The 144,179-nt window shown below is 45.5% G+C and overlaps 2 protein-coding genes and 1 long non-coding RNA gene across 3 annotated transcripts; all 3 read left to right on the top strand.

The window, feature by feature from the left end:
• The first annotated feature begins 8,337 nt into the window (after positions 1 to 8,337).
• LOC137521948 (von Willebrand factor-like) lies at positions 8,338 to 9,175 on the top strand. Its single transcript, XM_068241904.1, has one exon. The coding sequence runs from the start codon at positions 8,433 to 8,435 to the stop codon at positions 9,075 to 9,077; it is 645 nt and encodes a 214-aa protein (XP_068098005.1). The 5' UTR covers positions 8,338 to 8,432; the 3' UTR covers positions 9,078 to 9,175.
• Positions 9,176 to 28,433: 19,258 nt separating this feature from the next.
• Positions 28,434 to 80,819, top strand: LOC137521947 (uncharacterized). Its single transcript, XM_068241903.1, has 9 exons — positions 28,434 to 28,530; positions 35,680 to 35,734; positions 36,389 to 36,412; positions 47,538 to 47,645; positions 51,171 to 51,218; positions 55,043 to 55,144; positions 63,988 to 64,032; positions 67,051 to 67,095; positions 80,281 to 80,819. Exons 2-9 carry the CDS (start codon positions 35,698 to 35,700, stop codon positions 80,730 to 80,732), a joined length of 861 nt encoding a protein of 286 aa, XP_068098004.1. The 5' UTR covers positions 28,434 to 28,530; positions 35,680 to 35,697; the 3' UTR covers positions 80,733 to 80,819.
• A 25,561-nt stretch (positions 80,820 to 106,380) lies between these two features.
• On the top strand, positions 106,381 to 120,053 carry LOC137521950 (uncharacterized). Its single transcript, XR_011022241.1, has 3 exons — positions 106,381 to 106,467; positions 108,568 to 108,618; positions 119,597 to 120,053. It is a non-coding gene; the product is annotated as an uncharacterized lncRNA (long non-coding RNA).
• The last annotated feature ends 24,126 nt before the right edge of the window (positions 120,054 to 144,179 follow it).

Below are 144,179 nucleotides of genomic sequence, written 5' to 3'. Positions count from 1 at the left end.
CACACAGCTGAGTCTCACCTAGTCCAGGCAGGACACAGGAGGCAGCACCACACTCTATGCTACACACAGCGGAGTCTTACCTAATCCAGGCAGGACACAGGAGGCAGCACCACACTCTATGCTACACACAGCGGAGTCTTACCTAATCCAGGCAGGACACAGGAGGCAGCACCACGCTCTATGCTACACACAGCGGAGTTTTACCTAATCCAGGTAGGACACAGGGGGCAGCACCACACTCTATGCTACACACAGCGGAGTTTTACCTAATCCAGGCAGGACACAGGAGGTAGCACCACACTCGATGCTACACACAGCGGAGTCTCACCTAATCCAGGCAGGACACAGGAGGCAGCACCGCACTCTATGCTACACACAGCGGGGTCTCACCTAATCCAGGCAGGACCCAGGAGGCAGCACCCCACTCTATGCTACACACAGCGGGGTCTCACCTAATCCAGGCAGGACACAGGAGGCAGCACCACACTCTATGCTACACACAGCGGAGTCTCACCTAATCCAGGCAGGACACAGGAGGCAGCACCGCCCTCTATGCTACACACAGCGGAGTTTTACTTAATCCAGGCAGGATACAGGAGGCAGCACCACACTCTATGCTACACACAGCGGAGTTTTACCTAATCCAGGCAGGATACAGGAGGCAGCACCACACTCTATGCTGCACACAGCGGAGTCTCACCTAGTCCAGGCAGGACACAGGAGGCAGCACCGCACTCTATGCTACACACAGCGGAGTCTTACCTAATCCAGGCAGGACACAGGAGGCAGCACCGCACTCTATGCTACACACAGCGGAGTCTTACCTAAACCAGGCAGGACACAGGAGGCAGCACCACCCTCCATGCTACACACAGCGGAGTCTGACCTAATCCAGGCAGGACACAGGAGGCAGCACCGCACTCTATGCTACACACTGCGGAGTTTTACCTAATCCAGGCAGTACACAGGAGGCAGCACCGCACTCTATGCTACACACAGCGGAGTCTTACCTAATCCAGGCAGTACACAGGAGGCAGCACCGCACTCTATGCTACACACAGCGGAGTCTTACCTAATCCAGGCAGGACACAGGAGGCAGCACCACACTCTATGCTACACACAGCGGAGTTTTACCTAATCCAGGCAGGACACAGGAAGCAGCGCCGCACTCTATGCTACACACAGCGGAGTCTTACCTAATCCAGGCAGTACACAGGAGGCAGCACCACACTCTATGCTACACACAGCGGAGTCTCACCTAATCCAGGCAGGACACAGGAGGCAGCACCACCCTCTATGCTACACACAGCGGAGTCTCACCTAATCCAGGCAGGACACAGGAGGCAGCACCATGCTCTACACTCCGGACTTCTCCCACAGTGCCTCTCTTCCTCATTCCATGCAGGCATGTATGGGGTCACCAAAGCTGGAGGGGAGTTGCAATGTGGGCAACATTTCAGCAGAAAAAAACGCAATTTGGGCAACATTTCAGCAGAAAATAAACACAATTTCGGCAACATTTCAGCAGAAAATAAAGGCAATGTGGGCAAAAAAAATTGCATTCATCAGTTAGTATACTGCACACGCGCGGCTACTATTTAAAGAGACACTGAAGCAAAAAAAATATATGATATAATGAATTGGTTGTGTACTATGAATAATTACTAGAAGATTAGAAGCAAAGAAAATATTCTCATATTTTTATTTTCAGGTATATAGTGTTTTTTCTAACATTGCATCATTCTCTAATATGTGCAGATTACACAACACTCAGCATTCAAAATGATTCTTTCAGAGCAGTCTGTGAACTAATGACCTCTCCTCTGCCAGAGGAAAAGTAAATAGTTAACTAACAGTTGAGATAATAAAAGTCAGAAAACACTTTGAAAGTCGTAGAGATAATGGTTTTTTGTATAGAGATAACAACTGGAGTTTCTTAACTCTTCCTGTACTGGAAACAATTAGACTGATGTATCTGATCTTAATGTTTTATTTCTTAGCTGTACTACACATACAAATCATAATATCATAGGGTTTTTTTTCGCTTCAGTGTCTCTTTAAATATTCAATGCCAAAAATCCATTTGTATGCTTAATAATGTACATTACATGAAAACTATGCTAACATGCGCAATTTTTTAAGTGGAATCTGCACATTGTGCATTACAATTACAATGCACAATTGCAAATTAAGATGCATAATTGCGCATATGCATAATTTCTGCCCACCACTAACTGTAACAACACTTTTTGTAATTCACTTATTGGAATGCCCCTGTGGACTACAATACATTGTAAAAACGTAACAAAACTTAAAAAAAGACTTTATGAACATGTGCATAACATCACAACAAGGGAGATAGATCATTCTATACCTAACCATTTCAAAGAAAAACACAATTGTATTATTGATGAGTTAATATGTAATTGGAGGGGACAAAATAGAGACAGAGAACTACTAAAAATAGAAATGGATGCATATACAGTATAAACTGAATACATTATGACCTATGTAATAGGGCTGCTCAAATCCGGAACCGGGAGATACCCGGATAGTTGCTATCCGGATATCTCCCAGTTACCTGTGCGGGCTGGGCGGGGGGGGTCAATATTACCTGTCTGACGTCTTCTTCGTCCCACCCTCGGCGCCTCCCACGATGCGGTCCATGCGCGTCACGTGATTACAAATACTTCCTCCTTCGACTCGGAAGGAGGACGTGTTTGTAATCACGTGACCGCCCCTTGGACCACATCATGGGAGGTGCCAAGGGACGGACCGAAGAAGACATCAGACACGTAAGATTGACCCCCCTTCCCACCCCGCCCAGCCCGCACAGGTAACTGGGAGATATCCGGATAGAACTATCCGGATGGCTCCCGGATCCGGATTTGAGCAGCCCTGCTATGTAACTTAATGCTAATTTTAGTTTAAATTGTTCTATAGATACAGTAATTCTTAGGTGTCTAATTGTGAACATTTTGATGATGAACAGGTGATTCTGAACGTTTGTCACGCGAGGATCTAGATGGCCTTGGACCTCCCATTACCATTTCACCCATTGAGACTCCACCTCCCATAAGTAAGAGGCAACTATTTCTATTCTAAGGACGTTATTTATACCTTAGAGCGCTAATACTTATCGAGCTAATAATAAATGAGCTAAAAATAACTATCACGGCAGTTATCACGCAATCTGCCTCGCACGAAGGTTTGCGCGCGTAAAGGATTACTTTGCGTGATGAACGAACATTTGCGTGAAATACGCACGTGAACACGCACAAAAATAGATTTGTCACGCTGAGTAATCCTTTACACGCGCAAACCTTCGCGCGGCAGATCGCATGATAACTGCCGTGATAGCTGTTATCACGCTTTGGTGAACCGAGCCCTATGAGGGTTTTCAGTAATCCTATGTGAGTGTTCTCACATGAGAGATGAGCTTTCTTTCCAATCCCACACGCAGCTCCTGCACCATTTTCTGGGCGATAGCACTTCAATGCAAGGTATTGGGAAAATCGCCAATTGCTTTGAAAAGAGATCGGAACAGCGGTTTTGTGAGCACTTTTCAGGCAAATTTGCTTTAAAGGACACCCAAGGCGAGAATAAACAAATTAAATAAACAATTATATCTATCTTTCTGCTCCTAAAAATGATGTTTTAAGATATTCCACAGTTTTATTTCATGTTTAAATCTACTTTTTAAGTTTTAACTGTTTTATTGTTTTTGCTCAATGACACATTCATTGAAGTATGCCAGAGCTAAAATCTATGAACTATTGGCCCATTTTATCTCTCCCCTGCTCTCAGAAGCCATTTTCTGCTAGGAGAATGTTTTATAGTTGGAATTTCTTATCAGCGAGGATCACACTGTAGTCACTTCCTGTCTGAGTCAGGACTGGGTCAGCCACTTACATACCTGATATTTAACTCTTTCAGGCAGAGAAAGAAAAAAAAGGAACACAGCCTAGTTATTTGTGTGCTAGGCACTGTACATACCCATGTCTATCTCATCATGTCACGTCACCTCGGGTATCCTTTAAATGACATTCAGTTCCGGGTCAAAGGGTGCACTGCCTGTTTGTCTGCACACAGAAAATCGCAAATCAAAAATGCACACAAAATTGCTTGCAAAAATGTGTGAAGTGTGAACTAGGCCTTATTGTGCATTTATGCTCATCATATGATTGTTATTGTCCATGAATTCACTGATTGCTGCATACGAATTGATTTTACATGTATTTATGTTTTTAGTTGATAGTTCTTACTAATTAAGTGCTTGCTAATTGACATTTATAATTATGAATTTTACTATTGTTTTATATGAATTGATTTCAGCTGAAAAGGAATCCCATGTCACTTTGCACTTTATACTTAACTAGTATATCTTCGTGCAGAGTATGTCAACTGTTCGCGTTCACTGCGAATTGCGAACATATGGCGTGTTCGACACACCCTCTATAAATCATCATGGAGCCAGACACATGGCAGCCAATCAGCTAGCACCCCCTCCTGAACCCCCCAATCAAAAAGCAGTTGTGGTGGCTATATTGGATTCCTTCTCTGCTGACTGTTAGTGAGAGCAGGGTCAGACTTGCTGCAGATAGGCCGGGAAAGCATTAGCTAGGCCTGTGTTCTTGTCCCTCACTTGCTGTGAAAGCACCCCAAACAGCCTTTTTGAGGGCTAGCACATCGGTCTCCTGTGTTTTTTTTCGTGTGTGTGTGTGTGTGTGTGTGTGTGTGTGTGTGTGTGTGTGTGTGTGTGTGTGTGTGTGTGTGTGTGTGTGTGTGTGTGTGTGTGTGTGTGTGTGTGTGTGTGTGTGTGTGTTGTGTGTGTGTTGTGTGTGTGTGTGTGTGTGACACTCCACAGCCCACTAACACTCTGTGTGCACACGACTGCTTATCTTGTTGCCTCATTAAAGAGTACCTACATTATAAATTACAGTTTGCTTTAAACCTAATAAGTTGCCAAGATATATAAATTCAACCATAATAAAGTGTTATTTTCTCATCCCCAGGGTCCGTATTCCACATATAATCTTGAAATCCCCACCCCCAGTGTGAAATTGGGCCGGGGGTATTTTTTCCCCCAAACTATAGGTGCAAGGGATGCTGGGGGATTGATGTCATAACTCCACCCCTCATGTCCATGTGATCTAATCTAGACAGACAGACATCTGAAATAAGAATTATAGCAGACAGACATGATAAGACAGGCTGCTGCAGTTTTCCTGTCTCTTCTCTGTACTACAGTTTGTGAAAAGAGAAGTAATTTGATCCAGGCAGGCAGACAGCAGGGGAGGGAGGGGCAGGGGTGGGAGGGGCAGACAGCAGGGGAGGGAGGGGCAGGGGAGGGAGGGGCAGACAGCAGGGGAGGGAGGGGCAGTAGAGGGAGGAGCAGACAGCAGGGTAGGGAGGGGCAGTGGAGGGAGGGGCAGAAAGCAGGGGAGGGAGGGGCAGTAGAGGGAGGGGCAGACAGCAGGGGAGGGAGGGGCAGGGGATGGAACCAGGCTGAAGGGGAGGGCACGATGCTTTAACAAGGCTTCAGCTTCAGGAGAAATAAGGAAGTGCTACTAAGATATAAATGTGAGCCTGGTCTATCCACTATGATGTACCAGATGTAAACTATATATGTTCATCTAACTGTACACAGTGCCTAGACTACCTATATGTATTGCCTGATAGATGCCTTCGATGATAAAATTCCGACATGTCCGATGTTCCGCTCAATTCTTTTCCACTCGATTTCTTATAGAAGACAATGGAAAAAAGATAAGAAAACCGAGTGAAATAAGAGAATTAGCAGAAAATCGAATGGTTATTAGATTGCGCGCTGAATCGAACGCAAAAAACGTATTGTGTAATCCCAGCATAAGAGGCGGCCCAGGACCCCCAACACCTTAATCTCTAGTTAATCTGGCTTGCAGTCACTGCCGTGTATCCCCTTTTCCTATTTATATTTTCTTCAAACATAATAAGGGAATGATAGCTGAGTGAGTTTTGCGCCCCTCCCACACTGCGCCCTGAGGCTGGAGCCTCTCTCGCCTCTACCTTGGCCCTGCCCTGCTCCCCCTCCTACACTGCGCCCTGAGGCTGGAGCCTCTCTCGCATCTGCCTCGGCCCTGCCCCCTCCTATACTGTGCCCTGAGGTTGGAGCCTCTCTCGCCTCTACCTTGGCCCTGCCCTGCTCCCCCTCCTACACTGCGCCCTGAGGCTGGAGCCTCTCTCGCATCTGCCTCGGCCCTGCTCCCTCCTACACTGCGCCCTGAGGCTGGAGCCTCTCTCGCCTCTACCTTGGCCCTGCCCTGCTCCCCCTCCTACACTGCGCCCTGAGGCTGGAGCCTCTCTCGCATCTGCCTCGGCCCTGCCCCCTCCTATACTGTGCCCTGAGGCTGGAGCCTCTCTCACATCTGCCTCGGCCCTGCCCCCTCCTACACTGCGCCCTGAGGCTGGAGCCTCTTCCTCGGCCCTGCCCCCTCCTACACTGCGCCCTGAGGCTGGAGCCTCTCTCGCCTCTATCTCGGCCCTGCCCCCTCCTACACTGCGCCCTGAGGCTGGAGCCTCTCTCGCCTCTGCCTCGGCCCCGCCCTGTGCCCCCTCCTACACTGCGCCCTGAGGCTGGAGCCTCTCTCGCCTCTATCTCGGCCCTGCCCCCTCCTACACTGCGCCCTGAGGCTGGAGCCTCTCTCGCATCTGCCTCGGCCTTGCCTTGGTGTGTGGGAGGGGGGGGGGGGGGGGGGGTGTTAGGGTTAGGCATTAGGCAGGTAGTGTGTGTGGTGTAGAGGTTTAAAGGTTAGGCATCAGGGGGGAGGTTTCTGTATGAGAGTAAGGTTAGGTTTAGCCATAGTAAAATATCAGCATTTAATACCGATATTTTACACTTTAATAGTCTTTTACACTTTAAGAGGTCTCAACTGTTTATATAACCTAAAGAGGCACCGTAGAGACATATAATAGAATGTAATAAATTATTCAGGATATCCCCTTTTATGGTAATTATCCTGGTTTCTGCATCAGAAACACTTCCTAATCCTATATCTACATATTGCTGCATATTGGTACTTAGCCCCACCCTCTCAGTAATGTCACAGCCTAGGCTGTTTAGCTATGCTTGATTCGCCTCCCAGAGCATTCTAGGTCTGGAGACCAGGTATTATTTTTACTGATTTCTACTGGCTTTGTAACTCCCATTAACAAACATTCCGCAGAGATGCACCTGCTGGCAGTAAAAATGTTGCCACCTGTGATAAATTTGTAATGTTAATCTGGATGAGAAAATATTTTACGATGAACAAACACAGAATAAATAAGATATACAGTAATGATTTAATTTTGTTAAAAATGAGCAATTTTATTCATGATGTTATTTTCAGTTTTTCTTTACAGGGGACCTAAACTGAGAAGGAGATGGATATTTCCTTTTCAAATAAGACCAGTTGCCTGACTCTCCTGCTGATCCTGTGTCTCTAAGACTAAACCACAGCCCCAGAACAAGCATGCAGATCAGGTGCTCTGACTGAAGTCAGACTGGATTAGCTGCATGCTTGTTTCAGGTGTGTGATTCAGCCACTACTGCAGCCAAAGAGATCAGCAGGACTGCCAAGCAACTGGCATTGTTTAAAAGGAAACATCTATATCCATCTCAGTTAAGGTACCCTTTAAAGGACACTCCCGAGGTGAAAATAAACTAGTGAATTAAACATTTGTATCTATCTTCCTTCTCCTTAAAAAAAATGTAAATTTATGATATTCCACGGTTTTATTTTATATTTAAATCTATTTTTTAAGTTTTAACTGTTTTATTGTTTTTGCTCAATGACACATTCATTGAAGTATGCCAGAGCTAAAATCTATGAACTATTCACTCTTTTTATCTCTTTCCTGCTCTCAGTAGCCATTTTCTGCTAGGAATGTGTTTTATAGTTGGAACTTCTTATCAGTGAGGGTCACACTGACTGTAGTCACTTCCTGTCTGAGTCAGGACTGAGTCAGCCACTTACATACCTGATGTTTAACTCTTTCAGGCAAAGAAAGAAAAAAAGTAACACAGCCTAGTTATTTGTGTGCTTGGCACTGTACATACCCCTGTCTATCTCATCATGTCACATGTCACCTCGGGTAGCCTTTAAGCCATTTCTGTGTTATGATAAACTGATAAACCAGAAGTTTTTGCTGATCTTAATGAAAGCATATGTTTGGCATGTAGGATTGTAAATAATACAAGCTCTACACTTTTATCTTTTATTGCAGAAGATCAGTGCCCATATGAAGACCAAGTGCGTACATGGGGATCACTCTGCCCAGTCAACTGTCAGAACCAATACACTAAGCCCACAGGATGCCCTGAGGCACTTGTGCTAGACTGCTTCTGCAAGCGTCCATACGTTTTCAAAAATGGAACGTCTGGTCCCTGTGTCCTCCCATGTGAATGCCCCATGAGCAATCCCGTGCCAAGCTGCCGATTTGAAAATCAAGAATGGAAAGCTTGTGGAACGGATTGCCCAGCTAATTGTCAGAACCGTAAAGCCACAGAGGAAGACTGCAGCCCGTTGTGTGTGAAAGGCTGCTTCTGCAAGCCTGGATACATTTTTGAGTATGGACATTCTGGTCGCTGTGTCCGCCCAGATGACTGTCCCGTGGCCCCTCCCTCTAAAATTTGCCAGTATGAAAATCAAGAATGGGACGATTGTGGAACGGCCTGCCCAGCTAACTGTCAGAATAATGACAAGGACATAATATGCATCGATAGGTGTGCGAAAGGCTGCTTCTGCAAGCGTGGATACATTTTTAAGAACGGAAAGTCTGGTCCCTGTGTCCGCGAAGAAGACTGTCCCACACGCCGCCCCTTTAACATTCTATCTGCAGGACGAGAGGAATGTGGCGCCCACCAAAAATTCCAGAGCTGTGGAACGGCCTGCCCAGACAACTGTGAGAACTATGGAGCTGGGGACATACCATGTATCTTGCCTTGTGTGCAAGGCTGCTTCTGCCAGAAATCATATATTTTTCAGAGTGGAGAGTCTGGTGCCTGTGTCCTCCCAGAGGAATGTCCATCGAGATATACTGAATATGCACCCTGATCATGAATTATGTGTTCATAACGCAGACCTGTCAGCAATACAGAGTTATGTAGAGAGCTATGAACGTCTGCCAATAAAGATATAAGCATCCAATAAAACGTGTCCTGAGTTTTCTACGTAGGTAGTGGTGGGCTGATGAGCAGCCCTGGGCCGCCCATGATACCAGGTGACACCTCTTCCTCAGGCGGCATCACATGTCAGGGCGGCATCCCGCCCCCCTACCTCCCTTTTCTAAGATTTTCTCTGGTACTCTCCTCCCCCTCTATGCAAAAGAACAGCAGCAGCAGCGTAAAGGCACTTACATCCAGCTGTCCAGGCCATCCCTGTGATCTGCTGCCCAGCCGCACGAGTCTCCCCTGTGATCTGCTGCCCAGCCGCCGAGTCTCCCCTGTTATCTGCCATCCAGCTGCCTGGATCTCCCTGTGATCTGCCCTCCACAGCAGCCACTCATCTACTTCCTGTTTCTTGTGCAGGAAGTGGATGAGCAACAGCTAGGGAGGGCAGATCACAGGGGAGACCTGGCAGCTGGGCGTAAGTACCTTTATGCTGCTGTTCTTCTGCATGGAGGGATGGAGAGTACCGGAGGGGGACCCCAGGAGAGGGTGGGAGGAGAGAAATCGGGCACCCCCCGGCAAACAGCCACCTCCCCCCTTCATCTGGTTCTGTCTGGCTATACTGGGAGACCTGGTAAACCTATACTGGAGAAACCTACCTAGCTAACCTATTACTGGTGGGAACTACCTGGCTAACCTATACTGGGAGCACCTACCTGGCTAACCTACACTATACTGGGGGGGACTATACCTGGCTATCTATACTGGGGGCAACTATACCTGGCTAGCTATACTGGTGCATATGCCTACGCACTGTAACGTAGGTATGAGGCATTAGATAAGGAACCTCCGGCACAGCGTTCTGCAACATTGGGAGTGTGAACTCCCTATAGACCTTCATTGCCTGAGGGCGTGGTGCGGTAAATGTAAAAGGGCCCTTAACATATGTAGCCATTTTGGTGATGATAGCATGTATGGGGGTTTGCTATTAACCACTAATTTCGGCACAAAATTAAGCAAAATTTAGCGTAATTACGCAAAATTACTGCTGACTTACCTAAAATCAATTGCATGTCCAAACCACAATTAGGTATGGCTACAATTGCAAAAATTACGTAAAATTTTTCGTAATCGTAATTAGCAGACTACGATCATCGCAACCATAGGCTTCCGTCTTCTTGGTAAGTATGTGTTTTTGTACTCCTCGTTTTCCTCAGGTACACTTTAATGCTGAACATACAGTGATATTCACCGCCGGACCAGCTCTTTACTCCAGCATCACTGGTGGTGAGATCTGGTCCTTTCCTAACCTCCCTGGAGGAATGTTGAGGTTACAGTTTGCAGCTTTGGGTGTCATATATGACAGATATGACAACTGTTGCACATGGTGAGCTTTACGCCGGGTTGATTTGCCAAAACTTCAAGCTTTCCACTAGATTTTAAATACTTGTCTTCCTCTTTTGTCCATAAAGCTTCTGAGGCTTCTTTCCCTGACACATTGGCCTCAATTCACTAAGCAGTTTAGACTAGTCTACAGATGGTTTTTAGTCTACTGATGGTTTGTTCAGTTGCATCAAAGGGGAATTCACTATTACCAAATGCTTTAGACCTGTTTTTCGACCTAGTCTAAACCATTTGGTAATAAGGTGGTTAAAGCAGGGGAAATGATCAAAAGATGCAATTCACAAACAAGTAGCTATGACTGACACCCTTCTCCTTCGATGAGCTCTCCTCTGCATACAATTTAACTCCTGCATAATTCATTCAAAAGCTTACATCCTCACATCTAAAATACCTCACAGTATTACTTTACCAACAAGGAATCAGCTGGTCTAATCTTTGTCAGAAAAAGTGGGTGTGGTTACTCCTTGTTTGCCTTTGTGAATTGTGTAATTACTGAATGTTAGACCAGGTCTAAAAACAGGTCTAAAACATTACACCAAACCATCAGTAGACTGAAAACTGTCTGTAGACTAGTCTAAACTGCTTAGTGAATTAAGGCCATTACTGTGGACAACTATTACCTTAAAGCAATACTTACCTCAGTAGAGAATGGTCCATGATGTGGTGGTCTCACATCACAAATGTGCAGACGATAATTTGCAGAAACTGTGTGACGCTGTCATGTCAATATGACCAAAATCTGACCAAAAATATGTCATGAAGAATTAAGGCAATTCTGAAAGCAAAATGAGGTCCAACTCAATACTAGCAAGACATAACTAATAAAACAAATAATACACCACATATAAAATGCAGAAACTGTTACCCAAGATGTCAAATACAGAAACCATTACCCCAAATGACAAATGCACAAACCATTACCACTCAAGTGAACTGCAGAAACATTTACCCCAGATGTTAAAAGCAGAAACCGCGACCACACATGTGAAATGTAGAAACTGTTACGCCACATACTGGATATGCAGTGGGTGGGAGAGGTCATTAGATGCTAACAGAGAGTGGAAGAGGTTAGTGGGTGCTGGTGGAGGGTGGCAGAGGTCAGTGGGTGCTAGCAGAGAGTAGGAGAGGTCACTGGGTGCTGGCGGAGGGTAGGAGAGGTAAGTGGGTTCTGGCGGAGTGTAGGAGAGGTCAGTGGGTGCTGGGAAGAGCAGCAGTAGTTCAACTTGCACACTCTGGCCATGTCCACTTCTCCGGCCCCCGCCTCCCCCAGTAACACAGCCTCCAGGCACGTGAGGGACGGAAGCAGGGCCGGCCAGGGATAAGTGACAGCCAGGCAGTGCAGTGCCTCTCTGTCACCAGGAGTGCTCCATCCACCCACCAACATCAGACACAGTGTTGTGTTGTGCCTGACAACTGGGGCACCGTGCCATAGTTATAGTTTAATGTCCTGTCATTATTAATTGCAATTGCTAGTTAATTTGATTGTGCTGGGGTTGGAAAACAAACTACTACAAGTTTCAAAGAGAACCTCTAGAAAAAAACACCACTCCCAGGGTTGGAGAAATGGAAATACAAATGATCTTTATTGTAACATGATCCATAATTTCCATATATGTTTGACACTCATGATAATTCAAAAGTTTTAAACACATTTAAAACACAAACCATACAATTCCTTGGCAATAAGTGACAGCCACTGCAACATTATATATTTATTTTATTTATGTATTTATTGTATTTATAAAGCGCCAACATATTACGCAGCGCTGGACATTAGTTTAGGTTACAGACAATATTTAGGGGTGACATACAGCAATATGACAATACAGGAATACAAGAAAACCAGACCACACAGCACAGTATGAGTACAAGGTAATGCTTAGTCAGTCACTGGATGGAGCATGGAGATTAGGCAAGTTAGGTTCACTCAGATGCATAGCATGGGTGCACAGTAATGGAGGTGCATGATCAGGTAGGCCAAAAAAGGAGGAGGACCTTGCCCAAAGGCTTACAATCTAGAGGGAGAGGTAAGGACACGAACGGTAGGGGACCAGAGTTCAGTTGTAGGTTTAGAGCACTTGTGAGGGGTAGTAGGCCAGAGTGAAAAGGTGAGTTTTGAGGGCTTTCTTGAAGATGTTGAAGGAGGGGGCTGCTCTAATGGGTGGAAGTAGGGAGTTCCATAGTGTTGGAGCAGCTCTTGAGAAGTCCTGGAGGCATGCATGGACTGGGTGATGCGGGGGGCGGTTAGGCGAAGTTCATTGGAAGAGCGGAGTGAGCGGCTAGGTGTGTACATAAATATGCATATTCAATCTCTAAGCAATATTACGGTAAGTATGCCAGCACCTGCAGGCTCAATGCAGTGCAATAAATAAATAATGCCCAGCATATGCAAAAGATTCTGACCTAGAAAAAAAGGAGTGCAAAAATACCGCATACATTCATAAATAACAACAACCAAAGTACAAAAGTGCTGGTGCTATAAGATATGCATGTACATGAGCAAAACCTTTTTAAATAGGTATTGGTAGGTATACTACTAATGTAGAATAGGAGCAGCCTATGGAAGTAAAGTGCCCAGTGAACAATCGTGTGAAGCCCAGTGCAGAAGGATGATGAAGCAGGGCAGCACGGCACGGAGAGATGGAGGATCCCCTCAGGACAGAACTCCCAACTTTTTGAGATGAGAAAGAGGGACACTTAAGCCACGTCCCTGCCACACCCCTGATCACGCCCCCGTCACACCCCTAGTCACGCATACCATAAAAATTTAATGAGAAAAATATGCTGTTTTATAATTCAAACCACACTGGTCCTTTCTATCCTGGTTCATTTTCAATCATATTAACATTTAACCACTTGAGGACCACGGTCTTAAACCCCCCTAGTGACCAGACTATATTTTACAATTAAAGGAGTTATCAGGCAAAATCTAAAAAAATGAGCTTTACTCACCTGGGGCTTTCTTCAGCCCCTTGCAGCTGAATGTCCCACGCTGACCGCTCTGCTCTGCGCCACCGTCTCCGTGGTCGGTGTGGGACAGCTCATTTTTTAGATTTTGGCTGATAACTCCTTTAAAGCCACGGCAGCTTTAAAGGGACACTGTAGAGGGGGTCGGGGAAAAATGAGTTGAACTCACCTGGAGCTTCTAATGGTACCCCGCAGACATCCTGTGCCCGCGCAGCCACTCACCGATGCTCCGGCCCCGCCTCCAGTTCACTTCTGGAATTTCAGACTTTAAGGTCTGAAAACCACTGTGCCTGCGTGGCCGTGTCCTCACTCCCACTGATGCCACCAGGAGCGTACTGCGCAGGTACAGACCATACTGTGCCTGTGCGATACACTCCTGGTGACATCAGCGGGAGCGAGGACACGGCAACGCAGGCGCAGTGGTTTTCAGACTTTAAAGTCTGAAATTCCAGAAGTGAACAGGAGGCGGGGCCGGAGCATTGGGGAGTGGCTGCATGGGCACAGGATGTCTGCGGGGGACCATTAGAAGCCCCGGGTAAGTTCAACTCATTTTCCCCCGACCCCCCTACAGTATTCCTTTAAGGGCTCACTGCAGGGCTGCATAACTCAGCACACAAGTGATCCCCCCTCCTTTTCTGACCACCAACCGAGCATTTGGTTGGTGGGCTATGATCACTCCCAGGATGTTTACTTTTTTTATAAATATTTTTTTTTAATAATAAATATGTCTTTTTTTTTAATATGCTCACCTCCCCCGTCAGCCAATCAGCGCGATCAGCTGTCATAGGCTTCAGCCTATGACAGCAGATCGCTACCCTGTCGCCCAGGGGGACAGTAAAGCTCTGCCATAGATCGCTGCGCTGTACACAGTAAATAGACAGCGGTTTTGCCGTCTAACAGTCTACTAGTGGTGATCGCCGCTGGGAGACTGATGATGGAGCAGAGCTCCGTCATTCAAGCGTGGATGCCCTGTAAAACCTTGCCACAAGACTTCATGCCAGTTGGCGTGGAGTGGTCCTGGGGCTGCCAATAGGCGTGGAGCGGTCGACCAGAGGTTAAAATGAAAAAATACAGTATATCAATTTAAAGAGAACCAGAGCTAAAGTAAAGAAAAGATTCTATACATACCTGGGGCTTCCTCCAGCCCCATACGCGCTGATCGATCCCACGCCGCCATCCACCGCTGTCCGCAGCTGCGAGAACTGGCTCTCCGCTCTTCCGTCAGTCGGAGCAGTCTAGTGTAGCCCGGCTCATCGGAGCCGGGCTACGCTGGAGAGATGCGTAAAGGGCGCACTTCTCCTGCATAGCCTGGCTCCGATGACATCAGAGACGAGAGCCAGTTCTCAAAGATGCGGGCAGCGGTGGATGGCGGCATGGGATCGATCAGCGCGTATGAGGCTGGAGGAAGCCCCAGGTATGTATAGAATCTTTTCTTTACTTTAGCTCTGGTTCCCTTTAAAGGATAAGAATACAGTTTAGAGACTGCTCCCAGCCCGGCAGCCACCAACCAGGCAGCGGCTGCCGAGCTTGTCAGGTGTCTCAGCTGCGATTTTGAAAAAAAAAAATCACCAGGGCCAATTCTCTGAGGAAGGCAAAGCGATAGCCAGCATGGAGGGAGGACACCAGAACAGGTAAATACTTAACCCCATGACCCCTGTTTACAACTTATTACAAGTAAAAGCCAATGAACGTGAGAAAGGGATTAGTTAGTTACACCTGACTGAAATGTATTTTTGAGAGAGAAGGGTAGGTTTTATTCATTTTAATGGTTTCTACATTTTTAATTTTCTTTCACTTGACTGATACACGTTGCATTACCTACCGGTAAATACAAAAATGTACCTTCTTTGCTGAAAATCATCTCTTTTTATTGTGCATCCATCTTCAGCATTAAAATCCAAGTTGTTTCGCTGCATCCCCGCAGCAGAACAAGTCATTTTGTTGCCTCTGAAATCCCATAAATAGAATCTACGACTTTTCAGGTCGCAGATTTTGCTGCCCAGTCAGTCTCCGCCTCTCTCCGCCCCTCTCATTGAAAGAAGACTGAGAGGGTCGACGAGAGGGATGGAGATCAGCGGAGATTGACAGGAGTAGAGGAAGGGAAACTGCGCACAGCTCTGCCTCTTCCAGGAAGGAAAGTTCTGTGAATGCAGTATCTATTTAGGGCATTTCTGGGGGACAAGACACTGTTTCTGCGACGAGGATGCGGCAGAACAACGTGGATTTTAATGCTGAAGATGGAGGTAAAGAAATAGGTAAGAAAATCCGCTTCAGACTCTCTTTAACCACTTTGCATCCAGACCTTTTTTCCCACTTATGGACCAGAGCAGTTTTGACAGTTTAGCTTTGTCCTTATTTAATCAGAAATAACTTTATCCCTACTTACGACACAAAATTGAAATATATATTGTTTTTTTCAAGAGAAACTATTTTGTTTTCTATGAATTTTAATGGGAAAACAAAGAAAAAAAATAGAAAAAAACATTTATTTCTCAGTTTTACCAATTCCAGTGGTACTGTAGATAAAAAAACACAAATTTTGTTTGGTTATTCTTACTGCTTATCTCAAAACTTAGATTATGTTCCGGTCATAATTTATGGTGAAGATATTTGATTCTGAAATAATGCTACACAGTGTATTTTTCACTGTGAAATGAGAAAATAAAAGTATTTTAATAGTAAAAATCAATCTCATTAGCTCAGGAAACAAATATTCCCGTTCACCAATTAGTGCTGCATCAGATAGTGGCAGAAATGTGCACAGGAGCAAGCCCAATCCTGCACAGCACTACTTCTGCTACAAGACATATATCTACTGACTTGTGGCTTAGATAAAGTCACAGAGGACGTAGATATACTGCAGTGGTGGATAAAGTGGTTAAGGCACCAATGGGGAGCCTCAGCAGTACTTTCAGGCAGGGAACACACTTGTCTTTCAGTTTTCTGCACGCATTTTTCTGCATACTTTTTATGCACACCAAGTGTGTTTCTATGCAGGAAAACGCGCACGTTTTTTCTCAGCAGCTGATGTAATTAATAGAGAAAACTGACAAAATGCGCAGAATCATGATGCAGAATGTCAGTTTTTTTTCTGCGCGCGAACTACATATTGTTGTGAACTAGCCCAATGATTAACATCAGTTCTCAGTTTTTCTGTGAAGAAAACGCACACGAAAATAGTCAAGTTTGTTCCCTGCCTCAAAGATGATCTGCTGGGGCTTGCTATATTTAAGTACTAGCTGATTGCCCGGCGTTGCCCGGGTATGTATTTGGCTGGTGTTGGCTCCGCCTACTTTTTCTAACCCTAACACACAATTACTCACTGACCAAGTTTGTGAGCTTTGCGGTCTTTGGTATCAATAATCTGCTTTTAAATGAAACAAATCTGATTGGCTGTGTGTGGCTCCACCCCCTTTTCTGAATTTGAACCCCAGTCACCCAATAACCAACTGTACCAGGTTTGAGGCCTGTGCCATTAACAGTTCAAGAATGGTAGCAATTAAATATTCCCCTTGAAAAGCAACAGGTGAAGTTTGATTCACTTTTGTAGGCTCCACCCACTTTTCTGAATATTAATCCCAGTCACCCAGTGACCAACTGTGCAAAGTTTAAAAACCCTGCTATTAACAGAATGGCTGCAGTATACATTTTCCCAGTGAAATTTGTATTTGTCTCCACCCACTGATGACCCGGCGTTGCCTGGGTATGTATTTGACTGGTGTTGGCTCCACCCACTTTCTAACCCTAACACACAAACACTCAATGACAAAGTTTGTGAGCTTTGGGGTCCTTGGCATCAATAATTTGTATATTTCCATAGAAATTAAACAAATCAGATAGGCTGTTTGTGGCTCCACCCCTCTCCAGCATTTGAACCCCAGTCACCCAATGACCAACTGTAGCAGGTTTGAGGCATCTACTATTAGCAGTGTGAAAATGGCAGCAATTTAAATATTCCACTTGAAAATCAACAGGTGAATTTTGATTGGCTATTATAGGCTCCACCCACTTCCCTGAATATTAATCTCAGTCACTCAGTGACCATCTGGGCAAAGATTAGGAACCCTGAAATAAACAGTGTAAAAAGGGCTGCAGTTTACACTGTCCCAGTGTAATTTGTTTTTGGCTCCGCCCATTTCTTGTAACCTGGACACAAAGTCACTACTCAATGCCCAAGTTTGAGAGTTTTGGGGTCCTTGGCATCAATAATTTGTATTTTCCCATGAAATGAAACAAATCTGATGCACTGTTTGTGGCTCTGTCCCCTTTTCTGAATTTGAACCTCAGTGACCCAGTGACCAACTGAACCAGGTTTGAGGCTTGTGCCATTAACAGTGCAAGAATGGCAGCAATTTTTATATTCTCCTCAAAAAGTGACATGTGATTTTTGATTGGCATTTTTAGGCTCCACCCACTTTTATGAATATTAATCCCAGTCACCCAGTAACAATTAACTGTGAAGAAGGGCTGCAGTTTACAATTTACCAGAAAAATCTGTTTTTAACTCCACCTACTTTTTGTAACCTTGACACACAGTCACTACTCAATGACCAAGTTTGTGAGCTTTTGGGTTCCTGGCATCAAAATTGTGCTAATGGAAGCAGTTTATCCAGCAAAGAAATCTGGCTGTTTTTGGCTCCGCCCATTTACTGAATTTGAACCCCGAACACTTAACAACCGACTGTAGCAGGTTTGAGGCCTCTGCTATTAACAGTGTGAGAATGGCTGCAGTTTCAATATTCCCCTTGAAAATCAATAGGTGAATTTTGATTGGCTGTTGTAGGCTCCACCTACTTTTCCGAATATTAATCCTAGTCACCCAGTGACCAACTGTGTGAAGTTTGAGAACCCTGTCATTAACAGTGTAAGAAAAGCTGCAGTTTACATTTCCCCATGTAAAAAGTTAGTTGTTTTTGGCTCCACCCACTATTTCTAATCTTGACATACAGTCACTTAATGACCAAGTTTATGATGTTAGGCCTCTGCCATTAAGAGAGCATGAATGGCAGCAATGTAAATATTCCCCTTGAAAATCAAAAGGTGAATTTTGATTGGCTGCTGTAGGCTCCACCCACTTTTCTGAATATTAGTCCCAGTCACCCAGTGGCCAACTGTGTCACGTTTGCGAACCCTGCCAATAACAGAATGGCTGAAATCAATCTAACAAATCTGATTGGCTGTTTGTGGCTCCACCCCTTTAGTGAATTTGGACCCCAGTAGTCACCCAATGACTGACTGTATCAGGTTTGAGGCCTCTGCCACTAACAGTGTAAGAATGGTAGCAATGTGAATATTCCCCTTGAAAATCAATAGGTACATTTTGATTGGCTGTTGTAGGCTCCACTTAGATTTCAGAATATTCATCCAAGTCACCCAGTGGCCAATTGTGTAAAGTTTGGGAACCCTGCAATGTAAAAAATGAAGTCGTTGGCACCGCCCACTTTTTCTAACCTTGACATACAGTCACTCAATTATCAAGTTTATCAGCTTTGGGGTCCTTGGTATCAATACTTTGTATATTCCAATTGAAAAATAAACAAATCTGGCTGTTTGTGGCTCCGCCCCCTTCCTGAATTTGGACCCTAGTCACCCAGTGACCAACTGTACCAGGTTTGAGGCATCTGCTTTTACCAGTATAAGAGAATGGTAGCAGATGAAATATTCCCTTTGAAAATCAAAAGGTGAATTTTTATTGGCTGTTGTAGGCTCCACCCACCTTCCAAAATCTTAATCTGTCAACCAATGACCAACTGTGCAAAGTTTGAGAACCCTGCCATTAACGGTGTAAGAATGGTTGCAGTTTATATTTTCCCAGTAAAAGTTGTTTTGGCTCCGCCCACTTTTTGAAAGCTTGACACACAGTCACTCAATGACCAAGTTTGTGAGCTGTCAGGTTCCTGGCATCAAAAAAGTGTGAATGGAAGCAGTTTATTCACCAAGGAAATCTGATTGGCTGTATGTGGCCCCGCCCCTTTAGTGAATTTGGACCCCAGTCACCCAATGACCGACTGTAGCAAATTTGAAGCCTCTGCCATTAACAGTGTAAGAATAGCAGCAGTTCAAATATTCCCCTTGAAAATCAATAGGTGAATTTTGATTGGCTGTTATAGGCTCCACCCATTTTCTTAAATATTAATCGCATTCACCCAGTGACCAACTGTGGCAAGTTTGAGAACCCTGCGATTAACAGTCTAAGAATGGCTGCCGTTTACATTTACCCAGTTAAAATGAACGGCTGAAATTTGATTGGTTGTTTTATGCTCCGCCCCCTTTTCCTGGATTTGCAACCTCGGTCACCAAGTGACCAACTGTGCCAAGTGTGGGGACTCTGGCTTGATTACTGTGAGAATGGCAGTCTTTTACATTTTTTCCATTGACTTGAATGGGTGGAATCTGATTTGCTGTTTTTAGCTAAGCTTCGCCCAGGTGTGCAGGGGGGACCCGAGACCCCCAGAACCTATCATCCCAGGTAGTAAGGGATCTGTGTACCAAGTTTCGTTCAAATCGGTCAAGCCGTTTTCGCGTGATCGTGGCACATACACACACACACACACACACACACACATACACACACACACACACATACATCCGATTTTATATATATAGATAGCAAGCACCGACCCTGTAACGTACGCCAGCAACCACATTTCCTGCCAAACACCTAGCACCCGCACTCACCAGCACCCACAGCACCCTGACACCCCTAGTGACCCGTACACATACTGCAGGTTAACTCCTGCTGTGGTGAGTGAGTGGTGGTTAGCATGCAGCAGTGTGGGGGGTTTCCCAGCAGAAAATTTACAGCTCCCTCTGCTGATATACAGTATGTACATTTTCACCACCGATAGGTAAATACACTATGGCCTCGATTCATCAACACTTAGCAAATTTGTTAACAACAGTTTGGTAAAATACCGAATTTGTTAACTTCATTTCAGGATTCATCAAAGTTATCTACAGCTGTTAGCGAACATTCGGTAACGATTCGGTAACGATTCGCTAAAACGGAATAAAGTGCAATTCATGAAAATGAAAGTGGGCGTGGTTTAGCGTTACATTTAGGATTAGTTATCTCCTTCACTGCTCTGTCGTTATTCCTGCCAGAGAAGATGGAGCCATTTGAAGTGGTTATGTATCAGCTGAGAGTGATTCAAAGGCGCAGAAGAGCAAGAATAAGGTCTGCAACCATATAAATTTGTAAGAGAATAGATTTATTTGCTATAACACGACATCTGCATTTCTCTTGAATCATCTTGTAAGAGAACACAGGCAGTGTCAGGGTTAACTAATTTGCTAGCTGCACTATAATTTTTTAGAAAAGGCTTCTATCAAATTGTGGGATTGTCCCAACCACTTTCAGAATCCTGGTCCAGGTGTAAAGCCCTATTCAGAATGTTGCTACGTAGTGCTCAAAGGACTGCCTTTTACCCACAATTCCATGGGAATCTTATGGCCTTGTGTTAAAGTACCACTGTAAAATGGAAATATCGACACGTTACCGAATGGTTACCGAATTGTTATCGAATTCACACCGAATGAGGTAAAACCTTGATGAATACAACTAGAAATCGCTAAACTTCGAATTCGGTAATTTAACAAACTGGAAAAAGTTATCTCAAAGAGAATGATGAATCGAGGCCTATGGCCTCGATTCATCATTGTCTTTGAGACAACTTTTTCCAGTTTGTTAAATTACCGAATTCGAAGTTTAGCGATTTCTAGTTGTATTCATCAAGGTTTTTCGGCATTCGGTGTGAATTCGATAACAATTCGGTAACCATTCGGTAACGTGTCGATATTTCCATTTTACAGCCGTAATTTAACACAAGGCCATAAGATTCCCATGGAATTGTGGGTAAAAGGCAGTCCTTTGAGCACTACGTAGCAACATTCTGAATAGGGCTTAACACCTGGACCAGGATTCTGAAAGTGGTTGGGACAATCCCACAATTTGATAGGAGCCTTTTCTAAAAAATTATAGTGCAGCTAGCAAAATTAGTTAACCCTGGCACTGCCTGTGTTCTCTTACAAGATGATTCAAGAGAAATGCAGATGTCGTGTTATAGCAAATAAATCTATTCTCTTACAAATTTATATGGTTGCAGACCTTATTCTTGCCCTTCTGCGCCTTTGAATCACTCTCAGCTGATACATAACCACTTCAAATGGCTCCATCTTCTCTGTCAGCAATGATCTGACAGGAATAACGACAGAGCAGTGAAGGAGATAACTAATCCTAAATGTAACGCTAAACCACGCCCACTTTCTTTTTCATGAATTGCACTTTCTTCCGTTTTAGCGAATCGTTACCGAATCGTTAACGAATGTTCGCTAACAGCTGTAGATAACTTTGATGAATCCTGAAATGAAGTTAACAAATTCGGTATTTTACCAAACTGTTGTTAACAAATTTGCTAAGTGTTGATGAATCGAGGCCTATCTGTCCTTTAGCTACATTACAAAAAAAAAAAAAAACATTTCCCTATCGTAACATTAAAATTTCTGAAAAATAATAAGCATGCCCCCCAACCGTCCCGAATCCTGCGGGACTGTCCCGATTTGGGGGGCCTCCCGCCATCCCGCGCTACCCCCCCCAGTATCCCGGCCTTCTGGCAGTGAGAGGAGGCAAAAAAAAAAATGATTGCGGTGCCAGCCGCGCCAATGGGGGATGCGGGGCGGCATCATTCCTCCTTCCCTCTAAATAGGTGTAAGTACTGTGTGATCCTTTCCCCCCCTCCCCGCCCACTTGCAGAGAAAGTATGTGCAGCGGAGCGTGTGGGCATCTTACCATCCATCTTCGATTACCAGCAGCCTTTTCCCACGCTGCTTCCTGTGACGTCATAGTAAACAGGAAGCAGCGTGGAACAGGCTGTCGGTACATGAAGATGGATGGTAAGATGCCCGCACGCTCCGCTGCACATACTTACTCTGCTCTGCAAGGGGGGGGGGGGGGGCTTTGTTTGATTTTGACTTTCTCCTCGCTTGGATGCTGCTGCAGGCCAGGAAAGTTACTCTCCCACTCTGTCGGGAGATCAGCCACTGCAGCGATGAGTGATCCTCTGCTGCACACACGCGCCAGCTCCTCTCCTTTCAGTCACCTCTCCCTGGGTGGTCTCTCTCTCCCTGCCTTCAGTGGGGTGATTCACGAGTGTTCCCTGCCGGTCAGAGCGCTGCTCACGCTAGCTCCTGGAGAAGCAGCGCATATGGCAGGTTAGAGGGGACACTGGGCGTCAAGTCTGTTGCCTTTGCTGCAACTCTCATCTTGCATTCCCCACTATAATATAACTCCACACACCTCCCTATAGCCTACTCCTGCTGGGGGACTACATGTACAGGAAAGTCCTGTCACCTTGATGGAAGTTGATCCCCTCCAACCCACTGGCACCTTCTTCCCCACCTACTGGCAACCCCCTCCTACCCACTGGCACCCACCTCCCCAAGCCAAGCAACCCCCTCCTACCCACTAGCACCTTTCTCCCCACCTACTGGCAAACACCTTCTACCCACTGGCACCCACCTCCCCAAGCAACCCCCTCCTACCCACTAGCACCTTTCTCCCCACCTACTGGCAAACACCTTCTACCCACTGGCACCCACCTCCCCAAGCAACCCCCTCCTACCCACTAGCACCTTTCTCCCCACCTACTGGTAAACACCTTATACCCACTGGCACCCACATCCCGTCCCAATCCAGTGGCACCCTGCTCCCTACCCACTGACAACCCCCTTCTACCAACTGGCACCTGCTTCCCCACCTAAAGGCACCCTCCTCCTATCCAGTTGCAGCCTTCTCCCTGCCCACTTGCACCCTCCTCCTTCCCACTGACAACTTCCTCCCCCACCCAGTGGCACCCTCCTTTCCACCTAGTGTAACTCTCTCCCACACACTGGCACCCTCCTGCAAAAGTAGGGGTGCGGCTTAAGGCCGCATAGGGGGCGTGGCTTAAGTGTCCCTCTTTCGCATCTTCAAATGTTGGGAGGTATGTTATAAGGTCTTTTTTGAAAGATTTTCCCCTTGTTCCCACTGTTGTCCTTAACATACCTAGCAAATTTGGTGATTATAGCAGGTGTGGGTGCTTTGCTATTAGCTGCCGGCTGTAATCTTCAATGCAATTGTGCCCCAAAATTTGCGGGTGAATTTTCAGAAATGTGCAATGATGAAAATGAATGCGAATAATATGCACCATTATCTGAGAAATCCACAACTAGCTGCAGAGGCCTAATTTGCCATGAGCTGGAGCATAACATTCTCGCTCGCTCATCCCTATTGACAACTACCATGTTTCCCCGAAAGTAAAACCTACCCTTAATGTAAGCCCTAGCAGATATCGAGCAGCATGCCCAAAATATAAGCCCTGCCTGTAAATAAGCCCTAGTGGCAGCGGCTGTCTCGACCCCCAGAGCCCCGCCTTATGGCGCCGCATTACCTCCTGCCACCTCCGCTTTCAGAAAGTCGCATCCCGTGCTCATAGCCAGACCCCCGGCAACAATTATTCAAACCGCAGACCAGCTGGGAACTGCAATGCGCCTCCGTATACAGGAAGTGGCCTCTCTGTTTACTTCCTGCATACGGAAGTACTGTTACAATGAAGCTCTAGCTGACTTCAACGCTGATCTGTGGTTTGAATTATGCCGCCGGGGGTCTGATTATGAGCACAGGGATTCAACTTTCTAAAGGAGGGGGCTGGCACGAGGTAAAGCGGCCACAGGGGAAGCGGTGTGTGTGTGTGTGTGTGGGGGGGACTTATGCACAAGTGGGATCTGGCTATGCAGGGGGGTGGGTTATCTGGCTATACTTAAGAGGGTGCCTGCCTGGCCATAAACAAGGGAGGGGATTTTGCTATACATTAAGGGGGGGGGGGTCTGGTTATACACTAAGGGGATGGGGACCCGGAAATACATTAGGGGTCTAGCTATAAAAAAGGGGGGGGGGAATCTGGCTATACACAAGAGGGGTGGGGGTCTGGCTGTACATTAGGTGGGTCTGGTCTGGCTATACTTAAGGGGGGGATCTGGCCATACAAAAGGGGATGGTGGATCTGGCCGTAGACTTGGGGGATCTAGCTATACACAAGGGGGTTTTCACTACCCCCACAAAATATAAGACCTCCCCAAAAATAAGCCCCAGCACATCTTTTGAAGGAAAAAAATAATATAAGACAGTGTCTTATTTTTGGGGAAACACGGTATGAAGAGGAGAGGAGAACGCACTGAAAAGCATGTTCTGGAGCTGAACAGTGAAAAGAAGTAATGCGCACAATTATAACACATACAAATACATGGGGCGCAGAACACTAGCCCATGATGAGTCAGCTTCTGATGAAACGCGTAGGAAAAAGCTACGTCACAAGGGATCGGAAGTAGATGCAAGGCACTGGAGCCGCGGGGAGTTCGAAGCAGCACCTGTGTGGTCAGTTCACCCAGGGACCTGCTGTACCTGCCGCTATACGCTTAAACTTGTTCGACGCTTGTGAGTAAATCTTCATGTTTTTAAACTTCTATTAAAAGTGGTTTTACACTATTAGGACCTGTTTTAGGTCTTTTTGTTGTTGTTGTTGTTTTTGTTTTTTCCAATCAAGTCTTATTTTTTATTGAAGCGAAAAAGTCAACAAATATAAACTTACGAGTAGTCAAAAGATACTACTAGTACAACTTGACCTACATTTTAAGTATGGAAGACAAACATAATCTTAGAGATTCTAATTGCATGTATAGTAAGCTATAAATTGCATAAAATATTTCCCAGATCGAGTAAATAGCACCCTCGCCTTTACTTGGCCTAATAGGCTGAGGAGTAGTCACCCCATCTATGGCATGATACAGCGATCTGTAGATCATCTGAGCTGGACTGAAACCATGGAGTTGTAGACTGTATAAGTGTGAGTAGTATCAGCTATATTTCTTATAGTAAGCTTTGTAAGAACTATTACAATAGCAAAGATAATACACTTCAACAACCGTAAAACCTGGATATCATTAAAGAAAATCTGTAACAAGAAAAAGTTCCCCTGGGGGATATTCACCTCAGTAGGGGTAGCCTCCGGTTCCTATCGAGGCTTCCTCCGTCCTCCTGTGTCCCACAGCGGCGGCGAAAAAGCTCTCAGAACGGCGGGGATGTAAATATTTACCTTCCCGGCTCCAGCGCAGGCGCAGTATCGGCTCTCCGCTCAGAAATAGGCGGAAATAGCCGATCGCTGTCGGGATGCTCTACTGCGCACCCGACTGAGAACAGTGCCACCCGCTAGAGACAGGTAAGGTAAATAAATGTAGCTTGTCGAGCCAGGATTGCGGAACACTTCGGGGGAGCCAGCGCTGTATTGCCTGCAGCTACAGGGGAGGGGGAAGCCTCATTAGGATCCGGAGGCTTCCCCCTCCCGAGGTGAGTACCCCCCAGGGGAACTTTTTTTTTTGTTACAGAGTCTCTTTAAGAACATAATCAAACAAAATCTTCTACAAGTATATTACTCATCTACACACAAAATTGCTCCAAAAGTTGTTTCCAATTAGGTGGAAGATATTGAATACAAGCCTCCTGGTGCAAATTCTTATTTCTCGAGCTTTGTTCTAGGGTATGATTCCGGGAAACTAAAGCTTTAAGTTGATGCATAGATACAGGTTCAGTACTTTTCTAATTACTTGTTAAAAGATGTTGAGCTGCTTAGACAATATGGCATACCATAGGCTGAAATTTCAAACTAGTCTTTTCAAGATGTATTAATAAAATAGCTAGCTGGGGAGAGATTTTACAGGTTCAACAGTATAAATACACCTTTATAGTTCCACTGCGCTCAGACAAGTGTACTATCCACAATGTACATAAGGTTTCCACCAGGAGCTGCTCCAATATACTCTGGGACCAAAGTAATTGTGCTGGGAAGGAACAGAAACAAAAAAGAAAGGGAGCGCTCTCTAGTGCATTAACCTTTTTAATTTTTCTCTCTTTCGCAAGTAAAAAATAAAACTCACATGATACAAATATCAGTAAAACATATCACACTCAAGGTGTATATCACCATGTCCTGGAGATGGTATAGCCTGCTCTTTCGCCTCCACTCTATGGCCAGTAGCAGTGGGAATCCGGAAGTCCGGTAGCGTCAGCGGGGCCAGGAACACGGGGAAGTATCGGCAGCTGCCCTGCGCCTAATACGTCATGACGCGTTTCGGCGTTCCACGCCTTCGTCAGATCTGACAGACTTCCGGATTCCCACTGCTACTGGCCATAGAGTGGAGGCGAAAGAGCAGGCTATACCATCTCCAGGACATGGTGATATACACCTTGAGTGTGATATGTTTTACTGATATTTGTATCATGTGAGTTTTATTTTTTACTTGCGAAAGAGAGAAAAATTAAAAAGGTTAATGCACTAGAGAGCGCTCCCTTTCTTTTTTGTTTCTGTTCCTCAACAGTATAAATGTCTAATCAAGGATTCAAGCATTTTCCCAGAGCTGTTTTAGTTTTTAGGAGATAGCTACTCTGTCTGGAAGGACAATCTGATGCCACTCCCCCATGCTTATGAATCCTGCCGCCGGTCATTAAATGAAACCAGAGATGAACGTTTTGGCACAAAATAAACATATCCCCGATAGATTTTATAAAATAAACTCTATATCTTGTATTTTCGCCGTTCTGGTTTTACTAAAACTCCACGCAAAACACAGTTCATAAATAAAGCATATTATTTAGTGTGCTTAACGGCGGACCGCAGGAGGACGGCAACGGACTATCCATACTTCTGGGGCTGGAGGAAGCCCCGGGTAAGTAAAAAACTGTCTTTTTATTAATCTCTGGGTCACTTTAATATTGAATGTGATTTTTTCTATTGCTGCATGTCCCGTTGACTTATGTAGAATACAAATGTTAGTGCGTGGTCCACATTCTAACTGATACTGTCTGTCAATTTTTAGCCAGTATTTAAGGATCAGGTTATCATGACTTTTTCTGGAACTGGAATTGCCAGCACTTTTAATCTTTCTGTTGCACATTGTGACACAGACGCTCAGCTGAGATCCAGATAACAGAATATTGTTTAACCACTTCAGACCCCCCCAAAAATCTCTGTACATAAAGACCCTGTTTCAGCTTCAGGAGGGTTCATGTCATGTATTGAAGGTTACCAGCACCTCCACTTTATCAAATTAGCCAATTTGGCCTCAATTCACTAAGATCAGTTTGCCTGAGGTAAAATGTTTCCTGAATACTACATGCCTCATCACCATGGTGATAACTTTAGAAACGTAGGAGAGAAGCTTAGTGAATTGAGGCCATTTGTACCCTATTGTTTCTGAGAGGACTGATCTGACTTTATTTTGTTGCAATATTTCCCAAAAAGTTGTCTTACTGTGTAAAACACAAATTAAGCAGAATACAGTGATTTGTCACTCATGTAAACCCCATGTTAATTTTTTTTGTTAAAGTACAAAGACTACATAGCAAATATTGAAATTGAGAAATGTTATTTATTTATTTTTTTCAAAAATATATACTCTTATTTGAATCTGGTGCAAGCAACAACACATTTCCCTAACATTTGAAACAGGGTCATGCTTATTACACATGTATTACACCTTCTGTTAACACTCATAAAAGTTCGGAGACTGATTAGTTGTTGCCGTAGTTTTCAAGCTGAAAAGTTGCCTCATTGTTGCCTGTAAATATTTTTTTTTATTTTTGCTCTTTTTAGTTGCTCAACAGTTTGGGTCTCCTTTACCATATTTGTTTTCTTTTTTATTTTATTTTTGGAATGTTTCAATTATTTTTATATTATTTTTTATGATTAAAATAGTAATAAAAATATTACTAAATTTGGAATATTCTGCATCCATCTTTCTGCAGTTTGTTTTTCTTCTATGTATTGTCTTTTCAAATATTGCCCAATAGATCTGCAAATACACAATCGGAACAGCTCCAATGTCACCTGATTCCACTGCTCCACCTTTCAATAAAGTTATATAAACGTGACAAACCATCGGCTATTTGCTGTTTCCAGTCTAGAGGGACGTCACACTACAGAGGAGAGTAGTGCGTGAAGGTGAGTACTTACCACAACCCACCAACATCAACGGCTGCATCAGAAGGCCTTGTTCAAACTTAATTTGCTTCAAAGTTAAAAAGCAGTAGAGTGTTGTACCGTGTTAGCCAATAGCCATAAGTAAAAGCAGAAGTTTTGAATCAGGATGACACCATTTATTGTTATATAACTTAGAAATGAAAAAAACAGTAAGCTTTTGGCTAATAGAACCAAGTCCGACGAAGGCTTATTATTAGCCGAAAGCTTACTGTTTATTCATCTCGAAGTTAGCCAATAAATGGTATCATCCTTATTCAAAACTTCTTGCTTCAGGTTAACAAGAGATGAAATTATCAACTTTTGTCATATCATATTTTCTGTATTATTATTTTATTTTTATATTATTGTCACTTAGAGAAAATTTCAAGTGACTTTAAAGTGAAAGGTGACATGTACTGACCTTACTTAGAATGAGCCTGAAAATATGCTATCAAAATTATTTTAAGTATTTTTATGCTTACTGGTGGGTTAACCAGCTCAGGACCGTAGGCTTACACCCCCCTAGTGACCAGGCTATTTTTTACACTTCAGGCCACTGCAGCTTTTAGGGCTCACTGCAGGGCCGTACAACTCACCACACAAGTGATTCCCCATCCCCTTGGGGGAATCACTTGTGAAGCTCTGCTGGTGGGCTCTGATCTCTCCTGCGATGTTTGTTTGTTTATTTGTTTTTTTATTTGTTTGTATATATTTTTTTTATTATAAATGTGTCTATTTATTTGTTTCTTTTTTTCCACCCTCCCTCTCCCCGCCAGCCAATGACAGTGATAGGCTGTCATAGGCATCAGCCTATGAGAGCCGATCGCTCCTGGGCCTCCCAGGGAGACAGCCGAGTGACACGGCTGTCCCCAGTACAGCTCTGCCGTAGATTGTAGCACTTTACATTGTAAATAGAGGTCCGTTTCGACGTCTAACAGTCTCCTAGTGGTGATCGCCGCTGGGAGACTGATGGCAAAGCGGAGCTCTATCATTCAAGCAGAGATGCACGCGCATCGGCGTGCACAATCTCCTGCAGAACAAGCTCCCAGGATTTATTTATTTATTGTACTTATAAAGCGCCAACATATTACGCAGCGCTGGACATTAATTTAGGTTACAGACAATATTTAGGGGTGACATACAGCAATATGACAATACAGGAATACAAGAAAAACCAGATCACACAGCAAAGTATGAGTACCAGGTAATGCTTAGTCAGTCACTGGATGGGAGCATGGAGATTAGGCAAGTTAGGTTCACTCAGATGCATAGCATGGGTTCACAGTAATGGAGGTGCATGATCAGGTAGGACACAAAAGGAGGAGGACCCTGCGCACAGGCTTACAATCTAGAGGGAGAGGTAGGGACACGAGAGGTAGGAGACCAGAGTTCAGCTGTGGGTTTAGAGCACTAGTGAGGGGTAGTAGGCCAGAGTGAAAAGGTGAGTTTTGAGGGCTTTCTTGAAGATGTTGAAGGAGGGGGCTGCCCTAATGGGTGGAGGTAGGACGTTCCATAGTGTTGGAGCAGCTCTTGAGAAGTCCTGGAGGCGTGCATGGGACTGGGTGATGCGGGGGGCGGTTAGGCGAAGTTCATTGGAAGAGCGGAGTGAGTGGCTAGGTGTGTACCTCTGAGTAAGACTTCACGCCAGTTGGTGTTGAATGGTCCTGGGGGAGCCGCCACATTCACGACAATCGCCGTGGAGTGGTCGGTAATGGGTTAAAGGCATTTTATGACAGTGGCCCATGTGCAATTAACTTTTTCGCCTAGGTGATATTTTCACACTTTGTGAATACAATGCCTTTTAAACCCCTAGTAAGCGAGAAAATACTGAAGTGCTGCAAAAGTTAATTTAAAAAGAAGTTGAAAAATTATCTCCTTGGAGAAAACTCAGGAGAAATAGTAATTGCATATGGGTCTATACTTCAAAGTGCTGACAAGTTATTCTCAATCAAAGATGAAAAATGATCTCCTAGGAGTCCTAGGAGAAAACTCAGGAGAAAAAGTTAATTGCATATAGGCCATATGGCCATATACAAATCCCTTTTTCTCCTGAGCTTTCTCCTAGGAGATCATTTTTCATATTCTCTTTAACATACCTTTTTCAGCAGTCTACAATTAAAAAAAGTACCAAAAAGTAGGTGAAACAGTACTATGAAAACTATTTTGAGTGTTTTCTTGCTTACTGCTGGTGGCTTAAAAGGCTGGCTTTAGGCTACTTTCCCACCAGGACGTTGCGTTTAGGGGACGTTATAGGGCACATAACGTGCCCCTAACGCAACGCCTGGTGGTGGTGGAGCAGGATGTTACCAAGAGCAGCGTTACAAGCAGCTCATGGTGCGCCTGCTCTGTCGGAGGCGTTGCAGAGACCACGTGAGCAGAGCTCTCGGTCCTGCCAGCCAATCAGCGGCCGCTCCAAGAAGTAAACACTGCAAGTGCAGTGAATGTCAAGTAGCCATGTGCCTGGCTACGTAGCGGCCTCTCCCCTCCTCCTCTCCGCCCCTAAAATAAATAAAAAAAACACACTGAGCATGTGCAAACAGTCTGACGCGGCTTAATCCGCTACAAAGCACAGTATGCTGAACTTCAAACGAACGTGTAACGCAACGTGGGCACTATGAACAGCCCATTGATTTTTCATTGCTGTGCGGTGGGGTGCGTTACAGGCTGCTCTAACGTGCGCCTGTAACGTCCCACTGTGAAAGCAGCCTAAAGGACCTCTTTCATCAAAATCTTAAAATTCTAAATACATGTAAACATTTACAAATAAAAAGTACATTTCTTCCAAAGTAAAATGAGCCATAAATTACTTTTCTCCTATGTTGCTGTCACTCACAGCAGGTTGTAGAAATCTGACATTACCGACAGATTTTGGACTAGCCCATCTTCTTATGGGGTGTTCTCAGGGTTTTCTTTATTTTTAAAAGCACTTATTGAATGGCAGTTGCTCTGTCCAACTGCCAAAAAAGTGTGCAGCGAGCAGGGAGGCTGGCCAGCATCTTTGTATAAATCTTTTTCAGGAATTGTCCTTAAGCTCGAATTCACAGTGGGACGTTATGGTCGCACGTTATAAAGTCTTATAATGCAGCTTACCGCACTGCAATGCTAATCCTATGGGCCATTCACAGTGCGATGTTAAAGTCGCGTTAAATGTTACGTTGTGGTAACTCACTGCTTGCAGTGCATTACCTCTTAACGCAGACACGTTGCGACTTTAACGTCGCATTGAAACGCAACGTCCCACTGTGAATGCGACCTATACAGTATAAAGGCCATGCTGAGAATCCCCTATGGAGAGATGGTCTTGCCCAAAATCTGTCGGCAACGTCACATTTCTAATACTTACTGTAAGTGACAGCAACATAGGTGAAAAGTAATTTTGGCTCATTTTACTTTGGGAGAAATGTACTTCTTAATTGCACGTGTTTTAAATTTTAAGATTTTCGCAACATTTCCTCTCTAAGGAGAAAAATTGAATTGCATATGGGCCATTGTCCATTATTCAATTCACTTTTCAAGTTTTCTCCTATGTGATATTTCAACAGCTTAACAATAAAATGTCTTTCAAGCCACCAGCAAGCAAGAAAATCTCAAAACCTTTTTGATGGTACTTTTTCACCTGCTTTTTGGAACTTTTTTTTAACTTGCAGACTACTAAAACGTTATTTTAAAGAGAAGATAAAAACTATCTCTTTGGCCCCGTTCACATCACAGAACGCAGGTGCGTTTCGTTCAGAACACAACGCACAGGAACGCACGTCATGTGCGTCTCTGTGCTTTGCGTAGCTGATCCAATTCACTGAAAGTGAATGGGACAGCCACGCGTTTTTACAAAAAATCCGTGCAGCATGCGTTCCCGGACCGCACAGGTCCGGAACGCATGCAGTGTGAACATCAGACATTGCACTCTATGCAATGTCTGATCTTGTGCGTGTCGGCCACCTGCACGCGTTTCCAAAACGCGACTGGAAACGCGTGCAGTGTGAACGGGGCCTTAGGTGAAAGTCAGTGAAAAAAAAAGTTATTGCATATGGGTCAATGCTATCTTCTCGTTAAAATAACTTTTCAGAACTCTGCTATTGAAAACGTACCAAAATTTGGTGAAAAGGTTCTACCCAACTACCAAAAGCATTTTCGTACTTGAGAAAACTCAGGTGAAAAAAATGTGTGCTATAGACCTCAAGCTCCTTCAAATGGACTAAGTCAGATTGCAGAAAAACCTAGAATTTTTTTTCATTTCTGTCTTAAACACACACACGCACGCACGCACGCACGCACACACACATTTTGACCTCAATTACCTAAATTAAGTATTTTATTTTTTCACTCGGGTTCACCTGGGGTTTGCTTTAAAGCGGTATTGTCACCATAAAAATAAAATTTCAACAGCAACTGGTCTGAGTTTATTAAGTAATAAAGATGCTAATCCTGCATTCAAAACTTGCAAAACTTTTCCTGCTGTTATGGTTTGTAGTTATCACATACTTTAGGAGCACTGGTCCTAGTGCCAAACAGTGCCAAAGAGTTGAATGCTGGGAGTTCTTTTTATCTATAATATATTCCTCCTCTTCAATTTATTTCCCTGCCTAGCTGCTTATCAGACACGCCCTCTGATTACTTGTGCTTACAAGCAAGGCTGAGGTGACTCAGTGATTGGATGTGTAAATAAAAAATAAGACAGTGCAGTTCCTAGTATACACTTCAGTGGGAGTGTCTGAAGACTCTGGGAGGAGGGCAGCTAATGAATACACAATGAGCAAGAGAAGGGAGGGGGGAAAACAAGAGTCAGGGAGGATATGATGTCAGCATTAGCTTGGCAAGATGGCCACTGCCTAGAATAGGATTTTTTGCTTTTCCTTTATAAAATTCACAGGAATCATTACGTGGATAGCACAATACATCTGTTATGCAAGTAGAGGTAGTATTTATCTACTTATATATGTCTTTTTAATTTCTAGGTTAGCAAGGGTGTCGCTTGTTCTTTAACCTTCCTGGCGGTAAGCCCGAGCTGAGCTCGGGCTATGCCGCCGGAAGGCACCGCTCAGGCCCCGCTGGGCCGATTTGCATAATTTTTTTTTGCTGCACGCAGCTAGCACTTTGCTAGCTGCGTGCAGTGCCCGATCGCCGCCGCTACCCGCCAATCCGCCGATATCCGTCGCGCCGCAGCCGCCCCCCCCCCCCCCCAGACCCCGTGCGCTGCCTGGCCAATCAGTGCCAGGCAGCTCTATGGGGTGGATAGGAATCCCCTTTGACGTCACGACGTCGATGACGTCGGTGACGTCATCCCGCCCCGTCGCCATGGCGACGGTGGAAGCCCTCCAGGAGATCCCGTTCTTTGAACGGGATCTCCTGGTCGCCGATCGCCGGAGGCGATCAGAGGGGCTGGGGGGATGCCGCTGAGCAGCGGCTATCATGTAGCGAGACTTTGTCTCGCTACATGAAAAAAAAAAAAAATAAAAAAAAAAAGATTTGCTGCCCCCTGGCGATTTTTTTAGCAAACCGCCAGGAGGGTTAAAGGGGATCTGAAATGACTTATGATATGATGATTTGTATGTGTAGTACAGCTAAGAAATAAAACATTGGCAGCAGAGCTATGAGTCTAATATTGTTTCCAGAACAGGAAGAGTTAAGAAACTCCAGTTGTTATCTATGCAAAAGAGCTTCAGTGAGCTCTGTGACTTTCAAAGTCGCAGAGAGCTCTGTCTTCTGAAACTTATTATCTCAAGGGTCTGTCACTGTATTTTGTTTTTTTCTGCAGCGTAAAGCTCAAAAGTTCATTAGCCTGCTTTGTGAAATCATTTAGAATGCTGAGTAGTGTGTAAAATACAAATATTAGAGAATGAAGCAATGTTATAAAAAAAACTATAGAACTGAAAATAAAAATATGAGACTATTTTCATTGCTAATAATGTTTGATTAATTATCTGTACTACACAACCAATTCATTATATTATAATTTGTTTTTCGCTTCAGTGTCACTTTAAAGTGTACCTGAGATGAGAAGGGTCTCAGGTACCCTATTTCTCTACTTACTCAAGCTCCCTTCACCGTCCTTCACTGTCTCCCTGGGTGGCTCCTGTCACCCACAATACTGCCTGAAAGCCTGGCCGAGTTGTTTTTGTCAAGCATGTGTGCCCTGGCCAGGCCATGCATGTGCGGTGAAGCACCATGTGGACAGGCTTTCAGGTAGTATTACAGGTGACAGGAGCCACCCCTAGAGACGGTGAGGGATGATCGACCTCAAGGGGGCTTAAGGAAGCCCCAGGTAAGTATGGAACCTGATATGCTTCTTTTAACCCCTTTGGGACCAAAGGACGTTACAGTTACATCCTCTGTGTGGCTGTCTGTGGCTGATGGGACGTAACTGTAGAGTTCATTAAAGTGAACCTTAAAGGGAAGGTCCAAGCAAAAAAAAAAAATGAGATTCACTTACCTGGGGCTTCTACCAGCCCCATGCAGCCATCCTGTGCCCTCGTAGTCACTCACTGCTGCTCCAGTCCCCCGCTGGCAGCTTTCTGACCTCGGAGGTCAGGGCCAAATTGCATACATTTTTACACATTCCCGCTAGTGCAGGATCATTAACACATACATTTTTACGCGTTAGTGGTGAAACGCATAAATTTTTGTTCCTGCACTAGCTGGAATGCGTAAAAATGTATGCAATGTGGCCCTGACCTCCGAGGTCAGAAAGCTGCCAGCGGGGGACTGGAGCAGCAGTGAGTGACTACAAGGGCACAGGATGGCTACATGGGGCTGGTAGACGCTCCAGGTAAGTGAATCTCATTTTTTTTTTTTTTGCTTGAACCTTCCCTTTAAGCCAGAAAAAAAAAATGAGTTTTACTCACCTGTGGCTTCTACCAGCCCCCTGCAGCAGTCCTGTGCCCTCGCAGCCACTCACTAATCCTCTGGTCCCCCGCTGCCAGCTAGTTTCGTTTTTGCCGACAGGCCCGTCAGGACTGGCCACGCGTATCTTTTTCCACATTCCCGACTGTAATTAGCGCTATTGCGGACCGCAACACGTACAAAAATACGCGTAAATAGCAACATAAATAGCCAGTCATGAGACTGGACACCAGTAAGGTTGTCAAGGAAGAACGTCCGCCTGTTTGAATAAGTGTACTTGTTTAATTTCAGATACCTCAAGACAGAAACATGAAGGCCACCTCAATCTTCCTCATTGCCCTCTTGGGTGAGTAAGCATTCATTCAAATGACTACCATAGCCACACCCATGGAAACCTGATGCAATCATTGGTCAGTCCCTCCAACAGCTACTGACAGAGCAGTTTCTGGCAGGTTAGGGGGCCAAGGCAAGAAAGGCATCTTTAGTGACCACCCCTCCCCAGGCCATAACCTCACACGGCAAACATTACAAATAGACAGGCTATTATCTTCAGAAATGATGTTGTTTCTCAAAATACACCTATAAAGAACCCACATAACAAATATTTTATGTAGCTGAAGCTGTTATGATAGATTGTGTAGCCACTTTCACAAAACATTATACTGTTTCTGTACAGCATAGGTCTTTACAAGCTCATTATTTTTATTATTATTAAGCACCACCATATTTCATGGCACTGTACAAAGTAAGAAACAAACATTGGATACAAAATAATATAGACAGAAAGCTACATGAACGCATGCAGGTGGACTGGGTAACTGTATCCCCAGAATCCAGATACACAGCTTGAAATAACATTTGGCACTAATTAGAGTTGAAGTAAAGTAACTGCTTATTTCTCTGCAAAAGTGGAATTTTGCTGTATTACATTTTAGAGGCAGGAATATACATGCATATTATTCAAAACTAATAAAAATATTAATTCTCTTCTTTATTACAGCATTGATCTCATTCTGCCATGCTGGTAAGTCTGGTGCTACACACAGAATGTCTTCTTTGCATGTCTCTAGCCACTTCACCCCAAAGCGGTTTTTACCCTAACGGACAGGAGCGATTTTCACCATTCAGTGCTCATCCCTTTCATTTGCCAATAGCTTAATCACTACTAATCACAATGAAATGATCTATATCTTGTTTTTTTCACCATAAATTAGGCTTTTTCATATTGATATTTGTTTTCAGTAATTACTTTATTTTCTATGCATTTTAAAGGGAAAAACAAGGAAAAAATGAAAAAATACACTATTTCTCCAATTTCATCCCCTATAGTTTTAATATAAACACAGCTACTGTGCATAAAACCCACACATTTTATCTGCCAATTTGTCCTGGTTATCACAAGATTTTAATGATGTCCCTAGTACAATGTATGGTGACAATATATTATTTGGAAATAAAGGTGTATTTTTTCTATGGTGGTTTTTTTTCTCACTAATCTCATGTGGGGAAGCGGACGTGCACGCGCGGGGGAGTGCGCACTTGCACGCTCACAGGAACGCACGTGCACGCGCACAGCGGCAGCAGCACTGTTTGACTTATAAAAACGTCCTGGAGCCGTTAAGAGGCTCTAGCAGGACGTTTTTATAAGACTGGTTGTCATTAAGTGGTTAGCCAGGGCAGGACATGAAGATGGCTCATAACAGTGTAGATAATCTTATACAGTAAATAACTACACCAGTGACATCTACAGACCCGATGTATGAACAGCGCCAATAACAAAGCAAGCATGGCAACCTCTAAACCACTTTCATTATTCTTTCGTCAAAGAAAAGGTGTAGTTATTAATGAAGTGGGATGCGTAAGTTTGGGCAACCTTGTTAATTGTCATGATTTTCCTGTATAAATCATTGGTTGTTACAATAAAAACAAAAAATGTCAGTTAAATATATCATATAGGAGACACACAGTGATATTTGAGAAGTGAAATGAAGTTTATTGCATTTACAGAAAGTGTGCAATATTGTTTAAACAAAATTAGGCAGGTGCATACATTTGGGCACCACAAAAAAGAAATGAAATCAATATTTAGTAGATCTTCCTTTTGCAGAAATTACAGCCTCCTAACGCTTCCTGTAGGTTCCAATGAGAGTCTGGATTCTGGTTGAAGGTATTTTGGACCATTCTTCTTTACAAAACATTTCTAGTTCATTCAGGTTTCATGACTTAAGTTCCGAGCATGGACAGCTCTCTTTAACTCACACCACAGATTTTCAATTATATTCAGGTCTTGGGACTGAGATGGCCATTCCAGAACGTTGTATTTGTTCCTCTGCATGAATGCCTTAGTGGATTTTGAGCAGTGTTTAGGGTCGTTGTCATGTTGAAAGATCCAGCCTCGGCGCAGCTTCAGCTTTGTCATTGATTCCTGGACATTGACCTTCAAAATCTGCTGATATGAAGTGGAATCCATGCGTCCTTCAACTTTGACAATATTCCCAGTCCCTTCACTGGCCACACAGCCCCACAGCATGATGGAACCACCACCATATTTTACTGTAGGTAGCAGGTGTTTTTCTTGGAATACTGTGTTGTTTTTCTAGGAATATTGTGTTGTTTTTTGCTCCATGCATATTGCCCCTTTTTATGCCCAAATAATTCAATTTTAGTTTCATCAGTCCACAGCACCTTATTCCAAAATGAAGCTGGCTTGTTCAAATGTGCTTTAGCATACCTCAAGCAGCTCTGTTTGTGCTGTGGGTGGAGAAAAAGCTTCCTCTGCATACAGCATCTCTTTGTGTAAAATGCGCCGAATAGTTGATCAATGCAAAGTGACGCCATCTGCAGCAAGATGATGTTGTAGGTCTTTGGTGCTGGTCTGTGGGTTGACTCTGACTGTTCTCACCATTCGTCGCTTCTGTTTATCCGAGATTTTCCTTGGTCTGCCACTTCGAGCCTTAACTTGAACTGAACCTGTGGCCTTCCATTTCCTCAATATGTTTCTAACTGTGGAAACAGACAGCTGAAATCTCTGAGACTGCTTTCTGTGTCCTTCCCCTAAACCTGATGGTGAAACAATCTTTGTCTTCAGGTCATTTAAGAGTTGTTTTGAGACTCCCATGTTGCTACTTTTCAGAGAAATTTAAAGAGGAGGGAAACTTACAATTGACCTCCTTAAATACTCTTTCTCATAATTGGATTCACCTGTGTATTTAGGTCAGGGGTCATTGAGCTTACCAAGCCAATTTGAGTTCCAATAATTAGTTCAAAAGGTTTTGGAATCAATAAAATGACAACAGTGCCCAAATTTAAGCACCTGCCTAATTTTGTTTGAACAATTATTGCACACTTTCTATAAATCCAATCATTCACTTCTCAAATATCACTGTGTGTGTCTCCTATATGATATATTTAACTGACATTTTTTAATCGTAACAACCAACGATTTATACAGGAAAATCATGACGATTAACAGCATTGCCCAAACTTTCGCACCCCACTGTATAAGAAAACCAAATTGACTCATGCCCTGATTAAAAATGCAGATGTGATACATTACTGATTGTGCCCTCTTGGGTATATATTGAAAAGGCATAGATGAATTTGGGTGCTGAGTGACGCTGATAATAATAACACATTTTGGTAATGTACGGTTGGCAACAGTACTATGGTTACTTTTATCTGTACGTCAAATTATCCTCTCAGTACTTAAAGAAACTGATGAAATACCAAATAATTTATACAGATATAGAATGGAATCACACTTGGACACTGCGCTCATATAGGGGACTACTCAATCCTCAAGGAATTTATGCTGCAAATCAATTTCAAATTTCATGCAAAAGTCCATGTACAAGCACCAAATAACCAATAGTGTGCTGCTGTATTCAATATACACAATATAGAAAAAAAATCACACTTGGAAAACTGCACTCATATGGAGGAATCCTCTATCCTTAAGAAAATTGTACTGTGAGTCAGTTAAAATTTTGTGCAAAAGTCCATGTACACTCACCGCATACACACTACAGAGTCCTATATCATGTAACAGGTGTGGAGCGCTGCTATTCAGTGTGTGTACCCCTCATAGAAATAGATAGAAGATAATAGCTGTGCTTCTGTTTGTGCTTGTGTTTCTTTAAAGAAAACCTGAACTGAAAATTAAAAGTCAAAATAACCATACACAAGTCATACTTCCCCCCGTGTAGTCTACGCCTCAATCTCTTTCTTTTTTCCCGCGTCCTGTTTGTCCACTGTGATCAAGGGAATTCTCTGTCCTCCATTTTGAAAATGGCCATTACCCCATAACAGCTTCCTGGTCAGCACACTGTTAAACTGTAACATTGCCCACTTTAGCCATAGGGAAACATAGACATTACTTGGCACATCAGTTGTCCTCTCGGCTATAACTGACAGCAACGGATAAATAACTGACAGCAACTGATATATTTCAATTCTGACAAAATGTTGTCAGAACTGGAAGGGATTGTTGTCAGAAGAAAATGGTGGGCTTCTGAGAGGAACTGATGGCAAGGTAACTATGTAATGTTCATTTGAAGTTACCTCATGTGTTTATTTTGAATAATTTTACTCAGTACAGGTTCTCTTTAAGTATAAAACAATCAATGGGTAATACAACACGCCCCGTCAGGTGGGGACTCCCTGGATGGTGCGGCCTTCAGGGCCCGATGTCGCGTTTGGGGTATTGGCCACCCTACAGCCTCTCTGGCACTCAAGTTCATCACCAGCTGTTCATAATAAAAATGGAGAGTCCTCATCACGTAAAAGTCTGCTTATGGCTTTATTCGTTTTTTTAAACGGTATGCATATACATGCAGAAATTATAAGCAAAAACGTAAAAAGTTCCAGTAATAAGTGTTCTCAACATGGGATAATGACAACTCAATATGAGCGATTAGGGATCACTTAAAGCAAAGTAATGAGGAGCTCATGAGGAGTTGCCATAGCAACAAAATGTTGGGCGGAGTCACGGCGTCACCCCAGCGCGAATGTCTGGTCAGACACGACCGGGGGTATTCGCGTAGGAGCTGTTTTTATTTCTTCCAGTGAACAGTATCAGCACTGATAGCGGGAGTGACATCTGTGGACACCGGGCAGGCTGTTAGGTGGTCCCTGGGTGCTCTACCCACCCCAGCTTTTTTTTAAACAAAAGGGCCTGGCTGGATTGGCGCCGGTGGATAACGAAATCTCAATAACGATAAACATTGATCAACGAAATTGGTTAATGATAAATACCATTTTCAAACAGGCAAAAATTAATTACAAAAATATATTAACGTTAAAAATCGTTACGTAATTCAACAATACAGCTTAACGCAACCCTATCCTCATACAGAACCCTCCCCTGGTGGTGCCTAAAACTAACCACTCCATTGGTGGTGCCTTACCCTAACCACTCCCCCTGGTAGTGCCTAACCCTACCCACCCCCCAGAGGTGACTAACTGTAACGATTGTGGAATTCTCTCCGTGATCAGCGCACAAGACGTGCGCTGACACTGCGGAAAGCCTACACAAGCGTATAATTTGAGGGAACCCAGCAAAAGGTGCAATGCACCTGTAGAGGGAAATTCCTGTCGACAGGTGGAGCTGTGGAGTGCAGAGGAACAGCTCCTCTGCCCTGCCACAGACGCCAGACAGGAATTGTACGAAGGGAAGAAACGTAGGCCAAATTAGCCCTGAAAGAGAGAGATCAAAGCAACAGAGGGTATGTGTGTCTACCAAACTAGTCGCCACCCTGCGACGATGAACACACAACCATGAAGATAAAGTGAGAAGGCAGTCGCCAGAGATGGCGATTGCTAACAGCGACACAAGACCGAATAAGCACAGATGAGGAATGTATGTATGTCCACCAACCTAGCCGCCAACCTGCGACAGTGGACACACAACAGAAGAAACCAAGTGAGAACGCAATCGCAATAGAAGCGATTGCGGAAGAGAATGAGCACAGGGACAGAATGTATGTATGTGCCCCAATCTAGTCGCCAACCCGCGACGGTGCACACACAACAGCAGATATGAAGTAGGAACGCAATCGCGAGAGAGGCGATTGTCAGAGGTGACACAAGGCTACAGCAAGGCAGAGCACGAGAGTAGCAAAGGCACAGCAAACCATACAATGAGAAGATAAGGAAAATAACAAATGCTAACTAAACGCGAACACAGCACTCATTCGCAACAGTGCACGCATTTATGCACAGTCCCCGCGTGTTAAGCACAACAGAGACAAGCACGCCTAACTAACCACCGACAGACAAACATGAAACAGAGGACGCGAGCGTTTGCTTAACGGTTACCTCACCGAGCCTCCAGCAAGCGTTCGTAGCAGACAAGACAGATACACAAAAACAGGAATAAGTGAGAGATAGGATCCACAGCACTAGCGCAAGAGGCTAGTGCGATCCAGGAAGACAGAACAGAAGGATCCACAGCACTAGCGCAAGGCGAGTGTGATCCAGGCAAGACAGATCAGATGAGATAGCTGGTAGCAACCGCTGCTCCAGCTATACTCCAAAAACAAAGATCAGAACGACCTCCTGTTGACCACCGCTGGGACAGGACAATCGCAACAGACAAACAAAACAGATATGCAATCCTAACTGCACTAGGGAACCTGCCTAGTGCAGTCCCAGGAATTACTCTAGGCTAATCTTCAAACAATGAGCAAGGCTGACACTCCAGGAGTGTTTCACAGGACTAAACCTTATGACCACCCCAGGTCTGTGATATCACAGTGATATCACATGGTATATATAGAGCAAGTCTACAAAGGATGTGGCTAGGCAATCTGCATGACAAACGTATGCAAATTCCTCAGCAGCAAGCTGCAAAACTGACAAAAGGTCTCTCTTCCAGAGACCTGCAGAATGCAGACCTGAACAGTGGTCAAAAAGCTGCCTTCCTGCACTGGCAGCCGAGCGGATCCTCACAGTATCCCCCCCCCCCCCCCCCCCCTCTAGGGTCGGATTCCAGACGAGCCTCTAACCTGATATTTGCAAAAGACTCTAACTGAAGACTCATGAAGGTCAGGACAGCCCGACAAGGCCCAATTCCAGAGTCAGCCCACCCGAAACCGACCTCATCAGAAGGAGAAGCCACCGAAACATGCCCATCAGTACCACAAGTCTCAGTGTAACACCCATCAGGACTGTGAATGCCAGAGAAGAAGCCATCGACACCCACCGAGCCATGCCCACCACCTTCCAGGGACCGTCCAAAAATACCAAACCTGCCACAAGACCCATTCAAAGTGTCCCTTTCCACAAAGCACCCACTGCTGATCTCATCCAAGGTACCAGGAAATATTTCTCCCAGGATTTCCCAGAACACTTTGAAGCTCCGAAGAGATCCCAGGAGGGCAGAACGATCACCAGGCTCACACGGAGAACTATCAAGAACCCCTATGGAACCAATGACAATTCCGGATTCAGAATTACCAGGACAAGCATCAAGATCAGGGCCTTCAGGGACCAGCTCTGGGCATGCAGGCAGGCAGGCAACATCAGAACAGGTTTCCACCGAGGAAGCATCTGAGCAGGCTGGCAACCGAGACACACTTGGGCTTTCTGGGTCACAGAACACATCGGGGTACACTAGCCCAAGGGGAATCTCAGGACACGTCGAGGAACTGCCAGCCTCAGAGTCCGTTACGACAAGACCAAAACCAGAACCGGGCAGAGAATCATCACGAGCAGTGGTCTCAAGCACTGGACTTTCAAAAGAATGCTTGGACTCAAACCTAAAAATCTCTGTGACAATAATATCATCATTGACTTCATATGAGTGAAGCTCCACCAGAGCTGCAAAGGTAGTCAGCACAACAGCAATGCCTACTGAAGTGGGCAACACCTCAGAAGGACTTGGAGGGCAGGAGACATCTCCTACAAGTTCTGCACCCTTTGGGAGGAACTCGGAGGTCTCCAGGACATCATTTTCCAAGTTTTCTAAGAAGGATTCTGAACTATCCATGTTACAGGGCAAAACTGGAACTTTATTTTGTGGACAGGGCATATGTCCGAGGGAAGGTTCCACCATAAACTGAGACTGAATTTCATCATCATGAGCGGAATGTACAGGAATATTTACTGGAACACACACTGACTCCCTAACTTTAATCTCACTGCACCCAGAATTCTGTGTAGCAGTCAAACTAGCTTGCAACTCCAAAACTGCAGAAAAACAGGTGAGTATAGTAGCAATACCTAGACGAGCCTCTAGGGACACTGCAGGAGACTCTAAACAAGGCCATATTAACTCATCCAGAGTACAGGGTGCAGAATCAGCATTTTCCTCAGAACAAGAAAGGGACTCACAAATGTCAGTGCGAGTGGAGATCATGTTTTCATTCATGGTACAGGGCAGATTCAGAGAAAGCTTCTCTGGGCAAAGCAAAGAAGCTTCAGCATCAGATTCGCAAAACAGAAGCGCTGTCTCACTCTTAGATTCGGCTAACAATGTCAAATCCGAGGAGTCAGAACGCAAAACTTGCGAATCAAAAATCGCTTTAGGTTGTGAAACTGACGCTTCCATAGCGCAAAACTCCGTGATCTGCGGGGCAGACTGTAAGGCGTTCAGGACAGAAACACTGGAGCAACTGTCACCAGGCAACGGGCCCTTACAGGTGTGAACAGGGTGAGACAAAGACGCATTTGCAGTAGAAATAGCGACAACATCAGGAAAAAACTTTATTAGACATATTAATTTTACTTTTGATGCTGCATAATTTAGGAATTTTCCCCATAGCAGGATCACAGATGGAAGATCTTAAAGATCTGTCTCTAAATGACAAGGGATCCCAAACATCCTTGAGAAAACTGGCACATTCATGCTGATCACAATCTGCAGGAATATCAGAGAAACAGGCATCAAATCGCACAGATTCAAACTGCACGCAGTCAGGAGAGAATCCTCCAGGATTCACACAGGAATCAACCACAGTGGCACACCCACTCATATCAGATCGCACAATGTCAAGACTCACATGCTTTACCCCAGAAAGGCAGGAACAATCATCCGACAACGATGTCTCTTTATTGGAATCAATTGATTGGTGTGTGTGCAACTCATCCAAAATCGTCTGCCATACATAAATCACCAGATCCACATCACCCTCGTCACATTCATCGGAATCAATCAAAAGGTACATAGAATCGAGACAATCATTCAAGACATCTTCGCTTTTTGCAATGTACAAATCGCAAAAGGCTTTCCAATCAAAATCAAATTCCTCCATCAAGGCCCCAATGTCCCATGAGGCAAATGGAGGTTCAAACAAGCCAGTATCCAGATAATCTCCATATGGGTGGAGTTCAGGAACAAGAACAGATTTTTTAACTGCTTTAATATAGTGTGCGATCCTACCTATAATAGGATCCACATAAGCTTTGGATTGGGGCAAAAAACCCGGAGACTGAGCAACATCAACAGTACATAGAAAAGAGAGACTGCTACACTCACGTATAGTCCCAAATGGGAGCAGGGAAGTTCAAGGCCAAATGATCCAAAAGTAATGATAAAAATCCCGCTGCACCAGATGGTAGGGTGAAGTGAAAAAATCTTTTTTCTGTTATTCCATGTCAGCGTTACAGATAAAAGCTCACGCGTATCGGAGCAACAGATGGCTCCTTAATCATAGCTATGATAAAGGAGCCATCTTTTGCTCCGATACGCGTGAGCTTTTATCTGTAACGCTGACATGGAATAACAGAATAAAGATTTTTTCACTTCACCCTACCATCTGGTGCAGCGGGATTTTTATCATTACTTTTGGATCACTGAGCAACATCATTGTAAACATCATTATCATACTGAATGGTTTTGCACATTTCTGACTTGACAGAAATAACCTCTTTATTTGTGGTTGCTATGGGCAACCAATCTTTTGGCTGACAAGCCAAATCAGCAGATTGGCCTGCAAGCACCAATTCATTAACATATGGTAATGACACAGAAATATTGCATAACCTAATCTGATCAGCATCATGCACTGCAGGAACAAACTCATCTCTGGTTTCAGAGTCCAGTATCTTAAACCTCTTAAAGACACAGGACCCATATTTGACCAAATCGTACAAATCGGAAATTCCTTCTACACTGGGAATTTCGGTTTGGATGGTCATACTGTATCGATTGTGGAATTCTCTCCGTGATCAGCGCACAAGACGTGCGCTGACACTGCGGAAATCCTCCACAAGCGTATAATTTGAGGGAACCCAGCAAAAGGTGCAATGCACCTGTAGAGGGAAATTCCTGTCGACAGGTGGAGCTGTGGAGTGCAGAGGAACAGCTCCTCTGCCCTGCCACAGACGCCAGACAGGAATTGTACGAAGGGAAGAAACACAGGGCAAGATAGCCCTGAAAGAGAGAGATCAAAGCGACAGAGGGTATGTGTGTCCACCAAACTAGTCGCCACCCTGCGACGATGAACACACAACCATGAAGATAAAGTGAGAAGGCAGTCGCCAGAGATGGCGATTGCTAACAGCGACACAAGACCGAATAAGCACAGATGAGGAATGTATGTATGTCCACCAACCTAGCCGCCAACCTGCGACAGTGGACACACAACAGAAGAAACCAAGTGAGAACGCAATCGCAATAGAAGCGATTGCGGAAGAGAATGAGCACAGGGACAGAATGTATGTATGTGCCCCAATCTAGTCGCCAACCCGCGACGGTGCACACACAACAGCAGATATGAAGTAGGAACGCAATCGCGAGAGAGGCGATTGTCAGAGGTGACACAAGGCTACAGCAAGGCAGAGCACGAGAGTAGCAAAGGCACAGCAAACCATACAATGAGAAGATAAGGAAAATAACAAATGCTAACTAAACGCGAACACAGCACTCATTCGCAACAGTGCACACATTTATGCACAGTCCCCGCGTGTTAAGCACAACAGAGACAAGCACGCCTAACTAACCACCGACAGACAAACATGAAACAGAGGACGCGAGCGTTTGCTTAACGGTTACCTCACCGAGCCTCCAGCAAGCGTTCGTAGCAGACAAGACAGATACACAAAAACAGGAATAAGTGAGAGATAGGATCCACAGCACTAGCGCAAGAGGCTAGTGCGATCCAGGAAGACAGAACAGAAGGATCCACAGCACTAGCGCAAGGCGAGTGTGATCCAGGCAAGACAGATCAGATGAGATAGCTGGTAGCAACCGCTGCTCCAGCTATACTCCAAAAACAAAGATCAGAACGACCTCCTGTTGACCACCGCTGGGACAGGACAATCGCAACAGACAAACAAAACAGATATGCAATCCTAACTGCACTAGGGAACCTGCCTAGTGCAGTCCCAGGAATTACTCTAGGCTAATCTTCAAACAATGAGCAAGGCTGACACTCCAGGAGTGTTTCACAGGACTAAACCTTATGACCACCCCAGGTCTGTGATATCACATGGTATATATAGAGCAAGCCTACAAAGGATGTGGCTAGGCAATCTGCATGACAAACGTATGCAAATTCCTCAGCAGCAAGCTGCAAAACTGACAAAAGGTCTCTCTTCCAGAGACCTGCAGAATGCAGACCTGAACAGTGGTCAAAAAGCTGCCTGCCTGCGCAGGCAGCCGAGCGGATCCTCACACTAACCCTCCCAGTGGTGCCTAACCCTAACCACACCCCGGTGGTTCCTAACCTTGACCACCCCCTCGGTGGTGCTTTACCCTAACCCCCCCAGTGTTGCCTAACCCTAATCACACCCCCTGATGGTGCCTACACTTACCCCTCCCCCTGCACAAACACCTTTTTAAAGATAACCTAAACCCCCCACAAAAATGAGTTTCACTTACCTGAAGCTTCTACCAGCCCTTGCCGCCATCCTGTGCCAATACCGCCCAAGAAAATGTAAAACATTCCAGAATAAAAAAATTGGTCAGGAATACAAAATAAAACTTTATTTTTTTTTTTAAATATGGGCGTTGATCATTCTACACCTAAACATTTCAAAGAAAAACACAAAAGATCATAGTTCAAGTAAAGTTTACATTATTGATCCGTTGAAGCATAATTTAATGGAAAACAAAATAGAGAAAGAGAACTTTATGCTGATTCTAGTTAGAATTGATTTATAGATAATTCATAGGTGTCTGATTGTGAACTTTTTTTGGTGATGAGCAGATGGACGTTGGCCAGACCCCGAACGGCCACTCCGCCGCGACTGGCAACCCTATGAGCGGCATCAACCTATCATTAGGATTCCTACGTTTTCACCTCCTCTTGAGCCAAGTAAGAGACAACTATTTCTATTTTAAGAACTTTATTTATAGAATGTTAATACATATTGAGCTGATAAACGGATAATCGCTGCATATTGTTAATTTATGCTGAGCCTGTTATTGTTATTGTCTATTAATTGGCTGGTTGTGGTCTATTAATTCACTGATTGCTGCATAAGACTTGATTCTAAATTCAGTGACGTTTTTAACTGATCATTTTTACTATTGTTTTATATAAATTCAGAAGGACTGATTAACGGAATCCTATTGACTACTTCTATGTATATTCTAATGTCACTCTGCACTTTATATTTAATGTGCACCTAAACTGAGAGGAATATGGATGTTTCCTTTTAAACAATGCCAGTTGCCTGGCAGTCCTGCTAATCTTTTTGGCTGCAGAAGTGGCTGAATCACACCCCTGAAACAAGCATGCAGCTAATCTAGTCTGACTTCAGTCAGAGAACCTGATCTGCATGCTTGTTGAGGGGCTGTGGCTAAAAGTATTAGAGACACAGGATCAGCAGGAGAGTCAGGCCACTGGTATTATTTTAAAAAGAAAAATCCATATCCTTCTCAGTTTAGGTTTCCTTTAAAGGGGTTCTGTGGCATGTTAAAAAAAAAAAAACAAACAAACTGACACCTGGAGCTTCTATCGGTCCCCAGTAGCTTTCATGTCCCATGCCGACCTACTACGATCCTCCGTTACCCGCCACTGGTCCCGGTCGAATTACTCATGTAACGCGACTGTGGCTGCGCTTTTGCTTGCTCATGCTCACGCCTCGGGAAGCTTACTGCGCAGGTGCAGTACGAGAAAATCTCATAATGCTCCTGCGCAGTAAGCACCCGGAGACCCGAGCGGGAGCGCGCACTATTCATCTTGTGGAACGGAGGATCGTAGGAAGACGGCGTGGGACATGACAGCTGCAGGGGGCTGATAGAAGCCCCAGGTAAGTGTCTGTTTGTTTTTTTAACATGCCACAGAACCCCTTTAAAGAGACTCTGTAACAAAATTTTCAGCCTTAGTTATTCTATCCTATAAGTTCCTTTGCCTGTTCTAATGTGCTCTGGCTTACTGCTGCCTTTCCTAATTGCACAGTGGCTGTGTTATCTCTGTTATATGATCTAATGTTTTCTCTTGTGTCGGCTCTGTCGGCAGAGGCTGGAATGTGTGGAATGTGCAGGGCTGCTTGTGATTGGTAGAAGCTATACACACCCCCTCCAGGCCCCCTGCAGGCTCTGTATGACTCACACACTCTGCTTATGTGAGCCTATCACAAGCTGGATAGTTTGTTTGTAAACATTACCTAAAACTGGCAATTACAAGCCAGGATTGCAGCAGAGAGTGGCAGAAACAGCACAGAGGGGCCCAGGAGAAAATAATGAATAGAATGGTATGCTTTTTGCTGTAAAAAATTTAGAGTACAGATTCTCTTTAAGTATTGTCGGCTAATAGTGATATATGTGGTGGCTGGATAGTGTAATGGTTAAGGGCACTGCCTCTGACACAGGAGATCAGGGTTTGAATCTCGGCTCTGTCTGTTCAGTAAGCCAGCACCTATTCAGTAGGAGACCTTGGGCAAGACTCCCTAACACTGCTACGGCCTATAGAGCGCGTCCTAGTGGCTGCAGCTCTGGCGCTTTGAGTCCGTCAGGAGAAAAGCGCAATATAAATGTTCTGTGTTTGTTTGTTATTATTGCTGAGAGCGATCTGACGCGTTCTAGGAAGCAGGTCAGACCAATACAGGAATTTGGAACTACATATCCCAGTCTGCATAGCGTCTGGTTATGGCTTATAAGGCACTGAGTAGCTCCAGACCCTGGGACAGAAGAGGTAGGAAGGAGTTCCAGGCAGTGGACAGAAGATGCGACTCTGCATTACAGACGAGAGCACAAATTATGCTTAGACATAGGTTTGTATCGGAATTCGCAATTTACAATGCAAAATCATAATGCAAAATTGATATTATCAATACAGGTTTACACAGCAGTGGTGAGAACACGTACCATGTAGTGCTTTAGATCCTTATCCGAATAGCATACATAATTTTTATATTGTTTTAAAATCCTTCTTCGTGTTCAAGTGCGCAATAGTGTCCTGTGTATCTGCAATAATGTCCAGCGCTGGACGCTATTCCGCACTGGAATGTGAAGAAGGATACACATGGCCGGGCCTATCGGGCCTGTCCAGGCCTGGAGTTACCTCACAGGAGCCTATAGGCACAGATCCCATAAACCCCCCTCCGAATTGCAGCGCAAGTGTCCTGGCTGGCCCAGCTCACTCCCTTACCCATCATAGGTGGCTACAGGTGCCCCTTAGCATTAGGTAGCTAAAAGTACCATCAATATTAAGTAGATAGAAGCCCCCTGACTGAAGGGGGATCTTGTCAGTGGAATGCTGAGAGCAGGCTGAGTAACCTCTCATTTACACTCTCTCAGGACTCTACATAAGGAAGGAGGGAAGGCAGCGCTCATGTAGGGGAGAAAGCCACCTTTCCATCATAAGGCGCCTGTAGACACATGCCTACAGTGCCTTATGGTAAATCCAGCCCTGGACCTGTCACTGAAGCCAAAACTAACTGGTGGTGGGATACCGGAGCCTCTGTAAGTGATTGCGAGGGCACAGGACGGCTGCAGGGGGCTGGCAAAAGCCCCAGGAAAGTAAAACTGATTTTTTTTACAGTGGCTTAAATATCCCTTTAAGTGAACCTGAGATAGGCCCCCGCCATAAAATGTACATATCTGGGGATTCCTTCAGCCCCCTCCGGTCTGATCTCTCCCACAGCATCCTCTTCTTGCTCTGTAAATGGCCTTGGAAAGTCCTCTGGTTCGGGGCCAACCGTGCATGTGAGGCCCGGGCCGCACGCTCCCTCCGTGTTCACATAACCTTAAATGTTCTGCGCTCCCAGCGACGGGAGCGAGAAAAGGGAGCGAGCCTGCCGGACTGCGGCTGCGCCAATTGGCCCCGACAGTAGGATTTTTCGGGGCCAGTTGTGGGCGAACAGAAAGCAAGAAGAGAATGGCATGGGAGCAATCAGGCTCGAGGGGGCTGAAGGAATCCCCAGATATGTATATTTTATGGTGGGGGCCACATAACCGGTACACTTCTGGTTGAACTTGATGGACGTATGTCTTTTTCCAACCCAAATAACTATGTAACTTTAAAGTGTACTTAACACTGCACCACCAGACTGCACAGTTCTTTAAGAATATAACTTTGCAGAGGCAGAACGCTTCCAGCCAAGGAAGCGTGATCGGATGGAGATCCCTGGCACCGTTACTCACCAAGCATCACAGGTGGAGCATGACTGACGGCAACTGGGGAAATTACCAGAGAAGACTGCAGAAGAATGGGGCACCTCAGGAAGACAACGAGGGAGCACACAGCCTACAGGGGGCTGGAGGAAGCCCCAGGTGAGTTTAAATGCTTAGGTTTTATAAACACTCAGGTTTCCAAAATGAGTTTAGTTTAAATTGTTTTATAGATTTTTTATATATACGTCTAACTGTGAACTTTTTGGTTATGATTATGAAGGTTCGGAAGAGGACAGGAGGAGTAATTATGGACCTCATGGTAGGACAGGTAAGACTAAGAACTCTATTTATAGGGTGTTAAAGTGAATGGTTACCGATTTAAAAAAAAGAAAAGTCAGATACTCACGTAAGGAGAGGGAAGGCTCGGTCCTAATGAGCCTTCCCTCTCCTCTCCCGGTGCCAGGTGGATCCTCCGTTCAAATCCCCCGCCGCGGGGGACTTTGGAAGACTGCGCACGCGCGAGTGCGTCATAGGCCCGCGCGAGTACGTCATAGTGGACACTCGCGCATACTGATCGAATACTGCAACGGGGGATCGTGAGTGGGACCGGGCACCGGGAGAGGAGAGGGAAGGCTCATTAGGACCGAGCCTTCCCTCTCCTTAGGTAAGTATCTGACTTTTCTTTTTTTTAATCGGTACACATTGGCTTTAATACTTACGGAACTAGTTATCAGCAGCGATGAGTGAACATGACGATATTCTTTTTGCATCCATTTTCGCAAAAATAATGTTAAATTTGACTTCTAAGTGAAAATGCCATCAAAAATCATTTTGTAATAAGTTTGTGATTTTTCAACATTTTTTTATAATTTTTTGTGCTGAAACTAAACAATTTTTCATGTACTCACGCTAAAATTACATTTACAATAAAAAACTAGTTTTTGTGGTAAAAATAAAAAATGTTTGGCTTTTTTTACCAAAATTGCAGATTCCATTTTCAATACGAAAATGACTTTGTGAAAATGTGCAAACAACACTGGTTATCAATATCACTGTGCATTGCTGCTGAACATATGATTGCTTTGTCTATAAACCTCCCTGGCGTTCAGTTTCTGCTATATTTCTGTGCAAAAAGTGATCCAACTAATTTCCACAACCTTTTTTCCGTAACTTACCAAAATGTGTCAAGCAAGGCTCTAGTATACATTTTGAGTATAATAAACGCTTGAAACACAAAATCAAAATTAAATTTGAAAATGACTTCCCAAAATCTCTGATCATTTACACTTCCAAGCTGCAGCTGCTCAACCTACACTTATGCAAATGTAAAGGTGGCCGTACATCTAGCGGTGATGGGCAGAATCGACCAAGAAGCAAATCTCTCTCTGATCGAATCAGATCACAAAGAGATCTGTTGGCTGCCCATAGACTGCATGCCAATTCCTGACCGATGTCAGCATGAAATCTCTTGGCAATCGGCTGTGTGCGTTGCCTTGCCATTGCCCCCCCCATTGTGTAATTGTACCCTCATTTGTACATTTATACATTACTCCTCCTGTGTTGCCCACTGCGTGGCAATCCGCCCCAAAGGTTATTGTATAGAATGAAATAGATAGATATTAACCACTTTGTCCACTGCTACAGTACATCTACGTCATTTGTGGCACCCTCCAAGCCACAATGACGTAGATATACTGACTTGCATGCAGCCCTGCTGTGCATGATCGGGTGCGCTTCAGAGCGCACCCTCCAGCTCTGTCAGCTGCATTACTAATTGGTGAAAGAGAACATGTTCCCTTGTAGCCAATTAGTGACCCCCCCCCCCGCAGATGAACGATGTTTGCTACAGCAGTGATCCTTCATCTCTCCCCCTCCGTGGCCAGATCGATAACAAAATGCCCCTGCAAGCAGAATGTCTCACCTTACCTGGTTCCTGCGATCATCCTTCAGCCCCAGCTCAGATTCACCGCGGTGCATGCAGCCCTGTGATGCAGAACATCCGGGTCCCGGCTTGATGACGTCATCAAGCCGGGACCCGGTGTTCGGTACACTATAATTAATATTAGAAAACTAGGTGGAGCCTACAGCAGCCAATCAAAGCTCACCTACTTATTTTCAAGGAGCTCAGACCTGAAAAACTCAGACTGTGTGCGCAGCCTGGGAGTACTGATTGATAGGAAATTAAGCTTCAGGAATCAAATCTCAGCTGCTGTGAAACATTCCTTCTTTCATCTAAGGAATATTGCAAAGATTAAACACCTAATTCCTTCAGAGGATCTTCCAACCCTAGTTCATGCCTTCGTCACATCAAGGTTAGACTACTGCAACGCCCTCTACACAGGCCTGCATAAGAAAGACTTACGCCGCCGGCAATTAGAACAGAACGCCGCCGCAAGGCTGTTAACGAGCCAACCCCGCCATTGCCACATAACACCAACCCTGAGCTCACTCCACTGGCTACCGATAAAATGGAGAATTCTGTTTAAGATTGGCTTACTGACATTCAAATCCTTGCACAATCTGGGCCCTGGATACCTGAAGGACTTGTTGCAACTGCATCACCCCCCCCCCCCCCAATCTTAGATCAAAAGGACGCAACACCATGGTCACCCCCAGAGTCCACCTCAAAACCTTTGGAGACAGAGCCTTTTGTCATGCTGCCCCTACACTTTGGAACTCCCTGCCACACCCAATCAGAACAGCTCCATCCCTGGAAGCATTTAAGTCTAAACTGAAAACCTACCTCTTTAGTCTGGCATTCATGAACATCTGACTATCTCCTCTGTAACACAACCCAGCCTGCAACCCTGTATTAATCTGAGACACAACTATGCGCTTTGAGCCCTATGGGAGAAAAGCGCTTTACAAATGTTATTGTATTGTATTGTATAAGGAGAATATTTAAACTGCTCCCATTCTTCCACTGTTAATGGCATAGGGCAGGCCTCAAACCTGCTGCAGTTAATCATTAAGTGACTGGGATTAAAATTTACTAAGGGGGGGCGGAGCCACAAAGGGCAAATCACATCCTTATGCTGGATAAACTGCTTCCATTCTCACAATTTTGATGCCAGGAACCTGAAAGTTCACAAACTTCATTGAGTGACTGTGTGTCAAGGTTACAAAAAGTGGGCAGAGCCAAATACAAATTTCACTGGGAAAATTTAAACTGCAGCCATTCTTACACTGTTAATGCCAGTGGGTGACGGAGATTAATATTCAGGAAAGTGGGTGGAGCCTACAAAAGCCAATGAAAAATCACCTATTGATTTTCAAAGAGAATATTTTAGAATATTTAAATTGCTGCCATCCTTGCACTGATAATGGCGCAAGACTCAAACATGGTACAGTTGGTCATTGGGTGACTGGGGTTCTAATTCAGAAGAGGGGACAGAGCCACAAACAGCCAAACAGATTTGTTTCATTTCAATGGGAAAATAAATTATTTATGCCAAGGACCCCAAAGCTCACAAACTTGGTCAATTGTTTGTGTGTTAGGGTTAGAAAAAGTTGGCTAGGCCAATAGCAGCCAAATACATACCCGGGCAACGCCAGGTCATCAGCTGATACAAAATAAAACTACTTTTTTTTTTTTTTAAAGGAGAACTGTAGTGAAAGGTATATGGAGGCTACCATATTGATTTCCTTTTAAGCAATACCAGTTACCTGGCTATCCTGCAGATCCTCTGCCTCCAATACTTTTAGCCCTAGACCCTGAACAAGCATGCAGCAGATCTGGTGTTTGACATTTTTGTAAGATCTGACAAGATTAGCTGCATGCTTGTTTCTGGTGTGATTCACACTACTGCAGCCAAATAGATCAGCAGGGCTGCCAGGCAACTGGTATAGCTTAAAAGGAAATCAATATGGCAGCCTCCATAGACCTCTCACTACAGTTCTCCTTTAACAATAACAGCACTTTTGTAACTTACATTGTTGGGATGCCCCCGTGGACGTCGATCATTCAACGCCTAAACATTTCAAAGAAAAACATAAAAAATCATAGTTCAAGTAATGTTTACATTATTGATCAGTTGAAGTATAATTATATGGAGAAAATGGAGAAAGAGAACTTCATGCTGATCCTAGTTTAAATTGATTTATAGAAAATTCATAGCTGTCTGATTGTGAACTTTTTTTGGTGATGAGCAGATGAACGTCGGCCACCCGCTGAAGGGCCAGCCAGTGTGTGGCATCGCCCTCGACCTCGACCTCCCATTGGGATTCCTACGTATTCACCTCCTCTTGAGCTCAGTAAGAGACAACTATTTTTATTTTAAGAACTTTATTTATAGAGTGTTAATACATATTGAACTATTTAAAGAGACACTGAAGCGAAAAAAAAATTATGATATTATGATTAGTATGTGTAGTACAGCTAAGAAATAAAACATTAAGATCAGATACATCAGTCTAATTGTTTCCAGTACAGGAAGAGTTAAGAAACTCCAGTTGTTATCTCTATGCAAAAAAAGCCATTAAGCTCTCTGACTAAGTTAGTCGTGGAGAGGGCTGTTATCTGACTTTTATTATCTCAACTGTAAGTGAACTGTTTACTTTTTCTCTGCTAGAGGAGAGGTCATTACTTCACAGACTGCTCTGAAAGAATCATTTTGAATGCTGAGTGTTGTGTAATCTGCACATATTATACAATAATGCAATGTTAGAAAAAACACTATATACCTGAAAATAAAAGTATGAGAATATTTTCTTTGCTGCTAATCTTCTAGTAATTATTCATAGTACACAAGCAATTCATTATATCATATTTTTTTTTCGCTTCAGTGTCTCTTTAACTGATAATCGCTGCATATTGTTTATTTATGCTAAGCCTATTATTGTTATTGTCTATTAACTGGTTGTGGTCTATTAATTCACTGATTGCTGCATAAGAATTGATTTTAAAATCAGTGAAGTTTTTAATTGATAATTTTTACTATTGTTTTATATAAATTCAGAAGGACTGATTAATGGAATCCTACTGACTACTACTACATACATTCTATTGTCACTTGAACAATACCAGTTGCCTGGCAGCTTTGCTGATCTTTTTGGCTGCAGACGTGGCTGAATCACACCAGAAACAAGCATGCAGCTAATCCAGTCTGACTTGAGTCAGAGCACCTGATCTGCATGCTTGTTGAGGGGCTGTGGCTAAAAGTATTAGAGACACAGGATCAGCAGGAGAGTTGGGCAACTGGTATTATTTTAAAAGGAAAAAAATCATATCCTTCTCAGTTTGGGTTCCCTTTAAAGGGAACCAGAGATGAAGCACCCTCATGTATTTTACCATATAGATCAGTGGGAACATTAGAGAAAACACCTCCCCTGTTCTCTGTTTCATTATTTACTGTTCAGATTTCTTCTTATCAACCCTGATAAAATCCCTGACTGAGCATTCAGTCTGGCTTTGTTCAGGAATCTTTATAGCTGAGTCTGTCTTCTGTGCTGTCTTTTCAAGCCCAAGCCTGCCCCCTTGTGGCTCTGCTCAGGATTCATTATCGCTGAGTCATTATAGCAAAGCCAGACTGAATGCTCAGTCTGGGATTTTATCAGGGCTGATAAGAAGCTATCTGAACAGTAAATAATGAAACAAAGAGCAGGGTAGGTGTTTTATCTAATGTTCCCACTGATATATATGGTAAAATACATGAGGATGCTTCATCTCTAGTTCACTTTAAAGTGACTCTGAAGTCTCCCTATAATGATATTTTTAGTTTAAAAACCTCATTAACATTATAGTCCGACCTAAAATGCGGCAGAACCACGGCTAAAAAAAAACCCCTCGATCACCCCAAACTCACGGGGGTACACGGAGGCAACTTCCGCATAGATGCAGCGCAGTTCTGCCTCTATGCGCGTCAATCAGCGCGGATCGCCACCTCTCCCCCGCCCCTCTCAGTCTTCCTTCACTGAGAGGGGCGGGGGAGAGGCGGAGATGCGCGCTAATTGACGCGCATAGAGGCGGCAGCAAAATCCACGACCAAGAAAGTTGTGGATTTTGCCTGCCCTGTACTCCCGTGAGTTTGGGGTTATCGAGGGGGTTTTCAGCTGCGGGGATGCGGCGTTTTAGGTCGGACTATAATGTTAATGAGGTTTTTAAAATAAAACCCTCTTTTTAGGGAGACTTCAGAGTCTCTTTAAAGGGGTTCTGTGGCATGTTAAAAAAAAAAAAAAAAAAACCTGACACCTGGGGCTTCCCTGTAGCTGTCATGTCCTGCGCCGTCCTCCTACGATCCTCCGTTCCTCGCCACCGGTCCCAGTCTAATTACTCATCTAACGCGACTGTGGCTGCGCTCGTGCTCACTCATGCTCGCGCCTCGGGAAGCTTACTGCGCAGGTGCAGTACGAGAAAACCTCATAATGCTCCTGCGCAGTAAGCACTTAGAGACCCGAGCGGGAGCGCGCACTATTCGTCTTGTTAGACGAATAATTGACCGGTGCTGGGAACGCAGGATCGGAGGAGGATGGCGTGGGACATGACAGCTACAGGGGGCCGATAGAAGCCCCAGGTAAGTGTCAGTTTGTTTTTGAACATGCCACATAACTCCTTTAAGTATTGTCGGCTAATAGTGATATATTATTGCTGAGAACGATCTGATGTGTTCTAGGAAGCAGGTCAGACCAATATAGGAATTTGGAACTACATATCCCAGTCTGCATAGCGTCTGGTTATGGCTTATAAGGCACTGAGTAGCTCCAGGCCCTGGGACAGAAGAGGTAGGAAGGAGTTCCAGGCAGTGGACAGAAGATGCGACTCTGCATTACAGACGAGAGCATAAATTTTGCTTAGACATAATTTTGTATCGGAATTCGCAATTTACAATGCAAAATCATAATGCAAAATATCGGGGAAAATTGTGGCACAAAGAAATATATGCATACATCGTATACTCGACAAAGGTTAAAGGGACACTTAAGCCAGGAATAAAAAATCAGTTTTACTTGCCTGGGGCTTCTACCAGCCCCCTCCAGCCATCCCTTGCCCCCGCAGTCACTCACCCATCCTCCGGTCCCCCGCCGCCAGCTAGTTTCCTTTTCGCTGACAAGCCCTGACAGGGAGTCGGCGGGCTTTCTGCTGTGCGACTGTCATCTGTAGTCTTGACTCCTCTGCACTAGACTCTCACATTGGCATGCAAAGAAAGAGAACAACAAAATATAGCTTACTAGCCGACCCGCGGCGTAGCATACGCCGCATAAGAGGGTAGAGGGCAGGAAGGGGGTATTGGGCACAGCAGCGGGGAGCGGGGCTGGACCCCCCCTCACCTGGGTCCCCCATGTGCGCTCCCCCTCCTGCATAAGCTCAGCAGGAACCCTGCCCCCCCTCACCTGGGTCCTCCATGTGCACTCCCCCTCCTGCTTAAGCACAGTAGCAGCCGCCACTATTAGTAAGAGGCAGCGGGCGGGGATGACTCACCTCTTCTGTGTTCCATCGTGCGTTCCACTGTCGTCACTTCCTGCAATGCCGCACACTGTATTGGTGTAATTTGCCTTTTTAAAACAGAAGGAAATCTGCAATAATTCAGCTATAAGTGAACATTTGTGGTTACCCACAATGCACTGCTACTAAATATGCAAATTACCCCTTTTCCCCCTTGGTAGGCCAAGCAAGCATTCAGAGCCGCTGGAGTATAGCAAGCATATATCTTTAAATTTTACACAGTCATATCAAACCCACATGTGACAGCCTGTTTCAGACTTTTAATCCTCATCAGTACATGGCAGGGATTGATAAGGCTGTATGAGATAGGGCTCGGACCAGTACAACAGAGTAACCAAGCAGCTCAGGGTGACCCAAACCACTCGGAATGTATAGGGGGATAAAAGGGACCAAAATGACCTCCTACTAAAAAAAGCAAAGCTTGGTGTAATTTGCCTTCTTAAAACAGAAGGAAATATGCAATAATTCAGCTATAAGTGAACATTTGTGGTCACTCACAATGCACTGCTACTAAATATGCAAATTACCTCTTTTACCCTTAGTAAGCGAAGCAAGCATCCAGAACCACTGATGTATAGCAAGCCTACAGCTCTAAAATTTACACAGCCATATCAAACCCACATGTGACAGCCTGTTTCAGACTTTTGGTCCTCATCTGTACATGGCAAGGATTGATATGGCTGTATGAGATAGGGCTTGGACCAGTACAACAGAGTAACCAAGCAGCTCAGGGTGACTCAAACCACTCGGAATGTATAGTGGGGTAAAAAGGACCAAAAAGACCTTCTACTAAAAAATAGTGTTGTCCGGATCATGAACGATTCAGATCTTTGATCCAAATCTCTTTTGTGAGTCGAATCATCCGAATCATCAAAATGAGTGATTCGGATCGCAAAGGGGGCGTGACCAGGAGCAGCACGCCCCCCTCTCAGCAGGCAGCGGGGTCCTGGAAGCAGAGCAGAGATGGATCGCTCTCTTGGAGGGGAGCCAGCCTTGCAGGGACAGGTAGATGAGAGAGAGGGGACATGGGTGCCACTGCCAGATATGTGTAGAGCACACATACTGGCTACAATGTACTGCTTATTTTATGCTGTCTGTTCCGTAATTGTGCACAGTGAACAAATTGGAAACTTTTGGCTCAGAAGCACAGCTCAGTAACTTTGTAGACAGTGTGCTGGGCTAGAAGGGCAGGCACTGTGATTGCAGGGCAATATGATCCTCCTGCACTGCTGTAAACAGCTGCACTTCACTTCTGGGAATGCTTTGGGGATTTCTTTCTTTCACTGTGCGACGTTTGCATTCAAAGTATACAGATGAACATATAGTTGAACTATATGTAAAGCATATGATTACAGCATGTGGGTATTGTGTGCAAACAAACATTTCTGCTCTCTGCTCGTCCCTCCTCCCTTCTCTGTCCACTCCCTGCCCGTCTAAGTTCACCATCTTCCCTTCTCTGTGTGTCCACCCCCCTCCCCTTCTCTGTCCGTCCACCCCCCTCCCATTCTCTGTCCGTCCACCGCCCTCCCATTCTCTGTCCATCCACCCAGAGGCGGGACAAGGTCCTCCAGCACCCAAGGCTGAGACACCAAAGTGTGCCCCTCCATCCCTGCCACCCCAGCCGTCACACACTGATTGCTATTAGACTAAGAGGTGCCACAGGGCCCACAATCTCCCCAACATCTTAATATCTAGTTATCTGGCTTGCAGTCACTGCTATGTATCCACTTTTCTTATTTCTTTCTGCTTCAAACACAATTAGGAATGACAGCTGAATGAATTTTGCGCCCCCTCCTACACTGCGCCCTGAGGCTGGAGCCTCTCCAGCCTATGCCTCGGCCCGGCCCTGCATCCACCCCCCTCCCATTCTCTGTCCAAGGTAGGGAAAGTCCTGTCCTGCTAGTCATTTCACCCCCGAATGCTTCCCTAGTAAAATGATCCGAGATTCGGATCAAAGATCCAAATTTTTTCAATGATCCGATTTGAATCATGCAAATCATTGAAACGATCCGAACTTCCCATCTCTACAAAAAAAAAAAATCAAAGCTTGGTGTAATTTGCCTTCCTAAAACAGAAGGAAATATGCAATAACTCTGCTATAAGTGAACATTTGTGATTTTCCACAATGCACTGCTACTGAATATGCAAATTATTCCTTTTCACCCTTAGTAAGTCAAGCAAGCCTATTGCTTTAAATTTTACACAGTCATATCAAACCCACATGTGACAGCCTGTGTCAGACGTTTGGTCCTCATCAGTACATAGCAGGTATTGATAGGGCTGTATGAGATAGGGCTTGGACCAGTACAACAGAGTAACCAAGCAGCTCAGTGTGACCCAAACTACTAAGAATGTATATAGGAGGATAAAAGAGACCAAAAAGCCCTCCTACTAAAAAAAAAAGCAAAGCTTGGTGTAATTTTCCTTCTTAAAACAGAAGCAAATCTGCAATAATTCAGCTATAAGTGAACATTTGTGGTTACCCACAATGCACTGCTACTGAATATGCAAATTATCCCTCTTTGCCCTTGGTTTGATATGACACTACTTCTTCTTCTTGCTTGGACCAGCCCCTTCTTCTTGCTTGGACCGGCCCTGGGGGCGGGGCGCTACTTCTTCTTCTTGCTCGAAGGTTGAGGCACTTACTCTATTATATATATAGATAACTGTGGTCACAGGTGTCCTCACTCCTCTCCCCATAATCCAAACTCTGTCACCTCTAAAACACTCTACCAGTGCAGGGAAACTCCCACAACCTGCCTGCACTCACCCTGTTGTCCTCCACAATATCCGGAGGTAGGATTGATAGAAATGGCCCGAACTCTTCGCCGGCAGCCATCGGCTGTTTGCATTCATGAACAGCAAACATTTGGCATGTTCGATTCGCCCCCTATACATCATCATTGAGCTAAACTTTTACCCCTTACCTCGCAGTCAGCAGATGCATGCCAACAAATCAGCTACCACCCCTTCCTGGACCTCGCACCTCAATTAAAAAGCAGTTGCGGTGACCATATTGGATTCATTCTCTGCTGGCTGCTGACTGTTAGTGAGAGCAGGATCAGACTTGCTGCAGATAGGTAGGGAAAGCATTAGCTAGGCTTGTGTTCTTGTTACTCACTTGCTGTAAAAGCACCCCAAACAGCCCTTTTGAGGGCTAGCACATCGGTCTCCTGTGTTTTTTTTTGTTTTGTGTGTGTAACACTCCACAGCCAACTGACACCCAGAGCTGTGCATAATGTGATTTCTGCCCTTTAGAGAATAAAACCCGACTTTGCACCAACTCCGTAATTTTTGGTGAGGCTTTTGCCATGGATCCCCCTCCGGCATGTCCAGGTGTTAGACCCCTTGAAACAACTTTTTCATCATTTTTGTGGCCAGAAACAGTCTTTGTAGGTTTTAAGATTCAAGTGCCCATTGTTCAAGAACATTTTGCAGGAGTTCCCGTGCGCCGTTCGCGAACAGAAAATTCTATGTTCGCAACATCTCTAAGGAATGACAGCATATGGGGGATAAACAACAGCCAACCAGCTCCTCTAATTTATCGAACCAGCCTGAAGACAACTGCAACTGTTTGAAAGTCTGTGGACGGTGGGCAGGCAAATGGCTCCTTCTGCATCCACACGTGCAAGGGGCGGAGCTACAGACGACAGTCGGTCAAAATCTGAGCCCCGACTTGAGAATAATGCTGGCCATAAACTGTGAGATGGTAAACTCCTTTACATTTGAGACTGTGTGCGCATCCTGTTTGGCAATATTCAGGGATGCTCTCAACTTCGCATTTGGATAAAATTCGAATAGGGTTATTCGAATTTCATCCTACTAATTACAGCAGCTGTGCGGGTGGCCGAGGGGGTTAATCTTACCCATCAGCCGTCTTCTTTCTCCGTCCCTCGGCACCTCCCACGCTGCGTCCCAATCCGGCGTCACGTGATTACATACACTTCCTCCTTCCGGGTTGAAGGAGGAGGTGTATAGTCACGTGACCGCCGGATTGGAATGCAGCGTGGGAGGTGCCGAGGGACGGAGCAAGAATACGGCTGATGGGTAAGATTAACCCCCTCGGCCGCCCGCACAGCTGCTGTAATTAGTAGGATGAAATTCGAATAGCCCTATTCGAATTTCATCCGAATGCGAAGTTGAGAGCATCCCTGGTGATATTATCAATACGTGTTTACACAGCAGTGGTGAGAACACGAACCATGTAGTGCTTTAGATCGTTATTCGAATTGCATACATATTTTTTATAATGTTTTAAAATCCTTCTTCGTGTTCAAGTGCGCAATAGTGTCCTGTGTCTCTGCATTAACATCCAGCGCAGGACGTTATACTGGAACGTGAAGAAGGATACACGTGGCCAGGCCTATCGGGCCTGTCTAGGCCTGGATTTACCTCACAGGAGCCTATAGGCACAGATGTACTGGCACCCTAGACTCCACCCTCCATGAGCCTATAAACCCCCACCGAACCGCACTGCAAGTGTCCTGGCTAGCCCAGCTGTCACTTCTGCCTTTCTCCCTTACCCATCATAGGTAGCTACAGGTGCCCCTTAGCATTAGGTAACCAGAAGTACCATCAATATTAAGTAGCTAAAGGCCCCCTGACTGAAGGGGGATCTCGTCAGTGGAATGCTGAGTAACCTCTCATCTACACTCTCAGGACTCTACATAGGGAAGGAGGGAAGGCAGCGCTCAGGTAGGGGAGAGAGCCACCTTTCCATCATAAGGCGCATGTAGGCACGTGCCTACAGTGCCTTATGGTAAATCCAGCCCTGGGCCTGTCACCGAAACCAAAACTAACTGGTGGTGGGATACCGGAGCCTCTGTAAGTGATTGCGAGGGCACAGGACGGCTGCAGAGGCTGGTAAAAGCCCCAGGAAAGTAAAACTGATTTTTTTTACAGAGGTTAAATATCCCTTTAAGTGAACCTGAGATAGGCCCCCACCATAAAATATACATATCTGGGGATTCCTTCAGCCCCTTCCTGCCTGATCCCTCCCACGGCATCCTCTTCTCACTTTCCGTTGCTCTGTAATTGGCCCTGGAAAGTCCTCTGGTCCGGGACCAACTGTGCATGTGAGGCCCGGCTTCGCGCACTCCCTCCGCATTCACATCACATTAAACAATCAGCGCCTGCACAGTAGCACAGAATGCTCCCAGCAACAGGGGCGAGACAAGGGAGCTCCACCAACTGGCCCCAACAGTAGGATTATTTGGGGGACAGTTGCGGGAGAACAAAGAGCGAGAAGATGACGCCGTGGCAGAGATCAGGCTGGAGGGGGCTGAAGGAATCCCCAGATATGTATATTTTATGGCAGGGGCCCCATCTTTGGTACACTTTAACCACTTACGGACCAATGTAGTTTGAATCTACGTCCAGCAGGTGGTGCTGCCGTTCTGACTGGACTTAGATTCAATGTCCGCGAAAATGAAGTGTCCCGCCGCGATCATGCGCACCCAAGAGGGGAGACTAAGCTGTCATATGAAAGCTGACATCTCCCCTCAGTGATCAGGAGCCATCGCGTATGGCTTCTGATCACGTGATCACTACGATCACTGATTCAGGTTTCCAAAATGAGTATAGTTTAAATTGTTTTATAGATTTTTTTAAATATACTGTACGTCTAACGGTGAACTTTTTGGTTATGATTATGAAGGTTCAGAAGAGGGCAGGAATAATTATGGACATCATGGTGGGACAGGTAAGACTAAGAACTCTATTCATAGAGTGTTAATACTTACTGAACTAGTTAACAGCAGCGATGAGTGAAAATGATGATATTCTTTTTGCATTCACTTTCGCAAAAATAAATTTAAATTCGACTTCTGAATGAAAATGCCATCAAAAATCATTTTGTAATAAGTTTGTGATTTTTCACATCTTTTACGAATTTTTGTGCTGAAAATAAACTATTTTTCATGTTTTCACGCTAAAATAAACTAGTTTTTGTGGTAAAAATAACAATTGTTTTGCTTTCCCGAAATTAAGCATTCCATTTTCAATACGAAAATGACTTTGTGAAAATTTGCAAACAACACTGGTTATCAATATCACTGTGCATTGCTGCTGAACATATGATTGTTTGGTCTATTAACCTCCCTGGCGTTCAGTTTCTGCTGGATTTCTGTGCAAAAAGTGATTCAATTAATTTCCACAACCTTTTTTCCGTAACTTACCAAAATGCGTCAAGCAAGGGTCTAGTATACATTTTGAGTATAATAAATGCTTGAAACACAAAATCAAATCAAAACTAAATTTGAAAATGACTTCCCAAAATCTCTGATCATTTTCACTTCCAAGCTGCAGCTGCTCAACCTACACTTATGCAAATGTAAAGGTGGCCGTACATCTAGCGGTGATGGGCAGAATCGACCAAGCAACAAATCTCTCTCTGATCGAATCAGAATCAGATTACAAAGAGATCTGTTGGCTGCCCATAGACTGCAGGCCAATTCCTGACCGATGTCAGCATGAAATCTCTTGGCAATCGGCTGCGTGTGTTGCCTTGCCATTGCCCCCCTCCCCCATTGTATAATTGTACCCTCATGTGTGCATTTATACATTACCTGTCCTGTGTTGCCCACTGCGTGGTGCCCATCCGTCTTCTGAATCCCCCCAAAGTTCATTGTATAGAATTAAATAGAAAGAAAAATAGGTTGCTGCTAGATATTAATGATGCTGCTTGACGCTGGCGTCATCAACCCTGATCACCTGGGAACATGTCACTATTGGAGGTACACGGTGAGGGATCAGCATGCCAATGGTGAATATAAGCTGAGTATAAGACCCCCATCCGTGTGTGTGTGGTGCAGATCGCACATTGGAAGCTAAGTTTCATCTTCCAATCATGGCAGTTTCAAGGCCAAATTGCTCCCACGGAATGCGTGTAAAAATTACATCCCCAACCGCCCTGCAGTCTCAAGCACATTGGCCTCAATTCACAGAGCATTATCAAACGTTTATCAAACACTTTATCAAACGTTTGATAATTTACCTCGTGGGTAAAATCTCATTTTGAATTCACTAAGGTGTTATATATTTGTTGAACATTTTATCGGTAAAACATTTGATAAACATATAACACCTTAGTGAATTTAAAATGAGATTTTACCCATGAGGTAAATTATCAAACGTTTGATAAAGTGTTTGATAAACGTTTGATAATGCTCCGTGAATTGAGGCCATTGTGTGCACCCATTATAGGTACCCAGGTATAGGTATTCAGGTAGAGGTGCCTCAGTATAGGTAGCTAAGTATAGGTGCCCCAGTATAGGTGGCCAGGTACAGGTGCTCCAGTATAGGCAGCTAAATATAGGTGCCCCAGTATAGGAAGCCTGGCGTAGGTGCCCCCATAAAGGTAGCTTTATAAAGGACGCCAGTATAGTTCAGCAAGGTATAGAGGTCCCCAGAATAGTTTAGCAAGATACTGTATATGGGTCCCCAGTATAGCTTATTGCCCCCCACCCCCTGAACTCCCCCTCCCGGAGGGATCCCCGGCACCGTTACTCACCAAGCATCACAGGTGGAGCTCGCAGTCAGTACCACGTATGCACAGTGGAGCATGACTGACGGCAACTGGGGAAATTACCAGAGAAGATTGCAGAAGAATGGAGCAGCTCGAGAGGACGGTGAGGGAGCTCACGGCCTACAGGGGGCTGGAGGAAGCCCCAGGTGAGTTTAAAGAGACTGTGAAGGCTCCTAAAATACAGCTTTTATTGCAAAAAGCTGTTCAACATTATTGTCCTAACTAAGGGCCTGTACACACTGAAAAACGCAGGCAAAAACGCAAGCGCATGCGTTTTTAAAGTGCCTGTAGTTTTAAAAACGCATGCGCTTTTGCCTGCGTTTTTTGTGTGTTTGCGTTTTTCCTGTAATTGCTGATTGGCTAAAGAATCCTTTGTTTTTTTTCTAGTTTACATTTCAACAGGAATCAGGAGATTGCAGAGTCTTCTGGGATACTGACTTCTGAAAAACGCAGGCAAAAACGCAAGCGCATGCGTTTTTAATGCGTTTTTCATGCGCTGCGCTTAAAAAAGCGCAGCAGGCACTGCGTTTGCGTTTTTTTAAAAACGCATCGCACCAGTGTGTACAAGTCATCACGATTTTCATTCTTTTTCAAAAGACCTTGCGTTTTTAAAAACGCATGCGTTTTTAAAAACACAACGCAAGCGCAGCAGTGTGTACAGGCCCTAAAACGCTGCATCGCTGCAGCTGATATCTAACTAAATCCCCCCAAACATCCCGGGGCACACTGTGGGGAGCGTGTCCATGAGAGGCAGAGCTTTCAGCTGCAGCTCTGCCTCTTAGCGCGTCTATCAGCGTGTATCTCCGTCTCTGTCCACCCCTCTCAGTCTTCCTTCACTGAGAGGGACGGGAGAGAGGCGGAGATACGTGCTGATAGACGCGCATGGGGCAGAGCTGCAGCTGAAAGCTCTGCCTCCCGCGGAGGCACACAGGGCAGCAAAATCCACAGCCAAGAAAGTCGCGGTTTTTGCGAGGGGAGTTTGGGGGGATTTAGTTAGATTTCAGCTGCGGGGATGTGGCGTTTTAGTTTGCAATAAAAAGCTGTATTTTAGGAGACTTCAGTGTTTTTTTAAATGCTTAGGTTTATAAACTCTCAGGTTTCCAAAATGATGAGTTTTGTTTACTGTAAATAGTTTTATAGATTTTTTTTATATATATACGTCTAACTGTGAACTATTTGTTTATGATTATGAAGGTTCGGAAGAGGACAGTGGTAGGCATGGACCTCATGGTGGGACAGGTAAGACTAAGAACTCTATTTATAGAGTGTTAATACTTACTGAACTAGTTATCAGCAGTGATGAGCAAAAATGCCGATATTCTTTTTGCAAATTTGCAAAGGAGAAAAAGAAGCCTTTTTGAAAAGCACCAGACTAATCATATATGATAAATGTCACACGAATCTTTATTGAATTATATTAAATATACAATAAAGATTTTTATGACATTTATCATATATGATTCACCTGGTGCTTCTTTCTCTCCTTTGCAAATTTACTGGTTGTCTTGCCCTTAGCACATTCTGGTCTGTAATTTTACAGTCACATTGTGTGTGTGTGTGTGTGTGCGTGCGCTTAAAGATTTGTAGGCTTTTAAAAGCCAGCTTACATACCTTGGCCGGTAATTGAACCCAGGTCTGAGTGCTTGGTAGTCAGCTCTCTTATCCGCTATACCACCACCAACACTACATGCTGAAGGCAGCCTAGCATGTACCATTATGATATATCCTAGAGAAAAATGAGCTTGCTTAAAGATTTTTAGGCTTTTAAAAGTCAGCTTACATACCTTGGCCGGGAATTGAACTCAGGTCTGAGTGCTTGGTAGTCAGCTCTCTTAACCGCTATACCACCACCAACACTACATGCGGAAGGCGGCCTAGCATGTACCATTATGATATATATCCTAGAGAAAAATGAGCTTGCTTAAAGATTTGTAGGCTTTTAAAAGCCAGCTTACATACCTTGGCCAGGAATTGAACCCAGGTCTGAGTGCTTGGTAGTCAGCTCTCTTAACCGCTATACCACCACCAGCACTACATGCTGAAGGCAGCCTAGCATGTACCATTATGATCTATGCTAGAGAAAAATGAGCTTGCTTAAGGATGTGTAGTATGTCAAAAGCCAACTCACATTGGCCAGGAATAGAACACAGTCTCTGTGGCGCAATTGGTTAGTGTGTTTGGCTGTTAACTAAAAGGTTGGTGGTTCAACCCCACCCAGGCATGGCCTTGCCTTTTGTGTTCAACAGTTGCAACAGTTGTCCGAAGAGAACCCCAGATAGCCATGTAGATTCATCTCTCTCTCTCTCTCTCTCTCTCTCTCTCTCTCTCTCTCTCTCTCTCTCTTTCTCTCTCTCTCTCGTAGGAATGGTCACCGCTTTCCGCAGAATTGTATTTTCCACAATTTTGGGAGGAAATTGGTCATTCCATTCCGTTTGGTCGGGACGGAATTGCTTTTTCAATCTTGCGGAGTTCCAAAATTGCCTGTGAAATTCTGCTGGTATCCGTTGATGCCATTGAAGCGAATTTTCAGCTGAAAACCATCAAGTCCTAGGGAGAGAGAGAGAGAGAGCAAGCTCATTTTTCTCTTGGGTATATCACAATGGTACATGCTAGGCTGGCTTCAGCATGTAGTGTTGGTGGTGGTATAGCGGTTAAGAGAGCTGACTACCATACACTCAGACTTGGGTTCAATTCCTGGCCAAGGTATGTAAGCAGGCTTTTAAAAGCCTACAAATCTTTAAGCAAGCTCATTTTTCTCTAGGATATATCATAATGGTACATGCTGCCTTCAGCATGTAGTGTTGGTGTGGTGGTATAGCAGTTAAGAGAGCTGACTACCAAGCACTCAGACCTGGGTTCAATTCCCAGGCCAAGGTATGTAAGCTGGCTTTTAAAAGCCTACAAATATTTAAGCAAGCTCATTTTTCTCTAGGATATATCATAATGGTACATGCTAGGCTGCCTTTAGCATGTAGTGTTGGTGGGGGTATAGCGGTTAAGAAAGCTGACTACCAAGCACTCAGACTTGGGTTCAATTCCCGGCCTAGACCTGGGTTCAATTACCAGCCAAGGTATATAAGCTGGCTTTTGAAATTCTACAGTTTCTTGGAAGATGAGACCCTCCTCCCTCCGGAGGAGTGAGGGAGAAGGGTCTCATCTTCCAAGGAATTGTAGAATTTCAAAAGCCAGCTTATATACCTTGGCCGGTAATTGAACCCAGGTCTGAGTGCTTGGTAGTCAGCTCTCTTAAACACTATACCACCACCAACACTACATGCTGAAGGCAGCATGTACCATTATGATATATCCTAGAGAAACATGAGCTTGCTTAAAGAGGAGTTAGGAAGAAGGGAGTGAGGGAGGGAAGTAGGAACAACAAGTCTATAAGAGCCTAACTAAATTCTCCCTAGCAGAGTGTGTAGCAGCTGTCCCTTAACTAATTAGTGCAGGCAGACTAGTGAGTAAAACGGCACTAGGACCTTGCCTTTTATAAGGGTGGGTGGGGCTCCAGGAGTGAGTGCAGTCTGATTGCCAACATTGTGCCTGCTGACTGTGATGTAGAGGGTCAAAGTTCTGCTCAATAGAGCATTATGGGGCGAATCGAACTTCCGCAAAAGTTCGCCTGCTCTTAGCAAACGCGAACAACCGAAGTTTGCCTGGAACCGTTCGCTACATCTCTATTTCAGACTTTAAAGTCAGATCTGACAAGATTAGCTGCATGCTTGTTTCTGGTGTGATTCAGCCGGATAGCCACTACTTCAGCCAAATAGATCAGCAGGGCTGCCAGGCAACTGGTATTGTTTAAAAGGAAATAAATATGGCAGCCTCCATATACCTCTCACTAAAGATCTCCTTTAACCACTTTTTCCTCTGCTACAGTATATCTACGTCATCTGTGGCACCCTCCAAACCACCATGACGTAGATATACTGATTCAGTTTACAGCCCTGCTGTGCACGATCAGGTGCTCTTCAGAGCGCACCCCACAGCACTGTCAGCTGCATTACTAATTGGAGAAAGGGAACATGTTCCCTTGTAGCCAATTAGTGAACACCCCCCCCCCCCCCACCCCCCTCGTGCGGATGAACTGGATCCTTCATCTCTTCCCCTCTGTGGCCAGATCTATAAAAAATTGCCCCTGCAAGGAGAATATCTCACCTTACCTGGTTCCTGCAATCATCCTTCAGCCTCAGCTTCCATTCACCGTGGTGCACACAGCCCTGTGATGCTGAATATCCAGGTCCCAACTTGATGAAGACATCAAGCCGTAACCAGGGAGTTCGGTATCACAGGGCTGAGTACAGCGTGGTGAATGGAAGCTGGGGCTGAAGGATGATCGCAGGAACCAGGTAAGGTGAGATATTCTGCTTGCAGGGGCATTTTTTTATCGATCTGGCCATGGAGGGGGCAGAGTGGTAAGGGCGGGGCACATCTGGTTACCCATAACGGAGGGTGGGGGGCAGAGCTCTGAAAGGGGGAGTGTAATGTAGTTTGGGGCACATCTAAGTAACTGAGGGTGGGGAATTAATAATGGGGGGCACATCTGATGGTCCTGGGCAGAGCAGGGACAAGGTCCTCCAGCACCCAAGGCATAGACACCAAAGTGCGCCCCTCCATCCCTCCCACCCCAGCTGTCACACACTGATTGCTATTAGACTAAGAGGGCCACAGGGCCCACAACCTTCCCAACACCTTAATATCTAGTTATCTGGCTTGCAGTCACTGCTATGTATTCCCTTTTCTTATTTCTTTCTGCTTCATACACAATTAGGAATGACAGCTGAATGAATTGTGCGCCCCCCTCCTACACTGCGCCCTGAGGCTGGAGCCTCTCCAGCCTATGCCTCGGCCTGGCCCTGGTCCTGGGGGCCCTAACCAAATACTTGTGGCACATTTGGCTGTAATGGGGAGGGGGCACTAATCCTGAGGGCACATCTGGCTACAATGGGGAACATTGATCCCAGAGACACATCTTGCTATAATGATGGGCCCTATTCCAGGGGGTGCATCTGTTTATCTATATGGGAAGCTAGCAAATACGGGGAACAGATCTGGCTATACTGGGGGGGGGCTGATATTGGGGGACACATCTGGCTATACTGAGGGGCTGATACTGGGGACACAACTCTGTGAGAAAACGCGGAAAAGCCGCCGCATGTGCTTAGAACAAGGCGGCTGATTCCGCGTCCAACGCGGCGGTTTGCACGCGTAGGCCTACATCTGTCAGTATGGCCAAACGCGGAGAAACCGCCGCATGCCCTGATAGCGGTGCGGCTGGTTCCGCGTCCAGCGCGGCGGGTGGTACACAACATATGTCTGGTGTGGCTGGGACTGATAGTCCACACAGGTTCAGAAGGACACGCGCGCGCGCTGAGAGGCAGAACTTTTATGACAACCAGAAGGGAATCAGCTGACCAGGCCGGTCAGCTGACGCTTGTACCAGTTCCCATTGGTCCAGCACTTAGGGGAGGCGCTGGAGAGCGCTGTGCTATATATACTGGGTGCTGGTCATTCTCTTAGTGTCTGCCGTTGCGATCACTACGTGGAAGCACTCAGACCTTTTGTCAGAATCCGTATTTACCATTCTGTTATACTTCAGACTAGTTCCAGGGTGTTGATGATCACGGAACTCACACCCAAGACTAGGAATTTGTGTTACCATCCTGTTATATGTCAGACAAGTTCCAGGGTGTTGATGATCACGGAGCTCACACCCAAGACTAAAGATTTGTGTTACCATCCTGTTATATGTCAGACTAGTTCCAGGGTGTTGATGATCACGGAACTCACACCCAAGACTAGGGATTTGTGTTACCATCCTATTATATGTCAGACTAGTTCCAGGGTGTTGATGATCACGGAGCTCACACCCAAGACTAGGCATTGTATATTATCTGTTATGACCTTCTACTTTCCTGACCAATCTTCTGATCACTGATTCGGTACTTCGCTAAACTGATGCCAAACCCTGCGTGCTTTGGGATTACCGAATCAGCCTCCTGTTTTGGTACTTTATCTGACTGTGTGTTGCCGACCTGGCTTGCCCGACCTCGAGAGCTATCTCCGCAGTTTAGAGATAGCTCCCAGATCAGTCAGTGACATCCACCCATTGGTGTCACTCACTCTCTGGTCCTTCTTACTCCCAGCCTGACTCCTCCCCCCGGGAGATTCTCAGGCTACTGGAAGGTCCTGGTTCTCTAGTGCAGTATTCCTTACTGCCTTTGTACCTGCTCTCCAGGTGCTTTCCTCAAAGTATTACTGTTGCACTAAACACTCATATCACTCAGGTATCCAGAGGTTAGTGATATATCTGTATTATCGGTGATTCTGCAGATCATCAATAATCAGGTATATATCTGTATTTTTGGTGATACTGCAGATCACCAATAATCAGATTCTCTCTGTGTTACACCGATCGTTACAGAACGGCAGACCAAATACAAATGGACGGTGGAAAATATCAACCAAGTGCTGGGTAACCATCAGACCCTGATTAATACCCTGTCTGGGGCGATACAAACCCTACAGATGGCTGTGGATGAAGTGCGATCTCCTCCTAGCCCAGACATACGTATGCCTGTACCTGAGAAATTTTCTGGTCACAGATCTGACTTCCGAAATTTTAGAAGTAGAGTGTTACCATACTTTGAGTTAAGACCTAATTCTTCAGGAACCATGGCCCAAAGGGTTACATTCATTAAGCCTTTGTTATCAGGCGATTCTCAGACCTGGGCGTATGGTCTTCCCTTCGGTCACCAGGCCCTAACCTCTGTAGAGGAATTCTTTAAAGCTATGGCTATAATTTACGATGACCCAGACATTGCCTCGACTTCTGAGCGGAAGCTCAAACTTTTACGTGAAGGCAAGAGTCCGGTTGAAGATTATGCTGCTGAATTTAGGAGATGGTCAGTATCGGCCAGGTGGGACACATTTGCCCTTCTAGATTGTTTTCTGACAGGGTTGTCAGACGAGGTCTCTGATCTTATGTTAAGCCAGCCCGAACCTAAGTCCATCGATGAGGCCATTTCATCGGCCATCAGGATTATTCAGGTTACTGCAGTAGATGATTCCCCTCTGCAGGGTAACAGTCCTCTGTCTCAGACTCCAGAAGTAGGGGCCACTTTCGGGGTGTTGCATAGAGAAAATTTACATTTTTTCGTGTTACGAATGACAACCTCCATGATCATTCTTGGCATGCCTTGGTTAGTACTTCACTCACCTCAGATCAATTGGGCCACTGGTCAGCTAATGAGCTGGTCTTCCCATTGTTTTCATCATTGTTTAGTGAAGGTAACCTTGGGTGAGACTGAGTTTGCAGACGTGTTTTGTCCTAAGTCAGCCAATAAGCTCCCTCCACACCGCCCTTTCGATTGTCCTATTGATCTCCGGTCTGGTTGTATGCCCCCTGGGGATCATCTCTACAATTTATCTGGGCCTGAAAAGTTGGCCATGCAGGAATACCTCCGTGAAAACTTAGCTAAAGGGTTCATTCGCCCTTCCCGGTCGCCTGCTGGAGCAGGTTTCTTTTTTGTAAAGAAAAAAGACGGAGGCCTTCGGCCGTGCATTGATTATCGGGGCCTGAATAAAATCACAGTAAAAAATCGCTATACATTACCTTTGATAGACGATTTGTTTACTCAGGTCACCAATGCTAAGGTTTTCTCAAAATTGGATTTGCGGGGTGCATACAATCTGGTGCGGATCAGAGAGGGCGATGAATGGAAAACGGCCTTTAACACACCCGATGGGCATTACGAGTACCTGGTGATGCCCTTCGGGTTGTGTAACGCCCCGGCCGTCTTTCAGGAGCTCATTAATGAGGTGTTCAGAGAGGTTTTGGGCAAATTTGTCTTGGTATATTTGGATGATATACTAATTTTCTCAGCCAACCTCTCAGAGCATAGGGATCATGTCAGGTTTGTGTTGCGCAAGCTAAGACAAAATATGTTATATGCCAAGTTGGAGAAATGCATTTTTGAGGTAACATCTGTCGCCTTTCTGGGGTACATAATTTCAACCTCGAGCCTTTCTATGGACCCTGCTAAAGTCTCAGCTGTTCTGGAGTGGCCTCAGCCAGTGGGACTGAAGGCTCTCCAGAGATTCTTAGGGTTTGCTAATTACTATAGAAGGTTCATAAAGGGGTACTCCACAGTCATCGCACCCCTCACCAGCCTCACTAAGAAAGGGGCAGATACTAACCACTGGTCCCCCGAAGCTCATGCTGCTTTCTCCACCCTGAAGGAATTGTTTTGTACTGCACCCATTTTGAGACACGTTGACATCACCTATCCCTTTATTGTGGAGGTGGGTGCCTCAGAGGTTGGGGTAGGGGCTGTGCTGTCTCAGCGTTCTGGGTTGCAGGGAAGGTTACACCCGTGTGCCTATTTCTCCCGTAGATTTTCACCCGCAGAAAAAAACTACGATATCGGCAACAGGGAGCTCCTAGCGATTAAATTGGCCTTTGAAGAATGGCTTCATTGGCTAGAAGGAGCAGAACATATGATTACAGTTTACACTGATCACAAAAATCTGGAATACATCAAGGGGGCTAAGAGATTGAGTCCCCGACAGGCTCGGTGGTCACTGTTTTTCTCGAGATTCAGATTTATAATTACGTATACCCCGGGTAGTAAAAACATTAAAGCAGATGCTTTATCCAGATGTTTTGAGCCAGAGACAGCACAGCCCTCAGACCCAGAGACTATTCTTCCACAGAAAGTGGTGTTGGCAGCCACAGAGACCTGGAGGAACTGGACTGAAACCTTGAGTCCATTCCAGCAGGATGTCCCTGATATGGAGCCTGAGGGGGTCATGTTTGTACCGTTGCCATTTCCCCTCCAGATATTGCAGATGTTCCACTCCCACAAAAATGCTGGACATCCTGGTGCCACCAGAACACAGGACCTTGTTGCTAGGTGTGCATGGTGGCCTTCATTGGCAACTGACTTCAAGGAGTATGTGAGAGAATGTGCAGTGTGTGCAAGAAGTAAACCCTCCCGCCAGGCACCTGTGGGAACATTGCAGCCTTTACCCACCCCGAGTGAACCTTGGACCCATTTGTCCATGGATTTTGTGGGTGAACTCCCGCGGTCTGAAGGCATGTCGGTCATTTCGGTGGTAGTCGACAGATTTAGTAAAATGGCCCATTTCGTGCCCCTGAAAGCACTCCCCTCGGCCCAGGAGTTGGCCGATCTCTTCATCCTGCATATCTTCCGGCTACATGGCATTCCGGAAAATATAGTGTCAGATCGGGGAGTCCAATTTGTTTCTAAATTTTGGAGGGCATTCTGTCATCAGTTGGGCATGGAACTTTCGTTTTCGTCGGGCTACCACCCACAGACCAATGGCCAGAACGAGATAATTAATCAATCTCTGGAGCAGTTTCTAAGGTGTTATGTTGCGGATGCACAGACTGATTGGGTCAAGTTCTTGCCGTTTGCAGAATTTGCACACAATAATTTGAAAAGCTCATCTTCTGGATTCTCTCCATTCCAGGTGGTAACAGGAAGGTTACCTAGGTTCTCCCTATTGCCAGTAGCTTCTACTCCGTTTCCAGCTCTGGAGGCTTGGCAAAAGTCTTTTAAAGACATTTGGGGAATTGTGAAAAAGAATCTAGAGAAGGCTTTTCAGAGTCAGAAAGGACAAGCTGACAAGAAACGTTGCATAGAGTGGAAGTTCCGGCCAGGAGACTTGGTCTGGGTGTCCACTCGTCATTTGGCTCTAAAACAACCTTCTCCCAAGCTAGGACCCAGATTTGTGGGCCCTTTCCCAGTAACCAGGAAGATCAACAATGTTACTTATGCCATTTATCATCCTGCCAGCATGCGCGGTGTGAGATCGTTCCATGTATCCCTGCTTAAAGCGGAATATAACCCTGCATTTCAACTTTGCTCTAAAACATTATTTACAGTATATTATATGCAACCAGCATTTTTTTTTTACTAGACCAGCATTGGAAGGGTTACACAGGGCTTTAAAGTCCCTAGAGATTTCTGCATCCGAACTTGAGTTAGATACTTTTTGTTTACATAAATGTATCTAAGTGTTTATTGTGACTCATCTCTCTCACTGAGAAGGAGTTGGAGGACAGCCAAAGAGTGTGTAACATTTCTAAATACATACATATAGCTAAATAGAATGTAACTATCTGAACGTCTGCACGGAATTTAAAACCTCTGTGTTTAACCCTTCCAATGCTGGTCTAGTAAAAAAAAATGCTTTTTGCATATAATATGCTGTAAATAATGTTTTAGAGCAAAGTTGAAATGCAGGGTTATATTCCGCTTTAAGCCAGCAGTGCATGTGGATTCCACTCCTCCTCCCCCTGTGATGGTGGATGACCAACCTGAGTATGAAGTGGAAAAGATATTAGACTCACGTATTGTACAGAACTCGGTACAGTATTTGGTTCACTGGAAGGGTTATGGCATTGAGGAAAGAACATGGGTGCCTGATTGCCGCATGCATGCGGATGAATTAAAGAGGGAGTTCCACGGCCTACATCCTGAGAAGCCGGGTAGGAGCTGTCCGGAGTCCATTCCTCAGGGGGGGGGGGGGTACTGTGATAAAACGCGGAAAAGCCGCCGCATGTGCTCAGAACAAGGCTGCTGATTCCGCGTCCAACGCGGCGGTTTGCACGCGTAGGCCTACATCTGTCAGTATGGCCGAACGCTGAGAAACCGCCGCACGCCCTGATAGCGGTGCGGCTGGTTCCGCGTCCAGCGCGGCGGGTGGTACACAACATATGTCTGGTGTGGCTGGGACTGATAGTCCACACAGGTTCAGAAGGACGCACGCGCGCTGAGAGGCAGAACTTTTATGACAACCAGAAGGGAATCAGCTGACCAGGCCAGTCAGCTGACGCTTGTACCAGTTCCCATTGGTCCAGCACTTAGGGGAGGCGCTGGAGAGCGCTGTGCTATATATACTGGGTGCTGGTCATTCTCTTAGTGTCTGCCGTTGCGATCACTACGTGGAAGCACTCAGACCTTTTGTCAGAATCCGTATTTACCATTCTGTTATACTTCAGACTAGTTCCAGGGTGTTGATGATCACGGAACTCACACCCAAGACTAGGAATTTGTGTTACCATCCTGTTATATGTCAGACAAGTTCCAGGGTGTTGATGATCACGGAGCTCACACCCAAGACTAAGGATTTGTGTTACCATCCTGTTATATGTCAGACTAGTTCCAGGGTGTTGATGATCACGGAACTCACACCCAAGACTAGGGATTTGTGTTACCATCCTATTATATGTCAGACTAGTTCCAGGGTGTTGATGATCACGGAGCTCACACCCAAGACTAGGCATTGTATATTATCTGTTATGACCTTCTGCTTTCCTGACCAATCTTCTGATCACTGATTCGGTACTTCGCTAAACTGATACTCTGTTGCCAAACCCTGCGTGCTTTGGGATTACCGAATCAGCCTCCTGTCTTGGTACTTTATCTGACTGTGTGTTGTCGACCTGGCTTGCCCGACCTCGAGAGCTATCTCCCCAGTTTAGAGATAGCTCCCAGATCAGTCAGTGACATCCACCCATTGGTGTCACTCACTCTCTGGTCCTTCCTACTCCCAGCCTGACTCCTCCCCCCGGGAGATTCTCAGGCTACTGGAAGGTCCTGGTTCTCTAGTGCAGTATTACTTACTGCCTTTGTACCTGCTCTCCCGGTTCTTTCCTCAAAGTATTACTGTTGCACCAAACACTCATATCACTCAGGTGTCCAGAGGTTAGTGATATAGCTGTATTATCGGTGATTCTGCATATCATCAATAATCAGGTATATATCTGTATTTTTGGTGATACTGCAGAAAACCAATAATCAGATTCTCTCTGTGTTACACCGATCATTACAGTATCCTTGGGGGACGTTGTCACAGGAGCCCTAGTGGTCAGACCGCGAAATGCCTTCCAAACGGTGCCAGCGCACGGATCGTGCGAACTCTGGTCGCAGTCAATGCGTAGGAACCGTTGGGAATTGGTCGCAGACAAACCAGAAGGGAGCCTGTGAGGTATGGTAATTACAACTTTACACACTATTTCAGGGTATAACTGCCACCACCTCTGTTTTCTGAGACAGAGGAACATCACTAACTGGTTATTTCTTGACCTGCAAATAAAATGGTTAAACACACTCTATTCTGTCTAGATATCAACAATAGTAGCGTCTCTTCAGAAGTCTGGTTCAGTTGTGCGGCTGATAAGCAGGGTAGCGGAACAGTGAATGATATTGCTGAAGTCTTTTATTCACGGCAATATAAATAATTAATATATACAGACAATTATTAAAATCAACAATTATGGAAACATTAATAGCCAGTATGAAATAAAAAAAGTAGAAAATACTTAGGGTTTGTGGAAATATGTTCGTTCTGGGAAAACTTGTAGAGTTCCTTTTGTTCAGTTTCAGCAAAGTTTAAAATCCAAGCAAACTGGAAAATATCCTTTGTTCAGTTTCAGCAAAGTTTAAAATCCAAACAAACTGGAAAATGTCCTTTGTTCAGTTCAGACAAGATGGCCGATCAAGATGGCCGCTAGCCATGTGTCCTTTGTTTCAGCTCAGACAAGATGGCCGCCAACCACATGGTCCCCTGGCTGGCAGAGTGCTTTCGTGAAGGTGGAATTTGGAGGACTGAGGGCCCGCCATGTGCTTTTGATGAAGCCGGTTTGGGGGTGTGGCAATGCCGGCCCCCTCTGAGTTACCCACCAATGACAGTTCATTCCCTCTGAGAGATTTTAGGGCTAAACTTATAAACTGCCGTAACTCATGAACGATACATGTCATTTTTAGGGGGATAACAGATTCATACTTGTCGGAAAATACAGATTAATATGACATCAGACATGGCTAGTGCAGCGGGTCAGGTTCCTGAGAAGATTCATACCTGGGTTGTAGGGGCCCCGGGCCCCTCTCGACTGGTATCAAGAGATTCATCATGACCCTACGGATCCAATGATACCGCTCTCATAACTATCCTATTTACTGTATTCTGTAAATAGGCAAAAACATTATATAATACATTCATTTCTTCCTGGTGAGGCTGCAGCCAGGCTGACTGGTGTCAAGCTGTGACTGGCTTCCTGGGATCTCCCTGTATGAAAAGGACCTTTTGGTTCCTTTAATTAACATCTGAATGTGAGTTTACACCTCTGGCTAACAAGTCACAGGCACCCAGGCTTAATGAAAAGAACTCTGCTGCTCTTATGAAGACAGCAGAGACCCTCCAGGCTGGACTGCCTGGTATCCACAGACATGAGATTCTGATTTGGCAGCGCAATGGCAATCGAGACAGGAAACCGATTGCGGTTGCGTTTTCGTTTCTCACAGCTGTTCCGTGACAGACGTAATACCACGGCAACCGCTATTCTGTTTCGCTGCACAGCAGCCGGGTCATGCTGCTGTGACAGGCTGACCAGCTCAGAAGGTAACAGAGCAGAGGTCGCTGGGAGGAAGGGGGAACGGGCAGGATGCCCAAGATAGGGATGGGGAGGAGGGGGCTGTCAGGATGCCGTCCCAAGGCCCATTGCCACCTGAGGAACTTGCCTCACTCAGCATCATGGGCCGCCCGGCCACACGTGAAGTAGAACAGGTGGGTGAAAACAAAGGGGGAGGAACATAGAGGAAGCGGCAGCTCAGAAGGTAACAGAGCAGCGGCTGTGGAGGGGGAGGGGGCAAGATCAGGCACCGGGGCAACTATACCAGCTACCTATACTGGGGGGGCATCATCACAGTTTGCCTCAGGTGGCAAAAAATCTGCAACCGGCCCTGATTTCACTTTACTTCTCCCTTCTTTCCAGCCTGTAGGCAAGGATTGGTGTGTGTGTGTATCCACAATCGATCTTGCATATAGATTGCATGTTGCGCCCTAGTATGCAATGCATTCTGTGGTTTGTGCTGTTAGCCAGCCAGCAGGGACACTCCTCTGAATGCAGTGCGTCACTGGTGTTTATGCGTTTTACCGGAAGTCTTTGGATGTGATGTGTATGCTTCCATGGCAACCACATTGAGTTCCAGGGATGGGGCTGAGCCGATTACTGCTGACCCTCTGTAAAGTATTTAACCGGATATGTCACCGGCCCCGTTGTGGCCTCCGTTGCAGCGCGTCTGTGCGGAACGGCCGTCAGGCTCTCTCTTCCCTGCACCCTCCTGCACAACTTTGCCAGAGATGCCATATGAACTTCACTTGTAATGCGGAATGCTTGAATCCTGTTTGCACAGATGACTAAATTGCGCAGCAAGCAGCGCCGGCCATTTCTTCTTATGTTGCTCAGCTTGTTTTTTTTTAACCAGTTCAGGTGTGCTTTAACCCCTCGTTGTGTTATCCAAACTGATCAAATCATGAACATTTTTCTGGTGGAGTCGCATTTTTGGGGATTGTCAGTAATGCAAGCTCTTCCCTTTTATTTTTTATATGCAGGAGGACCACATAGCTGCAAAGAGAAGGAACACAAAGTATGGAGTCAATGTAACGCGCACTGCGCAGACAATTGTCTGAACTATCGCCTTCCACACAAAACATGTACCAAGCAGTGTGAGGCAGGCTGCGTCTGCAAGTATCCCTATGTTTTCAAGAAAGGAATGTCTGGTCCCTGTGTCCACAGAAATGAGTGTTTCAAGTTCGGCCATCCCTTTAACATTCTATCTGCAGGACAAGAGGAATGTGGTGCCCACCAGGTATACCAGAGCTGTGGAACGGCCTGCCCAGACAACTGTGAGCGCTATGGAGGTGGGGACAGACCATGTATCTTGCCTTGTGTGCAAGGCTGCTTCTGCCAGTATCCATATATTTTTCAGAGTGGAGAGTCTGGTGCCTGTATCCTCCCAGAGGAATGTCCACCGAGATATACTGAATACGCACCCCGATCATGAACTATGTGTTCATAACGCAGACCTGTCAGCAATACAGAGTTATGTAGAGCGCTGTGACTGTCTGCCAATAAAGATATAAGCATCCAACTGAAACGTGTCCTGAGTTTTGTACGTAGGCCAGGGCCGGATTTACCATAAGGCATTGTAGGCACATGCCTAAAGGCTCCCTACTCATTGGGGGGACTACTTAATACTGAGGTGGAGGCACATATGGCTCCATATATTTGAGGTGGGGGACACATCTACTACATAGATTAATGGGGTTACCAGTTGGAGAGGAGGGACGCCTACTTAATATGGGTGTGTGGCCTGAGTTGAAGGGCGGAGTTTAGGGCGCCAGAACACCTGTGCCTACAGGCTCCTGAGCTGTAATTCCGGCTCTGACGTAGGCATTGGTGGGCTGATGAGGTCTCTGTGGTGGGAGGTTAATGCTGATCACCGCTCTTTACTCCAGCATCAATGGTGAGATCTGGTCCTTTCCTGGTCTCCCTGGGGGAATGTTGGGGTTACAATTTGCACCTTTGGGCATAATATGATGCACATAGAGGGTTTCACAATGGGGGTGATTTTTAAAGTGTCAAAGTTTGACATTTTCACCAGATTTCAGATAGTTGTATGCTTATTCTGTCCATATTTATAAAAATATAAAGTTGTGTTCTTCACCAATGCATTACTCTGTAAAGCTTGTACCTTAACCACTAAAAGAGAAACCGTAACCAAGAATTGAACTTCATCCCAATCAGTAGCTGATACCCCCTTTCCCAGGTGAAATCTTTTCCTTTCCTCAAATGGATCATCAGTGGGCTCTGTATGGCTGATATTGTGGTGAAACCCCTCCCACAGTGTGATGTCAGTGCCTCACGCACTGAGGTCCTGACATCACACTGTGGGAGCCTTGTTGCATTGTGGGAAATAACAGTTGTTCCCAACTGCCAAAAAAAGCAAGCAGCATCTCCTTCCAGTGACATCACCTGCCAGCAGTAAAAACGTCACCATGTGGTAAATGTCAGAATGTAAATCAGAATGACTAAATCATTTATACATAATTATTGTAAAAAATTAAGCACTTTTTTATTACATTATTTTCACTGGAGTTCCTTTTTAAGAACAGTGGTGATTGAAATCTACACCCTATTTTGATTCCCCTTAATTTCTACCAGAGCGATGTAGATTTTGTTTCGCCGCCGCCCCTCCTTCCCGCCGTTCTCGTCAATCGGGTTGCTCTCTGCTCGCCACAACTCACTCGCCCTGCCGTCTCTATGATGGCAGAGCCCTGTGAGCAGGTCAAGAGCTGATTTCATTGCCTCCTGAACCTGCCTATCAATGTAAGCAACTCCCACCGGCTTACATTGATCACACGGTCAGGAGCCAATGAAAGCGACTCCTGGCCGACAGAGGTGGATGGCGGTTGTGGCGGGTATGTGCGGCGATTCTTGGGTATCCTGCAGTTTATGGTACCAGCGGTGTCTGGTCCTTTAAGGGGCAGAGACTGCTGGTCCCTGGTCCCCCTGCATGTGTATCTGGGGCAGTGTACAGTAAGTGCATGATTTACAGTGTCTTTGGTGGGCGCTCATAAAATATGCCTGTGCATTAATCACCATAGGTTTTAAAGAGAAACTCCGACCAAGAATTGAACTTTATCCCAATCAGTAGCTGATACCCCCTTTTACATGAGAAATCTATTCCTTTTCACAAACAGACCATCAGGGGGCGCTGTATGACTGATATTGTGGTGAAACCCCTCCCACAAGAAACTCTGAGTACCGTGGTACTCCTGGCAGTCTCCTGTCTGTGAACCTTGTTACATTGTGGGAAATAGCTGTTTACAGCTGTTTCCAACTGCCAAAACAGCAAGCAGCAGCTACATCACTTGCCAGCAGTAAAAATGTCACCATGTAATAAATGTCACAATATTTATCAGGGATTTAAAATATTTTACAATGGGCAAACACTGACTAAATCATTTATACATAATTATTGTAAAAATGAAGCACTTTTTTTTATTACATTCTTTTCACTGGAGTTCCTCTTTAAATGAAATAATGTTGGATATTTTATTTTTTTAGGTTAACTTTATTTTCTGCACTCTGATTCTAAAAACGTCCCTTCCATTCCCGAGCTCACAAACTGCACATACTCGGTGCCCACATTTTCTTTTATTCATCACACGTCAATGAGTAGTTCCTTTTACCGAGCATGAACGGTTTGTGAAATGACGCATGGTTTCTAAAAATGCGCTTATTTACAGATCTGACTGTAGTGCAGGAATGAATCTAATTATGGAAGGACACTTCCAGACAACTACCCAGCAGTCAAAAAAAAATATTGGCAATAACAGGGAATGGGAGGGATTCTGGAGGAAACTGAGTGCAGGAAGGTAAATCACCCTGACCACTAAATAACCTTGACCACTGTCCGTCTGGTTACCTATACTGAAGTGGCTATATTGTTTTCAGTGCAGGAAGAATTAAGGTGGCCATACACTGGTCGATTTGCCATCAGATTCGACCAACAGATAGATCCCTCTCTGATCGAGTCTGATCAGAGAGGGATTGTATGGCTGCCTTTACTGCAAACAGATTGTGAATCGATTTCAGCCTGAAACCAATCACAATCTGTGGAGCTGCCGCTGCTGCCGCCCCCCCTCCCCCCCCCATACATTACCTGCTCCGGCCGGCGTGAGCCCCTCTCTGCTGTCTTCTTCTCCGCTCCGGCTACTGAACTTCCTGTCCAGGGGAAGTTTAAACAGTAGAGGACGCTCTACTATTTAAACTTCCTGCCGGGACAGGAAGTTCTGTGTAGCTCTGGAGCCCGAAGCGGAGAAGAAGACCAGGGGACTCGCGCCGGCTGGAGCAGGTAATGTATACCCGCTGTATTGCGTCGGTCATCGGGCATTTGAACGCCGCTAACGACGCACTCCCGACCTGCCGGCGACCAAGAACAATCTTCCACACGGATGGGTCGACGGGAATCGACAGGAACGATCGATTTCGGACGGAAATCGATCGTTCTGTCAGCGGTGTGCGCAGTGATTTCACGGCCGTTTCGATCACAGTGATCGAAACGGCTGTATATCGGCGGGAAAATTGTTAGGTGTATGGTGTCCTTTAAGAAACTTCATTTGTTATCTATGGAAGAGAGCTTCTCTGAGCTCTCCAGGTTGGAGACAGTCCTATTTTCTGAAGCATGTATTCATCAAATAAACAGTGACAGGCAGCTTCAGATAAGGATCTCATGCAGGGAAGTTCAACGGGCCATTAGCTCTGCTCTGTTTCATAGTTGAAAATACAGAGTTTGGCTTGTAATTGCAAATATGGCAGAATTATGCAATGTTATTAAAAAAAAGCTATAAAACTGAGAATAAAAATATGAGAATCTTTTCTTTGCTACTAATGTTCTATTAATTACCCGTACTACACATACAATTCATTATATCATACGTTTTTTTGTTGTTTTTTTTTGTTTTTGTTTATTTTGCTTTAGTGTCACTTTAAAGTGGACTTGAACTCTTGCACAGGACAGAAGGAAACAGAGAAATGCACCCTGTATGTATTTAGAGAGTTTAGCCTGTTTAATTCCCCCTCATTTGTGTCTAATCAATAATTGTAATTTGATCTCTCCCCTGTGTCACATGACTGCCATGGCAGAGATGGCAGATAAGTTCATTTAAAAGCACAGGAGGTGAACAGGATGTCTGCTTCCATGAATAAGGAAGTAGAAACAGTGTAGATGTATTGCAAGATTTGTATCAGCTGTAACAGTTTTCTGTAAACGTTATTATGTCGTTGTGTATCTTTCAGAGCAGAGAGATGTTCTGAGTTGAGGTCCACTTTAAGGTCTACTTAATGTCTGGCTGCCCCCTGTGGCCGGATAAAATTGGTGTGTCAAGGGTAGGGGCACAAATGTACCCAATACCTTTTTTTTGGGGGGGGGGGGGGGGGAGGGGGGAATCTTTGCTGATTTATAGCTGTGCCCTTGCGCTTGGACATGAACTGTTACCGTAGGAAATGAGCGCTGATCCCTGCGGACAAAAATCCTTGCACTTGTATATAAGGCTTGCAAAACTGCAGACAAACTAGATGATCTAGCTAAGATGCCGCACGCAAAGCGTATAATACGCTTTGTAATGTGCTTTGTAATGTATACAAAGCGTATTATACAGGCTGCCTCCTGCCCTGGTGGTTCCAGTGTCCGAGGGACCACCAGGGCAGGCTGCAGCCACCCTAGTCTGCACCCAAACACACTGATCTGCCCCCTCCGCCCCCTGATCGCCCACAGCACCCCTCAGACCCCCCCCCCCCTGCCTACCCCCCAGACCACTGTTTGCACCCAATCACCCCCTAATCACCCATCAATCACTTGCTGTCACTATCTGTCAACTCTATTTTTTTTTATGCCCTAAACCTGATCAACCCCCCACTCCCTAGGGGCAGATAGGGGTCTGATCTGATGGGTAGCAGTGACAGGGGGTGATTGACAGGTGATTGACAGGTGATCAGTGGGTTATTACAGGGAAGAACAGATGTAAATAATGCACTGGCGAATTGATAAGGGGGGGGGGGGGGTCTGAGGGCAATCTGAGCATGTGGGCAGTTGATTGGGTGCCCGCAAAGGGAAGATTAGGGTCTAATCTGGTGGGTAACAGTGACAGGTGGTGTGATAGGGTGTGATTGATGGGTAATTGATGGGTAATTAATCAGTGTTTAGAGGAGAGAACAGATGTAAACAATGCACTTGGTAGGTGATCTGACGGTGGGTCTGCGGGCGATCTGATAGTGTGGGTGGGTGATCAGATTGCCCGCAAGGGGCAGGTTAGGGGTTGATTGATGGGTGGCAGTGACAGGTGGTGATTGATGGGTGATTGACAGGTGATTGACAGGTGATCAGTGGGTTATTACAGGGGGGATATATGCATACAGTACACGAGGGGGGGGGTCTGGGGGGGTCTGGTGAGAATCTGAGGAGTGGGGGGCTTGCAAAACTGCAGACAAACTAGATGATCTAGCTAAGATGCCGCACGCAAAGCGTATAATACGCTTTGTAATGTGCTTTGTAATGTATACAAAGCGTATTATACAGGCTGCCTCCTGCCCTGGTGGTCCCAGTGTCCGAGGGACCACCAGGGCAGGCTGCAGCCACCCTAGTCTGCACCCAAACACACTGATCTGCCCCCTCCGCCCCCTGATCGCCCACAGCACCCCTCAGACCCCCCCCTGCCCACCCCCCAGACCACTGTTTGCACCCAATCACCCCCTAATCACCCATCAATCACTCCCTGTCACTATCTGTCAACTCTATTTTTTTTATGCCCTAAACCTGATCAACCCCCCACTCCTCAGATTCTCACCAGACCCCCCCAGACCCCCCCCCCCCCCTCGTGTACTGTATGCATATATCCCCCCTGTAATAACCCACTGATCACCTGTCAATCACCTGTCAATCACCCATCAATCACCACCTGTCACTGCCACCCATCAATCAACCCCTAACCTGCCCCTTGCGGGCAATCTGATCACCCACCCACACTATCAGATCGCCCGCAGACCCACCGTCAGATCACCTACCAAGTGCATTGTTTACATCTGTTCTCTCCTCTAAACACTGATTAATTACCCATCAATTACCCATCAATCACACCCTATCACACCACCTGTCACTGTTACCCACCAGATTAGACCCTAATCTTCCCTTTGCGGGCACCCAATCAACTGCCCACATGCTCAGATTGCCCTCAGACCCCCCCCCCCCCCCTTATCAATTCGCCAGTGCATTATTTACATCTGTTCTTCCCTGTAATAACCCACTGATCACCTGTCAATCACCTGTCAATCACCCCCTGTCACTGCTACCCATCAGATCAGACCCCTATCTGCCCCTAGGGCACCCAATCACCCGCCCACACCCTCAGAACGCCCTCAGACCCCAGCCTTGATCACCTCGCCAGTGCATTGCTTGCATCTATTCCCTCCCTCTAATCACACCTTGAGACATCCATCAATCACCTCCTGTCACCACCTGTTACCCCCTAGCACACCTACCCATCAGATCAGGCCCTAATTTACCCCGTGTCCGCTCCTGATCACTCGGCCAAACCCTCAGATCCCCCTCAGACCCCCTTCCGATCAAATCCCCAGTGCATTTATTGCATCTATTTTCCCCTCTAACCGCCCCCTGAGACACCCATCAATCACCTCCTGTCACCCCCCTAGCACTCCTATCCATCAGATCAGGCCCAATACAACTTGTAATCTAAGAGGCCACCCTGCTTATGACCGGTTCCACAAAATTCGCCTCCTCATAGACCACCTGTCATAAAAATTTGCAGATGCTTATGCCCCTGAACAGTCATTTTGAGGCATTTGGTTTCCAGACTACTCCTCACGGTTTTGGGCCCCTAAAATGCCAGGGCAGTATAGGAACCCAACAAGTGACCCCATTTTAGAAAAAAAAGACACCCCTGGGTATTCCGTTAGGTGTATGCTGAGTTCATAGAAGATTTTATTTCTGTCAAAAGTTAGTGGAAATTGATTTTTATTGTTTTTTTTTTCACAAAGTGTCATTTTCCACTAACTTGTGACAAAAAATAAAATCTTCTATGAACTCACCATACACCTAACGGAATACCTTGGGGTGTCTTCTTTCTAAAATGGGGTCACCTGTGGGGTTCCTATACTGCTCTGGCATTTTAGGGGCCCTAAACCGTGAGGAGTAGTCTAGAAACCAAATGCCGCAAAATGACCTGTGAATAGGACGTTGGGCCCCTTAGCGCACCTAAGCTGCAAAAAAGTGTCACACATGTGGTATCGCGGTACTCAGGAGAAGAAGTATAATGTGTTTTGGAGTGTATTTTTACACATACCCATGCTGGGTGGGGTGGGAGAAATATCTCTGTAAATGACAATTTTTTTATTTTTTTACACACAATTGTCCATTTACAGAGATATTTCTCCCACCTAGCATGGGTATGTCTAAAAATACACCCCAAAACACATTATACTACTTCTCCTGAGTACGGCGGTACCACATGTGTGACACTTTTTTGCAGCCTAGGTGCTATTCGTCCTATTCACAGGTTATTTTGAGGCATTATTTTTTTGTCACAAGTTAGAGGAAAATTACACTTTGTGAAAAAAAAAATCAATTTCCGCTAACTTGTGACAAAAAATAAAATCTTCTATGAAATCACCATACTACTAACGGAATACCTTGGGGTGTCTTCTTTCTAAAATGGGGTCACTTGTGGGGTTCCTATAATGCCCTGGCATTTTAGGGGTCCTAAACCGTGAGGAGTAGTCTAGAAACCAAATGCCGCAAAATGACCTGTGAAATCCTAAAGGTACTCATAAGACGTTAGGCCCCTTAGCTTAGTTAGGGTGCAAAAAAGTGTCACACATGTGATATCGCCGTACTCAGGAGAAGTAGTATAATGTGTTTTGGGGTGTATTTTTACACATACCCATGCTGGGTGGGACAAATCTCTCTGTAAATGAACAATTGTGTGTAAATAAAAATCAAAACATTGTCATTTACAGAGCTATTTCTCCCACCCAGCATGGGTATGTGTAAAAATACACCCCAAAACACATTATACTACTTCTCCTGAGTACGGCAATACCACATGTGTGGCACTTTTTTGCAGCCTAACTGCGCTAATGGGCCCAAAGTCCAATGAGCACCTTTAGGCTTTACAGGGATGCTTACAATTTAGCACCCCCCAAAATGCCAGGACAGTGAACACACCCCACAAATGACCCCATTTTGGAAAGTAGACACTTCAAGGTATTCAGAGAGGAGCATAGTGAGTCCGTGGCAGATTTCATTTTTTTTTTTTGTCGCAAGTTAGAAGAAATGGAAACTTTTTTTTTTGTCACAAAGTTTCATTTTCTGCTAACTTGTGACAAAAAATAATGGCCTCAATTCACTAAGCTTAACTCCTGTCTTTAATAACTCTTCTGAGCTGTTTTACAGTTATAAATTACACACAATTGATCCCTACAGAAGTATGTTAAAAAATAACTTTTAATAATAGATTTAAAATGTTTTTACTTATTTATTGTTTTCTCATAATACACATAACCAGGATGGGACCATACGTATATAAGAAAGCACTCGCACAAATTTAACAATTTCTATGTGACCGTGCTTCTAGGCCCAAACACTGGACTAATATGGCCTTATTTCCTACATATAGATAAAGATATGAACCCCCCACCAATCCGACATGTTTCGACCCCTAAACTGGAGTCGTCGTCAGGGAAAAGAAAGTGCTCTGTGCTAAGAGGTGCTAGTGCATTAAGAAATATAAAGCATTGTGTATATACAATCCATAAAGAAAACAAAAAAATGAGAGCAAAGTGCTCTCTTGCTCAGTCAGCATTACAGTTATCACAATTATATCACCATGGTGATAACTGTAAAACAGCTCAGAAGAGTTATTAAAAACAGGAGTTAAGCTTAGTGAATTGAGGCCAAAATCTTCTATGAACTCACTATGCCTCTCAGTAAATACTTTGGGAAGTCTTCTTTCCAAAATGGGGTCATTTGGGGGGTATTTATACTATCCTGGAATTTTAGCACCTCATGAAACATGACAGGTGCTCAGAAAAGTCAGAGATGCTTGAAAATGGGAAAATTCACTTTTGGCACCATAGTTTGTAAACGCTATAACTTTTACCCAAACCAATATACACTGAATGGTTTTGGTTTTTTTTATCAAAGACATGTAGCACAATAAATTTGGACAAAAATGTATACATAAATTTTAATTTATTTGAAAAATGACAGCACAGAAAGTAAAAAAAATCATTTTTTTGACAAAATTCATGTCTTTTTTGATGAATATATTAAAAACTAAAACTCGCAGCAGCAATCAAATAGCACCAAAAGAAAGCTGTATTAGTGACAAGAAAAGGAGGTAAAATTCATTTAGGTGGTAGGTTGTATGACCGAGCAATAAACCGTGAAAGCTGCAATGGTCTGAATGGAAAAAAAGGCTCTGGTCCTTAAGGGGTAGAAAGACTGTGGTCCTCAAGTGGTTAAAAAAAAAACCCAAATAAAAATTTCTCCTGCAGTGTTGCTATCAGTGTGTGAAGATATGAGATATGCAGCACCTGAAAATACGGATGCTGGAAGCCTGTGCTAGCATTTCTCCTGCTGTGTTGCTATCAGTGAAGAGTGGGAGAAGAGGGTTGCATTGACAATCCAACACAATGGGCAGCACATTGAACACATTTTATAAGTGGTCAGAAACTTGTAAATAACTCATGAAAGAATAAAGTTACGTTAAATCCAAGCACACCATTGTTTTTCTTGTGAAATTCCCAATAAGTTTGACATGTCACATGACTCTCTTCCTATTGAAGAAAACAAAAGTTGGATTCAAAATGGCTGACTTCAAAATGGCTGTCATGGTCACCACCCATCTTGAAAAGTTTCCCCCCCCCACATACTAATGTGCCACAAACAGGAAGTTAATATCACCAACCATTCCCATTTATTAAGGTGTATCCATATAAATGGCCCACCCTGTAGTTGTGACAGTGTACTGAGTGCTGTTCAGCTTAGTGCAGGGCTGCAGGTAGAGGCAGGTTCACTGATTTTAGTGCTCTTAGCTGTATTACTGTATTTAATAATTGTATATTTAGATAGCCACTAGCCACTACTGCACCACCAAATTCAGAATGTTGGCCAAGCAGGGGATGTGCTGGAGGTGTCCTTGCTGCAGTGCGGCCACCAGGTTCGCCCCATAATCGGACGCCACATAACCCACTTTCAGGCCTCTCGGGGTCAGCCACCTCTGCTCCTGCACCCTGAGGGTGGCCAGGATGTGGGCGGCTGTAAGCTTATCCTTCCCCAGGCTGACCTATTTCAGCAGCGCTTGGCAGTGGCGAGGCTTTGCGCTGCTGCTGCTGAGGAGGGCTTGCTTTCAAGTTGTGGAGGGAATGGGATGAGAGGAGCCTGCTGCATCTCCCTGATCCCGTGTGGTGGCACCTCCAACTGGCCTGCTGCTGTGCCAGCTGCCGCTGCTGCGTTCTTCTCATCCCCCCTTTCCACAACTGTAACCAAGTGCGCGGTTAAGGACAGGTACGGCCTGTCCAAAATCGTCTGCTCCTTGAGTCCATGGTGATATGAACCCGCTAGCCCACCCCGCAGTCAATTGAACGGGCCACTTTTGCCACCACAAACTCGTGCATTGCTCGGAAGGCGGTCCTTGCCAGTAGTGGCGGCCCAGAGGGATTTGCCACTCTGGATCCCAAACTGGAGCAGCGTGCGTATTTCACTCCCCTCCTGCACCAGGGAGTACGGAAGAGACTGGGAACACATGGCTGGGGCCAGCAAGCCGTTCAGCTTCTGGACGCACCTGTGACCAGGAGGCAGAGGCTTGGTCAAACCCTGAAAGCTGTCGCTCAGCAGGGTCTGCTGATGTCCTGCACGGGAAACAGAGGAGGCCAATGAGTACTGGCTGGCCTCATCAGCCTCAATGTCTGTATCATGAGCTGCCAAGGGTGCACTGGAGGGAGAAGTGTGTTTGCGTCCTGCTGCGGTGGCTTCACGACCCTGAGGGAGGGATGATGCTGCTGCAGTGGGTCTCCTGCTCTGACTACCCCCTTCCTGGTCCTTCAGCCTATTGAACTCTGCATAATCATGACACTGATGGTGGGCCTGGAAGGATGAGGTACCCATCTTGGATATGTTACGCCCACAGCTCAAGGTTTTTTTGCAGGAGTTACACACTGCGTACCTTTCATCCAGGGTGGACACATAGAAAAAATTCTATACTGAGGACATAAACGACCCCCTACGGCCCGAAGAGGGTGCAGTGGCTCTACCTTTGGTTGGGGGTTGTGTGGTGGTGCTACTGCTGCTGATGGCGTTCGCGCCGAACTCCGAACATAATGGAAGTCAATGGGGACCCGAACTTTCATGCTTTGTAAAGCTTCCTTACATGCTACATACCCCAAATTAGCAGGGTATGTGCACCTTGGGAGTGGGTAAAAGAGGAAAAAAAATATTTGAAAAAGAGCTTATAGTTTTTGAGAAAATAGATTGTAAAGTTTCAAAGGAAAAACTGTCTTTTAAATGTGGAAAATGTCATGTTTCTTTGCACAGGTAACATGCTTTTTGTCGCCATGCAGTCATAAATGTAATACAGAGAAGAGGTTCCAGGAAAAGGGACCGGTAACGCTAACCCAGCAGCAGCAGCACACGTGATGGAACAGGAGCAGGCGCAGGAGGAGAAGGCCATGCTTTTTGAGACACAACAACCCAGGCCTTGCATGAGGACAAGAAGCGTGCGGATAGCATGCTTTTTACCGCCATGCAGTCATAAATGTAATAAAGATAAGAGGTTCAATAAACAGGGACCGGGCGTCAACGCTAACCCAGCAGCAGCAGACGTGATGGAACAGGAGGAGGCGCAGGAGGAGAAGGCCACGCTTTCAGGTGCAACTCAGGCCTTGCATGAGGACAAAAAAATGTGTGCGCAAAGCAATGCAATGAGTAGTTTTCAGGACACAATGGGCTATTCGGAGGAGCTATTCCCACCCCCACAATCTTCTACCTGTGAAAGGTCAATGGAACAGCCACAAATGTTGTGCCCGGATTCACAACCTTTTTCTGTGGAAAATGCACCTCGCACTGAAATGCAAGGCGAGGCCGAGGATGAACATGACGTCAACAACTCAACATGACGCAAAATGGGGGCGGAACAGAAAGCTGCTTTCAATGTTTTGAAGGCCTTAATTGCCTCCGGTGGCCAGTTAGATGCATCATTCATCACACCCAAATCCCAGAGCAATGTGTGCAGGAATTTGAATCGCAGGAGGTGTACCGAGATCATCTGGACAAGTGACCAAGTGACAAGTGACCAAGTGAAAAGTGACCAGTGACAAAGTGACAAAATGACAAAGTGACAAAATGACAAAGTGACAAGTGACAAAGTGACAAGTGACAAGTGACAAAGTGACAAAGTGACAAAATGACAAAGTGACAAGTGACAAAGTGACAAGTGACAAAGTGACAAGTGACAAAATGACAAAGTGACAAAGTGACCAGTGACAAAGTGACAACTGAGAGGTTGTTCTGGGGAGCTCCACTGCACTCAGTCGCATATGAGGAGAGGTCTCGTCGGGACTGCTGATCCTCCTCAGCTTGCTCAAAGCCTTGAGGGTTCCTGAAGATCCTCTGCTTGGAGTTCGCCGGGGTTCAGCTTGGTGTCGGGGTCGGCGGCGTCCTCCTCACTCCAACGTGGCAGATCTTCTATCGAAGGAAAAAAAAAAAAACATTGTTAAAAGTCCAGTACCGCTTCTGAAGGACTCACCAAGAGATGCAGGAGCGCTTTAATCTAGCGCACCATCGCTCGCTGGGTGATGTCCCTCCCTACGCGCTGGAATTCTACGCTGCACATGCTAGCACGCTTTTGCGCAGTGCCGAGGCGCATTCCAGCAGTTAGCTACCAAGCTTCTGTGGATTTGATTGGGCCACCATGTTGGATCTCTGCCAAGTCCTCCAAAATTTTGAGCAATCCACGTTGCGTGACTGAGCAGTGACAACTCTACAGTCAGCATTACAATACCACTGCTGTGTTTACTGAAGAAATCAATGTTGAAGATGGAAACCGCTGGCATGATGCAAGTGGGGGATTCTGAAGATGAAAACGATCAGCGTGATGATACCAACATCAGGCAACCTGCCTCAGGAAACGCTGGTCCCAGCTATGACAAAGAACAGGACGAGGAACAGCTGGAGTTGGAGCAGGAATTGGATGCCCCCACTGCCGAGGGACAGAGCGGTGCACGTTGGACTTCCACAATTTAGCGGGAATGGACAGCAGAAGAGGAAGAAAGTGATGCTGGTGACGAATATGGTGCATCACAACAATCACAACGCTCACAAGAACATGAAGACAGAGGAGTCTGGCAGGACTCTCTGGCACACATGGCTCAATTCATGCTAGACTGCATTGAACGCGGCCCGCGCATTATTCACTATTCATTATTATTCATTATTCTGGAATCTGGACAACACCAATTACTGGGTTTATACCCAGTTTATACAAACACAATGTTAAAAAACTGATTGAAGAAAGTGTCAGACAGGTCAAAAATGGAACAATTCCAGCAGGCCCTTGAGGATGGAGACTTTAGAGAGGAGATTGACATCCTCCTCCTTCTCTAGCCAGTTGTACGCCGACAGACTGACTTCAGCAAACCCAGGAGGACCAGGAGGGCAGCAAAGAACACAAGCTGCTGCTAGTGCCGAAAAGGGAATGGTATTGGCAGTGTCCTTGGAGTGGGAACATTTTCTGACACCCATGCAGCAGCCCACAGAACAGCAATCGGGCAGTTCCACGTCCTCCAACACCAATCGCCTGGAGAAGATGGTCAAGGTCCAGGACTACATGTCAGATGGCGTAGCTGTGTTAAACAATCCATCTGCAGACAGACGGTGAGTGTGACAGGCAGCACAGAAGGACCATGGCAACTCACTCATAGTACCACAGTTTGATAGTGCTGCCCAAAAAATTATATGGATCCGTGGAGCCGGGCACTGCGGGCAGTACTGGGAAGTGAGAACGCAGATTTTAGTACCTAAACACACGATACAACATGTTTTCCGGGGTCGGACTCTGAGGCACATACAGATGGTCCCGATCATCATCCTCATCATACAACTCTTCTACTGAGTCTGACCCACCCACCACCTCTGCCACCCCAACATCCCCAGACACAGACCCCTCATCGTCCTCAACATTAACTTGGGATGCTGGCCTGAGCCAGACCTCCTCCTCCACATCAGGCCCCATCATCTCCTCAATGGCAGCCCTCATTAATCGCTCTGGCGACGGACCGATGGACACAACGTTCTCCTCCGGGGAGGGCTGCTGCTGACCACTGGCTGCTGGGGTGGATGTTATAGCTTGCGTGGGGCGTTGGCTGTTGCTGTTGTTGGGAGTGCTGCTCACAGCGGAGGTCTCTGAGGAACTCATGGTGAGCGCATATAGTGGTTGGCGGTGAGTGGAGTATTACTGATCCCAGCAATATACACACTGACTGGCAGAGTACGCAATGCTATATAGTCTGGCTGAGCGGTGTACACAGAGTGGCAGTACACACAATGCTATATAGTGTGGCTGAGCGGTGTACACAGAGTGGCAGTAAACAATGCTATATAGTCTGGCTGAGCCGTGTACACAGAGTGGCAGTAAACAATGCTATATAGTCTGGCTGAGCGGTGTACACAGAGTGGCAGTACACACAATGCTATATAGTCTGGCTGAGCCGTGTACACAGAGTGGCAGTACACACAATGCTATATAGTCTGGCTGAGCGGTGTACACAGAGTGGCAGTACACACAATGCTATATAGTCTGGCTGAGCCGTGTACACAGAGTGGCAGTACACACAATGCTATATAGTCTGGCTGAGCGGTGTACACAGAGTGGCAGTAAACACAATGCTATATATAGCGTGGCTGAGCGAGGTACACAGTGGCAGTACACACAATGCTATATAGTCTGGCTGAGCCGTGTACACAGAGTGGCAGTAAACACAATGCTATATATAGCGTGGCTGAGCGAGGTACACAGTGGCAGTACACACAATGCTATATAGTCTGGCTGAGCCGTGTACACAGAGTGGCAGTAAACACAATGCTATATATAGTGTGGCTGAGCGAGGTACACAGTGGCAGTAAACAATGCTATATATAGTGTGGCTGAGCGAGCGGTGTACTACTGTTCCCAGCAGCGACACACAATGACTGGGGGGGACCCTGGCAAGCGTGGCTGGAGAGCGAACTACCCTGCCTGCCTACCCAAAGCTAAACCCACAGACAAATGGCGGAGATATGACGTGGTTCGGGTATTTATTTACCCGAACCACGTGACCGTTCGGCCAATCAGAGCGCGTTCGGGTCCGAACCATGTGACCCGTTCGGCCAATCACAGCGCTAGCCGAACGTTCGGGGAACGTTCGGCCATGCGCTCTTAGTTCGGCCATGTGGCCGAACGGTTTGGCCGAACACCTGATGGTGTTCGGCCGAACTCGAACATCACCCGAACAGGGTGATGTTCTGCAGAACCCGAACAGTGGCGAACACTGTTCGCCCAACACTACTTGCTGCCACCACTAGGCCACTGTGCTGCCCGACAACATTTGACACGGCCCTGATGGATATGCCTCTTATGGCCGAGCTGCCAGGGGTGCAACGGAGGAGGCTCAGAGGACGTGGGGGGACCTCACCTGACACACTATAGCGGGCTGGATGAAAAACCAGGTTGTATTATATATCAGGTGTGCTTTCAAGTTTCACAGAGGGTCCTATGACTTGTAGTTATGTCCGTGTTGTGCACTCACACTACATGCACATTACATCCCTATTACCTCTCCCCATTCCCTGCTCCAGTCAATGTTTATAGATTTATAGATGTAGTAAAGCCATGGCCCGTGTTTGCTGTGTGCTGTATGTTGGGTGTGGACCATAATCCATTTATGATTCATAGCAGCAAACGAGAGGTAGTAGGATTATCATGGTTTGCTTCATCCATCCAATTACACCGACTCTACAACTTCTCACCCACAAAACACATCCATAAATGGCCCATCTGGAGAGTAAATCAAAGAGGACATTCCAAAAACACACAGGAGGACACAGAGCAAACAGAATGTACATCGCAAGGGCAAGCAGGCTGTATATAAGACAAATACATTAAGAGATTATTACCCTAAAATGAATTGAACGGACAGATGGGTAACGCTCCGTACGGTGTTCGGATGTTAGTGGCGTGCTTTTGTCAGCCTTGAAGGAAACAGTATAAAACTGGAAGAAAAATACCCGTCTATATGCACAGAGGATCTCCGCATCTGCAGAGTCACTGGGAGAGTGTAAGTAGGAGATTTACACTGGAATTGCCATTGTTATATTGTACATGGGCACACCTAGGCCCATATGCAATTCACTTTTTCATCTGAGTTTTCACCTAGGAGAAGATGTTTCATCTTCGATATATAATAACTTTTAAGCACTTTGCAATTGTAAAAGTACCAACAAGTAAGCAAAAAAGTACTATCAAAATGATTTTGAGTATTTGTTTGCTTGCTGGTTGTTTGAAAGGCATTTTATTGACAAGTTTGAAAATTTCACGTAGGAGAAAATTCAGATGAAAAACTGAATTGCATATGGCCCATGGGCCCATATGCAATTCATTTTTTCTCCTGAGTTTTCTCCTAGGAATTTGGAAATACTTTTTCATCTTGTATTTAAACTAACTTTTCAGCATTTTGCAATTGAAAAAGTACTAAAAACTAGGTGAAAAACTACTATGAAAATTATTTAGAGTATTTTCTTGCTTACATGCCCTATGGCCAGCTGCGTGAACTCAGAACCGACAGAAGGGACCTGGCGATTCTGACCTTCAGATCTGGCGATTCTGACCTTCAGATCTGGCGATTCTGACCTTCAGGCGGATGACAATCATGCTAAAAATTACATGCCATGTGATCCAAATATTTGTCTTAATGTTGTGCATGATTGTGAAAACACACTGGCTGATGCTTTCAGTGTCACCGGTAGTCTGGACTTAGAACTATCTGGAGAAGTCTCGACTTCCCCCTGATATCTCTGACCCCCTGTAACGATTGTGGAATTCTCTCCGTGATCAGCGCACAAGACGTGTGCGCTGACACTGTGGAAATCCTCCACAAACGTATAATTTGCGGAAACCCAGCAGAAGGTGCAATGCACCTGTAGAAGGAAATTCCTGTCGACAGGGGGAGTTGTGGAGTGCAGAGGAACAGCTCCTCTGCCCTACCACACACGCCAGACAGAAATTGCACGAAGGGACGGAACGCAATCGCAAGAGAGGCGATTGAGAATGAGCACAGAGACAGATTGTATGTGTGTGCACCAAATTAGTCGCCAACCCGCGACGGTGCACACACCACAGCAGATATGAAGTAGGAACGCGATCGCGAGAGGTGCGATCGCCAGACGTGACACAAGGTTACAGCAAGGCAGAGAACGATAGTAGCAAAGGCACAGCAAATCATACAATGAGGAGATACGGAAAATAACAAACGCTAGCTAAACGCGAACACCGCACTCATTCGCAATAGTGCACGTGTTTATGCGCGGTCTCCACGTGATAAGCACAATAGAGACAAACACGCCTAACTAACCACCGACAGACAAACATGAAACAGAGGACGCGAGCGCTTGCTTAACGGTTACCTCACCGAGCCTCCAGCAAGAGTTCATAGCAGACAAGACAGACACACGAAAACATGAATAAGCGAATGATAGGATCCACAGCACTAGCGAAAGTGGGTAGCGCGATCCAGGAAGACAGAACAGAAGGATCCACAGCGCTAGCGCAAGATGCTAGTGTGATCCAGGTACAGAGTAGCAGAACAGAAAAATCCACAGCACTAGCGCAGGATGCTAGTGCGATCCAGGTACAGAGTAGCAGAACAGAAGGATCCACAGCACTAGCGCAGGATGCTAGTGCGATCCAGGTACAGAATAGCAGAACAGAAGGATCCACAGCACTAGCGCAGGATGCTAGTGCGATCCAGGTACAGAGTAGCAGAAGAGAAGGATCCACAGCACTAGCGCAAGATGCTAGTGCGATCCAGGGAAACAGATCAGAAGGGGCTACCAGTAACAACCACTGTTCCGGTTAGCACCCAGACACACAGAACGATTTCCTGTCGACCACCGCTGGGACAGGACAATCGCAACAGACAAACAAAACAGATAAGCAATCCTAACTGCACTAAGGAAACCTGCCCAGTGCAGTTTCCAGGGATTACTCTAGGCTAATCTTCAACAAAGATTGTCACACAGCGAGTGTCACACAGGATCTAACTCTTATGACCAGAAAAGGTCTGTAATATCACATGGTATATATAGAGCAGGCCTACAAGGGATGTGGCTAGGCAATTTGCATGACAAACGTATGCAAATTCTTCAGCAGCAAGCTGCAATACTGACAAAAGGTCTCTCTTCCAGAGACCTGCAGAATGCAGACCTGAACAGTGGTCAAAAGGCTGCCTGCCTGCGCAGGCAGCCCAGCGGATCCTCACACCCCCAGACCAATGTCAATATTGACGTAATTTACTCAAAATCTTGCTTGTTGGTGGTTTAAAAAGCATTTTATTTACAAGTTGTAAAAATTTCACCTACGAGAAAACTTAGGTGAAAAAGTAAATTGCATACTGGCCATGGGCCCATATGCAATTCACTTTTTCACCTGAGTTTTCTCATACGAGAAAAAATGTAATCTTCATCTTTGATTTAAAACAACATATTAGCACTTTGCAATGGAAAAAGTATCAAAAAGTAGGTAAAAAGTACTATCAAAATTATGTTAAACATTTTTTTGCTTGATGATGGTTTAAAAGTAATTTTATTGACTAGTATCAAAATATCACCTAGGAGAAAACTAGGGTGAAAAAGTGAATTGCATATGGGCTACGGAGCTATATGCAATTCTCTTTTTCACCTGAGTTTTCTCTTAGAAGATACATTTTCATCTTTCCAGCACATTTCAATGAAAAAAGGACTAAAAAGTAGGCGAAAAAGAACTATCAAAATTATTTTTAGCATTTTCTCGCTTTCTGGTGGCTTAAAAGCCATTTGATTGACAGGTTTACAAATATCACCAAGGCGAAAACTCAGGTGAAAAAGTGATATGGGCCATCCTCTATAATAATAGGCAACTGTCCCTGCGTAGCGCATGCGCACGGCAGGCGCACAGAGACAGACCTAGCCCGCTTTTAACCTTCTGCCGCCCGCATCACGCCAGTAGGCATGGCCGCGGCGGCAGCCCCAGGACCGCCTAACGCCAATTGGCGTAAAGTCCTGGGGCTCTGTTTTGCATGAGATGCGCGCGCATGGTGCGCGCGCATCTCATGCTCGGAGGGCGGAGCTCCGCCCCGCCTTCAGTCTCCGAGCGGCTATTGCCGCTCGGGAGACTGTTAGACGGCGATCACGCCGTCTATTTACTACGTGCAGCGCTGCGATGAGCAGCAGCGCTGCACTGGGGACAGCCGTGTGACACGGCTGTCCCCATGGGGGACAAGAGAGCGATCGGCTCTCATAGGCAGAAGCCTATTAGGCGATCGGCTGGCTGTGGGGAGGGAGGGAGGGAGGGAGGAAAGGGTCTTAAAGAAACAGGGGATTTTAAACAAAAACGACAAACAATAATATTTATTTAAAAAAAAATAAACATGGGGGGAGCGATCAGACCCCACCAACAGAGAGCTCTGTTGGTGGGGAGAAAAGGGGGGTGGGGATCACTTGTGTGCTGAGTTGTGCGGCCCTGCTGCTTGGCCTTAAAGCTGCAGTGGCCAATTTTGCTAAAAATGGCCTGGTCACTAGGGGGGTTTAGCCCTGCAGTCCTCAAGAGGTTAAACTGGCTAAGGTCACTAGTTGTCAATAAAATGCCTTTAAACCCCCAGCTAGCAAGAAAATGCAAATTATCAATTTGATAGTACTTTTTGGTATTACTTTTGGTACTTTTTCAATCAGAAATGCTGAAAAATCATTTCAAAGAACAGATTAAAAATGATCACCTAGGAGAAAACTTAGGAGAAACGGTGAATCGCATATAGCCCCGTAGCCCATGGGCCCGTATGAGACTCACCTTTCTCCTGAATCTTCTCCAAGGTGATATTTTCACAACTTGTCATAAAATGCCTTTCAAGCCACCAGCAAGCAAGAAAACACTCAAATTGCATTTGCTAGTACTTTTTTTTTATCAACTTTTGGGTACATTTTCCATTTCCTTTTTTTCTCCTGCGTTTTCTCCTAGGAGATAATTTTTTTTATCTTGTGTTTAAAATAATTTCTCCTATGTTATTGTCACTTTTGGTAGGTAGTAGAAATCTGACAGAACTGACAGGTTTTGGACTAGTTCATCTCCGCGTTTTTTTGCTCAATCCAACTGCCAGAAATAGTGTGCAAACAGGTAAATGGAGGAGCAACTTGCATATTTATATTATTTCAGAGGATTCCCCAGTCAAAAATCTGTCAGTTCCGTCAGATTTCTACCTCCTACTGTAAGTGGCAACAACACAGGAGGAAAGTAATTGATGGCTATTTACTCTGGGAGAAATCTACGTTTTATCTGTTGGTGTTTACATGTATTTTCAATTTTACACAATTGAGGTCCTTTTTATTGCTTTTGGGACAGGTTGACAGACAGCACTGTGTAATGGGCATACGTATGCAGTGTGCAGCAGTATGCCTTTATTATTATGTATTGTATTTCTAGAGCGCAAACATATTAATCAGCCCTGGACAATAAATAGGGTTGCAGACAATGATAAATAGGAGTGACAGACAGTGTTAGGTCATACAAGAAAACAAGGTACAAAATATAAGGGACAAAGTACAAGTAGACAAATACAAGATCACGCAATGGTTATGATTATTCAAGGATTCAATGGTTCAATGGTGATTATCCAAGTCCAAATTTGTTTGTGGGAGAGGGTGATGAAGGTGCATGATCAAGTAAGATACACTGAAGGCGGGGGAGGTGGGGAGGGTCACGGCAAATACAAGACACAGAACATGTATATCCCGCTTTTCTCCTGACTGACTCAAAGTGCCAGACAGGCCTGGATTTACCTCACCGGAGCCTATAGGCACAGATGTCCTGGCATCCTAGACTTCTCCCTCCATGACTCTACAGAACACCCGCTGAACAGCAACGCAAGTGTGCTGGCTGTCACCTCTCCGTTACTTCCCTTCCCATCACAGATAGCTACAGGTGCACCTTAGTATTAGGTAGTCAGAATATTAAGTAGCTAGAGTTGCCTCCAAGTATTAGGTAGCTAGAGGAACCTCAGTATTAAGTAGCTAGAGGTGCCCCTGAAGAAGGGACATTTTCGTCAGTGGAATACAGAGAGCAGGGCGAGTAACCCCTCATCTACATAAAGACTCTGCATAGGGAAGGACGGAGGGAGACACATGGGGAGAGGAGTGAGCCGCCGTTCCATCAACAGGCGCCTGTAGGCACATGCCTACAGTGCCTTATGGTAAATCCGGCCCTGGCGCCAGAGCTGCAGCCCCTAGGACAAGCTCTATAGGCGTTAGTAGAGTCTTGCTCAAGGACTGCTTACTAAATAGGTGCTAGCTTACTGAATAGGAAGAGTAATAGTAACCAGTACACTGTCCAGCCACTGCCACAGGCTTACAATCTAAGAGGAGGGGTTCTGGGCACACCACGTAGGTGGTGCTCAGCAGCAGGAGTTACGGCATAGGTGTGGTGGGGCAGGAAATTGTGAAAAGGTGAGTTTTGAGTGGTTGTTTGAAGGAGGGGGCGGGTCTGATAGGCGGCAGAATGGAGTTCCAGAGAGCTCTGACATCTCAGCTGTATGCCTATCTTTGCACTGCACAGTGGTGTCCTATGCAAGGGCGTAACAATAGACCCTGCTAGGGATGCAGCCGCAGGGAGCCCTGTGGGGGGAGAAGTTTCTTTTCATAGTCCTGAGAGACTGACAACTGAGGACACGGAGAGAAAAAAAAACTTTCTGCTCTCTGCACAATTGTTCTAATGACTGCATCTGCTCGGCCACTGCTAATAAGGAATCATCCAAAGTTTTGCAGACAAATAATTTCAGACAGTCCCTATACAGTGTCCAGCAGTGTCTTGTGTACAGCGCTGTTCTACCCCCAGCTTTTCTACCCCTCCCCAAGTGCTGTGTACTGTAGTGATGTGAACTTGCGAACCGCAATAGACTTTAATGGGGAGGCGAACTTTGAAAACTAGAAACATTTATGCTGTCCAGAAAAGTGATGGAAAAGATGTTTCAAGGGGTCTAACATCTGAGTTTTTGCATGGATGAGTGATATAGACGCCAAAAGTCCCGGGGAAAAACCTGGATTTGACGCAAAGCAGCGTTTTAAGGGCAGAAATCACATTGCATACTAAATTGGAGGCCTAAAGTGCATGTGTATACATCAATCAGGGAGTGTAATTAGAGTACTGCTTCACAATGACACACCAAACTCACTGTGCAACGCACCTCAAACAGCTGTTTGTGTTGTGACGGCCGTGCTGGACTGGTGCGCACCATGGCGAGAGTGCAGGCGATAGCGGTTTTCAAGCCCATATGGTCGCCAGGCTGAGGTAGCTCAATGACAGAACAACAGTGATTGTTCAGCTGATTGAATTAGGTCTGTCCACAATGAAGCAACGACCTTATTATCTTTGGTGTGCCACCCCCCGAGACACTCATATAGCCAGCGGTCATTGCTTCATTGTGATACGCAAGCCCCTTCACCGCAGCAAGGTAATGATCACAAAGGGGAATTGAGACATGTACATGTCTTTTGTTTTGTTGTTGCAGCCGCAGTGAAGCCAGAAAAATTAGGCAGGCATGTACACGCACCAGAAAAATTATTATAGCGGCCGATGCTAGCAGCAGCCTTAAAAATTCAGGAATCCGCCTGGAGCCCTGGTGGACCCTGTTGGTGGTGGTGGAGAAGGCAGTCAAGCGGCCTGCAGGCAGAGATGCTGTGTGGGGACCGACTTAGTCCTGGTGCAGGCAGTCACATGGCGTGCAGGCAGAGATGCTGTGTGTGGGGACTGACTTAGTCTTCGGGCAGGCCTGAGCGTGCTTTGCAGACCAGGCATCCGTGGTCAGATGGACCCTTGACCCAACGCTGTGTGCCAGAGATGTCACCACTTGCCTTTCAACATCACGGTAAAGTTTAGGTACCACCTTTTTTGAGAAAAAAATGCGGCCTGGTATCTTCCACGGTGTCTGGCTTTGCTTTTGTGTGCTGCTTTTCCTCAGGTGGTCATCCTATTGCAGTTTGTGCTTTGTAATCATGTGCCTTCGTAAGGTAGTTGTCCCTACGCGGGTCTTGGTCTTTCCACGGCTCAATTTTTGGTTGCAGAGAGTACAGATGGCATTGCTCTCATCTGAGGCAGACACACAAAAAAATGTCCACTGAGCCCTGGGGTGATGGCACTTTGGTGGTGGTGGCCAACTGAGTGTTAAGTGGGGTGCCAGAATCAGAGCAGGAGGAGGAAGATATGTCACTCTTCCGTGCGGAAGCTGAGAAAGATGAGGTGTTCTGTGTTAAATAGTCAACTACGTCCTGACAATATTGGGGGTTGATGGCACGTGCCTTCTTCTGAACACTGTACTTTGGTCGAGGGCCGCACAAAATCACGACAATGTAACCTCGAACAGACCTGCCAGGTGGCCTGCCTCTGCCTTTTTTTTTGTCCATATTGGGGGGGATGAAGTGAAAGGTATGCACTGACTTGACTAATACAATGTACGGTTACACAGGTGCAGTGAACAGGTATGCAGTGACTGTTGTACAACAATGTGGCCAGCTGCGACTGACTGACAGGGCTGTTTATAATGCAAGTGGGCCACAAAAAAAAATAAAAAAATCACAAGAACAAGATTAGCTCTCAAAAAAGCTGTTGAGGGGTGCTTTTTTTTAGCAATAAGAATCAGCAAGGAGCAAGCTAACAAGCCTACAAGAGCCTAACTAAACTTTCCCTATAGCTCTCTCTGCAGCAGCAGCAGCTCTCCCTTCCCCATTTACTGCAGGCACACGAGTGAGTCCAATGCCTGACACTGCCTGCCTTTTATAAGGGGGGGAGGGCCTCCAGGAGGGAGAGTAGTCTGATTAGCTACAATGTGCCTGCTGACTGTGATGTAGAGGGTCAAAGTTGACCCTAATGATGCACTAAGGGGGCGGATCGAACTTCTGGAAAAGTTTGCGGTTCTCAGCGAACCACGGAAGTTCGCCGGGTACCATTCACCGGCGAACCGTTCGGGCCATCTCTATTGAGGAGTCTGGGCAAGCAGAGAAAAAGCTTTCCATTTTCTGCGCAAATGGGGGTCCCCTCCCCTCTAGTGATGATTGTAATCAACACATTACAATTACGCTAAATTTTGCATACATTTTTGCAGTTACGCTTATACGTAATTATGATTTGTAAATTCAATTGATTTTGTGTAGTCATTTGTAATTTGGCATAAAATTTTACGAAATTTTGTGTAATTTCTTGCCGACTTTAGCAGTGAATAGCAAAGCCCCCTTACATGGTATTGACATCAAAATTGCTACATATGTTAAAGAGAATCGTGGGTACAAGTCAAAAAATAAATAAATATTTTTGCAAAAAGACTTTATAGTTTTTGAAAAACTCGATTTAAAAAATGCAAGTAAAAAATGGTTTTTAAACTTGAACTTAAAATGACAGTTTAAAAACCATTTTTCTTTGCATTTTTAAAATCGAGTTTCTCAAAAACTACAAGGTATTTTTGAAAGATTATTTGTGTGACTTATACCCACTATTCTGCTTAACATGTGTAGCAATGTTGGTAGCAATAGCATGTATGGGGACTTTGTTATTAGCATCTAAAGTCACCACAACATTTCACAAAAATTCTGCGAAATTTTGAAATACTACTATTACATACGAAATTAAATACGATTTTCACTGAAATTTTGTTTATGATGCGTAATTGTGAATTTCGATGTGAAATTTCGCACATGCAACATTTTGTCCCACCACTGGTCCCATCCAAAGTTTTGCAGGGGGGCCTAGTGATTTCTAGCTACGCCCCCGGTCCTGTGCAATCCTACCGATCAGGGAGATGCTGCAATGTAGAGCTATGCAGGTGCCGTGTGTACAGGGGAGGACTGGGACCTTTCAGCCTGGGGGGAAAACACAACCTAGGGGCCCGTTATCATGGCAGCCCTGCCCAAGCCCAAATGGCGTCCACACACGCGCTCCACTTGCTATATGCCGCTAGTCACATGGGGCATCCATGTGGAAATACAGCAAGGACACTTGCAGGACAGCGTGACAGGTAAAGCACTGGCACTGGGATCACATAATACATTTGGAGTGACGACAGCCAGGGGTTTCCGTTGAGTCGGTCCTTGATAATCACACGCCGCTGCACACCTGATCAATCACATCAGCCTGAGATTTCCCATCATATCAGATCTGACCAATTTCTGACGAAAATCAGGCAAATAGTCAATTGGGCATGCTTGTGGCAGCACCGATTTTCATCCAATTCGATAGTAATTATCAAAACAGTTTGATTAGAGTCGACAGATGTATGGCCACCTTAATTCCCAAGACACACACACACACATCCAAAGAGGGACTGTCCCTTCAAAAGAGGGACAGTTGGGAGCTATGATGGTAAGAGAGCAGACAGTTTTTTTTTCCTACGGACCCTTCAGGCAGGCCTCTGCTCTGCATCTTGCTGTGTACATTTACCAGCTTAACCGCCCTCTAATTGCTCTGTAATTGCACTTTTATTTCCCTCAGCCAGCCTAGTGGTTCACATTGCCTTATACAAAAACATGAATGCAACAGGCCCTGTACCAGCCCTAAATCGCTAAACGAGAGGCAGCCCAGGGGGAAATCTCCCCTTTCCCCCCCTGGCCAGTCCTCCCCTGCGTGTGTATGTAAAAAAAAGCACGGCTACTTAAAAATGTGTCCGAGACTCGTTGCTGCTGGTAAAGAGCACCGAAATGGAACTGAGTGAATAAAGAACAGGAATAACATTTTCATGAATAGTGTCTTTAGTGTGTGTTTGATCCTTATTATTCTTCTCTCTCTTTCTCTCTCTCTCTCTCTCTCTTTTTAGCACATTGATTTGTTTTACAGCAGAAAAAAAACAGCAGAAAAACATGTTTCGGTTTCGAATGAAGGCTGGAGCGATTCTCTTCTCCCTGGGTGAGCTAACCAACAACAATACATCATGGAACCAGAGATGGGCTTTCGAGTAGAAAGCCACTCGAATTCAAAATTGTAATGAAGGTTGATTAAGGCGGGTGTGAGCCTGGGAGACGAGGGGTTACTTACCCAGAAGTCCGTCGGCTCCTATGCGTATCACTCCACTCGCACACGACCTATGGGATGCACCTCCTTCTTCAAGTTGGAAGGAAGGAAGTGCAGTAGTGAGTCATGGAATGCGTCCCATAGGTCGGGTGCAAGTGGAGTGATACGCATAGGAACCCGATGGACTTCTGAGTAAGTAACCCCTCGTCTCCTATGCTCACACCTGCCTTAATCAAGCTTCATTACAATTTCGAATTCGAGTGGCTTTATACTCAAAAGCCCATCTCTGCCTGTAACAATAGCTCCAACGAATGAAGCAGGGCTTTTTGGCTCCTGATTTGCACCGCATAGTGCTGAAGCTTGGCCTGGCTACAGCAGTGAACTTCTGTTCAGGAATTCACGTGTTCCCTGTCGTTGTACATGCCCATTTAAAGAGACTCTGAAGTCTCTTTTTTAACTTATATTGTCATAAAATCCTCTTCAGCCTTAATGTCCAAGTGGAATCGCTGCATCCCCACAGCAGATGAGTGATTTATCAGTGAGAAATAGACCTGCAACGTTCCACGACTTTGCAGGTCGCAGATGCTGCTGCCCTGGGGAGGCAGAGCTTTGCACTGTAGCTCTGCCTCTCCGCAATCTACGCTGATCTCCACTTCCTCCCCGCCCCTCTCAGTTAAAGAAGACTGAGAGGGGCGGTGAGAGGCAGTGATCGGCAGAGATTGATTGCGGAGGAGGCAGAGCTACAGCCTAAAGCTCTGCCTCTTCCAGGAAGTAAAGCCCTGCGAGCCCGGGAGCTTTGCAGGGCTATTTCTCTATAATAAATCACTCATCTGCCACGGGGATGCCGCGATTTCACTTAGAAATGAAAGCTGAAGAGGATTTTATGACAATATAAGGTAAAAAAAAGAGACTTCAGAGTCTTTTTAAACAATTTAGGTATGTCCAAACACTGGTTGCTGAAATCATTCCAAAAAATAAGGGGATGGGGGATTTGACCTAAAGGAACATCCATACATATCTGATTGTAAACATATTTGGCAGGGTCCTTCTCCCTGTGCGCTCTTCTCTGCTGCTGTATGGAGTCAGTGGGCCAGATTTACCAAAGCATTACTGTCTTCTCAAACAGTTCTGACCAGCAGTGGAACTGTTCTGCATGATAATAAGAAACTTCTTATTATCATAATAGTGGCAGTTTAGCATGAATTTTTAGAGCTCCACTACAGTTAAGAAAAGTGCAAATCCATCCCTAAACTATTGGAGATTAAGAAGTGCTTAATAGCACTTCTACAGATAGTGCAACAGTGCAGGCTAGGCATCATTTGTGAGGTGCTCCTCACCCCTGCTGAATTCCTCACACACAGCCTGCTGCTATCAATACAGCAGATGTATTGGTTACCTCAGCAACAGCAATTTGCCCTACACACTGCACTGCCTGAGAGACCTTCCTAAGTCCTCCTACATTACAAGAGTTTAATTAATTGATTGCTATACTGTCCCTGTGTAACATTGTTTAAAGCTAATGTACACTCACCAAAAAAAAAACAAGAAAAAAAAAACCCAGATACTTACCTAAGAAGAAACAAGGCTCTGGATCACATAGAGCCTTCCCACTCCTCTCATGGTCCACTCGTTCCAGTGATGTCACTTAATTTGAATCCCCCTCTGCGGGAGACTTTAGAAGTCTTCGGAAGCCCAGCAGTTGGATGTTCTACCAGGGGAGGCAGCGTTGGAACAGGGACCAGGAGATGAGAGGGAAAGGGTCTATAGGACCCAGAGCCTTCCCTCAGGTAGTATCTTTTATGTCTCCTCTGTCTATTGTACAGTGTTGCATTATATGTTAGCACTTTATAAATAAAGTTCAATAATAAAAAGAAAAGATAAAGAAAGTTTCTGACCCTCCCCCAGCCATTTACAAAACTTAAAGGGGAGTTTTAGCTTGTCTGTGTGATTGTTTACTATTACATTTAGAGCTGTACATCTGTTTTTCACCAACAGTATTGTGGCTTGCGGATGCCAAGAGAATTTCTAAGAAAGAACCAATAAAAGGTGAGCAGAATGTACCTACCAATAGGCCTTGTTCACACTATGTAATGAAAGGTGACTGTGCATTACATCACAATCCGTTATGGCGGTGATCCAAAAGCTTGGCAGATCAGCTTTTCGTATGTAGGGTTGTACAATGGACAAGGGGATATGATCTGCATATGGAGGAAAGAAGTTTTTGCCATCTATTCAGCAAGGGGTTCTTCACAGTAACAGTGGAGCATCTTAAGGGCTGGTTCAGACGGACGCTTGCAGAGCGTTTACCACAAGCGTTCGGAACGTGGCGGTAAACGCTCCCATTCAAGTGAATGGGAGCGTTTACACCGAGCTTTCGCACGCGTTTACACGATCGCGGCGTTCGGGTCTCGATTTTCGCTAGCGTTCGAGCTGCCCCTGGAAGCGACATGTAGCTTCCAGGGGGCGGCCAACCGCGACGGCTAATGTCCCCCTAGGGGAAGAAAAACGCGACTGCATCGGAACGCGACACGAAGGCTACTGAAGCCTGACCGCGCAGCCGCCGCAACGCCCCCAAACGTGTTTATTTGACTGCCATTTGGAATTTTTCCTTTTTAAAGCGGATCTCTAGTCACAAGTTAAAATCCGGCAGCCTTCCTATAAGAGAAAATTATAGTTACCTGCGCTGCCTTTTCCCTCTAATCCATCCCGAAGGCCCCACATAACCTGACTTCTGAAAAAATCGACAAGGACTGGAGTTGTAAACATCTTGGCACTTTTCTCTGGAGATAGGGGGAGGCGGGGCCACACACCAGAAGTCGGGTGATTTGGGGTCATCTGGGCGGCTTTGAGGGAAAAGGCAGTGCAGGTAACTATAACTTTCTTTTACAGGAAGGCTGCTGGCATCGAACTTGCAGGCTGGAGATCTGCTTCAAGGCTAACTGGCCCAGGCCTTGTGAGGTTTTTTTTCCTTTCCCTTTCCCTGGATCACTGGAATATGTGTGGGTTCAGGACGGTGTTTTTTTTTTTTTTTTTAATTAATTATTTTATTTATTTTATTTCTGGTTGAACTTGATGAACATTTTTTTAATAGGTTTATTGTTACTTATTATGTGGGTTTCTCTATTCTGCTTACACGGAAAAAGCATAGGGGCATAGCAATAGCCATAGCTGCTGGTATGGGGCCCTCGGGCATATGGGGACCGGGTGGTACTTAGAGTGAACCCGAGGTGAAAATAAACTGATGAGATAGATAATTGTATTTATCCTTCTACTCCTTAAAATAACTTTATATATATATATATATCCCATGGTTTTGTATTATATTAAAACATTTACAAAGTAGATGGAATGTTTTGTTGTCTCTGCTCAGTGGCAGCCTATTAAGTGTCCCTGAGTAAAAATATATGAACTATTTACTTTTTTTTATCTCTCCCTGCACTAAAAAGTTGAATTCTGCCAGGAAAACTTTATGGCTGTAGTTTGCTTATCAGTGAGGTTGACTATATTCCCGACAAGACAGAAGCTGTCACTTCCATGCCCCAAAATTAACTCTTTCAGGCAGTAACAAAAAACAAGTAAAACAGCCTGGTTATTAACATGCTTTGTCCTCTACATACACCTGTGTATCTCATCATGTCACACATCCACTCGGGTACACTTTAATGTATTCACCATTAACTTTCATGTGTTTCTCCACCCTCAAATAGAGATGGCCTGAACCTCTGATTTTAGGTTCACGAACCGCGTTCACGAGCCTCCGCAAATGTTCGCGAACTTGCAAACTTTTGCGAACCGCAATAGACTTCGATGGGGAGGCGAACTTTGAAAACTAGAAACATTTATGCTGTCCACAAAAGTGATGGAAAAGATGTTTCAAGGGGTCTAACACCTGGAGTGGGGCATGGCGGAGTGGGATAGACGCCAAAAGTCTTGGGGAAAGGTCTGGATTTGACGCAAAGCAGCGTTTAAGGGCAAAAATCACATTGAATGCTAAATTGCAGGCCTAAAGTGCTTTCAAACATCTTGCATGTGTATACATCAATAAGGGAGTGTAATTAGAGTTCTGCTTCACACTGACACACCAAACTCACTGTGTAACGCACCACAAACAGCTGTTTGTGTAGTGGCGGCCGTGCTGGACTGGTGCGCACCATGGCGAGAGTGCAGGCAATGGTGGTTTACAAGCCCATATGGTCTCCGGGCTGAGGTAGCTCACTGACAGAACAACAGTGACTGTCCAGTTGATCAAATTTGGTCTGTCTGAAGCAACGACCTTATTATCTTTGGCCAACCCCCCGAGACACTCATATAGCCGGCGGTCATTGCTTCATTGTGATACGCAAGCTCCTTTACTGCGGCAAGGTAATGATCATGAAGGGGAATTGACACATGTACATGCAGGGCCGGATTTCTGGAAAGGCCAGAAAGGCCACGGCCTAGGGCGATAAAATCAGATAAGATAAGAAGGGCGGCATGACTTGGAGAGAGAAGAGGTCATATGTCAAAGTAAATCATCTCTTCTGGTCCCGCAGCGCAGCCAGGCAGCGCCCTGCTCTGCACTAATAGCTGAATTCCAGAGTTCCCCAATCCTTGCTTCTCTCTCTCACATTTCCTGATGTGTTCTAACAATCAGAATCAATCATAACTGTCACCATTCCTCTGTATGATAGACATACAGATGATGTGAGAAATGCCAGGGATTTACATTACAAAGCAGATAGAACTAAGTTACACTGAGTTTTAATGCAGGCATTCCCAACATCAGTGAGGTCTGCTAGTTTCTTCACCCCCTTTACAGCTTTGACACTGACCCAGCAGTTGTAAATTACTTTAACTAATCCTAATTTATGACTCTCTCTTTTTTTTCCCTAGCTAGCAGTGATCCTTTGTCTGATTCAGTTAACTCTTTCCTGGCTCCTTTCTGTCCTTCATCTCCTACCATCTATGAGAACTGCTTGCTTCCAATTCATTGCTAAACTGTGACTTTGAGGGCTCGTTTCCACTGTTGCAGTGCGGAATCGCCTGCATTCCACCGCAGACGAAATCGCATGCGGATGCATACAATTTCGCATGGCTAGGAAGCAGGCGAATTTAACCATGTCACTGCCTGTGTAAATTTCTATAGCCTTACATGCGAAATCGTACGCGAAATCGCAGGGAAAACCGCATGACAAAGCCGCATGCGATTTCCCTATTAAAAGCATTGCGGGCGATTCGCCCGCATTCCTGCCGCACGCGAAATCTGACGGCTCTGCCGTGCAGATTTTCCCCGCACACCAAAACGCACCCGCACGACGCACAAGTGGAAACAATCCCATCCACTTGTATTGCCTATGCGAATCCGCATGCAGTGCCTGCATGCGGATTCGCTATAGTGGAAATGAGCCCTAAAGGACACCTGAGCTGTTACTACCTCTATGCTACTGTGTATGGTTTGGCATCCTCCTGCTTTCCTGTAGCAGTAAGCATTGTACCATCAGTGAAAGCAGAAAGTTTTGAATCAGGATGATACCATTTAATTGCTTAAAAGAAAAAGAGAAAGCTTTCTGCTAATAAGCCTTCTTCAGCCTTTGTTCCTGTATACTGTCAATATGTTAGAGCACACCACCATATGTACATTCAGCATTCAAAAGAGATACATAGATTTTTCAGCAAATATAAATAAATGTCATTCAGATGCTTTAAAGTGGAGCTGAACTCTTGCACAGGACAGAAGGAAAACAGAGAACTGTACCCTGTATGTATTTCGAGAGCCTGTCTAATTCCCCCTCATCTGTGTCTAATCACAAGTTGTAATTTATCTCTACACTGTGTCTCCTGACTGCCACAACATCTAAGCTCATTTGAAAGCACAGGATGTTAAAAATGTGTCTGCTTTCATAAAAGCAGGAAGTAGACACACTGCAGATTTATTGCAGGATTTGTATCAGCTGTAACAAAGAAATGTTTTTATTTAAAGGTTATGTTGTTGCATATCTTTTAGAGCAGAGAGGAAGTTCTGAGTTCAGGTCCACTCTAATTACAAAATAACATCCAAAGTGGGTCCTGACAGGATGTTTGCTACTTACCTGTTCTCTGTTTTGGATGGGCTTCTCTCCATTGCTCTGCCCTGCCACCTGTTTGTGGCTCCGACTGCAGCCAGTCGCACAGAGGATAAAGAAGCAGTGCATGCTCTGGCCACTCGCGCTCCCTGCCACCTGTTTGTGGCTCCGACTGCAGCCAGTCGCACAGAGGACAAAGAAGCAGCGCATGCTCTGGTCACTCGCTCTCCCTGTCACCTGTATGTGGCTCTGACTGCAGCCAGTCGCACAGAGGATAAAGAAGCAGCGCATGCTCTGGCCACTCGCGCTCCCTGTAATTTCTCGCTCCTGCCCAGATGTGCACAGCAACTGAGGCCGGTACAGTGTTATGCTTTCTTGACAAGTACCGGTCATACATCAGCATCATTTACCAAGTATGCATGCCCAGAACACTATCGGCTGCTGTGCACATTCGGGCAGGAGCACAAATTACAGGAATTATTTGTTGACTGGGGGGCAGAGCAACATAACTGAAATGAGCCCATTTGTCAGAGTGTTGGACAAAATATTTTTTTTTTGGGGGGGGGGGGGGGGGGGCACTTGGTGACAGCAGGCCTAGGGCACTGGAAAGTACAAATCCGGCCCTGTGTACATGCGTTTTGTTTTGTTGTTGCAGCTGCAGTGCAGCCAGAAAAATTACATTGCATTGTAAAGCATAGTATCTAGCTTGTTCTGCAAGTGCTGCATCCTTTCTGCCTTCTGGTGATTTGGAAACATCTCGGCCACTTTGTGCCTATACCGAGGGTCTAGTAGCGTGGCCACCCAGTACAGCTCATTCCCCTTGAGTTTTTTTATATGGGGGTCCCTCAACAGGCTGGACAGCATGAAAGACGCTATCTGCACAAAGTTGAATGCAGACATTCTATCCATCTCCTGTTGCTCTTCCTCAGTGATGTCAGCTAAGTTCTCCTCCTCCCCCCAGTCACGAACAATACCATGGGAAAGTTGAGCAGCACAAGCCCCCTGCGACACCTGCTGTGGTTGTTCTTCCGCTTCATCCTCCTCCTCCAAAACGACACCTTCCTCATAATCTGACTCCTCTTCCCCAAACGACTCTCACCCCCCCCCCCCCCCCCTGTGCTGCTGCAGGTGTTGAGGAATCATCTGTTTCTGCTGAGAATTGATCCCACAACTCTTCCTCGCGTTCCTGTTCCTGTTCATGCTCCTCCACAGCTTGATCCACCACTCTACGCACGGCACGCTCCAGGAAGAAGGCATATGAGATCAAGTCACTTATGGCACCTTCATTGAGACTCACCAGGTTTGTCAACTCCTCCAACGGCCGCATAAGGCTGCAGGCATTTCGCATCAGTGTCCAGTACTTTGGCCAAAACATCCCCATCTCCCCAGACTGTGTCGTTTGACTGTAGTTGTAAAGATACTGTTTGGCGGCTTTCTCCTGTTGTAGCAGGCGGTCGACATCAGGAGGGTCGAATTCCAGCGAGTCGGGCTATCGTAAATCAAGCATCTCACCGGCAAGTTTTTTCTCCGCTGAATATTGGCGAAGCGTGCCATGGCCGTGTAAGACCTCCTGAAATACCCACACACCTTCCTGGGCTGCTTTAGGACATCCTGTAAGCCTGGGTACTTAGACACAAATCTCTGAATTACGAGATTGAGCACATGTGCCATGCAGGGTACATGTGTCAACTTTCCCAAATTCAAAGCCGAAATGAGATTGCTGCCGTTGTCACACACCACGTTGCAGCTCCAGTGTGGCTCTCCGCTTTGAGGCAAGACATGTCTAAGATGGCGTGACACTGTCGTACCTGGCATGCAGCATAGGCCCTGGGGAGCTGAGGCTGTGTAGCTGGAGTGGAGATTACAGCACCAGCAGTAATGAACTGCCACTCAGCCAAGGAGGAGGAGGACGACGACAGCGAAGAGGATGTAGCAGGAAGAGGAGAAGGAGATGAGGTGGCAGCAGGCCTGCCTGCAAGCCATGGAGGTGTCACTAGGTCCGCTGCACAGCCACGCACTCCCTGCTTGCCAGCAGTCACCAGGTTGACCCAATGGGCTGTGTAAGTAATGTACCTGCCCTGACCATGCTTGGCAGACAAGGCATCCGTGGTCAGATGGACCCTTGACCCAACGCTGTGTGCCAGAGATGACACCACTTGCCTCTCAACTTCACGGTACAGTTTGGGTATCACCTTTTTGGAGAAATAATTGCGGCCTGGTATCTTCCACTGCAGTGTCCCAATGGCCACACATTTTCGGAAGGCCTCAGAGTCCACCAGCTGGTATGGTAACAGCTGGCAGGCTAACAGTTCCGTCACACCAGCTGTCAGAGGCCGGGCAAGGGGGTGACTGGCAGATATTGGCTTCTTCCGCTCAAAGATTGCCCTCACGGACACCTGGCTGCTGCTGTGTGCAGAGGAGCAGGAACCGCTCAAGGTGAGAGGCGGAGTGGAGGAGATTGGCTGTGATTGTGAAGGTGCAAGGGAGAAAGCGGCTGAAGAAGATGATGCACCTGAAGGAGGAAGAGGAGAAGGAGGATGGCTTTGCTTTTTTGTGTTGCTTTTGCTTAGGTGGTCTTCCCATTGCAGTTTGTGCCTTTTTAGCATGTGACTTCAGAAGGCAGTTGTCCCTACATGGGTGTTGGCCTTTCCACGGCTCAATTTTTGGTGGCAGAGAGTACAGATGGCATTGCTCTGGCATCTTTGGCATACACACTAAAAAATGTCCACTCCGCTAAGCCACCCTGGGGTGTGGGCACCATGGTGGTGTCAGCAGCTGACGTTGAAGGGCATGTTGGCTGGCTGTACATAGGTGGCGATACCTGGCACCGGACACTGCCACCAGCTATTTTTGACAACGAACTCCCCCTGCTTCTTTTAGCAACTCGTCTCCTCCTACTCCTCTCTGACTCCCCCTCTGAACTGTACCCTTTGTCATCGTGTCTCTTAGGATCCCACGTGGCATCCATGGCAGTATCATCATCATAATCATCCTCCAAAGCTTTGCTTGTATCAGACACCTCCAAAGCTGCACCAACAGCAGGTACTTCATCATCCTCCTCCTCATGTTACGTCCATAGTGTCGCCTAACTCAGACATATGAGGTGGTGTAACTTGCTTAGCGCCTTCATCTTGTTGTAACAATAATGGCTGTGAATCAGTGATTTCCCCACCAAATAACTCCTGAGAAGTCACAATAAATAAAATAAAAACAGCGCTCCCACTAATTGATATAAGATTGTGATCTCAATCACCAATACGTTATCAGTTATCTGTTAGCGTCCACTAGGTGTCAGTTTATCATTAGTGAGCTATGAATGCACACTATGCTATACATCAGTCTTTCAACAAGTGCTTTAAGAGTGATAATATAAACCACAGGCTAAAATCAATTCTGTTTCAATTGTTCATGAGACTTGCGCTTCTGTTCAGAAATGAGTATATTTCCACAAAAAGTTCAACACAAGTTATTCAGCAGCGCTTCCTTATATTACTCCTCCACCAAATATCAGTCACCCATCAGGAGTGCGACTCACCTATTTTATATGCTACGATCACAGTAGCACATACGCTTGTGGGGCATTAAATAGGTTCCCCTCACCTTCCACGACACATCTCAGACCATGTAAGCAGGGAAAACAGCGATATTTCAGACTCTGAACTCATGGAGCATTCCTCTTACACCTTAAAGCATGAAGCAAAAAAGCTCCTCATTGCGCAGTATTGTTAAAAATTTAAAACACTTTATTTAAAATTGCACTCACGTGGTGTTTGCAGTGTTTCAGCTTTTGGAATTGTTACAGCGGGTTCCACCCCGCGCGGTCTCCCGGGCTGACCGCCGCGTTGATTCCCCCTTGCTGCAAAGTATCACCGGCTGCACTGCCCTTGTTCCGGCGCGTCCACTGTGTCGGCAAGACTCCTCCCTACCAGTTTCGTCATAAAGTATGACTCATTCAGGGGATCCCCTGAATGAGTCATACTTTATGACGAAACTGGTAGGGAGGAGTCTTGCCGACACAGTGGACGCGCCGGAACAAGGGCAGTGCAGCCGGTGATACTTTGCAGCAAGGGGGAATCAACGCGGCGGTCAGCCCGGGAGACCGCGCGGGGTGGAACCCGCTGTAACAATTCCAAAAGCTGAAACACTGCAAACACCACGTGAGTGCAATTTTAAATAAAGTGTTTTAAATTTTTAACAATACTGCGCAATGAGGAGCTTTTTTGCTTCATGCTTTAAGGTGTAAGAGGAATGCTCCATGAGTTCAGAGTCTGAAATATCGCTGTTTTTCCTGCTTATTTGGTCTGAGATGTGTCGTGGAAGGTGAGGGGAACCTATTTAATGCCCCACAAGCGTATGTGCTACTGTGATCGTAGCATATAAAATAGGTGAGTCGCACTCCTGATGGGTGACTGATATTTGGTGGAGGAGTAATACAAGGAAGCGCTGCTGAATAACTTGTGTTGAACTCCTGAGAAGTGTCAAATGTAGTGGATGTGGTGCTTGTAATAGTGCTGGTGGCTGCAGAAGATGAGGTGTTCTGTGTTAAATAGTCAACCACGTCCTGACAATCTTGGGAGTTGATGGGATGTGCCTTATTCTGAGCACTGTACTTTGGGCCAGGGCCGCACGACCTAGAAAAGACCTGCCAGGTGGCCTGCCTCTGGGTCTGCCCCTGCCTCTGCCTCTACCTGTTTTGTCCATGTCAGGGTGGATGAAGTGAAAGGTATGCACTGAATTGACTAATACAATGTGCAGTCACACAGGTGCAATGAAAGGTATGCAGTGACTGGTATTACAATACAATGTGCAGTTGTCACACAGGTGCAGTTAAAAGGTATGCACGGACTGGTATACTAAACAGCGTGCAGGCACACAGGTGCAGTGAACAGGTATGCAGGGATTGGTATTACAAATGTGCAGCTGTCACACACAGGTACCATGACTGGTGGTATATTACACTTCTTGCGCTCACAGGTGCAGTGATTGGGATTACAAATGTGCAGCTGCCTGTCACACACACACAGGCAGGTACCCTGAACAGGTGCAATCACTGGTGGTATTAACAATGCGTGCGCTCACGTAGGTATAGGTAGGTAGGTGCACTGAACAGTGAACAGGTGCAGTGATTGGGATTACAATTGTGCAGCTGCCTGTCACACACACAGGTAGTCACTGAATGTGCTGGGCCTGGCAGTGGCACACACAGTAGGAATTACCAAGGCTGTCTATGCAACACAAGTGTCAGTGGGACACACACAAAGGAAAAAAAAAGATCACAAAACAAGATTAGCTCTCAAAAGAGCTGTTGAGGGGTGCTTTTTTAGCAATAAGAATCAGCAAGGAGCAAGCTAACAAGCCTACAAGAGCCTAACTAAGCTTTCCCTATAGCTCTCTCTGCAGCAGCTCTCCCTTCTCTAATTACTGCAGCCACATGAGTGAGTCCAATGCCTGACACTGCCCGCCTTTTATAAGGGGGGGGCTCCAGGAGGAAGTGTAGCCTGATTGGCTACAATGGGCCTGTTGACTGTGATGTAGAGGGTCAAAGTTGACCCTAATGATGCACTATGGGGGCTAATCGAACTTCCGGAAAAGTTCACGGTTCTCCGCGATCGCGAATCACGGAAGTTTGCCGGTTCCCATTCACCGGCGAACAGTTCGGACCATCTCTGCCCTCAAGCTTTGTCTCAGTGCCCATGAACTATGTGCAATTATTACCTGAGAATGTAAACTGATCAATTAATTTGTATCCATAGGATAGGGGCAGGTCGTATTTCTTAAGAGTGCCTACATCTGAAGGCCCCATTAAAGTTTTGCTATGGGGCCCCATGATCTCTCGCTATGCCACTGTACTTTCTGCTTAAAGAAAACCTGTGACGTCCACAGGTCTAAAAGTGACATACTTACCTTGATAGAAGGAAGCCTCTGGATCCTCCAGAAGGCTTCCCACGCCTCCCTCCCGACCACTGATCTAGTTGTGGGACCCTCAGAAGATTGCGGCCAAGCTCTTGTATGGGAATAAGCGCGGTTGCACTGAGCAGAGGGGCCTATACAATAGCAAGGATGCTGTGCTACTACACAGTGCGGCTGAGCTCCAGGGCTGGAACGGCGAGTAGGGTGGGGGATGGGGGACACCTCTGGATTATCCAGAGACTTCCCTCTACTTAGGTAAGTACCCATTTAGGGCACTTTTTTCACTACAGGTACACTTTAACCACTTAAGGACCACAGTATTGAACCCCCCCCCCCCTAAAGACCAGGCCATTTTTCTTTAAATCGGCCACTGCAGCTTTAAGGCCTTGCTGCAGGGTCGCACAACTCAGCACACAAGTGATCTCCCCCTTTATTTTCTCCACACCAAAAGAGCTTTCTGTTGGTGGGGTCTGATTGCTCCCCCAATGTTTATTTATTTTTTATACATTTTTTGTTATTCTTTTTCTATTATTTTTCTGCTATTTATTATTATTATTTGTTTTTAAACCTTCCCTCCCCCCAGCCAGCCAATCATGGCGATCGGCTTTCATAGGCTTCAGCCTATGAGAGCCGATCGCTCTCTTGTGTCCCAGGGCGACAGCCGTGTCACACAGCTGTCCCCACTACAGCGCTGCTGTAGATCGCAGCACTGTTCTATGTTTATAGACAGCGGTTTCGCCATCTAACAGTCGCTGGGAGGCTGAAGGCGGAGAAGAGCTTAGCCTACCAAGCGGAGATGCGATCTCCTGCAGTAGCCGGCCCCAGGACTTGACGCCAATTGGAGATGCCGCACAGTCACGCCCATTGGCGTGACGCGGTCTTTGAGCAGTTATAAGTCTTGGTTTTTGGGTATGGGAGTAGCAAGGCTGCTGGTACCTTGTGTTTTGGGACCAAATCAGCTGGGGGGTTATATTGTATTTCTGATCAAACCCGATTCTGAATTTTTTATTATTTTTTTTATTTTTTATAAAATAACTTAACGGTAACAATGTATTCTCTCTTCTGTTTTGCAGCGGATGAAACCTGCCCATTTGCCCATCAGGTCTGGGATGGGTGTGGCAGCGCCTGCCCCATGAACTGTGAACGACTGACAAATCCTCCTGATTTTTGCAAGTTAAGCTGTGAGCCCGGCTGTTTCTGTCAGAGTCCCTATATCTTCCAGGCTGGTGACTCCGGGCCCTGTGTGCTGCCCAAGCAATGCCCATAACGGTGCCCTCATGTCACCAAACCCTGGTGACATAAATATACAGTATCTTCCAGGCTGGTAACTCCGGGCCCTGTGTGCTGCCCGGGCAATGCCCATAACGGTTCCCTCATGTCACCAAACCCTGGTGACATGAATATAACTTCCAGGCTGGTGACTCCAGGCCCTGTGTGCTGCCCAAGCAATGCCCATAACGGTGCCTTCATGTCACCAAACCCTGGTGACATGAATATAACTTCCAGGCTGGTGACTCCAGGCCCTGTGTGCTGCCCAAGCAATGCCCATAACGGTGCCTTCATGTCACCAAACCCTGGTGACATGAATATAACTTCCAGGCTGGTGACTCCAGGCCCTGTGTGCTGCCCAAGCAATGCCCATAACGGTGCCTTCATGTCACCAAACCCTGGTGACATGAATATAACTTCCAGGCTGGTGACTCCAGGCCCTGTGTGCTGCCCAAGCAATGCCCATAACGGTGCCCTGGAGGGTCCAAACCAGGAAGATACAAATGATATGACTATGTACAAAATTGCAATTTTTTTTTTATAATCTTACTTGATTTATAGCTTGTGATTTATAGCTTTGTAATTTATACCCTAAAAATAAAATCACTTCAGAAGACAAAAGACCAAATGATTTCATTATCCACCTCCTTGTATAACAAAATCAGGAGATAGCAGGGTTGCTCGTAAACTACGCCAGTGCGAATCTACGCGTTGTAGTCCGCAACTACGCATCATAGTTCATAGACGAAGTTTAAGAACTACACATACGCATTTCCACGTAGTCGTAGTACCGCTATGCGAAGCTTCGCCCGCTACGCGTAGTTGACATATGTATTGCGAAGTCAACTACGCATGCAGTAACTGCGTCTATGGGGATCATTGCGCTTGCGCAGAAATATTATTGCCCTTCTATACGTATACAATCCTGCATTGGATGCGTATGCATAAACTGTATTAGTTCACCCATGCGTATAGTTAGCGGATTATTGTGGAAATTTTTCCGCATAAGGGCATAAGCGTCCGCATAAACTACGCTTCGCACTACGCAAAGCTTCCGTTTTTTAACAAAGTTTCTGATTTCATAGCCGTAGTTTGCGAAGCGTAATTGCGTAGAACTACACGTAGTTCTAGCATAGCGAAGTTGGCTGACTACGACCATCCCTAGGAGATAGTATATTCTTTGATCAGTTTATTAAACGTTTTGTTGGGTACGTTTAAAAATGTTTACTTCTGTGAAGATTATGATGGAACTCAGACACATCCGAAGTTTAGATAGATACATTTAAGTAAACACAATGTAACAAGTGTGGAATGTGACACACACTCTCTGATTGTGCAGGAGCTGGAGGACAGCCAGAGAGTGTGTAATATTCACCACTTGTTACATTGTGTTTACTTAAATATACCTATCTAAACTTCGGATGTGTCTGCGTTCCATCATAATCTTCACAAAAGTAAACGTTTTTAAACGTACCCAAAAAATTTACATCACAGGAGCCTATAGGCACGAATGTCCTGGCACCCTAGACTTCACCTTCCATAAATCTATAAACACCTGCCGAACCACACTGCAAGCATGTTGGATGGCCCAGCTGTCACTTCTCCCTTACTTCCCTTGCCTGTCATAGGTAGCTACAGGTGCCCCTTAGCATTAGGAAGCCAGAGGTACCCTCAGTTTTAAGCAGCGGGGTCCTGGGGCGGGGTTTTACAGGAGAGTTTGCGCACCAATACACGCGCATCTCCGCTTGAATGTCAGAGCTCCACTCAGTCATCAGTCTTCCTAGGAGACTGTTAGACGTGAAGCCGCCATCTATTTACAATGTACAGCGCTGCAATCTAAGGCAGCGCTGTACTGGGAACAGCCGTAACACTTGCCTGTCCCCTGGGGAGATGCACAGAGCGAACCCCTCTCATAGGCTGATGCCTATGAGAGAGGATCGCTAGGATTGGCTGGCTGGGGGGTGGGAGGGAGGAGTTAAAAATCAAAGGGGAACAAAATAGCCAAATTTTATAAAAGAAAAACAAGACAAACACACAAATAAACAAACAGAGCGGCAGGGATCAGAGCCCACCAACAGAAAACTCAGTGTACAGTGCCAAGCATGCCAACAACTAGGCTGTGATTAGAGATGTCGCGGACCTCAAATTTTGGGTTCACAAACCGCGAATGCGACTTCTGCAAATGTTCGCGAACAGGCGAATCTGGCGAACCGCCATAGACTTCAATGGGCAGGTGAATTTTCAAAACTACAAAGACTGTTTCTGGCCACAAAAGTGATGGAAAAGTTGTTTCAAGGGGTCTAATGCTGGAAATACATGATGCGTTTTTGCAGTCGATTTGCCGTTCGATCGTGTTTCGACTTGTTTTTCCGCTCAATTTCCCACTCAATTCTCTTATCTTTTCCATTCACTTGTAAGATGAGATCGGACATGTTGGAAATTATCTATCGAAACATCTATCTGCCAAAACGCATGGTGTATTCCCAGCATAACATCTGCATTGTGGCAGAGGGATCCATGCCAAAAGTCCCACCAGAAATTACAGAGCTGACTCCGACGCAAAGTCGAGTTTTAATCCCTAAAGGGCAGAAATCACATTATGCACAGATCTGGGTGTCAGTGGGCTGTGGAGTGTCAAATGCAATAGTAATATCAGAATACAGTGAAATAATAATGCACTGGAGTGGCTCTGTGTCATCAACTTAATGAGACAACAATAGCAGTATTTGAACAAACAAACTCAGGAGACCGATGTGCTAGCACTCAAAAGGGCTGTTTGGGGTGCTTTCACAGCAAGTGATGAAACAGAACACAGGCCTAGCTAATGCTTTCCCCACCTACCTGCAGCAAGTCTGTCCCTGCTCTCACTAACAGTCAGCACAGCAGCCAGCAGAGAATGAATCCAATATGGCAACGGCAGCTGCTTTTTGATTGGGGGTGGGGGGGGGGGTCCAGGAAGGGGTGCTAGCTGATTAGCTGCCATGTGTCTGCTGATTGTAAGGTAAGAGGTCAAAGTTTAGCCCAATGATGATGTATAGGGGGCGGGTTGAACATGCCAAATGTTCGCTGCAAATGCGAATATCGGAAGTTCACAGAATACCGTTCACTGGCGAACTGTTCGGGCCACCTCTAGCTGTGATCCTTTTCTTCTTTTTCTTCCTGAAAGTGTTAACCATTCAAGTATGCAACTTCCTCCCCAGTCGGGACCTAGCCGGACTGTAGCATAATCCTCACTAATAAGCAATTACAAGCATAAAGCTATTACCCTCCAGCGAACAGCTTCTGAGTGCAGGGAATGGTTAAAATATCAATATATCTGCTCTTGTACTCTTGAAATACTGTGGGCCTTTCTCCTAGAAGATCATTTTTTTAATCTTCTGTTTAAAATAACTCTTCAGCAATCTGCAATTAAAAAGTACCAAAAAGTAAGCAAAAAAATACTGACAAAATTATTCTGAGTATTGTCTTGCTAGTTGCTGGTTGCTTAAAATGCATTTTATTGATACGATGTGAAAATATCACCTGGGAAAAATACTTAGGAGAATAAGTTAATTCAATCGGACCCTCTGTAATTGAGCAGAGAAAATAAAACATTTGGGCCCTTTTACACTTAGCGAAGAACTGTCACAAACATCTTAAAATGTAAAACACATACAAATAAGAAGCACGTTTCTTCTAGAGTAAAATGAGCCATATATGATTTTTCTCCTACGTTGCTGTCACTTATAGAGGTGGCCCGAACGGTTCGCCGGCGATTGGTTGCCGGCGAACTTTGGTGGTTTTCTTTCGCCAGTGAACGCAAACTTTTCCGGAAGTTCGGTTCGCCCCCATAATGCACCATTAGGGGCAGCTTTGACCCTCTACATCACAGTCAGCAGGCACATTGTAGCCAATTAGGCTACACTCCCTCCTGGAGCCACCCCCACCTTATAAAAGGCAGGCATCGCCGGCCATTTTACTCACTTGTGTGCCTGCAATAAACAGAGAAGGGACAGCTGCTGAAGACTCTCATAGGGAAAGATTAGTTAGGCTCTTGTAGGCTTGTTAGCTTGCTCCTTGCTGATTCTTATTGCTAAAATAGCACCCCACAATAGCTCTTTTGAGAGCTAATCTTGTTCTTGTGATCTATTTTATTTTTGTGTATGTCCCACTGACACTTGTGTGGCATAGACACCCTTGATAATTCATACTGTGTGTGCCACTGCCAGGTCCAGCACATTCAGTGACTACCTGTGTGTGTGACAGGTGCACATTGTAATACTCATTACTGCTTATACCTACCTACCTGTTGTTCACAGTGCACCCACCTACCTATGTGAGCTGAGCGCGCACAGTGTCACTGTGCCTGTCCGCTACCTGTCTGTGTGTGACAGGTGCACATTGTAATACCCTTCACTGCATATACCTACCTGTTGTGTTCAGTGCACCCACCTCATCACTGCATATACCTACCTGTTGTGTTCAGTGCACCCACCTACCTACGTGAGTGCACGCAGTGTGATATGCCACTCCGTGTATGCCTGTTAACTGCACCTGTGTGACTGCACATTGTATTAGTCAAGTCAGTGCATACCTTTCACTTCATCCTGCCCCCAATATGGACAGAGCAAAAGGCAGAGGCAGGCCACCTGGCAGGTCTGTTCGAGGTTGCGCTGTTGTGATTTCGTGCGGCCCCCGACCAAAGTACAATGTTCAGAAGAAGGCACGTGCTATCAACCCCCAATATTGTCAGGACGTAGTTGACTATTTAACACAGAACACCTCATCTTCCTCAGCTTCCGCATGGAAGCGTGACATATCTTCCTCCTCCTGCTCTGATTCTGGCACCCCACTTAACACTCAGGCGGTCGCCACCACCAAAGTGCCATTACCCCAGGTCTCAGCGGTGTGGAAATTTTTGTGTGTGTCTGCCTCAGATGAGAGCAATGCCATCTGTACTAGCAAAGAAATGAACAGCGCTACTTAAAAAAAGATGAGTGCTTACCTGCAAAAAAAGTGCACACCCCACTCATGGGATTCAAATACACAATGAGCATACACATGACCTGTCTACCACTTGGAGGATGTTAGTTTCACTAACAATTTGCAATTTGCTAGGTACTTGTCCCTCCCACTGTCGAAGAAGTCTTTCCTCCATGGGAGGGGACCTAACACTAACTAAAACCTACCTATGCATATGCATAGCCTGGGCGCGCTACCAGTAAATTTAAGAATTGCGCAGAAAAAGTGGGATCAGCGCATCACCAGGCCGCCTCTGGATGGCCTCAGCTCAGAGATGCGCTGAGCCCCCCCCAGGAACTACAAAACGCACCTTGAACCCAAACAGAGGCTCTGCATATACACCAAAGAAAACTATCAAGTGGGAGCAGCTGACCAGAATTAAATCAAACATAGCAAAGAAATGAACAGCGCTACTTAAAAACAGATGAGTGCTTACCTGCAAAAAAAGTGCACACCCCACTCATGGGATTCAAATACACAATGAGCATACACATGACCTGTCTACCACTTGGAGGATATTAGTTTCACTAACAATTTGCAATTTGCTAGGTACTTGTCCCTCCCACTGTCGAAGAAGTCTTTCCTCCATGGGAGGGGACCTAACACTAACTAAAACCTACCTATGCATATGCATAGCCTGGGCGCGCTACCAGTAAATTTAAGAATTGCGCAGAAAAAGTGGGATCAGCGCATCACCAGGCCGCCTCTGGATGGCCTCAGCTCAGAGATGCGCTGAGCCCCCCCAGGAACTACAAAACGCACCTTGAACCCAAACAGAGGCTCTGCATATACACCAAAGAAAACTATCAAGTGGGAGCAGCTGACCAGGATTAAATCAAACATAGCAAAGAAATGAACAGCGCTACTTAAAAACAGATGAGTGCTTACCTGCAAAAAAAGTGCACACCCCACTCATGGGATTCAAATACACAATGAGCATACACATGACCTGTCTACCATAGTTTCACTAACAATTTGCATCTGTACTGTCTGCCACCGAAAATTGAGCCGTGAAAAGACCAAGACCTGCGTAGGGGCAACTACCTTATGAAGGCACATGATTACAAAGCACAAACTGCAATGGGATGACCACCTGAGGAAAAGCAGCACACAAAAGCAAAGCCACAAGAAAGTCGACAGCTGTTTCGCACTCCTCAAACGAGTGCTTCCTCAGGGGTGATATGCGGGGGGCTCATTTGTCCTGAGGAAGCACTCGTTTGAGGAGTGCGAAACAGCTGTCGACTTTCTTGTACATGCTTGTCCCCCTCTCGCTCTCCTAGCAACTGTAGCAGTTGTATTTTATGCAGACAATTTTTAATAATTTTTTCTAATAAAAGGCTTTTTTACACTGGATGTGCCCATCGCTTTCAACTTTGATTACTTGGCTTTTGCGGTAGGTTCGCGAGCCGAAAATCGAAGGTTCGGGCCATCTCTAGTCACTTACAGTAGCTATTAGAAATCTGACATTACCGACAGGTTTTGGGTTAGTCCATCTCTTCATGGAGTATTTTTTAGTATGGCATTTATTCTTTATAAAGACACTAGCTGATGATCCGGCTTTGCCGGGGTATGTATTTGGCTGGTGTTGGCTCTGCCCACTTTTCCTAACCCTAACACACAAACACGCAATGACCAAGTTTGTAAGCTTTGTGGTCTTTAGCATCAATAATTTGTATATTCCCATAGAAATCAAACACATCATATAGGCTGTTTGTGGCTCCACCTCTCTCCACCATTTGAACCCCAGTCAACCAATTACTAACTGCAGCAGGTTTGAGGCATTTGCTATTAACAGTGTAAAAACGGCAGCAATTTAAATATTCCCTTTGAAAATCAACAAATGAATTTTGATTGGCTATTATACGCTCCACCTACTTCCCTGATTATTATTCAGTCATCCAGTGATCACCTGGGCAAAGTTTTAGAACCCTGCCATTAACATTGTACGAATGGCTGCAGTTTATATTTGTCCAGTATAATTTGTTTTTGCCTTTGCCCATATTTTTGTAACCGAGACACACAGTCACTCAATCAGGGATGGATCTAGGGGGGGGGCCAGGCGGGTCTCTTGCCCCAGGCGCAGTTTGTTGAATTCTTAAAAAGGTGGCAAAATTTGGATGGGGACTGGCAGTTTAGGCACCAAAACCTGACCTTTAGGCGCCAAAACCTGACATTTAGGTGCCAAAACCTGACCTTGCCCCAGGCGCAACTTGGTCTAGATCCGTCCCTGCACTCAATGACCAATTTTGTGAGCTTTGAGGTCCTTGACATCAATAATTTGTATTTTCCCAGTGAAATGAAACAAATATGATTGGATGTGGCTCCGCCCCCTTTTCTGAATTTGAACCCCAGTGACCCAATGACCAACTGTACCAGGTTTGAGGCTTGTGCCATTAACAGTGCAAGAATGGCATCAATTTCAATATTCCCCTTGAAAAACAACAGGTGAATTTTGATTAGCTTTTTTAGGCTCCACCCACTTTTCTGAATATTAATCCCAGTAACAAACTGCAAAGTTTGAGAACTCTGCCATTAACAGTGAAGGGCTGCAGTTTAAATATTCCCAGGGAAATCTGATTTTGACCCCACCAACTTTTTGTATTCTTGACACACTTTGGCCTCAATTCACTAAACTTATCTCCTGTCTTTAATAACTCTTCTAGAGTTATCACCATGGTGATAAGGCATGTCGTATTCAGGAAACATTTTACCTCAGGCAAACCTAAAGTTAACTCTTCTGTCTTTAAGTTAACTCTTCAATCCTTAAAATAACTCCAGAATTAAAGACAGGCTGTTTATTAACTGCGTGTGAAAATAACTACAGAGGAGGTAAATTAACTACAGAGGAGGTAAATTAACTACAGGAGAGGTAACTTAAGGAATGAAGAGATAAAATAACTCTCTCACTGTGTGGAGGTAAGTTATCTCTTGCCTTATTATCTCCAGCATGATCTTAGTGAATTGAGGCCAATGACCAAGTTTTGAGCTTTCGTTTTCCTGGCATCAAAACGGTGTGAATGGAAGCATTTTATCCAGCAAAGAAATCTGATTGGCTGTTTGTGGCTCTGCCCCCTTTTCAGAATGTGAACCCCAGTCACCCGATGACCGACTTAACCAGGTTTGAGGACTGTGCCATTAAAGAGACTCTTTAACAAAATTTTCAGCCTTATTTATTTTATCCTATAAGTTCCTATACCTGTTCTAATGTGGTCTGTCTTACTGCAGCCTTTCCTAGTTGCACAGTGGCTGTATTATCTCTGTTATATAATCTAATCTTCTTTCCTTTGTCAGCTTTTTGGCTCAGGCAGGAATGTGCTGCTCTGCTGTGATAGGTAGAAGTTATACACACCCTCTCTACGCCCCCTCCAGGCTCTGTATGAGTCTCAGACTGGGCTTCTCTCAGCCTATCACAAGCTGGTTAGCAGTCATGTTTTTTGTTTGTAAACACTGCCTAAAACTGGCAATTACAAGCCAGGATTGCAGCAGGGAGTGGCAGAAACAGCACAGAGGGGCCCAGGAGATCATAATGAATAGAATAGTATACTTTTTATTGAAAGAATTTCAGAGTACAAATTCTATTTAAGAGTGTACAAATGACAGCGGTTTAAATATTCCCCTTGAATCATGTAATAATGATCTGCTCTGCTGTCTGCACAGGCAGGCAGCTTTTTGACCATTTTTTTAGGTCTGCATGATGCAGGTCCCTGGAAAGGAGACCTGTTTTCATTCTACAAGTTTCAGACTTGCTGTTCTGGTGAGGGATTTGCATCCACTTGTCATGCAAATTGCTTATCTGCTTCCTTTAAATGCTTGCAGTATAAATACCATTTCCTCCCAGAATTCCCTGCTGGTCATAAAGGTTTGGTTCTGCTGGACTTACCTGGAGTTTCAGCCCCCTGCTATTGTTTTCTAATATAGTCTTAGAGTAGTTATCCTTGGGCGTGCACTAGCATTCCTTCTAGCGCAGTCAGGTTGTTTATTATCTGTATTGCCTAGTTCTGTCTTGTCTGTTTGGATTGCATTCGCCCTAGCGGTAGAGGTGGTGGATCATTCTGTACTCTGTCTTGGAGTGTAAGCCAGAGCCGCGGTTTCTACTGGTTACTCCTTCTGTCTGTCTGTTTGGATTGCATTCGCCCTAGCGGTAGAGGCGGTGGATCCTTCTGTACTCTGTCTTGGAGAGTAAGCCAGCGCTGTGGTTGCTACTGGTTACTCCTTCTGTCTGTCTTGTCTGGAACGAACGCTTGCTGTTGTCTGGGTGAGGCAACCGATTAGCAAGCGTTTGCGTTCTCTGTTTATATTCATTTTCGGTGTTTCAACTGTTAGTCAGGGTTGGTACATTTTGTCACTGTTGCGCTTAACGTGTGGTGACCTGCCCAGAACGCACTTTGTCGCTATTGCGCTTAACGTGTGGTGACCGCGTTTAGCTAGTCCTGTCTGTTCCTTCGTGTTGGATTACAGTTTGTTATTTGGTTCTGTCTTTATTCATTCTAGTATCTGTCTTTACTCAGTCTTGTGTCTCTATTAGCAATCGCCATTCTTGCAATTGCTTTCTCACTTGGTCTTGGCTGTTGTGTGTCCACCGTCGCCGGGTGGCGACTAGATTGGTGGACATACATACATTCTGTCTCTGTGCTCACTCTCTCTCTCTCTCTCTCTCTCTCTCGAGAGAGAGAGAGAGAGAGAGAGAGAGAGAGAGAGAGAGAGAGAGAGTGAGGCTATCTTGCCCTGTATTGCTTCATTTCTTACAATTTCTACCTGGCATATGTGGCAGTGCAGAGGGTTTATTCCTCTGCACTCCACAGCTCCATCTGCCAGTTGGAATTCCTCTCTACAGGTGCATTTACACCAAAGCTGGGTTCCCCTATCTAAACGCTTGTGATGGGTTTCCGCAGTGTCAGTGCACATGTTGTGCGCTGACGACGGAGATAATTCCACAATCGTTACAGTATGACCAGCCAAACCGAAATTCCCAGTGTAGAGGGAATTTCCGGTTTGTACGATTTTGTCAAATATGGTTCTTGTACCTTTAAGAGGTTTAAAAAGCTAGACTCTGAAACCAAAGAGGACTTTCTTTCTGAATGTGTAAGATTCTTTCTTAACTCTGCATTTCAAATTACTGATTCGTCCACGTGGGCTCTCCAAATAGCTTATGTTCTATTGCAAGGAAATCTGTTTCAGGGGGCTTATGAGATTTTGAAAAGCAATTCCTGGAATGATAATCCTTATCAGTTTCTTACATTAATTTTTTCTCACTGGTTTAAACTGCCTTTCTTACCACCTATTCTTGATGGGTGTGTACCTGCAAATCAATCCACTGTTCTATCCATTCCATGCAAAACCATTCAGTTTGATAATGAATGCAGTAACAGCTCCCTTGCATCTAGACAGCAGCCACTTAAAGCAGCTAAGACTAAAAGGAGAAAGTCTAGGAAGGCTTCCCAGCTGAAAGATCCGTTGCCCATAGCAACTACAAATAAAGAAATTATTTCTGTAAAGTCTGAAATTTGGAACACACTTGAATGTGATAGATCCAGAGAAACTTTTCAGTCTCAGGTTTTATTACCCCAATCAAAAGCATATGTGGATCCTATGATAGGCAGAATTATTCAGTATATTAAAGGAGTAAGAAAATCTATGCATGTTCCTGATCCCAACCCGTATGAGTGTTACCTTGATACAGAATTGTTTGAGCCTCCATTTGCTCCATGGGAGATTGGGGCTTTGAATGAGTAGTTCGATATTGATTGGAAGGTGTTTTGCGATTTTTACATCGCAGAAAGCGAAGAGATTCATAATGCTTGTATTAATTCTGTGTACACTTTGATTGAATCTGGTGAGTGTTGTTAGAACCTGCTTCTATATCACCTTGCTTCGACACCAGTAACTTCTTACAGTTACGTCTCACAGACTGTGAGATCACTTGACTCTCCACACAGCAAGTAGGAGATAGACTTCCTCAGGCTTCTTCAATGTTTACGTTATTTATTCAAGTAACAGAAATACAGATAGATACAGTTTATCATCTCCTGGCAAAGCAGACTTCCATGTTGCGTTACAGCTGTGTGAGTACCTTCCTGCTGAAAGTACCCAGGTCTTCTTGTATCTACTCTATGTTACATCTAGACTACCTATGTACAGCATACATTATATCAGATTACAGAAAGGAAGCACATACTTAGAGGTCCCAGTCAGCCTTGCGAGCTATTGCGAAAGTAAAGAGCAGAATGAACTCCTATAGCTCCCTCCGCCTTTATTACTGACTAGGAAAGAGTTAAATATGACATCATCTTCGCCACCCCCTAGATCAGACTATTGGTGGACCCACTCGTGGTGTCATCATACACACCTACTTGATTAATAATCAATGAGGCTTCTGACCTATATGCAGGAATGTGGATATTTACATAACATGGCTGATGTTTATTGTTCTAGTGGCGGTACATGCCCAGGTCAGGGAGACCTGCGGCCTTGTACTAGAACAGCTTCTTGGTATGTTCTAGTTCTGCTGACAGAACTGCAGATTTTCTCTCTCAGAGAAAATCCCCTTGAAGGGCCGATCTGCACTCCAAGCCTTTTTGACTAACTCAGTCCAAATAACTGAGGCCTACTTAAATTATAACAAGTGTGACGAGTGTTTTGTGGATCCGGTGATTTGTGTGTGGCAGATGAATTTGTATGAATTGCACACACACCAACCAATTGACTCCAATAAAGAGACAACGTTGTCGGATGACTGTTCCTTCTTTTCTGGGGTAAAGCAAGTGGGTTTAAACTCTGTGCGATCTGATGCCTTTTTCTCAGGTGTTCCTGCAAATTATGATCGACATGAATGTGTCAGTTTTGTCAAAGCTATGTGGGATCCCTTGTCAATTAAAAACAGATCTTTTCCTCCCAGTAATTCTTTAAGATCCTCCAACTATGATCCTGCTATGGGGAAAATTCCTAAACTATGCAGCCTCAAGAGTAATGTAATGTCAATGTGACTAATAAAGTTCCCCATGTTGTTGTTGCAATTTCTTCTGCAAATAAATCTATGCCTCACCCTGTTCACACCTGTGAAAGCACATTGCCAGATGAAAATTGTTCCAATATTCCTGTCCTGGACATTTTACAATTTGGTCCACAGATTTCGGAGGCTTGCGCTTTAGAAGCTTCAGTTTCACAACCAAAAGCGATCTTGGAATGCGCAAATTTTGCGTTCTGACTCCTCGGATTGGACATTGTTAGCCGTGTCTAAGGGTGAGACAACACTTTGGTTTTGCGAATCTGATACTGAGGAATCTTTGCTTTGTCCGGGGAATGTTTCTGTGAGCCTGCCCTGTACCATGAATGAAACTGGGATGTCCACTCGCACGGACATCTGTGAGTCCCTTTCTTGCTCTGAAAAGGGTGCTGACTTTCTACCCTGTACTCTGGATGAGTCAATATTGCCTTGCATAAAATCTCCTGCAGTGAGCCCAGAGGCTCGACTAAGTATTGCAACTATTCTCACCTGTTCTTCTGCCATTTTGGAATTGCAGTCTAGTTTGACTGCTATGCAGGATTCTGCGTGCAGTGAAACTGGAGTCAGGGAGTCAGTGTTTGTTCCAGTAGATATTCCTGTGCATCCTGTTCATGAAGATGAAATTCAGTCTCAGTGTATGGTAGAACCATCTCTGGGACATCTGCCCTGTCCGCAGAATGTATTTGATGTTATGCCCTGTAACATGGATAGTTCAGAATCCTTGATTACTTTGTCAGAAAACTTGGGAAATGATGCTCCTGAGGTTTTGTTTGATGTTCTGGAGGTCTCTGAGTTCCTCTCAAAGGGTGCAGAGCTCTTAGAAGATGCCTCCTGCACTCCAGGTCCTTCTGAGGTATTGTCCACTTCAGTAGGCATTGCTGTTATGCTGACTACTTTTTCAGCTCTTGTGGAGCTTCAGTCATGCGTAGTCAATGATGAGTTTTGGTTAGATACAATTACAGTCACAGAGACTTCCAAGTCTTCCTTTGAAAGACCAGTACTTGTGACCACTGCTCGTGATGATTTTCTGCCCGGTTCTGGTTTTGGTCTTGTCGTGACTGACTCTGAGTTTTGCAGTTCCTCGACATGTCCAGAAGTTTCTCTTGTACTAGTGTACCCAGATGTGCTCTGTGAGCCAGAATGTCCAAGTGTGTCACGGTTCCCAGCATGCTCAGAAGCTTCCTCTGTGGAGACATGTTCTGATATTGCCTGCCTGCCTGCATGCCCAGAAATGGTTCCTGAAAGCCCTGATCTTGATGGTTGTCCTGGTAATCCTGAATCCGGAATTGTCATAGGTTCCATAGGGGTTCTTAATAGTTCTCCATGTGAACCTAAAGAATATTCTGGCCTCTTGGGATCTCTGCAGAGCTTCAAAGTGTTCTGGGAGATTCTGGGAGAATTTTTTATTGGTACCCTGGATTGGATCAACAGTGGCTTCTGTGCTGATAGGGACACTTCTAATGGGTATTGTGGGAGGTTTGGTATTTTTGGACGGTCCCTGGAAGGTGGTGGGTATTGCTCGGTTTTGATGGGTTCTTCTCTGGCACTCACAGTTCTGATGGGTGTTACGCTGAGGCTTGTAGTACTGATGGGCATGTTTCGGTGGGTCCTGCCTCCAATGACTTCGGCTTTGGGAGGATTGATTCTGGAATTGGGCCTTGTCGGGCTGTCCCGGCCTTCATGAGTGTTCAGCCAGACTGTTTTGTTGGAAATGTCGGTTTTGAGGGACGTCTGGAAGCCGTCCCTAGAAGGGGGGGGGGGGGGGGTACTGTAATGATCTGCTCCGCTGTCTGCACAGGCAGGCAGCTTTTTGACCATTTTTCAGGTCTGCATGCTGCAGGTCCCTGGAAAGGAGACCTGTTTTTATTCTGCAAGTTTCAGACTTGCTGTGCTGGTGAGGGATTTGCATCCACTTGTCATGCAAATTGCTTATCTGCTTCCTTTGAAGGCTTACAGTATAAATACCATTTTCTCCCATAATTCCCTGCTGGTCATAAAGGTTTGGTTCTGCTGGACTTACCTGGAGTTTCAGCCCCCTGCTATTGTTTTCTAATATAGTCTTAGAGTAGTTATCCTTGGGAGTGCACTAGCATTCCTTCTAGCGCAGTCAGGTTGTTTATTATCTGTATTGCCTAGTTTTGTCTTGTCTGTTTGGATTGCATTAACCCTAGTGGTAGAGGTGGTGGATCCTCCTGTACTCTGTCTTGGAGTGTAAGCCAGAGCAGCGGTTGCTACTGGTTACTCCTTCTGTCTGTCTGTTTGGATTGCATTTGCCCTAGCGATAGAGGTGGTGGATCCTTCTGTACTCTGTCTTGGAGAGTAAGCCAGAGCTGTGGTTGCTACTGGTTACTCCTTCTGTCTGTCTTGTCTGGAACAAACGCTTGCTGTTGTCTGGGTGAGGCAACCGATTAGCAAGCGTTTGCGTTCTCTGTTTATATTCATTTTCCGTGTTTCATTTGCTAGTTAGGGTTGGTACGTTTTGTCACTGTTGCGCTTAACGTGCGGTGACTGTGCCCTGAACGCACTTTGTCGCTATTGTGCTTAACGTGTGGTGACCGTGTTTAGCTAGTTCTGTCTGTTCCTTCGTGTTGAATTACAGTTTGTTATTTGGTTCTGTCTTTATTCATTCTAGTATCTGTCTTTACTCAGTCTTGTGTCTCTATTAGCAATCGCCATTCTTGCAATTGCTTTCTCACTTGGTCTTCGCTGTTGTGTGTCCACCGTCGCCGGGTGGCGACAAGATTGGTGGACATATATACATTCTGTCTCTATGCTCACTCTCTCTCTCGAGAGAGGCTATCTTTCCCTGTATTGCTTCATTTCTTACAATTTCTAACTGGCATCTGTGGCAGTGCAGAGGGTGTATTCCTCTGCACTCCACAGCTCCATCTGCCGGTTGGAATTCCTCTCTACAGGTGCATTTGCACCAAAGCTGGGTTCCCCTATCTAAACGCTTGTGGAGGGTTTCCGCAGTGTCAGCGCACATGTGCGCTGACCACGGAGATAATTCCACAATCGTTACAAATCAATTGGTGAATTTTGATTGGCTGTTGTAGGCTCCACCTACCCACTTTCTAAATATTAATTCCAGTCACCCAGTGGCCATCTTTGTCAAGTTTGAGAACCCTGGTATTAACAGAGTAAGAATGGCTGCAGTTTATATTTTTTCAATGTAAACAATGTAGCTGTTGGCTCTGCCCACTTTTTCTAACCTTGACATACAGTCACTCAATTACTAAATTTGTGAGCTTTGGGGTCCTTGGTATCAATAATTTGTATATTCCCATAGAGATGAAATCCGATTTCATCCAGCAAAGAAATCTGATTGGCTTTTTGTGGCTCTGCCCCATTCCAGAATTTGAACCCCAGTCACCCAGTGACTGAGTGTACCAGATTTGAGGTATCTGCTTTTAACAGTGTAAAAATGGCAGCAATTTAAATCAAAATTTAAATTTTGAAAATCAACAGGTGAATTTTGGCTGTTGTGGGCTCCTCCCACTATTCTGAATATTAATCTCAGTCACCCAGTGACCAACGGTGCAAGGTTTGAGAACCCTGCCATTAACTGTTAGAATAGTTACAGTTTATATTTTCCCAGTGAAATTTGTTTTTGGCTCCGCCCACTTTTTGTAACCGTGACACACAGTCACTCAATGACCAAGAAATCTGATTGGCTATTTGTGGCTCCACCCCTTTAGTGAATGTAAACCCAGTCACCCAATGACTGACTGGTGCAAGTCTGAAGCCTCTGTCATAAACAGTGTATGAATGGCAGTAGTTTCAATATTCAGTTTGAAAATCAACAGGTGGATTTTGATTAGCTGTTGTAGGCTCCACCCACTTTCCAGAATCTTAATCCCAGTCACCCAGTGACCAAGTGTGCAAAGTTTGATAATCCTGTGATTAACAGTCTAATAATAGTGCAGTTTACATTTTCCCATTGAAAATGAATGGCTGAAACTTGATTGGCTGTTTAATGCTCTACCCACTTTTCCTGAATTTGTGACCTTGGTCATCAAGTGACCAACTGTGCTTAGTGTGGGGACTGTGAAAATGGCAGCCTTTTACATTTTTTCCATTGGCATGAATGGGTGAAATCTGATTTGCTGTGTGTAGCTTCGCCCATGTGTGAAGGGGGGTTGCAAGACCCCCAGAACATATCATTCCCGGTAGTAAGGGATCTGTATACCAAGTTTCGTTCAAAGTGGCCAAGGCGTTTTCGAGTGATCATCGCACACGCACACACACACACTGTACACACTGTACACACACACTGTACACACACACACACTGTACACACACACACACTGTACACACACACACACACACACACACACACACACACACACACACACACACACACACACACACACACACACACACACACACACACACACACACAACACCTTTATGTATATAGATGGTGTAATAACTGGGACAAATGGGCAAATAAAATACATAGGTTTTAATTATGGTAGCATGTATTATTAAAGCGATAATGGCCGAAAACTGAGAATTAATGATTTTTTTCTAATTTTTTTGGTTAATATTCCTGTGCAAATGCATTTTAAAAAAATAATTCTTAGCAAAATGTACCACCTAAAGAAAGCCTAAATGATGGCGGAAAAAACAAGATATAGATCAATTCATTGCGATAATTAGTGATAAAGTTATTGGCGAATAAATGGGAGGTGAAAATTGCTCTGATGCATAAACTGAAAAATACACGCGGGCTGAAATGATTAAAGCAAAGACTTCAGTACTAGAAAATAGATGGCTGCTTGAAGATAAAAGCCATTATAGAGAGCTGTGCTTCCACTTTTGCTTTTCTGCGGCTCTGGTTTGGCACTTGTGGCTTTGGCATCTTTGGTTCCTTCAGTGCAGGAAAATCCTTTTGGTTGATCGGTGTATAAAGACTTCCCAATAGCACAGACGTTATCGGTGGCACAGCCTTGAAAGGCAGTCGTCAATGATATGGATTCTGTTTAAAAAGAGTAAAACCAAAAGGGTAGAAAATATTAACCATGTAAATATTGACACAGAGGTGCAAAACTATGGGCATGTGGAGCAGAGGTTTTTAGGATGCAATGCATGGGATTGTGGGTGAGCAAGTGCCTGCCGCTCAACCACTCTCCCATTTCTTCCCACTGGGAAAGAGGTGGGGCCAAGTGGTGTTGCTTAAAGAAAGCAAAGAGGAGTGTGAGATGCAAGGAGAAGCCAAGTAGGCTCCTCAGGGGAGGGACAAATGACTTCCAAAAATAAATACTTCCAAAAGGTGAGTATGTGGCAGGTGTTGAGTTGCAGGCGGCAGTTCATTGCCAGGTGACAAGGATAATGATTGGCAATATGACCGCTACTACCTCCAGCAGTGTACAGTATGTTTTGCAATTATCTCAATACATAGTAAATGAGGTAACACACATTACCATTGTTCTGCCTGCACAGGGCAATATTGCCGCTGGTTAGTGCATTAAACCCAAAACATATGTATAGATAACAAAATTAGGCAGGCATGATTTCCTAACAGCAAAAAATGTCAATTATGTCCAATAAATAACAAAATGAGGCAGGCCTGTATCCCCCCCCCCCCCCATTAAAAAAAAATTAGATACGTAGACACAGAGATCAAAGTGTTTTCAGTGCCTTCTGACTGTGTTCAGGCCCAGTACCAGGCCTGGCTTTACATCACAGGAGCCTATAGGCACAGATATCCTGGCACCCTAGACTCCGCCCTCCATAAACCTACAAACCCCCGCAGAACTGCATTGCAAGTGTGCTGGCTGTCCCATAGAGGTGTAGCGAACAGTTCGCCGGCGAACGGTTCCAGGCGAACTTCGGGGGTTCACGTTCGCCTACCAAACGCAAACTTTCCCGGAAGTTCGATTCGCCCCATAAAGCTCTATTGAGCAAAACTTTGACTCCTTATATTACAGCCAGCAGACACATTATTGCCATACACACTGCTCTCAATGCTGGAGGCCCACCCTCCCTCCTTCCTTCCTCCTCCAAGTAAGGTCCTTATACTGCCTACACTAATTAGTTAAGGGACAGCTGCTACACACTCTGCTAGGGAGATTTTAATTAGCCTGTTTGTGGGTTCCTCCCACCTCCCCTTCTACCTATTGCCTCCTCCTAAAGGGAGGAGAGTCTCATCTGCCAGGGAATTCCAGTATTTCAAAAACCAGCTTATATACCATGATAGGGATTTGAAACCAGGCCTCAGTGTATGGTAGGCAACTAATATATCCATTGTACCACCAACACTACAAGCTGAAGCTAGCTGAAGCTAGCTGAACTTAGCTGAAATTAGCTGAAATTAGCTGAAAGTAGCTGAAAGTAGCCTAGCATGTACCATTTCTGCTTAATGCAAGAGAAAAATTAGACAAGACAAATAACATTTATATCACACTTTTCTCCTGGAAGACTCAAAGCACCAGAGCTGCAGCCACCAGGGCACACTCTATAGGCAGTAGCACAGATATGTAGCCAGACATGGCCTTGTATTTTGTGTTCAACAGTTGTCAAGAGAAAATTTAGACAAGACAGCAGTGTTAGGAAGACTTACCTAAGGTCTCCTACTGAATTGGTGCTGGCTTACTGAACAGACAGAGACGAGATTCGAACTCTGGTCTCCTGTGTCAGAGGCAGAGCCATTCACCATTACACCATGCAGCCACTGCTTACAGACATGTAGCCAGACATGGCCTTGTATTTTGTGTTCAACAGTTGTCAAGAGAAAAATTAGACAAGATAGCAGTGTTAGGAAGACTTGCCTAAGGTCTCCTACTGAATAGGTGCTGGCTTACTGAACAGACAGAGACGAGATTCAAACTCTGGTCTCCTGTGTCAGAGGCAGAGCCATTCACCATTACACCATGCAGCAAATTTTCTAGCATTGTAGGAACTGTTAGGGGGATCATAACTGGTGAGTTTCGGGCCCCTAGGCCGAAGAGGTCATAGCCTAGGGTCACAAAAACCTGTTTATTTGGGCAATTTCAATGGTAGTGATGCTGACGTACATAAATCGCAGCCATGGCCGTTAGCAACGTCTGAATTTCACGAAATGTCTCATGCAGGTAGAAGACATATTGTTAGACTTGGATTCCAAAGATGAGGTCCCTACATCTCTGCAAACCAGAGTTACAGGGGTCCAAAATTGGTAAAATCCCCCATAGGCTTTCATTGCCTCCCTATTTCACTTTCCAAAATCTCACATCTTTTCAAAGGGCAATTGCTCAGCAGTGGCAAATTTTCTAGCATTGTAGGGACCCTTAGGGGGAACATGACTGGTGAGTTTCGGGCCCCTAGGCCAAAGAGGTCATAGCCTAGGGTCACAAAAACCTGTTTATTTGGGCTATTTCAATGGTAGTGATGCTGACATACATAAATTGCAGCCATGGCCGTTAGCAACGTCTGAATTTCACGAAATGTCTCATGCAGGTAGAAGACATATTGTTAGACTTGGATTCCAAAGATGGGGTCCCTACATTGTAGGGACTCTTAGGGGGATCATGACTGGTGAGTTTTGCCACTGCTGAGCCATTGCCCTTTGAAATGGTGTGAGATTTTGGAACGGTAAATAGTAGGCCCAATGAAAGCCTATGGGGGATTTTACCAATTTTTGAGCCCTGTAACTCTGGTTTGCAGAGATAGGGTCACAAAAACCTGTTTATTTGGGCTATTTCAATGGTAGTGATGCTGACGTACATAAATCACAGCCATGGCCGTTAGCAACGTCTGAATTTCACGACATGTCTCATGCAGGGTTCAAATCCCTATCATGGTAAATAAGCTGGTTTTTGAAATACTGGAATTCCCTGGCAGATGAGACCCTCCTCCCTCCAGTAGGAGGGAGGGTAGAAGGGAGGAGGGAGGAGGAAGGAGGGAGCCCACAGCAGCTGTCCCATAACTAATTAGTGTAGGTAGACAACTGAGTCAAATGGTATAAGGACCTAGCTTGGAGGAGGAGGAGGAGGAGGAAGGGTGGGCGGGTCCTCTAGTAGTGATGTGTATCAATCATGTCTGCCTCCAGGTATTAGAGCCTTTGAAACATGTTTTCCATCATTTTTCTAGGTGTCAGAATTTTTTCTTTTTTACAAAGTTCGCCTCCCCATTGAAGTGTATTGCGGTTCGCGAACTTTTTCGCGAACCGAACCTTTCGCGGAGGTTCGCGAACAGGGTTCGTGAACCGAAAATCGGAGGTTTGCAACATCTCTACTGTCCCAGCTGTCACTTCTCTCTTTCCTTGCATGCCAGGTAGGTAAGTAGCTACAGGTGCCCTTTAATATTAAGGGTACTTCTGGCTACCTAATACTAAGTAGCTAACGATGCCCCCAAGTATTAGGTAACTAGCTGAACCTCAGAATTAAATAGCCAGAGCTGAAGCTCATCTGTGGAATGTCAAGATTAGAGTGAGTGAGCTCTCATTTACACTCTCATCTGGACTTTGCATAGGGAAGGAGGGAAGGAGGCGCTCGAAAAGAGGAGTAAGCCGCGTTTAGGTACATGCCTACACTGCCTTATGGTAAATCCGGCCCTGCCCAATACTATTGACGTGTCATACGCCCTGTACAGCAGGAAAGGTTTTTGAGATAGTGGATTAGCTCCTAGTCGGTTAAGGAGCATGGCTAAAATAGATTATATACGAGGGTTTGGCCAGAGGATACCCTCTCTGCTTCTCCTGTGAAGCTTCTGAGTAAAAGAAAGTTAGGATCACAGTTCGGCTCCCTGCACACTGCAAATCCGTTTTCTGATTCTGATTCCGATTCAGATACCGTTTCCGATTTTCAATTCGGATTTTCCCTGAATACATTCAACAGAAAAACGGATCAAAAAACGCAGCATGCAGTAAAGATTAAAAATCGGAATCGGAGGTAAAAAACAATTAAAAAGCGGAATCGGAATCGGAAATGCATGCAGTGTGCAAGAGGCCTTCAAAGGTGAAAGAGTCTGCTGGGAAAGGCTCAGTCTTGAGCGGAGGGTCCGTATGTAAACACCGGAGGGTGATTTGCATTCCATCTTAGCACAACCATCTAAGATTACTCAGTATGAGTCCATATCAGCTACTGAAAGAGTCTGGGACATAGAAGGAACTAAAGATAAAGCAAACGTCCCAGATATTGACCAGTGACTACTAGTGGTGGATGACCATGTTCGCCGACGATGAACAGTTCCCGGTGAACATTCAGTGTTTGCCATTCGGATTTACTGCAAACTTTAGTTCGCATTCACCCTATACTTCTGCCTATACAAGAAACGGACCTGGCAGCCATTTCACAGTCTGCCTGGCGTCAGTGTCGGGAGAGCTGTGCTGCTGACTGAGGGACAGATATAGATTGCAGTACTGTGAGATCCAGTGCTGTGTAGCTGCTTCCATAGGTGTTCTTCTCCATGCAGTTCACCTGCTAGGGACCCCAATAGTCTTTTAATGACTGATCCTGCTGTAATTTTTGTTGTTGTTGTTCCTGTTTGCTGTGTGACGTGTAGATAGCTTTTTGTACACCACCCATGTGGTATAGTGCTGCTTCACTGATACAGCCTGTCAATCTGACTGTCAGCCTGTCGCTGTGGTAAAATAAAGTGACTGAGTGACTGCACTGTACTTTAAAAAAATGGTGTCACCTAACATTGTTACGCAAAGCATTTTACATCACTTTTAAATTTGTAGTGCAGTTTTAGGCCCACACTGCACCAGCAGACAATTTTTACAAATGTTCACATTAAAAAAAAAAGCCTTTGTGTAAAATACATCTTTTGGTAGAAAAATTTTGCCATTGACCCCCCTCTGACGTGCCACTGCCTGGGTTTATGGATAGTTTTGACACCTTTTTGAAACAAAATTGTGGCTGCAAATATGCTATGAAGATTTTTGATTTTCACCTGCCGTTAAAGTCAATCGGGGTCACCACAAACACTTTGTTCGCTATGTCCATCCATTAGAGATGTCGCAAACCTCCGATTTTTGGTTCGCGAACCCTCAGCGGAAAGTTCGGTTCGCGAAAAAGTTCGCGAACCGCAATAGACTTCAATAGGGATGCGAACTTCAAATTTTACAAAAATTCTACCCTTCTACCTATTCGAGGGAGGAGGGTCTCATCTGCCAGGGAATTCCAGTATTTCAAAAGCCAGCTTACATACCGTGGCTGGGGATTGAACCCAGATATCAGTGTATGGTAGGTAACTAACATATCCATTACACCACCAACACTTCTAGCTGAAGCTAGCCTAGCATGTACAATTTATGCTCAATCCAAAAGAAAAATAACATTTATATCATGCTTTTCTCCTGGCAGACTCAAAGCACCAGAGCTGCAGCCACTAGGGCACACTCTATAGGCAGTAGCAGTGTTGGGAAGACTTGCCTAAGGTCTCCTACTGAATAGGTGCTGGCTTACTGAGCAGACAGAGCCGAGATTTGAACCATGGTCTCCTGTGTCAGAGGCAGAGCCCTTAACCTTAGTGTTAGGTGATAAGGTAACAAGGAGAGTGGGTTAGTGTTAGGTGATAAGGAAACGAGCAGGGAGGTTAGTAGTGAGGTTAGTAGTAGGTAATAAGGTAGTGAAGAGGGGGGTTAGTGTTAGGTGATAAGGCAACGAGCAGGGAGGTTAGTAGTGAGGTTAGTAGTAGGCGATAAGGTAGCAAGGAGGGGGTTAGTGTTAGGTGATAAGGTAGCGAGGAGGGGGGTTCGTGTTAGGTGATAAGGTAACAAGGAAAGTGGGTTAGTGTTAGGTGATGAGGTAACGAGCAGGGAGGTTAGTAGTGAGGTTAGTAGTAGGTGATAAGGTGGCGAGGAGGGGGGTTAGTGTTAGGTGATAAGGTAGCGAGGAGGGAGATTAGTGTTAGGTGATAAGGTGGCGAGGAGGAGGGTTAGTGTTAGGTGATAAGGTAGCGAGGAGGAAGATTAGTGTTAGGTGATAAGGTGGCGAGGAGGGGGGTTAGTGTTAGGTGAAAAGGTGGCGAGGAGGGGGGTTAGTGTTAGGTGATAAGTTGGCGAGGAGGGGGGTTAGTGTTAGGTGATAAGGTGGCGAGGAGGGGGGTTAGTGTTAGGTGATACGGTGGCGAGGAGGGGGGTTAGTGTTAGGTGATAAGGTGGCGAGGAGGGGGGTTAGTGTTAGGTGATAAGGTGGCGAGGAGGGGGGTTAGTGTTAGGTGATAAGGTGGCGAGGAGGGGGGTTAGTGTTAGGTGATAAGGTGGCAAAGAGGGGGGTTAGTGTTAGGTGATAAGGTGGTGAGGAGAGGGGTTAGTGTTAGGTGATAAGGTGGCGAGGAGGGGGGTTAGTGTTAGGTGATAAGGTGGCGAGCAGGGAGGTTAGTGTTAGGTGATAAGGTGGCGAGGAGGGAGGTTAGTGTTAGGTGATAAGGTGGCGAGGAGGGGGGTTAGTGTTAGGTGATAAGGTGGCGAGGAGAGGGGTTAGTGTTAGGTGATAAGGTGGCGAGGAGGGGGTTTAGTGTTAGGTGATAAGGTGGCGAGCAGGGAGGTTAGTGTTAGGTGATAAGGTGGCGAGGAGGGGGGTTAGTGTTAGGTGATAAGGTGGCGAGGAGAGGGGTTAGTGTTAGGTGATAAGGTGGCGAGGAGGGGGGTTAGTGTTAGGTGATAAGGTGGCGAGCAGGGAGGTTAGTGTTAGGTAATAAGGTGGCGAGGAGGGGGGTTAGTGTTAGGTGATAAGGTGGCGAGGAGGGAGGTTAGTAGTAGCTGATAAGGTAGCGAGGAGGGGGGTTAGTGTTAGGTGATAAGGTAACAAGGAGAGTGGGTTAGTGTTAGGTGATGAGGTAACGAGCAGGGAGGTTAGTAGTGAGGTTAGTAGTAGGTGATAAGGTAGCGAGGAGGGGGGTTAGTAGTGAGGTTAGTGTTAGGTGATAAGGTAGTGAGGAGGACGGGGGTTAGTAGTAGCTGATAAGGTAGCGAGGAGGGGGGTTAGTGTTAGGTGATAAGGTAGCGAGGAGGGGGGTTAGTGTTAGGTGATAAGGTAGTGAGGAGGCGGGTTAGGCAGGCCCGGATTTACATCACAGGAGCCTATAGGCACAGATGTCTTGGCACCCTAGACTTCGCCCTCCAAGAACCTACAACCCCCTAGCGAACCGCACCGCAACCGTGCTGGCTGGCCCAGCTGTCCCGTCATAGGTAGCTGCAGGTGCCCCTTAGCATTAGGTAGCCAGAGGTACCCTCAGTATTAACCTTCCTGGCGGTAAGCCCGAGCTGAGCTCGGGCTATGCCGCCGGAAGGCACCGCTCAGGCCCCGCTGGGCCGATTTGCATAGTTTTTTTTTTGCTGCACGCAGCTAGCACTTTGCTAGCTGCGTGCAGTGCCCGATCGCCGCCGCTACCCGCCGATCCGCCGCTATCCGTCGCGCCGCAGCCGCCCCCCCCAGACCCCGTGCGCTGCC

This window comes from Hyperolius riggenbachi, chromosome 6, assembly GCF_040937935.1.
Source record: "Hyperolius riggenbachi isolate aHypRig1 chromosome 6, aHypRig1.pri, whole genome shotgun sequence".
Lineage (NCBI taxonomy): Eukaryota > Metazoa > Chordata > Amphibia > Anura > Hyperoliidae > Hyperolius > Hyperolius riggenbachi.
The sequence above is the reverse complement of the archived record's forward strand: the minus strand, read 5'-3'. Positions and strand labels throughout refer to the sequence as shown.

Coding starts and splice junctions, on each gene's coding strand:
- LOC137521947 (XM_068241903.1), top strand. CDS start 35,698: ATGAAGGCCACCTCAATCTTCCTCATTGCCCTCTTGG. Junction 35,735..36,388: donor CTTCCTCATTGCCCTCTTGG/GTGAGTAAGCAT, acceptor TCTTTATTACAG/CATTGATCTCATTCTGCCAT. Junction 64,033..67,050: donor TGGACATCATGGTGGGACAG/GTAAGACTAAGA, acceptor ATGATTATGAAG/GTTCGGAAGAGGACAGTGGT.
- LOC137521948 (XM_068241904.1), top strand. CDS start 8,433: ATGAGCAATCCCGTGCCAAGCTGCCGATTTGAAAATCAAGAATGGAAA.